Below are 108,428 nucleotides of genomic sequence, written 5' to 3' on the forward strand. Positions count from 1 at the left end.
TTTTGAGACACAAATCTTTTCGGATTGTAGATGACTGGAAGTGGCTTTTTGGCCTCTTTAATACACGATCATTCTACTTCTCTTCCTTTCCGCTTAGAGCCTATGCGCGTCTACCTGCCACTTTTGCCAAGCACTAGAGACAGGTCGGTCCAGATCATCTAGCAATCAGTGGTTAAGCTGGGGCCTTGCACTTGGCTTTAGCTCGATTCTCCTTGGTTGGTTAAGTGTTTTTGTGTTCATTGATTGCACGAGGCTCCTGGGTTTTGACGCTGCTGCCCACGTTCCCAAAGGCACTTGCTTCGTGCTTTTTGCCCTGCCAAGGGACACACCCGGACTCTTTGAATCTAATAAGATCGGATCCATCTGTCTCTCCATATGATAAAACAATTTTCTGCCAGATTCCGAGTCGAAACCCACCGACCCTCCCTCTGGCTGCCCGTGCATTCACTGTTTGGCCTTTGAAAAAAGCATGCAAAAGAAACCGACCCATCGTTTAGCCGAGCCTATCAAGTTCCTGTTCCTGCATCGAACCTCATTAATGTTGCTGTCAAAAAACCATGCTTCAGGGACCAGTTCATCACTGAAAAGCAAGCCAAAAGTTGGAAAAAAAAGGCATCTTCTTATAGCTAGGCTTTTATTCTGGTTCTCCTTGAGGGGGCAGGGGGCGTTGTTCAGACCAGTTCCTAGCGTTGTACCTTGTGGTATGGGGCCCCTTTGGGAGAGGAGAGATCACGCTGTTTGTGGCAGAGTTCAGATGGGTCACTGCCCTAGTAGGTGGTAGGGTCCCCCCCCCCCCCCCCCCCCCCCCTAGTTTCTTTAAGCAAGATGCATTTAAGTGGGCGGCTGGGTGTACCGACTGCTTCCTGACGGCCGGGATGATTCGAGACACCGAGTAGTTGTTTCCTATACTTTCACGATCGAGGTCGAGGCCGCTGCAAAAACTGAACCTAAATTTATCCTCCTTTATTCTACGATTATGATAATCTTTATCCAGGGAAGGATTCTCAGGCTATGCTGGACGCACATAAGTCCCACGTCACTTGAAACTTTTTTTTTTGTTTTTTTGTTTTATTTCCCAGATGATGCTGCGGTATCTAATTCTTAGTTATTGCTGCGACTTCTATATGTGTCACAGAGATCGTTGTTGAGAAACTATTTTCAACATCTAAATCAATGGAGTTGATCATGAACTGGAAACGGTAAAACATCTGGTAAAAGAAAATTAGAAAAGAGCGACAAATGCATGAAGAGACATGTGGGCTTTAGATCTTCCCTTCAAGCCAATATGTTGGTTAAATCGTTTTGAAAACGTAAACTAGGTTGGAGAGAGGGAGTTAATTTTACGATTGACCCACACAGAAGAGAAGAAGCACCTATGTCGGGGGCAGTGGTCCTTGGATACCCATTCTATTCGTAGGGGGCTTTTATTTACCTAGGTTTTCTCCCACTCATGTACAATAGTGCTAGTGGGAGTTTTTAATGTGGCAAATCCAATATACCAATTTAATAGCGTATGGCATTAGCGAGTTAGCATGGCTATAAATTGTGAAGATGACCAATCCTGTTGTAAAGTAGGAGGAAGCTTTATTATTTAATTGTGAATAATTTACGCACCTTCATCAATAGAGAATGTTAAAAGTCAACACGCTGAACGATCTCTATAATAATAGATACTGTGAGTCCTGCAGGATTCGGTACACAGCTTCTATCGAAGGTCCCTTTTGCCAGCTTTCATTTATTATCAATCTGAAGCGTATGCCACCTCTGCTTCCCTCAATAAATTACCGAAAAAAATAATAATAATACCAGTCCCTGTCTTATGTTTTGGATTTATGCACTTTTATTTTTGGTGGCATCAAAGCATCCATCGAGATTTCTTCTGTAGCAAGAATTCTTTACTTGCCTTAGGTGAAGAATAATATGAAAAAAAATTAAAGGAATCTGGATGCTATCGTTGAAGTTTTTCCACAGCCCATGACACATTGCCAGGCGGGAGCTGAGGGAGAGTAATTTCCGGTACCAGCACTGCCATATGGCAGATCAATGTTTCTCAAGTAAGGGGATGTTGCTTTCACCTTGACAATGCACTGTCCATCTGTATGATCCAGAAGGATGGCAAGGGGCCCTCGTTCGGTCCTCTTCAATGCTCAGAAATCGAACAACAGTTCAAAAGGGAGGGATTAAGCGCGACAGCTTTGTGCTTGACCGCCTCTAGTTATCCTTTAGCTTACCACACAGTTGTTCGTTCGGATTGGTTGCTTGCGGTAGACCCTACGTAAGGCTCATCATCTCCAGATCTTGCGCGTCCCTTTCTTCTAGCAGGACAGTAGTGGTTTCCTAGGTGCCAGCTCTATTTCGCTGGGCTTTGTTTATTGCTCGTAGATAATATTTTCGAGAACGGTCTTGATATTCCACCTCACAATCCATACACAGAGAAGGTTGGATTAAATTCATGGTGTATTTGTGCTAAACCTGGCTTTCAGACAACAGGAAATTCCGTGATACTTAGGAGCTGAAGCCATTAAAATCTGTATTTTCTTATCGTGTTTTCTTGCATAAACGGCTAGATTCTCATCCTCACTTGCTCGGGTCCTTCCATCTCATCCGCATCCCACCTTCCCACTGCGTACTGTATTTATGGCCGTCCGCTTCCAGTACTTTGTTGACATCATCTCTTTCCAAATGTCGGCAAGCTTCTTGTCAATCTCCGCAAAGGAGATGCATCTCGAGTATCGAACTGTTTGTTTCTTCAATTTGATGGTCTTACATCCAAGCCTTATCATAGGTGAATGGAGCATTTGTTCATCGTATTGATATGTTTTGCTTGGGTTACCATCCAATGCGTACGTACCTAGTCTTGAGCCTAGCCTAATTTTGATATCATGCTCTCCACTCTTGCACGCTGTCATGTCATTTCAGTCGGCGACTTCGCTTTCGGTGAAAAAGGGCACTCATGTCCTGGGGCAGTTGTCCGGTTCTGCAGCCAGACATCCTTTTTCTCGTTGTTAGCCACCTTCCAAACTTGGGGTTCGACTCTGCTTTCGCGATCCATCTCCCATTCTTGAAGACACTTGGAACTTTGATTTTCGAGTTCATTTCTCTTCTTATTCAAATAATTCACGGATTCTGCTATGTAATTAGAGGACAAACTGATACAGCTATTATGGTCGTACGCTATGTATTTGAAAACATGTAACTAAAAATTCACCAGAATTTGATAGTGCAAGTTGGATTCCGAGAGATGATAAAGTTAAAACTGGTAGGCTTGAAATCTTTATAAAAACGGAATGTGCATAAAGAATTTTCGTATGTTCTTCGTCACTTTATAGTTTTCACCATTCTGCGCTTGCTTCATATAAGGTCATGTTATATATATCTATGTGTGTGTGTGTGTGAAAGATTGGTCAACTCTGGAAGTCGGGACCCATGTGGACGACTTTCAAGTCATGGGCTACCAACCACTAGGGTGTGTGGTGTCGTTTTGCTCATCTTTAGGGATAGTAAACAAGGGGCAACTAGGTGCCATGTCAAAGCAGCCGCGTCCAAAGTTTGATTCCTTCTCACCAGAGGACAAAAATTGCAGCATGTGGACCAAGTCCAGGGTCAAGTTTTCTAATAGGACCATGTACGAGGCTTGAGTCATCTACCTCGTCCCTATCTCACCCAATTGTTTGCTCACTGATTGCAGTTGGGATTAATTGGCCTTAAAAAAATATGTGCACTACTACTAATTCAAATAGTAAAGTGATAATAATTGGAGGATGCGGGCCTGCGTGTTGAAGCACTAAAAAAATGGGATGATAAAGGAATTCTGCGAGACTCTGATCATCTGTAGTCGCAGAGAATGGCGGAGGTTTATGTTGGTGCGTCAAGCCCTGCATTATTCATATTCGGCTGCAAAAGATAACATAAACGGCTGGGAATTAGATTGTGGAAGGAGGGAGCAAAGGCAGCGTAATCAGATTTGGCTGCAAAATATAGCAGGAAGAAGTGCAATACTGAATGTGCATAGAGAGGGGAAACAAGAGAATTTTGGCGGTGTCCTCCACATGGTTTGGTTCTTCAGAATCACGACGTTAATGTCAGTGTTGCTAGAACAAAGTCGAGCAGTGGAATTTTGAGAGCTTGACTGGTTATTCATCTGTTCGGTCCTCGAAGTTCTTTTCACAAACAAATAATTTGATCTGGACATATCCTTTTTTTTTCTTGGGGCAAATTATTGATGCAGATGGCAACGTGGAGCACGCCACTAGCAAGGTAAAGATAGAGTTGGCTCTAAAGAAGAATCTAACATCCTGGTTTCGGAGGCCACTACTACTTTTTTATAACCATCTGATCAATAATGGCTATCAGAGGGAGGACTCATGAATGAAGGTGAATCCTTGTACATTTTGCTTTCAATCTCGACAGGCAGGCCCATGTTCTATCGTACCTACCAAACGTGGTGAAGAAAAGAAGGATTTGTTCTAACATGACATGAACGTGATTGGCTAGACTTAGATGTTGAGATCCTGATAATTTTGAGACCCACGATTTCAAGTTGATATCCTTTCAAAACTTTTGGATAATGTAAACTGGGAACGAAGGGTTCTAAGGATCTCAGCTATGCGGCTGCGTTGGTGTGAATTGGGTTGAAGCGGAACTTACTATTGGAGTTGACGGATCCAGTTCGATGTATGTCTTTTTTTTTTTTTTTCTTGTACATTCATTTTCTTCGTTCAATGATATTTTTTTGTTGAAAATTTTTAAATAAAAAAAAAAAAAAAACACTGGCTCTCATCCTTCCTCGATCTGATGATCTTAGTTTGAGAAACCGAGAACGTAGTTTTTTCCGCATCGGGGCTATAAATGTAAGTTCGTTTTGACTTTGAAAGTCCACTTTTAGAGTCAGCCAAGAGAGGAGAAGTTGGGGGCATGGCACGGGAACGGGAACGGGAACGGAAGCTGTGGTTATAGACGGCCGGGCTTCTTATTCGCAATTGCGCGCGCCGACCGATACAGATTACTAGCATTTACTAAACTATTTTTAGCGGGAAAAGAACATGAACCAACCATCCTGGTTAAAGATAGATAGATAGGTGACGTTTGATGATGCTGAGCTTCCTACTCAAAAGCGAAAACAGGTAACGACTCGATGCTTCCCTGTTAATTAACGAGAGGAAGTTTGTTCTCTCTCTTTTTTCTTTTTGGTAAAAGTGATTAAGAAAAGCTTTGAGGAGAGCCAATAAATGAAGTGAACAAAAGCCAACGACCAGAAAAACGCGGAATTGGGGTGCGTGTTGATGTTACACTTGGCACTGGGGACCGAGCGAGAAGCTTCTCTTGCTTTAGGGAGGGCTCGTCGGTTCCCAAGACGAGACACACACGACACGACTTGGACATCTTAATTTTGATTGATCCTTGTGTGAGTCGCTAAGCTAAGCACGCTTCTGGAATCCCTAGGGAGTAAGCCTTGAATTCTTTCTCGGCTCTTCTTAATACAATATGCTTCTCTCTTTTCATAACGAGGGCGAGTCTCAAAATTTACTGACGACCCATACGCTTTTTTCCCTAAATCTATATTCATGCAATTATTTCACTTATAGTTGTGTTCCCATCACAGAGACGTGAGGAGTGCCGTCATGAATATGAGAGGGAGGGCGAAGGGCTTTGTGTCTATGGACCCACAATCTCAACCACTCTGCACCTGCTGTCTGCCGATGGGCACATGCGACGAGGGAAACGACCAAACATCGCGAGTCCACAAAGTCAAATTCCACGCGAGATGGTCGCATCTCCCAACGCGCACCACCCCCCTCTTCCGTTTTGACTTCTCAGTCAATTCTCCATTTCTTTAAATATAATATAACGCAGACGAGTTTCAAAAATGAGGGAACCGAGGCAGTCGATAGATAGAACTCTAGAAACGAAGAAGAAGAAAGAGAGATGCGTATCTACAAAAGGGGAAAAGAAGTACAAGAGAGTGGCGACCCCATCCCATAAGGAATCCCCCGCTAAACTAAAAGGAAAAAGAAGAAAGACACCAAAAACAAAGAAAAAAACAAGGAAAATTAAGAAAAAAAAAACTTCCATTGCTGATCACATAACGCGCCAAGACTCCAACGTAGGGAAGGACGTGGGGAAGGTGGGGAAGTCGAGTGTCGGGTTCGCTTGTACTGTTTCGAACCCGAAGCGGTCCGTCTGAACCGAGACGGGGTGGTTCAGCAGGAAGGCCGACGTGTCCAGAGTGGGAAGCATCCCCCCGCCCGCCGCTCCGACGTGCAAACCGGACTGAGGCCTCTGAGGCTCGGGTTTCAGGATGAGGGAGCTTCCTCCCAGGGCCGTGGGGCACCGGATTCCCGTGATCTGCTGGACCATCTGGCGGAAGTTCGCGGGGTCGGCGTTGATGAACGTCGTCGGCGACTTCTTCGACGCGCGGGACTTCCTCTTGGAGATGCGCCCGGTGGGGGGAGGGGCGACGGTGGTCCGACGGCTGGAAGCGGGGAGGGACCCGTCTGTCTCTGAGCTCGTGGCGCTCGTGGTAGTAGTGGCGGTGGTGGTGATGGTGCCTGCGAGGGAGGCCGGCTTGGGGAGGGATGCGAGGGAGTCCGTGTTGCAGATCTCGAGCTGAAGTGCCCGCGTCAGGGCGTCCGTCTCGCGGCTCATGAGGGTCTCCGAAAACCAGGAATCGACGGTCAGAGGTGACCGGAAGGCCCATGTGTCGAGGCTAGAGCAGTCCTGAGACGCCATGGCTTCTCTTCTCTCCTCGGAAATTCTAACAAAAAGGCCTCAGCCAAGTGTTGGACCTTCGACTTAACTGACGACCGATTGAAGATCAATGCCTCTCTTTTCTCCCTTTCCAAAAGGAACTAGTTGGTACTTTCAAGGAATGGAGGCAGAGAATGGAACGGTCCCAGAGCCTCCAGAGAGAAGAGAGTCGGCTCTGCAGTAAGGGACAAAGCGGTGGCGGAATATTCGAAGCAACTCCGAAGGGGATATGGGTTACAGGGAAGAAGCTTCCTGGAGAAGAGTTACAGAGGTATGAAGAGAAGGAAATGACGAAAAGCTCCACGACAAAAACGAGCAAATGCTAGCAAAAAAGGGGATAGGCTAGGGCTATGAGAAAGAACATGAGTTGTACTGTATTCCTGAGCTTTCTACGAAAATCAAACCAAATGCACGAGACACTGCAGAGATCTTCGAAATGCCAGGCAGAAGAAAGGGCTAGTCCCTTATCCAGAGATTTTACTGAAACTTCTCGAAGAAAACCCACTAAACTCAGGCTAACGAACCACGAAAGACTGAACCTAATCCCAGATACCCCTAGATCCCAATTCAGGACACCGATCCCAATCGTCTCTCACATCTCAAGGGAAAGACCAGCAACAGAGAGGGAGGAAGGGGGCACTCCTGCAGTCACGACAGTTACGTATGTATACACTTGACAGTTGCGTGCGAGAGAAGCAACTGCGCGCCTCTACCAAAGAATCAGAACGTTTTCCTTTTTCGGACGCCGGAAGGCCCCCAGTAAATGAGTCTGGTTCGCCGGAGGACGATCACAATCCCCTCGGAAAACGAGAAGTTCAGTCGAGAGCCTCTCTCTCCGAGATGGACAAACCGGCAACACACTATCGCGTAATTCTCACTCTCTGTGTTCACTGATGAGCGAGTGGGAGAAGGAGGGAGGGATGCAATCCTGAGAGGAGGAGGGAGGGAGGCAGAAAGAAGGAGCGAGAAGGAGGACGGATGATGGAGATAAGGAGGAGGACGCCTAGAGCCTCGGTACGCTTAAATAGGTTGGACCCCCTCGACCGCAACCGCGTCATCGAGCTCCACGTGGCACGCCCATCGGTACGGTCTCCCGGGGTGGGACCCGCTCCTTAAACCCTTGGGTTGGGTTAAAGTTAAGAGGCGTCGCAGTGATGGCCGATGGGGAGAGAGCACCAGTCAGCGCGCCAAGTTGACCGTCAAAACGCGTTGCCCTCGACGGCCCCCCACGTGGTCCGAAATGACGGAATGGCCCCTTCCATGCCCTACCCCTACGTTCTGTAATTCCCACGGGATTTCAGCGCTCTGGGAGGGTAGTTTTGGACCGGGCATGGGCTTTGGCCTCTCACGGGGTGGTATCATCCTTTTGGTCGAAAATAACCCTCCTTCTCCCTCTCCAACCCGGCTTCCAGAACATGTCGAGTCAGAAGAGATATAATAAAATCATTCACGTCCCTTAGCCAGAAAAGGCTTCCGAGCTAACCGCCCATCGATTAAACCCCGCCCCCGTTCTGAGTTGGGCTCCGGCCGGCCAGGAGCCCCTTCTCGTCGGTCCCCGCCATCTCTCTCTGATCCTGGTCCGACTCGATTCTAATAAAAAAAATAAAAATATTTATATTTTGTATTCAGAATAAAAATGCAAAAAAAAAAAAAGAATACATACAATTATGTATTCTTGTTTGAGGTCAAGTACCCAAAAATATGTCGGACATCCAGCAAGATGCCCATTTTTAATAAAAAGGAATTGGCTAACTTTAATTTATCTTTGAGCTTAGCCTAGCTGGAGTCTACTCCAACAAGCAAGAAAAGATTAGCCAGTTAGATACTTGATTGTGATCGTGCTTAACCATTTTTTCTTTAACTAGTTTTGATGTTAAAACAAGACGTCTTAAATATCTATTTTGCAGGGCATCTAAATGCCCTTGTCTACTTTGAAACAAAATTCTTAGACTTTGAGATCCACAGATCTAAACTCAAAACCTCCCTTTTATCTTAGATCATACTTTTTTGGGGATGAAAGAAAATAAAATTGGGGTTGCAATTATGAATCGTAACTTTGACTATAAGATCTTTAATGGAATAAATCGTGGATTTTTTTACTGCATTTGCAAAAACATGCTGCATCAGTGTACATAAACGATGTGTTTTTAAAAAGAGCAACCCCTGAACGCGTCCACTTTTTTGCACATTACAGTGCAGAAAATGCAATGCAGCGTTCCTGTTATCCAGTGCCTTTTGATGTTTTGCCTGTCAATTTATTTATCACCATCTAATGTCGAACTCAGCCTCACTTTTTTAAATCTTACTACGTTCCAAAAACAAAGTATTCATGTTATTGGATACTCTTTAAAAGTAGTTTGACAACGAAAACATTTGTACCATGAATCACTCAAAAATTTAGATTGATTCATAAAGCACTGTCGTATGATGTTTTATGAATTTCACCCAACCGTTGGAACATAAACTTACCAAACAATAACAAAAGCAAAATATTATAGTTGCTAAAGGATTTCTTAAAGCTCATTCATTTGTGAATGTCTCGTGTGAATCTATATTCATAAAACACTTACAAACTATTCCCCTGTTATCTTTCCTATAAATTTATCAAGTATTGAACAAAATACTCTATGCCGCCACATTTATTGGAAGGGTTTGTTTTTATTCTTAACGTATACCATTTGCGAATCTTTCGTAGAAACAGGTGAGGTGACGGGGCCCGTTTCTAAAACTCCTCCAAAGCGTGACCCTCAAGCGAGGCAGGTCCCCGAAGGGCAGTCCCGTCATTCCGCAGTGCGACTGACTTTGGGATGTGTTGTGTTGTTGTCCTCATCCCAGCAAGCCAAAGCAACTTGCCGGATAAACAAAGGCCCAGTATAAGGCTAATCTGGTAATTTTGCCCCATTCACCTCGGTGATTACGGACGGGGGGGGGGGTGTTTTCTGCAAAATCAGTTAGATTGCGCGGCCGCCTGAATATTATTTTAATATTCACGAGAATATGCTTCACGACCGCCTGCATGACGCACCTTTCTCGTCACGCTGACGCCTCAGTAGATGGATCAGCCACGCCACGCCGCCTTCTCGACGGCCATAAATTGGGCGCCCAATTTCTAGCTATTTACTCAGAATTAATGGCGCCATCATAATTTCTCACCCGAGTTACTTTTCGTATTTATTTATTTTTATTGCCCCACCCCCCGGTTTATCCGCCGCTAAGCTGCAGGTGTCTCGTTGGCGCGATCGTGAAGCTTTATTGTGGTGTTGCTCTCCATTAATGGATCTGGATCCTGTTCAGAGACCATCGTTTACCCTCTCGCAATCGGACTTGTCTTTAACATGTGCTTTGAATTTTTTGCATCTTGTAAATTCATGTGAATATTAAGTACCAAGATATCGATTCATCTCCCAACAAGAACATCTCTTGATGGGATGTCGGAACGGGTGATGTTCAATGAAAGCTGATTATACACATCAAGGCATGATGTGAAGTTAACAAACGAAGCAGGAAAAAAAGGGTGAGGAGAAGTTGCAAGGAAACGATATGAATGGTTGCAAGGCGATTCAAGTGATGGATCTCATCTATCTGATTACCGCAATCTTGGGTGCCAACATCACTTTCTTCCCCGTCCCCGTCTTCTTCTAAGGGTAAGTAAGCATGACATCCTTGGAAGCTACTCCAAGTTAAAAGGAAGGGACATCAAAAGTTTGAATTTCCATGCCTTCTTGGATGGTGGCAAATTGCTTCTTAGCGCAAGGAATGCTTTAATTACTTCTTACCCATATGCTCATGGTGATCAGCATACTATTAGCCTAAAGATGGAAAAATAAATACCATCTCCATGTGGATCTGTCCCTTTTCCAGTCAATATATTTCAAAGTCCAATATATTTAAAATTTTAATAGTGATTCTAATCAATATATTTGAAAGTCCAAGCACGACCCCGTGGCAGGGGCGGGGCCAACGGGGGCTAGCATGGCCCTCGCTCCGGTTCAAAATTTTTATTTTTAAAAATTTACATATAAATTTTTTAAAGAATTTTACTTGCCTTGTATAAAAATTTTGAAAAGTGATACTTCGACCCGTGTTAAAATTTAGAAACTTTAATTCGGCCCCATCATGAAAAATTTCTGGTTGTGCCTCTGCCCCAAGGCTCTTTGTTCGAGCTCATGGGCAGAGTGAAATATTTTTAATTTTTTTTTGGGGGGCATACCTGCTGGCCAAGATTGTAGAACACTACTATTTCCATAACTCTTCTTATATGCTTCCGCTTCCGTAGAGAAAAATCCAAATCTCGACCGTTCGTCTAAATTTTGAATCTATATGATTTGCTTATGTTTTTGCATCATATATTGAAGTAGAGAAGAAGGCTTACGATCTCTTACGTTTCAAATAACAAAAGACGATATTTTCTACTAGAAAAAAATCACAGTTCATAGCAAATTAAATAGTTAAAATCAAGACCATGACGGAGGAATGCAGAGAAGCCCAGTTACTTGCCCAATTCGAGTGCGACCATCTTCGCCCAACGCGAGCTCAATGTGAACATGGGAATGAGCCCACTTCCCCCAGGGTAAGTCTGAAGAGGCCTCCAACCATCACGTGAAGGGCGCGCATGGGCTCCGTATTTGTTTTTCTTTTATCGGACCCATACGTTTCCAAATCTTTCCTTGCTATATTTTGTACTTTGTCGACCGCCTGTTCCCTACTTGATTATTCAAGTCAAAGCCGCCACCTGACTCGTCTAAGTCAGTCCTTTGACTCCACCAAGTCGTCGCGCCATGATCACGGAAAGCCAGGTCCGAGTCGAAGTGGGTCCTTCACGTCTTCGTTTTTATCTACTTGTTTTTTTTTTTTTTTTTTTTTTTAATTTTCGCTTCTTAATATCGTTGTGGACTTCAAGGGGTTGTCCGCGTCAACCATTGGATTGGGTCTTCTTGATACTGCTGGATCTGTTTGGGTCTACGTTGGACCTGACTCTCGCTAGCTGCAGGGCTCGGGGGGCGAAGATCTAACTTAGTAATTAGTTATCTTATTGCTGCGTCTTTTTTGGATCTGGGTTATTGAAGTTGTTGCCTTGGTATTTGATTCAGTCCCTTGCAGTTGGATAAAGCATTCATGATCCGGATAGATCTGATCTTAAACCTCTAACCAAGTGCCCCTCCAGTGCTAGTGTGAAAAGAATATGGCAATTTTCCCTTTCCCCCCCTTCTACATACCACATATAATATGCGAAGGGAAAATATATCTATATGGTGATACACATTAATGTTTTATGTAACTCCGATGCCTTAATCAAAATAATATATGTGTGGAGAATGACTGTCCGGATGAAAAACAACAACAGTTGGAAGATGCTAGCAACCTTTCGCATGGCTGCTCGAGCGCAGATCTAAAGATAAAAATTGAGAATTAGGTAAAAAAAAAAACAACTAAAATTGTATCGTTTAATTGAAAAAGCCAGTAATCGACATAAATGAAACAATGAAGTTCGTATTGGCCGAAGCCGAAAGGAGCATCGGTCTGAGGTTGCCTGCAGCGGCTGATATGGGCCGGCGATGAACAGGAGCGATGATCTTGCATTGTTCATAGTCTTGAACAATAAAGATGGCATCTCCGTGGTATGCGTATTTCAAATGCAGTTACTGTCATACTTTATTGTTGGAAAAGAATGGGATTTGACATGCCGGACGCTGCCATGAGACGGGCGGCTCCATAATTCATTCACCATTACAAGTCCAAATGTTCTACTTTTTTTTTCGCTACCAGAAGAAACGATCGGAAGCGAGAATTTTTCAGGGAAAGAGATGAGACTGTTGGGCCACAATTCTTTCCAAGTCAAAACTGAAATCAATCAGGATATTATAGAAAACTGGAGGGGGAGGGGGAGGGGCCGTCCTCCATCTCTTTCAAGGAAAAAGGACCAAGTAAAGGTGGGAGAGAGAGAGAGAAAGATTGCTTCATTAGCATAAAAAAGTGATGAAAGATTGCTTGATTAGCATAAAAAAGTGATGAAAGCATCCTCTTGGTGGCATCTTCTGCAACTGCAAGTCAAAAAGAAACTTCATACGCTAAAAGAAAAAGGGCAAAAATCGAATCGTAAACAAATTTCTGATAATTTTAGAGATCATGGGTGACGGCGGGTTCTTGACACAGACGACGCGAGATGGTCGTCATGTATGGGAGAGAGAATGGAAGGAAGTTGAATTGCGGAGAAAGCTTTTTTAGAGAACTTCTTGGAGTTGAAATTAACTGTTCGAGTTGACACCGGAAAGATAGAACGGTGAACGGAGCCGACCGCGACCCCCAGGTTATTTGGAGTTAGTTGTTATACAATTTTAAATTTTTAAGAAGTATTAATATGTAAATGAGAAAAAATATCTTGGAATATCAATATAAAAATCAATGTTTTTGACAGGTATGGTCAGAAACTATGAAGTCCATTGATGCTCACCCTCTACATCGGTTAAAGCAATTCCTTATTTTTGATGGTGAAAGATAGCTATGAAGGTGGGATTCAAATTGATGTCCGACCTAAATGCCGAAGATGCGAATACTCCATAAAAAATAATTCAGAATACTAAAAGGAAGATGTGATGAAATTAAATACGAATTTACTCTTGACCTTTCAAACAGTTGAAAATTTCAATTCAAAAACAAGTAGCTAGGTAAAGGGAGCTGCGCTTGTCATCTGATCCACCAGACCACTTATCCGTGACGTCATGTCTCACGTACCCGAATTGCAAGGACCGAAATATCGTAAGTTTCACGTAAGGTTTTAGTGATCGAAATCATGCTCCCGATCCGATCACGTGATCTAGCAAGATAACCTGACATCCACCGCCATTAACATGCATCGTGATGTCATTAGTATCTTCGTGATCGTCCCCACTAATCTATAAAGTTCATAAAGGGATGGAGAACCAGTCACCAACTGGTGATAAATTAAGCATTTCCTCGCCGTGTTTAATTAACCTGATCACCACCCATTTACGGCTTAATTTACAAACCAATTGAGGCCAGTAATTCATCAAACCAGTCATACCAAAGAAAGAAACAAAGATCATGAACATACAACAAAGCTGTCCTACGCAGCACCATTTAATTAGAGGCCCACTTCCTTTGGCATTGAATAAATCAAACTGTGGATCGGCAGTCTTGGTAAAAACTTGGAGCCATGCGTTCCACTGGATTGAATTGTAAGTTGTCTAGATGCAGCCATGAATGCTGGCCTCCACTCCCGGAATTTCTTGGTATTGGTTTGTTTGATCAGGTCTATCGTGAATATGATTCAGGATGTGGACCAAATTAAATCGACCTGGTTAGTCCAGTTGAATTCTAAATTTTTGAGATCTACTCGGACCAATTAAAAACAAAAAAAAAAAGACTTTCCCTCTCTCTCCTTTTCAAAGAAAAAAATGGATGAAATTATGAACAGTCTTGCTGTTGCTTCAATAAAATTTGAACAATATATGCTTCTAAGTAAGACTTCAAATCCCATTTGTCTTGTGGAACCATTGCATGCCATAAATATCATTAACTTTTGAGTTTTAGTCGGCGAAGCTCTTCTCAAAAAATTGATCGGCACGTTAATTTTCCCTGACAAAACCTTAAGAATTATATATATTTTTTAAATATTTAACTTTTTTTTTTGCCAATTTTCTCATAAAAACTTGTATCGCCATTCAAATTAGCTATTAAAATATTTTTAAAAGAAAAAATTATAAACATCTGAAAACTTTTTTTTCCGAGAAAGATAAATAGTCTTCCGCTTTTTTTTGGATCGAAGAAAGATGCTTGTTTCGATGGATTAACCGCGCATGCACACACTTCATGGTTCTCGAAATTGGTCTTAGGACCAAAGGATGGTGGATTTGAAATCTCACCTTTCTTGAAATTAAAAGTTGTACCTCTATAATGGAATATCACGTATTCAAACATGACCTTAGTAGGATCACTGGTGAATGGGAGATATGACTGCTTGTCGATATCTTAATAATGAATGCTATTGTCTTAATTATATTAAGAGTTAGAAAGAGAAAGCCTCACCATAGTTGGATCTGAGTCGTCGTGAATCGCCCGAATCATCTAGAATCGTCCATTTACTGAGTCACAAATCGGGTGGTTTGGGATCTTCAACTAATTACACGTTCTTTTTTTTTTTTTTGTTTCGTGTTGTTGAATAGTAAAGTATGTTATTTTTTGAATTTTGAAATATCAGAAACTTTGGTAAGTATAGACAAATACTCATATTACATGTCATTCAATTCTAGTTGACGAAAACAAATAAATAAATATGAAGTCCCCATAGATTTACCATATTCGTCTATTTATAGAAAAGAAAAAGAAAAAATGTAGTATGACATAACCCAGCCGAGTCGTCGAACAAACTCTCTCTAACCCGGCGACCCCGTCTTTAGCCGATCCGAGTTCGAGTTTCGTCAATTATGAGCCTCACCACAAGTTATTTTCAACATCTTGAGTTTAATTAAACTTCCTTGGGGTTGTCGTCATCTAATTCATGGTATTGGTACATGTCATAATGCAACATATATGTTGTCTGAGTGAGGCATAGCCATTTATTGTTTGAGACGGCAATGTAATAAAGGCTGCCACTGTTGCTCCTTTACTGTCTTCATTAAATCGTGGCTCTTCTGCTGCAGGTTTCTTCAATCGTTTTCCACCTACTGCGAAGAACTTCCTTACATCATTACCAAATTCACCTCTCGTAAATTGGAATTCTCCCTTTTCTTACTGTTTCCCCTCCGAAAATAATTGAGTTTGATCCTTCACCAGAATGAGCTATGATCTAGTAGTGATAATGGGTACATCTTCAGTCCATATATATCATTGAAGTGCTTTTTACTTTTTGCTGCCTTTTCTTTCTTTCTTTCTTTCTTTCTTGTTATTTCAAGGAACCATCTGAATATTATTACACCATTTAATGGGCCTTTTGCTACGCACGTGAGATGAATAAACAAAGCATGTGTAGTATGTATTAATTGGATGTGCAAAAAAATCTGATTCTGATTGCCCTTGGTTTGAATCCATTAATTTCCTTCAATAAGAATCCAAATCCAAATTCCAACCCCAATAGAAGTCTGAGAAGCCTAAGCAGGAGCAAACTCCCCGGATTTTCAAACAGTTCTACACTGTTTGAAATTTGAAATGAGTGAGAAGTCAGAAATAAATATTTCGATTCACTGCGAAAGAAAACAAGTGGTGCAATATAAGCTCCTGCTGGGTAGAAGAACCGTCTCGCATCACCATTCCCATGTCTTCTTCCTGAACTGTCGAAAAGCTTTCGAAAGTTAACTTTGGACGCATGCTTTCAGGTTGGAAATTTTGTTGGGGAGAGACTCCAATGAATTTCTTTTGGGTGAAACGGGAAAAAAGGATAATAATAAAAAAAAAAAAACAAGGACTTGAGGGATCTGAGTAGGAGAGCACAACAAAAGTGAATAACATATATTTTTTGTTCTAATAGATGTTGATACCTCCAGTGGTTGATTTTTTGGGACTTTCCTGCAATCTAAGGTCGTGCCTGAGTATGGAAAGAATCTTTGCCAAAGTTTTTCTTAGAGAGAGTTTGTTTGCTCAAAAGTGTCTCAAGTAACAAGAAACTAGGGGCATGCAATAATTCCACCTTTCTTCGAATGAGCCGTGAAAGTCTTATTAGAGTGCAGTGTTGCGTTGATGTTTGGTGTAAATTTCATGGCCACACTTTTACCCACCATTGTCATTAAACCTCAACTTAAACTACCGAGAAATGAACCCAAAACCTAGATTTGGCGAGAAAAGGTTTTGCTTCCTTCTTGCTCATCATTTCCCAAGAGTTTCTTAATCGTTTTAGGGGAAACTGACCTTCACGGCACCCACAACTTCTATTTGGATTCGGTGGGATTTGATTCATGCCATCAAACACATCCTAAAATAAGGGCATGGTTCAAATGTTATGAGCGAATTGAAAATCAGAATTAATCAAATTTCGATGTAAATAAAGCGAAGAAAGGGAGATGTGAAGCCACATTTTGCAATTTACATCCTCTGAATTCGTCAGTGTTCCAACTCCCGAGAATTTTTGGTGGGATGGTCCAATTGGATCCAAATCCGTGTCCGATCCGTGGAAGCTCACCGCGCGATTTGGTTATTCCGCCAACGAACGTTCAACACCTTCCCCTCTCTCTTTCTTTCTCGTCCCTCTTTCCGCTTGTCTACGCGGTTAACCCCAAACTCGTTGGCCATCAGCGCGGAATCCTCTTCTCATTCGGCGCCATTGTTCCTCGATTAGAGAGGGAAGAGAGAGGAATGGAAGGGTGTGGTACTTGTTAGTTGATCTCCTTGCTCGATCACGACTCAATAGGTAAAGAATGGTGAGAAGGAGAAGAGCCATCCGACATCCCCTTTTTGGACCCCAAATTTCAATTTCCGAGCCATCTTCTTGATGGGTTCAGGAGGAACCGCGATCTCGCTTCCTCCATGGATTCCGAGAAGAACTGTTCGAATTTGGATGAGAAGTTGTCCGAGGAGGCTGGTATCTTGGACCCCGAAGCCAAGATCATTGACTGGGAAGAGTTTCAGCAGGAGCTAGCCAGGTTATGGAGTCTCTCTTCGGCCCTCAGCAACGCTGAGGAAAAAAAAGAGTCGCTCGTTCAGATGCTGAACCCTCTTATGCAGGTTGGTATTTCTCCCTCCCTCTCGTTCCCACCGTTTCGGGCATGCTTTTGTGATCCTTTTGGGGTTCTTGTTTTTGTGCTTTGGTTACATGGTTCAATGTTGATCATGTCTGAAATGACAACTATCTATTTTTTGGTCTGTGTCCTTTTTTCTGTTTTGACGATTTTCTGGCAATGTTTTTCTTGTGCATTTTCAACGGTAAGTATTCAACTCTCTGAACCTTAGTTCCCTCTCAATTTTGGGCATCTTTTTTGTTCATCATCGGATTGTTTCTTTCAATTTAACTTTCATTCTGGAGATGAAAAAGATAGAAGAATATATTCTTTATGGCCTGATCTTGTGTGATCGGACTTGGGCTCTGGAGATTATTTTAATTCGGCCATCTTCTAGAAAAGCGAGTAAGCCTAGAAACCACATTGTGGAGTACGGCCCAACAGCCCCCTTATGCTTCATATCTTCTTCGTATGAAGTAATCAAGTGGTTTCTCGCATTAATCGTGTAATATACCATGCTCTTATGAGTTATTGACCTTGAGTTGGGTTCCTGATTCTTCTATTTTGTATCCTTTGTTATCAATCTTGAAGGTTTAACCGTCTTAAGCGTCTCTCCTGCAGCGTTTTGGTTTTGGGGAAACCTTTTGCTTTAGGATCCATAGAACTGTTCTGTTTACACTTTTTTCATTTTTTATTATGGTTTCTTGCACGACGAAACCACATCCAAACAGAACGCCTGGTTGCATTTCTTGCGGCATAGATTCCCGAGGCTAGTCACTCCGCCAGTAGGGCCTATGCTGCTACGCATGCTTTAGCTTATGCAGGGAGTGATTCATGAGCTTTGAATTCCACCTGCTTTCTTGGCCGCCAAAGTTTCATCTACTACTTTCTGTTCATTTGCATGGTAAACATTTATTTTACTTGGTACAAGGATTGGGGGCTTTTTCTTTTTGTCACAGAACATTATAGTGGCTGAACTTTGTGCATGCATGGAATAGGTGTTTCTGCACTTTAATTGATTACTCCATCTTTTAGTGGCACCACCTTGTGGTGAGCAGGTCCGGGCAGAGTCCTTAGATAGAACAAATGAGCTTGAGGATATGAAGCAGAAATTGGAAACGAGGAAGTGGACAATGGGAAACTTGTTGATGAAACTGAAGAATGCAAAGGAGGACTTGCAACTTAGGAAAGGAGAGCTATCTGTTGAAGCTAGGTCACTTCTAGTCGCTGCAAAGTCACACTCTGCAGCTGTAAGGCATTTACAAGTAAGGAATGGTTATGCAAGCCAATTTCATATTGCAGTTTGATTTTTGGTTTCCTGTTCCTTGACTTCTTCTTATCCAACCTACTGTTTCTTGATAAAATTTGTTCCCTCTGTTACAAATGTTTATTGCATGCCAATGTACATGCTAGTGGAAACCTTTCTTAGTTCCAATTGGTGTGTAATGTACCATGAAATCCTTTCTCTGCAGTTCTTCATCGAAAATGTCGTTTATATCTAATATAAGAACATGGCAGTGGATAAGTAAATAATATATGACTAACCACTTGGACATGGTGTGTCCAAAGTCATTCATCTGATTTCTTTGTGCTTCGCATGAAATTGGGTTAATTGATTTGGGACTTCGTACCTCCATCATGGTTATTCTTGCATCTGGATGTCAGTATGTATTGCAGGTTACCTTTTTTCTGTATAAGTGGGTAAAATTTTCTAGTCCTGAACATTCTTGCGTGCTTTTCTGCTGTATCTTTGTACTTGCTTCATTGGGTTGTGATGTCCAAAATTTGACATGGCTAAGCGGAATGCAAGATATTCTCCAGATTACATAATGTGGCTTCATTATTTAAATAATGACTCTAAGCAAGTAGCTGGGTATGAAAAAACATGGATTTAAGCATGTAATTGCTGTCCTTAAGAATTTTTTTCCCCCTGTGTGATATTGCTGTAAGATTAGGACTTGCCTGGATAAGTTGCATGAACTCCCTTTTACCATTCAGATGCCAGGTCAGACTTTTTTTTTTGTCTCGTTCATTTAATTTGGATTGCCTAAATATCACTAATTGGTCATCAGAAGACTGAGGAGATATGTGATAGGAAGCTACTGGACACCTAATCACTGCATTGGTTCGTCTGAGCTTTTTGTCTTTCTCATTGTTGTGCTTCTCCTATTGTTTATCGTTTGAGAACCAGGATAATGGTTGTGGCTGACTCTGTACCTGTTGCTTTCAATGTACTTAATTTTCAAAAGATAACTATCCTAGAACTCTGATAGGAAGAGAACATATTGCTAGCTGGAGAAATGGGACATAAGCATTTGAAAGAGGTGCAGAAGTTGTTGCGAAGAAGGCATCAGCACATGGTTATGCAGATTTCCACTATTTATCCTTTGAAGGTATTAAATGGAAGAGCACCTGACGTTGGGGTTAATCAACCATGCCCTAATGGAGGTTCCTCAGGTAATCTGTAGATCCTGCATTGTGGAGCTTCCATATATTATCTTTTAAGGTCATATGGGATAATTATGCTTCTCTTTCTGTGTGTATTGTGTGTTTGTGGATACAATACTGGATGAGCAATTTGGATGATGAAATAACATTCTCCTTTCAGGGGATGGTGCTGCTTGTCCACCTGGTGCTTTAACACTTAATATGTCTGGTAAGTGGTAGTGGATCGTTCACTATATTGGCAATGCAACTAGTGGTGCTGCCCTTAAGGTCCGGCTGACAGGTTCTCAATGGTACGATAAAATTGTCCTTTCAGGGGATGGTGCCAGTTGTCCACTTGATGCGTCAACACATAATAACCCTGGTAATGGGTCTCTCACTATATTGGGACTCCTACTAGTGGTTCCGCCCTTAAGAAAGTCAAGCTTTTTCAGTGATAAGCAAGAGATTCAGAGGACTGCTGCTGCCTTGGGTTATGTTGCACATGTGAGTTCTTCCATTCTCAGTACTGGAGAAAGCATCTGTTGCCTTTTTTTCTCCTCACGTTAATTTACTTCTTAAAGTCATAGGTCCATAGCTGTTGTGGACTTGTAAACTTAGTACCATGTGTATTTTTTTCATTTAGTTTGTTTTTGTATTGATTTACTGAGTATGAATTGTTTGCTTTACTCATTTTATGCTGACCTTTTTCTACCTCTTGGTTTATCAGTTTGTATCGCTTATTGCATCATACTTGGAGGTTCCTCTACGGTATCCTTTACGCTTGGGAGGTTCACGCTCATATGTTCTTGATCCTGCTCCTTCTGTTGAGCCTATGTCATCTGATCCAGCTTATTCTTCAACTGCATATTCCAGTCCAAAGCCTGCAGGGTTCCCCCTCTTTTTGGAAGGACAGGACACAACACGATTTGCTTATGCTATATTTTTGCTAAACAAGGTTCCTTCTATTTATTTGCTTTGTATTGAAGCATTTAGCTTTTGGATGTTCTGTTTTTCTAATATGAAAATTTTGAACAAATCTTAACCTCAAAGAAATCATGCAAGAGATATTATAGAAAACATAAACTGCGGTAGTTGCATGTTCATGTTAAAGCATTATGTCATTTATTTCACACTATTTGAAATCAGTTTATATATTGGAAGAAAAGTCTAAGAAAGTAAAGTATCTCAACGAGGGATGAAGTAGTCTTCAATATTATGGTCCAATGAGCTGTTAGCATTTCCTTTTAATGCATTCTTTCCATTTACCAACGCATAAATACCGATGTTATGTTGTCTGTGATGAACAGAAAGTAAAACAAAATGTTGAAAGTCAGACCTGGCACTTGATGCGATTGCTGCCATCAATTCACAAGTAAATCTAATCGAGTGTGTATTTTACAAGCCAATCATAAAATTCAACCTAGTTTGCTTTAAATTGTGAAGTATTACAGTTCTTACCTGGATTTTCCTGGAAGCTGCTTTATGAATTATTTGATTTCTTTGCCTTTTTGAAGCTGAAGATGTATGCAGTATTTTCTTCCTGAAATCTGTCCTGTTTTGGATCATTAGCATTCTGTCATGGGCATGTCATGCACCATATTTATTTTTTAAAAATTTATGCATTTATGTGCAAAAATAGTTGATCACTTGATATTGCTTCCATATACACTGCTTATAATCAATTATGGGTGCAAAGCAGACTGTAAATATAGGTATTTTCCGTTTTTTCCATCTTATGAAATGATAAGAACCTGACATGTTTGTTTCTCTGGCTTGAGAAGGACATCGAGCAATTGCTTAATTCTCTGGGCATTCAAAGTACAGGACCGCGAAGGGTGCTGGCCAATTTGAAGGAGCTGTTGAGATGCATCCAGTCTCATGATTATGTAGATAACCTCAATGTTTCTTTTCCAAGTTGACTTTTTCTGCTGGACTCTGTACCACTCTACTATAACATCCAGAGAAGGGTAATTAGGCGGCATTGGTGCGGCTTTTTTTTGTGGAGCACTTAACCATCATGCCCATGTCAAGAGGTTAAATTTTTTAAAGTCTTCGAGGGCTGTTGTTTTGTTGTATTGCGGTAGAAGCATTCTTGAAGATAATTGTGTATAAAATGCGACCAAACTGCTGCTCTTACATAATGAGCTTTCCAGTTTTCCAAGTTCAGTGTAGCATAGAGCTTGGGAATGGCATTAAAACCGGAGGCAGCATTTAGGGCTTCTTAATGGTATACAAGCTGGTTGTTTGTGTTGTAACCTTTTTTATTTTTCGAAGTGGAAGCCAACTTACTGTAGAATATGATATACTAACTGGTTAAATTAACAAAAATTCAACGATACAAGTGTAGCTTACTCTTTTTCATGATGACTAAGTTCTGGACTTGCACACCAGAGCAACAGCTAGCTGAGCGTAGTGAAAGCAACCAGGTGGATATGATGCTGGATTTATACCTCAACCATTTACGAGATTCTGTCCTTTCCATGTCAAGCCAACAGGGAAGATTCTCGTGTGTCATCCAAATCCTTATTGTGGTCCACTTTGCTTGAGTTAGCCTCAACGATTTGGATATGTGCACAGGCTCAAAGAAGCTCCATTATCGGAGGTTGACATCTGTCCTTGTTGGTTCTCGAGCTAATTCCTTTTGACATGGTCTCTGGTCGCACAGACACACACTCACTCTGAGTAGACAATCTGTTTAGGTACTCTTCTTCCTGCATGCGTTTGTTTCATTACGGGTTCATATAAGCGTTGCAGTCAAGTTCCTCAACTTAGGCACATGTACAATTGACACAACTATTAGAAGCGGCATCGGTGCTTCAACTTTTACCCATTCCTCCAAACAAGGCAAGTGAAGAACAACTCTCAACTTGGGAAATGGAACAACCTGAGGATTTCCACAATTTCCACAAAATTCCTTGCTTATGCATTTGATTCCAATGACTTATGCTTAGAAATTCAAGAAACGGCAACTTGACAAATGCAGGCAGCGCCTCCATAAATTCTATGTTCACTAGATGAGATGAAGACTGGCATGGCAGCCATGAAAGCCTCTTTAGTCTCGGGATGTTAGACACATTTACGCTCCCAAGAAACCGCATCACTCCATCCACTTCCAGCCACTCTTCCAAATTAAGAAACTCATGCACATTGAGAGTCTCCAACTTGGGGAATGCATTTTCCAGTTTAACACTGCCATAGAACTCCTTACCTATGCATTTCACCTTATCGATTCCTTCCATGTAGAGGAGCTTAAGAAAGGGCCCCAAGTAATGGTAGCAGTTCACAGTTCACACATTGAATGAGCCGCACCTCCACTAGGTTGGACAACCATGGATATGTCATCCAACTTGGAAATTTCTTGCCATCATAATGCTCTACTGCAAGCTTTGCAAGGGTTTTGCAAGGTTGGAGATTTTCAAAGGCAGCCTCTATCCTTTCTGTAAAATCAAAACTTTTATAAGCTTGATCAAAGGGATCAACATCTTTTCCTGATGGAAACCCACTAAGCAATGACATTAGTAGAGAACAAAGCTATCTACATTTAAGATCTGAAGGTATCCGGAACATCAGTTCTAAAGAACATATTTCTGTCCTTTTCAGGAGCTGTGGTTCTTTTTGCCTCAATATCATTCTTGACCATGTAAAGATTTTCTATGCATAGATCTCCATGGAGAAGGTTAAGCTTCCTTAAGTTCATGAATTCTACACTCAGCTGACACAATAAACCTGTGTAATGGGTGCCTCCGATACCTTCTGGCAAGGATCTTATTTTATGGGTGCCTCCAAGCTCAAGATATCTCAAGCTGCTCATCTGGTTGATTTTCTGTGGTAGCTCTTTGAGGCTAGAGCAGCCAATGAGATCTAAAATCTCTAAGCTGCACAATGAAGCAACAGATGTTAGTAGTTCTGTAATTGGATTGTGTGAGAGGATCAGGTGCCTTAGATGCTTCATGTTCTTCACTGCCTTTGGCAATGCACGAATGCCTACCTTTCCCAAATCGAAGAGCGTCAAACTGGCCAAACTTCTGACGAGATTAGAAAGTCCTCCGGAGAAAGGCATTTTATCTAGTAATCTCAGAGTGCGCAATTGGCCAATATGACTGTTTTCTTGAAAGGGGGATGCAGCACCAAAGAGTACACGATTCACTTTATAGTCCAGAAATAAATGACGTGTTTTCAGTGAAATGCCGTTTGGCATTTCTACTGTCAGATACTCTTCCCCAGCAAAAAAACGAAAAAGATCATGTGCCATTTTAGGAACATAATATGCATTGTTCTTATCAACCGCAGCTTGCAAGTACGTTCTCGACGACAATTCCCTGAAATAGCCGTCAGCTAATTGAAGCATCATGTTCATCCTATCATTCTTGAGAAAACAGTTTCGAACCCATGAAATTTTCAATTCATTCTTAGAAATCAGTCTCTGTCTAGGATATAGAGAAGAAAATGCAAAGCAACTATTAAGATGTGAAGGCAAGTAATAAAAACTTAACAAAAATGATGGTAAGACCCCGTCGAGTCTAGGAAGAGACCACAATTGGTCCTCTAAAACGGCCTACGATTGCTCCTTTGTTTCCAAGCCTCGAAGCACACCACCTACAACCTTCACAGCATGAGGCAATCCCTCGCACTTCTTCAGTATCTCTCTTCCAATTCTTTCCAACATAGTTTGCACACAATCTCCTCTGCCTTCGAGCTCCTCATAATGAAAAAGTCTCCAACTATCCTCGTTTGACAAAGGCTCAAGTTGGCAAGCGTGGTTGATGCCCGGCATCAATGAAACCTTCTCGCTGCAGCTTGCGACTATAATCCTGCTACCACGTGCACCACAGGAGAGAGGTTTCTCAAAGGCTCCCACTCTTCTGAGTTCTCAAACCACACATTGTCTAATACGAGCAAAAACCTCATATTTTCCAACAAAGAGTATCTTGCATATACCATAAGTCTGCAATAAAATGAGGCTCGTAACCTCGTGCAGCGGTTAAAATCTCATTTGTGATTCTCATCACATTCAAACCTACTGCTTTGAACCCATAATCGATTATAAGCAGTGTATATGGAAGCAATATCAAGTGATCAACTATTCTTGCATATAAATGCATCAATGTTTAAAAAATAAATATGGTGCATGACATGACCATGACAAAATGCTAATGATCCAAAACAGGACAGATTTCGGGAAGAAAATACTGCATACATCTTCAGCTTCAAAAAGGCAAAGAAATCAAATAATTCATAAAGCAGCTTCCAGGAAAATCCAGGTAAGAACTGTAATACTTAAAAATTTAAAGCAAACTAGGATGAATTTTATGATTGGCTTGTAAAATACACACTCGATTAGATTTACTTGTAAATTGATGGCAGCAATCGCATCAAGTGCCAGGTCTGACTTTCAACATTTTGTTTTACTTTCTGTTCATCACAGACAACATAACATCGGTATTTATGCGTTGGTAAATGGAGAGAGTGCATTAAAAGGAAATGCTAACAGCTCATTAGACCATAATATTGAAGACTACTTTATCCCTGGTTGAGATACTTTACTTTCTTAGACTTTTCTTCCAATATATAATCTGATTTCAAATAGTACGAAATAAATGACATAATGCTTTAACATGCAACGACCGCAGTTTATTTTTTCTATAATTTTTCTCTTGCATGATTTCCTTGAGGTTAAGATTTGTTCAAAATTTTCATATTAAAAAAACAGAACATCCAAAAGCTAAATGCTTCAATACAAAGCAAATAAATAGAAGGAACCTTGTTTAGCAAAAATATAGCATAAGGAAATCGAGTTGTGCCTTGTCCTTCCAAAAAGAGGGGGAACCCTGCAGGCTTTGGACTGGAATATGCGGTTGAAGCCTAAGCTGGATCAGATGACATAGGCTCAACAGAAGAAGCAGGATCAAGAACATATGAGCGTGAACCTCCCAAGCGTAAAGGATACCGTAGAGGAACATCCAAGTATGATGACATAAGCGATACAAACTGATAAACCAAGAGGTAAAAAAAGGTCAGCATAAAATGAGTAAAGCAAACAATTCATACTCAAAGTAAATCAATACAAAAACAAACTAAATGAAAAAAATACACATATGGTACTAAGTTTACAAGTCCACAACAGCTATGGACATATGACTTTAAGAAGTAAATTAACGTGAGGAGAAAAAAAGGCAACAGATGCTTTCTCCAGTCTGAGAATGGAAGAACTCACATGTGCAACATAACCAAGGCAGCAGCAGACCTCTGAATCACTTGCTTATCACTGAAAAAGCTTGACTTTCTTAAGGGCGGAACCACGAGTAGCAGTCCCAATATAGTGAGAGACCCATTACCAGGGTTATTATGTGTTGACGCATCAAGTGGACAACTGGCAGCATCCCCTGAAAGGACAATTTTATCGTACCATTGAGAGGCTGTCAGCCTGACCTTAAGGGCAGCACCACTAGTTGCATTGCCAATATAGTGAACGATCCACTACCACTTACCAGGGGATATTAAGTGTTAAAGCACCAGGTGGACAAACAGCACCATCCCCTGAAAGGGGAATGTTATTCCATCATCCAAATTGCTCATCCAGTATTGTATCCACAAACACACAACACACACAAAAAGAGAAGCATAATTATCCCATATTGGCGGAGGTTGCATCAGAGTTTTAGTCAGAGCTAAAGAGCGGTTCAGCTGATGAGTCATAAACGATTCCATCTCAATCGGCAATACGAATACGTGGGTAACAGGAAGAAGGCACTTAATGCAATTATTTCTTGTTCTATCAATGGTTTCTGAAGATGATGAGCTAATGAAGCCGTACATGTGGTAAGATCGTAGAGAAGCTTGCATAGACCTGATCTTTTGCATCACATTCAATTCTGATGAGTCAAAGATGACGAGAAAAAGATGGTAATTCGTACTCTAGAACAAGACACGGAGAAGAGAAATCAATACGCGCAGATCAATTTTACAAAAATACTTACAGATTTTTCCTTCAGAGTTCAAGTTACGAGAAACTCAGAAACATCAAGAGGACAAATGTTCATGAATTCCTGAATATAACATGACCAATGAGTTTTACATGTGCAGACAAGCAATGAACGAAACGAATTTAATTCAACTGCCTTGTTTGCTCGGCTATAAAGTCAGCAGCTCGGAACGCGTTATCTGTGGTCACAAACTGTGAAGGAAGACCATAGTGGTATCGCCATGCATGACGAGAGCAGGTAAACAGAAAAGGGATTCATATCTGACAGATATGAAATGAATGAAGAATGAATTGATTTCCTTGATCGTCTTAAAATTATATGTATCTAGAGAGTACAAAAAACGTCCCAAATTTTTTCAGGATCTAAGAACTCATGAATCTCTGTTGGAATGCCCAATACTATCAACTGAGCAACACTGGAGAGACATACTTCCTCCTAAAAATCGAGCCATTTATCGAAATATGCACAAGTCTTTGGCGAAATAATCCCATCAGGCGTGCACTCGTGAATTACTGGACAAACCCCACAAGGCACGCCAACGAACGGCGCGTGTTCCGGTGCCCCTTTCTTGCAGAACCTATAGCAGACCTTCCTTACCGGCACAGACGAGAAGATCCCCGTCCCCGTACTCACAACCTCCTCCAAATCCCTCTCCAGGACCAGAGCATCGACCACTTGTTTGATCTCCTTCGTCTGAAACTCGACGCTCATCAGCCCTGACTTTCTGATGAAGTCTGTAATAGACTCGATTGTGGCGACCTTCTGCTGGGCGACGAATTTCAAGCAGACCATCTTCAGATTGGATACGAGTTCGTTGTCAAAATCCTTGCCGCTGTACCACTTGCCGCCGCTGACCTCCTCCGATGGCTCCAACTCTATCAGCATGTACATCTTTTTGGTGGGGTTGGAGATGTTGTGGACGGCCTTTATCTTCTGGTGCTGGAGAAGGGTGTTGATAGATTTCTTCACTTGGTTGTCGGTGATGCTGGCTTTGTACTTGATATCTCTGGTCCAGATGCCCACGTTGCCGCTCTCCTTGATCACCTCGTAGACTTGGAGGTCCACCGCCGATAGCTGGCCGGTGGCCTTCGACCCCTTCGACGAACCCCCCGCCGCCGGTGGACGTCCCATCTGAGCGGCCGTTCTTTTCATCTAAGAATCACAGTAGACCACTCAAATGGGCGTTCTTTCAGGTCATGGCTCCTCAGAAGAGTTGTTGTAGCAGCAGCCGCAAAGTGGGAGAGAGCGAGAGGGAGGGACTGGGAGATGAAGAAAGAGGGGCACCACTGTGGCCGGGGCGACAAACGGTGATTCGCGTCGGATACGTAACGAGTTCGGGTCATCTATAGATATCAAATCTAGTTGTCTCGCAAGCCCCCTTGTTCATCATTGAGCTTATGGACTCAACTCTCGCCTAGAATCCCATCAATGTATCATTTTAGAAGTAAACAATGAAGTCAAATGGATGAAAACGGATTTTAACTATGATAGAGTCTGGGCTTCGGTTGAAACAAACTTTTACTGAATTGGCAGAATTTATGTAAATCAGATTCATTTGTTTTAAAATGAATAAAAATATATATATCCGGCACTTATATATCATCACGCGAAATTGAATACTGGACCCTTATTTCGAATTCAATTTGAAAATGCAAGTTCGAATCCAATTATTAATCATGTCAGGTTTTCTCTACCGGATCTAGGTAAATGGCTTACGCTGTATTCCTTGCGTTAGCAATAAAAGAAAAAGAAAATTCAGCGTAACTCAGTATGCGCTGGTGATTGCACCCAAACAGCAGAATTTGGGATCCAAATTCCAATTAATGATATCAATAATAGTTGTTTTTATTATTAGGACTATATTGTTACTAATTCGGTCCAGTTACCATTTTTTGCATGCTTGTGAATTTACAATAAAGGTTTTACTTTGCCTAGTTGCTCAAGTATTCTGAATTACGTTTGTTATCTCCATCGATCACGATGGATTGCTAAATGTTTTCTTCATCGGGTAAGAGGTGGTGAGATTTTCAGTTTTGTGGTACTCAAAAATAGGTATATAATCAAAATTTATCACAATCTTCTTTCTTTCTTTCTTTTTTTTTTATTGGCCTCAACTTCAAGGTAGCTGGTCGGGTGACAGCAAAAAATGCACTGCAGTTGATCAAGTCTATTGCAGGGTGCTACTCTCTTAGACTGCAAATGGTGAAGAGCGCAATGCTCTAGCTGATGCTGATGGACATATTGCTCAATGTTCTTTTCTTCATCAGCTCAGAGATTTTCTTCGATTAACATATTTTTGTTGGGATCAAAGAGGATTCATGTTCCAAACATTAATGATAGGCAGCAGTTGAAACTTAAAACCTGCGGGGTGAAGCAGCGAACAACAAAGCAGGATGAGGCTCGTGAAATTTCAGGCCGTTTATCATGAAGATTTGAAATCCATGTATCTAACATCGGACCATCTTTTCTCTTATCTTAAATCAAACCTTTTTCTGAATGCAAAAAGTAAAACTGAAAACGCACCCTTTCTTTTGGAAGAGATAAATCCTTGTCTGTCTGATTATGAAATGAACTTTTCAATTCCACCGGAAAATACAACATTTATAGTCCTCCACTATCTGAGGTTTCTTTTTCCAGCAAAATATGAATGCAGAGTAGGCCAATTTTGCCAGACTCTTGGCCATGCAAGTGAATTTAGGTTGTACATATCTCTCCCAAATCTTTCTCTCGTTTAGAAGCGTATCAGGGAGAGCTTCTGCCATGTCTCCATGGTGCTCTTTTATAGAACTGCCTACTTTGTGCACAATGCCTGGTCTTGAACCATCCAAAATCATGATATATGACAAGTTGATGATCGGTTCAAATATGTTCACCTTTCCAATCCATTCCTTGTCCTCAACAATGCAATTACATAACCCCAATTCTATATTGATATCATGTATTGGTTATGGAAAAATATTCACCTTCATAATGTCATCAATCTAAGCACTTATTAGTTTATGTCGGCTGATGCTCATCGTATTGATCGCTATTCATAAGGAAAGATTTTTTTTTTTTTTTTTTACTTAAAACTTACTTGAAACAAATATGTGAATGTGAACTGGCTGATATAGAGAATCAACTTTCTAATTTTTGACAAAATTGACAAGAGACTCTAAAAAGTTTGGCTGATATATAGAGAATCAACTTTCAATGATCATCTACTTTTATCCTTGTCCTTGGGACACAATGCTAACTTTGGAACATGGGCGAGGCACACTATGTCGTGTTGAGCATTCACCTTTTGCAGTCTAGCTATGTTACAACCCTCATATACGGTAAAAGTTTTAACGGTATGTCTGTCCAACCTACTGTGCTACATCCCTCGCTACGGATGTTAGATAAGTTCTCTTTTCCCGAGTCACATGAGAAAAAAAAAGAAGGGACAATTGAAAAAGTAAAATAAACATAGGAAAGTGAGCTATTTTCATAATATCTTAATTCATAAAAAAAAAATTAAGATGCGAAAGTGAAAGGGAGACGCGAAAGCATTCAACTTTTACAGGGTCCACAAAGTGATTTGGAATCCCACAATCAAAATATCTATAAAAAGCATAAAGCTCGATGGGTGAGCATGTTTTTAGTCTATTTCCTGAATTGGCCGTTCGCTCGTTGTGTTTCTTCTAACAAGAATCTCATTGACGTTTGAAGCCGAGCAAATACGTCCAAACAATTACGAACAGACTCTCACGACTCAGTGAATCCGTCCGTAGCATATTGTATAGAGACTTTTCCTGAACACCAAACCCTTTTCAGCTTCAAATATATGAACAAATTTTCCTTGTTTGAGAACGTAACAGGAACAGTACGTCATACGAAACATAGTATTCCATGAATATGTTCAATCATATTTGCAACATATTCTTGATACAATGTGTTTCAAATAACACGCTGTTCTTACTATCAAACCCCCTCCATGTCTATAATTTGTTATTATGAAACACATTAACAGGATCTAATGAATGAAAAAAATATAATAGAAGTTGTAGGCAGATGAAATTTTGCACAGTATCTTCAAAGCACGACATGGTCTTGAAAAATTGCATCGATTCCAAAGTATTTTATATAAAAATTTTTGTAATTTTTTTGTGTTCCTGCGATTTTCTTTTATTCATTGTACTTTTATAAATGTAGTAGTAGGCTTTTATATTTCTGATTAATAACAAAAATTCTAACACGTAGCGGGCTTGTTTGTTCCCGGTATTTTTTGCACCCGACGAGATTTATTAGCCACTGGTCGATAATCGGGTTGTGAGGATTTAGTTCTTCATCCTCCTCGATCCGGTGACACGGATCCAGAACATGAAACCTGTAGAAACACCTTCCCGGTTTCCGTTGACGCCAACGTTCCTCCTTCCCTGTCTTTCAATTTTTTCCCTCCTTTCTTCCTCGATCATCCGGAAACCCCAACCTTGTTGCTCTTAGTTCTTCTTATCTGGAGAAAATGGGAATTTCTTTTCGGACGTAATTTTCCTTTGTTGGCTTTTGAAAGAGGGGGGTGTCCGTTGGTTTTCTCCGTTGGTTTAGGGTTTCCAGATCACCACCTCCGGTTTTTTAATTCTCCGCGCCGATGGATTTTTGTGGATCGATTGGGGGTTGATATCATGAAATCGTCGAGGGAGAGGGAGGGTGACACAGGAAGGGAAGGAGATGGAGCTCAAGGGGAACTTTGTTCATCAACTGCAAATTTTGCCGCGCTCATTTCGTGTTCCGAAAATGTTTCCCGGCCGGACCCGCGTGTTCTGCACTATAAGAGTCTCGCCTTTTAGGTCCTCTTCTTTAGGGACCTGTTTTTATTGTATGAAATTGTTGATCATGGGCATGTGGTTGCAACTAATTGGAGTTTTAGTCTTTGTTGGTTCGATCATTTTTCTTGATGATTTCGTTATTCTGGATTATTAATTTTTTGAACCGTCGTGATCAACTTGTTCTTGGTTAATGATTCTGTTGATTGTTTGATCTTGTCTGATGGTAGGTGAAATTGTTTTTATGCCGGTTGAGTAGGTCGGCTTGAAATTTCTACGAGTTATTTCCGGACAATAAGGCACTTTAGAACTTTTAGTGTTTAGCTGTACTGCATTATCTCCACCTGAAAGAACGTTTTTTCCTTGTTGCAGCCATGGACAAGTGTTCCTGGTAGCTTTTGAATGTTTTTCCTCCCGGCTTGCTGGCTTTTGAGACACCAGTATTCATTTTTCATTGACCTCCTTAATTGTTGGAAAAGGAAACCTACCTATTGTGAGAAAGCCCTCTGATCTTAGGAATCATGTTGTACGTTCTAATGTCCTTCTGATCCATGTTTGTGCACAGAGAGGGTACTGGATGACACACTAAGGGTCGTACTGATCATTTGTGTCAATAAAACATTCAAGAATTCGGTAGGCCAGTATAAATAGTTAAATAACAGCTCTAAATGCTTTATTTTGGATACTTTCCTGAATGCATGTTCTGGTTACTTTTGCTGTCTCTCTTACGTTACTGCTGGTAGTGGCCTTTCTTATGCTGTTGCACTGGTAACATAAGAAAGTGATTAGTGCATGACTCCATGGAATATTTGAAGCAGTTGCTTGCCTTCCTGTACTAAAAGGATGCCCTCATTGTTGCTTATTATGGCTGACTATTTTGGACATATTATCTTTTTCAGGGATGTGCTTACTGTCTCCTCTAGCAGATGGAAAAGGGTTGAAGCACTGAATAATGATGGCTTTCAAAGTCTTCAGCAATCTTCAATCGGTTCAGGCGACATCTCAAAGTTGCCTGACCTTTCGTTTGATAGACTGCAAATCAGCGATCAAGAGTGCCACAAAGGACCTAAAAGGGTTTTTGGTAGATACGTCGCCCGTGGTGCTGTATTAGATGAAGAATATTGGGTATGCCTTTCTTTGTCCAAAAGTTTTCTTGCATTATGAAACTCGTGAAGGGTTTATTTCATTTTTTTACAATTTTCGTCTTGACTTATGTTTGAGTTCTTGTTTCTTTTTTGTAACAGACGGCAGCATGGTTACGGGCTGAGAGTCATTTGGAACATGTAGCATATACACGGTCTGTATTTCCTACTATCTTTGAGAATACTCTTGTAACCGACCTATTTTTCTGTTTGCTCCTAAGATCTCTTTTCTCTCAGCTGCCTATTGCCATCACATGTTGCTAAGATTCACCATCTGATTTCACAGATATGCTGATGTTTACAAAAGGAACTTTGCTGAGCAGGTGAGTTCTTATTGACAAGACTAAGATTAGTTTTATTTGAGATATCCTAACTTTATTATAGAGATAGAGAGCCACACAGATGATGGTAAACTTGTTTAGAAAAGATTTTGTGGGTGACATGGTCATCTAAATGATCTTAGATTGATGTGACATTGTTGTTGTTGTTGCCCTGGGTGGTTGTTGGTCTTTGGATGTATTGTATGATCTGCATAGTACATTTTCTAGTTTTGAGAATTTGGCTAGTGAGGTTATCATTCTTCTTTCCTATTGTGCTAAGTGCTAAGTTATATATATATATATATATATATATATTCAGAAATTTCCTTCTTTTATGTAGGAGTTCAATTCTTTGAAAGAACGATGTGCTGAACGGCCAGGGAACACATTCAAGTGCTATTGCATTGTTGCAGTATGAATTATATACTACATTCCACCTTCTTTTCCTTTGCCAAGCATGCATATACGACTGTTTGCATGGTTCCTTAATTTTTAATTTGCCTTGTTAGCACACAAAATTAGTTTGTGCTGTTAGGATATGGCCATAAGGTTATGGAGATGAGATGTACAATTAGTGGAAATGGCATGTGACAATAACTCTGTTACCTGGATATATAAAGAAAATCCAGGTATATTCTTCAAATATAAATTATAATACTCTAAATAACAAACAAAAATATGTTACTCCTAAAAATATGACTATTTAATTTTTATGAACCTGGGTCACCCTGGTCTGATTATGTTTACAGTAATTTGGTCTTCTTACCAGCCTCTCTGTTACATGATGTTGTTGGATTTGGGGATGCATGAGAAGAAATTGTCCTATGATTGGATTTGTTTTCTTAACCATGACATTTATCACGTGGTATTCCTGGATACAAAAAGTGAATGATCCAAAATAATCTTCTGGTTTGTGTACTCATGAGAGAATATCTACTTCTAGAAATTATTGTCGTTCTTTTGTGGGTTTTTTTAGACACAGATGTCTACTTGCTAAACATCCTTGTCTCCTTTTATATGTTAAGGTACTAGTGAGCTATCAAAATTGGTATTTCCTTTGCTCATGAATTTGGAACATCTTTTAGTATGTTAAGGTACTATATACTTGTCTATAGTTATTTTTATTCTTTGACGTTGCTGCGGTATTGTGCCAATCTAGCTAGACCCAGCTAAGATTGCAACCGTAACCAACCCTACCTGGGGAACATCGAAAATGCAAAATTGATTTTAATTCGGCTCAACCAAACTCCAACCTGATTCGATTCGGGTTCAATTTAACCCTTATAATGACCCTAGCCTGAGGTGTGGGAAGTTGGTTAGTCTGAGATCAAATCTATCCCAGACAAATTGGATGAGATATCTAAAACGGTTCTTGTGTATCTCACCTGGTTCAATTTGGATTCACATTCCTAGAGCATCTTAATGTGATATCCTGCACAGAAGCGAAGTGTCTATCTCAAGTCCCCAGATAGAAATACCATGTGATTGTCCACCCATGCAATGATATTCAGAAAAGTGTCCACAGAGTGGGCCTACCTTGTGCTTTTGATTGCTGAACAGTATTGGCTCCTAAATTATTCCTTACAATGTGTTTTTGGTAATCTTCAATGATCTTCTGCCATTATCCATCTTTCTTTTTTGTTTTCCCTTTTTTCTCTCTTTGCTAAGGTTATCCTTACATGTTGTTTCCTTGATGTCAGGCCAAGAAGGAGGAAAAAAATGTTAGACGAACTTTGTTGAATAGCATTGTTGGGACACTTGATGTATGCATTCGATCATTTTCTCATGGGGAGAGCTTCCCAGGGGTTTGTCGCATGAAGAACCTATACCTTTGATTTTTTACCTTTTCTTTTCATTTTCAGTTTTCAATTAGTACTTTTATCTTACTATGGCTTTACTCTTAGGATTTAAGAAGAGCTGCAACATTTACTGCTGTTGGTGCTAGTTGCATGAGAAGGTATGCTTATGTTGCAAATCTCTGTGTGGCAAAATATGCTCGACGACAAGGTATTGGAAAAAATATGATGTATCTGGCTATTGATTTTGCAATGTTGGCAGGTATTTTTCCCTTTAGAACTTTCTAGAGCTTGAACTTGTTTTCTTTTTTCCCCTTAGTTTGGGTTCTCAATTTCAGATCAGGATATGGAATTTCACTTTTTCACCACTTTTCATTTTTCTTTTCTTCCTTTAGGTATCAAGAAGATATTTATCCATGTGAATGGGACTAACAAGCCTGCTCAAGAACTTTATCAGAAGATTGGTTTTGAGGTTAAGAATTTGAACATACACGAAGTTTTGTTTATTCTGCGCTTGTCAATGTGCACACGTTTCTCCACTTCATGATTTGTTTTGACCATTTGAAGTTGTCAGACGATTTTTTGCATTACTCCAATCTAAACTCTTGGATTGTGGATCCCTTTCTTGCTGTCCCACTTGGCAAAATAATGTCTGATTTTGGGGTACTACAAGACAATGTGCCGACTCTGCGAGTAATGAGCTATAACATACATGCTTGTGTTTTAACTAGTTCTACATTTACACTTTATTTTATATATTCGTACATGATTGAATGCTTTAGTGCATCTGTGCCTCTACCTTAATGTGTTTCTGAAAGATAAGCATATCAATGAGCTTACTTGTGTTTTGTCCATGGTTGTGAATCCTGGTTCAAGCCATCACAAAGTTATGCTCATTGATGTGGATGAAGTTTGTAACGAAAGAAAAGAAGCTCCTCTTGCATGACAAAATCTCATCTTGAAAAGAAAATTCCCTTTTGTTATCCTTCTAAATTTTTCTTGATTATTATGATCTCGTCCATTTGATTTTTTTTTTTTTTTTACTATTGATCAACTAATTTTTGTGTGCACCACCGAAAAGCTTAAGTTTCTTCTGCTTTGAAATTTCTCTTTATAAAGCTAGAACAGCTCTGGAATGTGCTAGTCTGGATATTTACGTGCATGATTGTTGTTTGAAGAAGCTATATAGTGGACTAATGCTGAAAACTTATATTCTGAAGAGTCTGTGGCAGATTGACTACTTAATAATTAATCTGAAAGCTCTCTCTCTCTCTCTCTCTCTCTGTGTGTGTGTGTGTGTGTGTGTGTGTCTGTTTGTGTTTATGTGCAACATTAAGAACTATTGAATCCTCAATGCTGTCTATCTTCGTAATGACATTTCTATCTTTGTCTTGACCTGGGTGCATTGATAACTTTATTTTTGTTGCTGCAGATGGTGGAAGAAGCTTCATCTCCTATGGCAATGGATGAGAGGTTGCTTATGTGTTTGAATCTCTAGAGTCTAGATTGTAAGATCCAGACTTTCACTTAGCTGTATACCCTGTACAAGGTTTTCCACCAGACTCGTTTTAGTAAATCTGGTGGCCGTCCTATAAGGCAATATATCTTTTCCTTGCCTGCGGACGTTTCTCTCTCTATCATGTACAGCAACTAATCCTTGTATGTCTGTTTGATGCTTGCCTTCACAAAATGGAATGAATTGCTAAAGTTTGACCACGGATGCTTGCCTTCACAAAATGGAATGAATTGCTAAAGTTTGACCACGGATGGCTTTGTTCCATGTGCTGCCGCATTTTCGCGAATTTCTTACTTTCCAACTTTGCATGAGAGCTAGGGTCCGTCAACACACCTAGCGTGATTGAAACATGATGAGTTTCGTCCTCTGCTTGAACTATTTATTTATGTTTTCCGCTGTCGGGTCTAAACGGTTGTTCAAATCCAGGTTCTTCGATCTGATCTAGTCATCTTCTTCCTAGCTTTTTGACAATTGGAGCCATGGGTTTATGGTGAAGTAGCGATTTAGTGAAATTTATGAAACCATGCATCAAGTCACGTTGGCTTTAATATTTTTGAAAACAACATTGTTAAAAATTCCATCATGGGAAATTCCTCTTTGCATTTACGCTTGGCGATCACCTGTTTGAAAAATTTTTCATGTTCTCGGACGGCTTTAGATCCACTACTGTGCTGATCGCTGAGGAGCGATCTGCTACATAAGATGCTGAATCAAAACATGCCGTGTAACTGTCGAAGTGGAAGGGGCTCAACTTGTCAGCTTAGTCTCCAACGATCCATATATTTCAGTTACTCGATAAACTAGGGAAGGGGTAAAGGCTTCATGGTTCGTTTTTCATGTAATACTCTCTATGCATGAGAGAGCTGATGCACGTTCATGGCTTCTAAGGATTATTGGGAATTTTCATCTCAAAAGATCGCACACACCTTTTCTTTTTAAATTCAACGTAAGGTTCATATTTTTCGATGTTCTGATATGACACATTTTACAGGAGCATGTGCCCTCCACATTTTACTGGTAAGATCAAGTTAACGTTTGTCGCCTGAATATGCAATTTTGTATACTTTTTCCGTATAATTGGAAAATGGTCCTTCATCCCGTAGGAAAATAAATATAGTATAGTCTTATTCAGCTTAACCGAGTTTCTTAACTGTCTTATTGATCGTTGTCAGAGCACGGGGAAGTTTTTAGTTAAGGTAGTCTTTTTGTATCCTTGCCAAAGCGAAAAATCTAGGAAAGATTAATTTTCGTCCGAGGGGCACCGTTGGGCTTTATCTCCTAAAAACTCGCCTGTGGCCAAGAAACCATTTCTCCACTTCCGTCCCCGCTGCCGTTTTAGATCCTACGAAAATATCTCAGAGAGATGAGGCCAGGGATAGCTGGGCCTTGGAGTTTCCGGTTCTTCAAGACCTCCGAGTAGAAGAAGCATAACCCCTGATGGTTAAAGTTGGTGCCAACTAAAAGACTCTATGAGGAGAGGTTGACCCCCGCGCCCTCATGGCTGCAGTTTTGGGCTTGTCTCTTCATCTTCCCCACTCTCTGCGTCCTTCCCGTCGATTCTATGCAGGAAGGAGAAGCAACTCGTCTTTTTCTTTCGATTGCAGTTCTCTAAGTAAGTCCTATTGCATATGGATGAGTGCTTTTCTGGTTTCCTGCTACTCTTATCTCTGCCCTTTCTCGGTTATACCATCCCATCGAGTAGTTCGAATGCTGAATGAAGCTCGGCAGCACCTGTTATCGAGTGAGAAGTGTATGACGAGACGCACGAGCAAGAAATGGAATTTGGGTAGTGACGGTCAGTGATGCGGCTGTGTTGCGATGGCGATCTAGATGTAAAGCTAATGGAAAAATCACTTCTACGAGTGCACGCGCCTATATGAGATCGGAATTAGCGTCAGAGAAAAGGTTTGCAGTTTTGAGGAGAATATTCTTACGCTTGTAAGATATGAAGGGTAACTTGGTTACGTTTTAGGTTGTATGATATTGGGAGAAGGGGGTTATACAATCTGGTAGAGTGTCGGGGTAGGAGTGCAGTTGCATATCATTTGTGGGAATAGCAAAAGTAATTCGTGTAAGCGAGGATAAGCGCCAACGAAGTTATGGACGTTCTGGTTCTTGCTTGTATCCCTTTGAGCAAGAACCAAGTATAGCTCCAACTAGTACCGCTGACATAGGTGATAGGAAGGGAGACAATTACTCATCTACTATCATTTATCCCCATCTAATCTGAGTCTCAGATTCATCTAGGCAAGTTTCAATTGTTGAACCTGAACGGAGTGCATCTTCGAATTTATGTGGTAGGTTTCCGGCCGTTGCCACACAATCATAAATTTCATGAATTTATCAGGCGAGGAGACACAAACTTGTCTCTTTTGGTTATGTTACTGTTGTCTGGATTATTATGCAACTTACTTTAGCATTTAGAAATCCCAACTGGCAACATGCAATTAATGGTATTTATATTTTCTTTCATGGCCAAGAGAAATTATGTGTTCCACTGTCTTCATAATCGCTAGTCATTTCTGATGTATGAGGGATCTCTAGCAGCCACGAGGTGCAGTTTTTGGTTTGAATGTCAGAAGGGACTTAAACCAAATTTGAAATGAATCTTGAAGATTGTGAACAGTACAGTTACATATTATAATTTTGATAGAAGCATTCAGTCAGGCGATGATAAACAAATAGACCTCCGCTGTTTCAACTGGCTGGCGGTCTTCCTGCATTTAATATTGATGAACCAGTTTACTTGCTTAGCACGTGTTTCCTACATTCATATTAACTACATCTGATTGCAGGACGATATCAATCCATAAGTAAAACTTCAGTTCGAGCTTTTTCATGCAAGGCTTCTCCTGGTGAATCCTGGAAAATATTCGCCAAGGTATCTGAGACAACTGATGCAGAATCAACAGATAACGTAAATGGTGATGGTAAAGATCCCTCTGAACAAACAAAGGTAAATTTGCAACAATTTCATTTCTGTTAGATCTCTTTTTCCTTTACTTTCCTCATCTGTGTTTCTGGATACAGCTGTGCTTGTTCTCTTGGGGTTGAAAATTTCTTTAATGTGAAAATATGGTTAATAATACTTTTCTAGGATCACTTCGTAGTTTACATGGTCCATAGGTCGTTCAGTTACATCATGCCAAATGTTACGAGAGGAGCTGATTTCTATCTCTTTGTAGACTTGTTACAAGCCTTTACTTATTAAAAAATTTAGCAGGAACATCGTTTGCTATAGAGCACTGATGACAAGCTATCTGTTGATTGTCTAAGGGTAATGGAAGTTTTTAATCTGTGGGGATTTCTGCCATATGTTGCTAACATTCCTTCCATTTGACTTGGCTTCCTTAACCCCCAAAGTGTGCTTAAACAGTTCTTAAGACTCAATAAGTTTAAAACTTGCCTTAACCAGCATAGTCATGCTTATAATATATTAACAAAATTGGTGGTAAGTGATTGCCTTCATTTCATGCCTATTGAAGCCATAATATTAGGATTAGAAGGCCTGCTAGAAAGATATTATTGAGATCTCCCAATTATTCTATGTCATTATGTAAAAGTTATTGCCTGCAAAAAAAGCATCAGCAATTTAACTGAATTATATAATTCGTTCTTATATATGTCCATATATATTAAACAAAATTTTGAACCTAGATGTTCAAAACGTAGCTCCATGTATCCTTCTAACAATCGGTCTTTGTTGACTCAATGGTGGATAAGCATCATTTGCTTAGGTTTTCATTGAGTTCAACCGATCTGGCTCTTTGTTACTAGAATATCCATGAAAGGATGTATAAAATTTCAGTATAAAAGACAGATTCTGAACAGTAGATAAATATGTTATCTTTTTGAAATTTGTCTATCTACTCGTCTTTGTCCTCATCTAGGTCTTTCTTGTGTGTTTTGTTGTTTGTTCTTCTAACCTTGGTTGTACTCAGTACCAAATGGTCCAAATGTACTAGTAAATGATTAAATATCTATTTGCTTGCCAGAGTCAGTAACGGTTGTGTAAATATTGTCTTGTTTGATGAGCAGACGCCTTTTGGATACACTAGGAAAGATGTCTTGCTGATAGGTGTGGGCATCACAGTTGCTGGTGTTGCTTTGAAAAGTGGATTGGAGGTGATCACGAGCAAAACTTGTTCAAGCTATTTTTTGTGAACAGTGGCTGTCATTTGTGTGTTTTTATGCACACGAGTGCATGTGTATTTTTGTTGATAAACTCTCTCTCTCTCACGTAACTTCATTTATGATGTTACAGTTTGTTGGAGTAGACTCTTTACAAGCAGGCAATGTTGTTCAGTTGGTGGTTGTTCTGGGTTTGACTGTTGGGTGGATTTCGACATACATGTTCAGAGTATCTAACAAAGAAATGACATATGCTCAGCAGCTACGTGACTATGAAAATAAAGTCATGCAGGTTTGTTGCTGTTTATTTTGAGTAGTGAATAAGTTTTTCTCACTTGTTAGGGTCGCAACTTGTTTTATTTTCTGTATTTGTTTTCCCTATTTTCATGGAAGCTGAAAATGAGTAGACGAGCAACCTTAGGATAAACTTTGTTGGCTTGTGCATACAACAGCTTAACAATACCATTATTTTTGTCTTGAAGTATAATACTTATTGACAGGGGAGTATCTGCTGTAGCTTTAATGACAGGGAGCATAATACTTATTTCACGACACTGGTTTGCACCCAGATTCCATAAAAAAGAAATCCTTCCTCTACCATATTAAAAATTTAAAATTAATCCTTTTCAAAATTTTCACGACATGGGTTTGTCGCTTCCCTAATTGCTTAGGTATGTTATTTTGCTGAGTGCGTTCTGCGTCTTACTTGTTGCATTGATTGACATCAAAATATAATTTGTTTCACAGAAACGATTAGAAGGATTAACGGACGCTGAGCTAGAGGAGTTGCTAGCACAAGTGGAGGAGGAGCGGCTGTCTGGCACTGAGCAGAACAAATGATCTCTTTCTGTTGTTCGAAGTTGCAACTTCACTTGTCATTGCCATCTGTAGATCTGCATATATGCCATTAGACTATGAATGTCAACTGTGGCAATTTTGTGCCTTCAAATTTATTGGTGGTTGCCTATGGGGTGACTCGATAGCTTGTGTCAAAGAATCAAGAATACATACTTACAGCTTTGGTTTCCTGGAACAGTGAAGATTTACGTGGTTGAGTGTTGAGCGACGATTTTTTCTTAAGCCATTGCTGCTACATCTCCTATGAGCGACATCCTCAGCAGCTACAGCTTCCTTCTCCTGGCATTCTCTAAAGTTGGAAACCAAGCTCCGGTGCATTCCTATCTATTACCTTTGCTTGAACAGCCAGCAGCCAGCATGGAAACATGGATGTCAGTGGGGCACACATTCGAAGACTGGTGGTAAAAGAAAAGCACATAACATGGTCTGTGGTTGATGTCACACGCCTGCGTCTGCTTTCTTCCTATACCTTCCCCTCGGTTTTTCAAGCCATATGGTCTCTTTTCTGTATTCTGAGTCAAAAGCTACTGTTTTCTGGTATGCCCATGAAGGATTTAGTTTGGTATTTTGTGGACTGAATGTGTACCTGGCTGATATATCCAAGACTGTACACGCAGAAGTCGAAGTTGAACGGCAAAACTGGGCTAGTTTCTTTAGAATTCCGACCCAGCCCATGCCCAGTGATAAGCACGACCCTGGCCTGCCGTCGACCCTATTGGCTCCTAACTGTGCTACTACATCTGGGTCAATCCAGCAAGACCCAATCTATTGTGCCAGCATCAAAAGACGATATCCATGGAATTTAAGCAAAACATCGGCAAAATTATTTATCTGAGCATAGATGCAACAGCAAATAATTTCCTGTGCAAAATAACCCAACGTTGCTTCTCGGGGCCTTTCAAAACTGGATTTTATTTTTGTAGAAAGCATGTTTTATCATAGAACAGCAACATCCTACCCTTTCTCAAATTAAGTGGTTATCTGGATCTAATTATGGGTTGAACCGTGTGGAGAATGAAGCTAGTCTCTCTTTCTCTCATTGTGTTTGGCTTCAATAATCGTATGTTCAGGGACACATCAGCGAGTGTTGATTCAGTTAGATGCGGTGTGGAAGATGTTTACCTTGCTGTTCGTATTGGACGCAGGATGACTTCAGCACTAGCTCCTTATCTCTAAACAACAACACACCCCCACCCAAACGTCTTGTCACTATATTTTGCTATAAATTTCCATTTTGTCCTCTCTCTCTCTCTCTCTGCCCACCTGAGTGCATTTCATATTGCAACGTTTTCATTTTAATCTTATAGTTGAGGTCCGTTTGGTGGGTTCGCCACCGCCTTGAATTAAGGCACAAAGATATTTCAATAAATGCTAGTTGTGAAATTGTCAGGTCAGTTCAATGTAGTTACCAATTGTTCAAGCTCCTGCGAAACCTGCGTACTTGCTGCGATTTTCGCCATGGCAAAACGTGCTCCCTGTTGAACTCTAGAGACAACATCAACAATTAACCTTGAAAGGGACCCTTGTTTCCTTAAAGGAGGCACCCTATTGCTGTTTTCAATAATATGGTTGCCTTTCTGTTTCAACTTGATATTTTCCTACTGTACAAGGGACAAGAAGGAACAATCGCATTGTGTTTAGCTTCAAAAGCTTGAGCCAATTGAATCTTTATTTGTGAAGCAAAAATTGTCATTGGCTTTTCATGCCGTCCCAGTGAGAATGAGTCATCAATTTTTTCTTGGTCACATTCATCTGCTGGGTGAACTGCAAAAAGATTGAAACCTCATCCCTTACGCGATTCAAGTTGCTGCTGTAGTTGTTCCAAGACATTCACCATCAAGCTCATCTCGGGCCTTTGGTTTTTGTCAGGATTGATACACTGAATTGCCCACATGGTGAAAATTTTCGCTTCTCTTTTTCCATACTGATCCATCAGTTTTCCATCCATCAAATCGATGAAATCATCGACTGTGTGGTAATGAACCTTGGCCCAGTTCCCTATCTTTTCTTTCACGATGCCTCCCCTCTTCATTAGAGCAGGACGACCAGACAATAGTTCCAGCATCACGATTCCAAAGCTATAGACATCAGCCTTCCTCGTCAAGTGGCCTGCATTGACGGTTTAGTTGTTAAACATGCACAAATCTTAATCTTTCTCAACTCTGGCATGCAGAAAACTGGCCTCAGGTTGGGCCATGTCAAGAATTTGACAGTGAGTCCACTGAATCAATCTGTTTTTCACGGTATTGGCTGATCAGGTTGTGTTTTAGCATTTCACTTTGGACTTGGATCATTAAGAGGTGGAACAAGAGCTAAGAACCTGATTCCACATATTCAGGAGCAGCATAGCCGTGTGTCCCGATGATTTTGGTGCTCACATGAGTCCTATCACCGATTGGCCCATCTCTTGCTAAACCAAAATCTGAGAGCTTTGCATTGAAGTCCTAAATATATCAACCAACCGACAGTGAATGAATCAGAATACTTGGAGTACAGAGTCACAGTTGACGTTAAACCCACCTTATCAAGTAGAATGTTCGAAGCCTTCATGTCGCGGAAAATAATGGAGGCATCATGCAAGAATGCGAGCCCACGAGCAGCCCCTAGAGCAATGGTGATCCTTTTTGCCCAAGGAAGCCGAGATGCAGCATCACCTTGCATCAAGAAGAAACAGTGTGTGATCAACATCCCTGGACAAGTAACTAACTCTGATAATTGTCCCCAGTAGGATGCCTTTTGGCACTTCCTAGTACCTACTGTGTATGATAACCCGATCGACGTTGGGATGCAGGATCATTAACTTTGTTCGGTTTCACCATGTTGGTTTTTGGTTGAATTCTGAAGAGTTGGATGTTTTTTGTTTTTTCTGTTTTTGTTGGCCATGCAAGGAAGATAATACACTTCTACGCCTTTTTGTTCTTTGTCTTGATCTGTGGCACAGGTATTAAAGTTTGTTTCTGGATGTGCATCTAGGTAACTTTTAGGAGCATCATATACCGGAAGAAGCGTCAATGCAGAAAAATGCGAGGAACTTACAGAACAATAACCAAATTAAAATATGCCTTGCATCTTACTTGCAAACAGATGATTATCCAAGCTCCCGTTCTCCATGAATTCATAAACTAGGAGGCGCTGTTCATCCTTTATGCTATATCCTACAAGGGTCACAATATTCGGATGGTGAAGCCTGCTCAGATAGTTTATCTCCTTCTGACAGCGTCAAATAATGTGCAGAAATAAACAAAACAACCTTTTAGAGCCAATACGAGGGGGATAGTTGAAACAAACAGAAAAAAGAAAAAGTTGCAGAACCCAAATAATGTATGGAGGATAGGAGAAAGAAATTATGAGAGTTACCCTCCACTCATTGTGTCCCTGGTAACCGCCCAAAGCAAGCTTTTTGACAGCAACAGCCTTGTTAACTGGTTTTGCTTTCCCTTGCTGTGATTGACTTCCCGGTTTTTCTAGCGAAATAGAGCTGATCTTGATCCATCCCTTGTAAACAATCCCAAATCCACCTTCCCCAATAAATCTATCATCGGAGAAGTCTTCTGTAGCCGCTGAAAGAGCATCCAAGCTGAACTCATGCAAATTTTCATTAGTCGATGGGTTTTTTATCAGTAGTGGCTTGCGGACCTTCACGTCGGATGAGTTCTGCCCTGCATCGGATGATTTTCATCAGTTTTCGAAGCCAACAATTTAAAGGCGACTGGAAGTCCTTGAGTATAGAAAACAATACTGCCATGAGATCAATAATACAAAAAGGAGAAGTATGTAGCTCCAGTTCTTGAATCGATAAGTGCCGATGATGGTGGTACTAAAAGCAATGGAAAAGAATGCTGAAATATTTCTTTCTTTTGGTGATGACACCGATATTGCAATTTCTGAGTAACGTGATACCCACGTCTTCTAAACTATATGCTCATCATTTTCCAGCCTTTTCTCTCTTTATCATGAAAAGAAAAAGTGAAAAAACATTTTTTATGGGAAGGATTTGAGAAATTCATTACCTGTCGTTCCTCTTATAACTAGAAGGCACGTTTGTTTTGCCCTGTGATTCTTCAGGTTTCTCAGTTTCCTGTGATTGTTGATTAGAGTTGCACGAGTTATGACATAAAACTGTAGCTTCTTATTCTCAAAACTCAGGTGTGATCTTTAATCAACAATCACAGGCTGAGGAATCACAACTGCGACAAAAAGAGGAATGTGCCATCAAATGGAAGTGGAAAGAGAGATAAGAAAAGAGAGTCTATCAGCAGAGGGTGTACCATTTAGGCAGCAGAAGATGGCCATTGCAATCCCAGTGCTCCACCGACGTGTCTCCAATAATGATCTCAAATACCCATCAGTTTTCCGCACTGGAAAAGCTGAAAGAAATTGAAACATCTTCTATAATAAATCTTACATTTCTATCTCCTACTTCGTTGGGCTTTTCAAGATGAGATCGGTTCGTAATCTTAATCCGCAGAAGATTTTCATGAAATTTATTGAGGAAAGACCAATTGTTCTTGAAGGAGATACATCAATTTTGTATCGTTTTTCTCTCGGAATTTAACGGTTTTGCTTTTAAATGTAGCCTAAAGAATTGCAGACACGTATAAGAAAAAGCAATTGAAGGTTGAAAACCAGCGAGAGGTCTTGATCTTCTCACTTATCTTTTCTGTGGCTTATTCGGAAAAAGAAATTTTCTCAGTGATGAGCCTCATAGCTGTAATTCTGAAGGGCTTTATATTGTTGAACAGAGCTTCTTGGTTGCAATGACCAAGGAAGGGGTGTGCCTCTGGACGATGATTTTAAACTCAGATTGATAATTTAATGAGGGATTCAGGCCTGATGAAGACACAGTAGTATTAAAAAATTACTCAAAACAACAGGTTCATCTTGGAGTTCTTAACAAAAAGCAGATCGTCTAAAATATTTTTTTTCTTTCTTAAAAAAACCGAAGTAAAGATTTTCTGTTTGAGGTGATCGGAGAGAGAAATAGGGAGAAAGAGACCTGGTACCATCATTATCAGGACGAATCTAAGAGAGCTCGGATGTACCCAATGGTAGTTGAAACTAACGGATTCATGTGCGACTTGTGCATCTGATCTTAGTAACCGCCAAGAAAAAAATAATCTTGGTCGACTTTTTTTTTAGTTTAAATTCATGCGTTTGTGAAAATGCAATGAAAATCTTGGCCAACTTTCCCAAACTTGTGGGCACTTTCCGTGTTACGTTCCAATTAAGATTTTTAATTGAAAATTTTTGCGAAACAAGGCTTAATTTTTGTTCATCTATCAAAACAAATTTGCGATTGAAAATGGTGCAAAGCAAGCCTAAGTTTTGTTGGAATGAAAAATACGAAATGACGGGAATTCGGGCGTAATAAGGTATGTGTAGTACCAACAAAACTTAAGCCGCTTTACTAAAAAATTTCAATAAAAATTTTGGTTCCTTACGTCTGGACTTTAGACAAAATCAGAAAGAAACTCAAAATGTGAATCTACTTATGTAACAGTTTTGTTCCTTAATGGGGATTGGGGATGATATGGATCGAGACCGAAAGGAGGACTCACCATAGCCGAATATGTAGAATTAAAATCAGCCAAGATGACTTTTTTGCCGTTTAACTTGAATGCGGTATCCTATCACTTTAAACACACTCACAAAAATTGAATTAAAAATGACCAGTTACTCTATGACAAATCTATGACAAGAACACACCATTTATAATGGGTTTTTGCATCACAATATATAAAAAAACCATCCGATCACAATATATGGGCAACCTCCGCCTGGGCGTCGCCAGCAGACTTGAACCGCCGGTCACCAGCGCTAATGGTGATGCCTTGACCGGCCGGCCGTTCATGGTGGTGTTGGGTAAAAAATTACCGTTTTGACAATTTTTAAAAAATGACAATTTTTTTTTTTAAGGAGGGTGCAGTGATCACCTTCGCAAGTAAAAAAAAAAATTGGTTGGTCAAAAAATTATGATCCAATCAAGAAATTTCACTTGGGAACTAATTACTCCTTGTTCAATTTTCATATGGCACCTACATGGAAAAAAAATACATCCCCAATTTGTTATTTGATTTGAGGCATTATATTAATTAAATATCTGGCTCACACGTACTTGGCTTGTTAAACGTAGGTTTTAGGCAATATATCCCCAGTTCATTCGTATTAAAATCTTTCATAGTCCGATCCAAACATGGACAAACTGAACCTTCGAACTCGGATTCACATTCAATTCGATGCCGGTGATCAGGTCGGATACCGCGCAATCTGGCATGATTGGGAGCGAACCCGATCCATGTGAGCCCTACTAGGGCGGTGCCGCGGTTGGGTTGGATGGCCAAGATACAGGGAAGGAGAAAAGGGGCGCAGCTGCTGTACAGAGGGAGGGGGAGAGGAAGAGAGAGAGAGAGGGGAGAATGAGTTCCTCATCGATGGATAGTGCTAAGTTTCAGCAGATGCTAGAGGTCTCTCTCTCTCTCTCTCTCTCTCTCTCTTTCTTTGTTTACTTCTTTCTCACTTAGATCTTGTTTCATCTTCTTCTTTTCAGTCCATGTCATGTTCAAAATTTCTGACTTCGGTTTTATGAGTTGTTAACATGTTTCTTGGATTGTGTTATGACGAGAGGTTTGATACCTTACAGTTTGTAAAGCATTCAAAAAGGATGTGATGGTAGATGTATAGTCGTATCTTGAGGGCATCGTCCTTTTTGTTTCGACCAAGTTTCTTGCTATGCAGATTGCTGGATTTAGCACAACGGGGCAGGTCCTCTTTTGTCTTGAAATGACTTGTGGAACCTCTTAAACAAACTTAGGCAAAATAGTTCTCAAGGACGCGTGGCCACCAAGGTTCTGGGTGCATATTGGAGGTTGAGGATCATCACTATACTTAATTTGATGATTATTTAGGTTGTACATGCTAAGAAAATGAGGTTTCGTTATCTTCTTGAAATATGTCCTGCATCTATCTCTTTCTTGCATTCGGTTTACAGTGAGAGGGTTATTATGAGTTGAGGCGATCTTGTTTCATGTCTCTTGTACGTCATAGCAATAAGCCTGCGTTCTCAACTGTCACTGCTAGAAGCACAGTCTTATTCTGGTATCTTGTTTCATCAGATGCTTTTGGGAAGCGCTTTATATGCTCACTTCATAGCAATCATTTTTTTTTGCCTCTTTTGCTTTATGAATGGTTTATTTAAATGGTTGTTCAAGTACCAATTTAGCTGCAATGAAGGACAAAAAAGAAATTAAAGGAAAGCAATGCGGCCACTTGTTGTTAACTCGATGGGAGTTTCTTTCGTTGCCTTGGTTTTGCATCTACCCGCTTTTAGCCTTTGGCACGTGCCATGTTCTCGTCTGCATTTTCACGTTTTTTTGATTAGTTTTGTCATGCTTTATGCACGCAATTGTACTACGCTCTTTTTCTGATATTTGACATAATTTTGTCTTTAATTTATCTGTAGCAAGAGAAGCAAAGAGCAATGGTAAATGAAATGGTGGCTAAACTGACAGATATATGCTGGGACAAGTGCATTACTGGAAGTGTTGGGAGCAGCTTCAGTAACAGCGAGACCAACTGTTTGAAGAACTGTGCACAGAGATATGTGGAGCTAAGCATGTTGACAGTTCAGCGATTCAAAAACATGCAAAAGATGTAAAAAGCATCTAGTTGGTCAGTTATCGTGATGAAATTATCTCAAAAGGCATGCGTTATCTTTTGAGAATGATGAAGTCATTGCTATTGTTCAATGAATTTAACATATGAGTGCTAAGTGTTCTCTCGTCTCTGTCTCTCTCTTATAGCCCTTGTGTGCGTCATTTGAATTGTAACAAAAGGTTGATGCTTACAAGACGTTTGGTGTTCTCTGGTGAATATTTCTGATCTTTGATTGCACCCTATAATATCGAGCAATCTAGAAAGGGAATCGCATATATCCACCCATAATAGAAAAAAGTTCGTGCTAATCAAATGAATATCTTGACGGTGCGTTATTTAGATGGTCCTCAGATAGGATTAAGCCTGCGATGTCTGCGGGTGCCTGGTAATTCACTAGTTCCTGTTCAGTGAAAGCACTTCAAAAATTTTACAGTCTGAACTGCTTTTTTCCATTTGATAGACGCCGTCAGGAAACTGGAAACCAAGCTCTTAGGTCCCAACACTGAGGCCTGTATGTTTTATCTCATCAGCGGGGAATTCACTTTTTCTTCTATAGTTTCCACTGTCTACCCCACTTTCACGTGAGAAAGGAGAGGTATAATTGCACCACTCTGAAAGCAATGTAACTATTCACACACAAGTTTATTATTTCAGCAAGTATAGAATATAAGGATGGTTTCATTAGAGTCGCACAAATTTATTACTTAGCAATTAGAATGTATGGATGGTTTTATTAAAGGTACACCTTTTCCGACATATTTTCAGTTCACTTGAATCGAAATCATTCATCAGTTGCATTTCCCATGATTTCAGTCACTCGCAGGAAACTAATAAAGACGAATTGATCCGATACTCTGGCTTGCTTGAAAGAATGCACCATCGTAGTATCTGGGGTAGGTGCAGAGTTTAAATTCAAGGGTACGATAGGATCCCTCATATCATATGGGTATCGCTGTGGATACTCGGTTGAAGCTCTCCCTCTTCTCTTCTCTTCTATTTGGTCTTAAGCTAACCACCTAGCCAAATAGATAGAACAATTAAACACTGGAAACTTCATGATAAGGTAAGCCTACATATATACACAAATGCCCAATTATTAGCATTATTGTTCTTCTACACGGTTACAAGTGCTATGGAGATTATGTACCGAACCTATTGCTTGTAATTCTCACTTGTCTTGGCTGTAGGATGTACTCTGCAAGGTCCATTAATATGATTATCCGGATGCAGTCGCTCAAAAAATTTTTGTATGCTTTGTGGTTGTTGTATCTGTTCGAGGATATCCGCAACATTTGCCATATCAGGTCTGTTCTTCATCTGAAGGTCAAGGCACTTCTCTGCCACTTTTGCAACAATATATGCCCCTTTGTTTGAGTAGCAGCCTTCTAATCTTGTGTCCATTATTCTCAAGAATTTCTTCCTGCAACTCAAGAGTGGCCTGGCCCAATCGACCAGGTTTCTTTCTGCGACTGTCCTGTCCTTCTCCATGGCTCGTCTTCCTGAAAGTATTTCCAGCAGCACAACACCAAAGCTGTAAACATCGCTCTTCACAGTCAGGTGCCCTGTTTTAAAATAGCTGGATTTTAGTCCTACCTTCAAATATTTAAAGTTCTTAATATTTGAGCCCATGCACCTGCAGCACACAAACATACGCGGTCCCATATTTGACTGCAGATCAAGGTGAATTTTTTATATCGTGCACAGTTTAGTTCTCAGTAAAGTTTGATACCTGAACTAACATATTCTGGAGCTGCATAACCCTGAGTTCCTACAATTCTTGAGGAGACATGGCTACGGTCACCAGTCGGGCCATCTCTTGCTAGCCCAAAATCCGATAGCTTTGCGTTGAATTCCTGTATGTGGAATTATGTCAACAGAGCAGATGGTGATGGAAATGAATTACAGGAGTTGAACTTGGTAGTTGATGTTCTGTTATACCGAATCGAGGAGAATGTTTGAAGCCTTCAGATCACGATGAATGACTTGAATTGGTCGATTATGTAAGAATGCAAGTCCTCGAGCAACATCCGTGGCAATTTTGATTCTCAATTCCCAAGAAAGAGGTTCAGCACCACCTGCAAGTAAACTGTTTCATCTGATGTTCTGCTTCGCTAGGCAATAGATAAATAGAACACAACGTAGAAATATGGTGCGCACGAACAGTTGTCCAAGATTGTGTAAAATCTAAAGGTAAAATTCTGTCAGCAGAAAGGCAAGAGGTGGAAGTGTGGTCAAACCACGTGCAGAAAAATAAATTATGTTACTGAGGTTGAGGGCGTTAGTTGTAGAGAGAATGAGTTCTTACTCCTGAACAAATGGTTTTCAAGAGTTCCTTTCTGCATGTACTCATACACTAAAAGCCTGTGGTCGCCTTCCATGCAAAATCCTACCAGTTTCACAAGATTTGGGTGATGAAACTCATCCAAATATGTAACCTCTGACTGCATCGTCATGAACAGGAAGTGGTTGTCAGGGTTTCTTTGGCATCAAGGAATTCTGAAAGAAGCTGGAAAAGCAGATGAAAATGAACAGGTGAAACCAAAAAGGATGGTGAAGAAATAACAAAGATTACCACCCATTCCTTGTGGCCTTGGAAGCTATCCGTCTTGAGTTTTTTTACTGCAACAGTTATCCCAACTCCTGGTTTTGTTGGAGAAAAAGTGATCTCATCTATCCAGCCCTTATAGACGTAACCAAAACCACCCTGGCCGATGAGATTTTCCCTGCTGAACTTCCTTGTTGCAATGCTGAGATCGTTGAAGCTGAACTGATGCAGTTTGGTGGTGGATGGCATCTCCTTCTCTTCCGCTGAACTTGTTCTTGAAAGCTTTTCACAGGACGTCCTCTTGCCTGGATGGAAAAAAAAAAATCATGTCAGTTTGTAAACTTTACTAAAACAAAGTATTACAGCCAAACAGCTTGTGAACACAAAGTGCCAGCCAAGCATCACCAAATACAAAAATGTTTCTCGCATGAGTTTAGAACCATTTGGTGTATTGGGCAAATCTGTCTTTGCTGTTCATGAGATTCGAATATGGAGATAAAAAAGGAGAAGAAGACGCGGATGTATTTTCAAGTTGAAGAGAGTGTGTGTGTGTGTATATATATATATATATATATGGAACATTTGAGCCTCTGTACGAGGCAACCATGAACGAAAAATAGAGTGCGTTATATATATATGGAACATTTGAGCCTCTGTACGAGGCAACCATGAACGAAAAATAGAGTGCGTTTATTTAAAGAAAATTCACCGTTTGTCTAACAAAAGAGTGGATTTTGATGAAAGGGTAACTGAAACAAAGGACATCAACTCGGCATCGACAAGATAACCCAACTGGGCGAAGTTCATTTTTGCATCAACAAGTTCTTCAATAAAAGGAGAAACCCAAGAAATTGTGCTCATAAGATCAGATCATCCGTCAGGAACTTACCGCAAATAAACCTTGGTAACTTGGTGGTACAATTGCCCATTGTAGTTTCTCTTGTTTTACTTCAAAAATTCCTGATTGGCACCCACACCACCTCTCTCCAGATCCCGTCATCGAGATTTTCGCCAAGAACCAGCAGAGGCCTGCCAAATTTCAACAGCGTAGCACTTCAATATGTCGATATGCTTCAGGTTAATTTCCATCCTTCCGAACCTTTTCTGATACAAAGAACCAGTTATGGCCCTATCTTGTACGAGTTCAACTAGAACAATGACCTTCCCCTTCCGAGAGCAATGCCTTCACTTCAGGCTGCTGTATCTCTACATTCGGAAGATAACAAGAAAAGAAGAGACAAAACATTCGAATAGAAACGATATTAGAAACTCCTTTTGCTTTTGCGTGTTCCTTTTTTTCAAAAAACTGATCTTAAAGAGTCCTTGAAGAAGTTGCAGGTGGGCATATATTTATATGTATATGGAACGTTCTCCCCATTCTCTTCTTCATTCTTGAGAGATAGAGATGACAACTTTTCCAGCCGTTTGATCCTTATCTCAGTCAGAGACAGCCTAAGCAGTTTCTAAATATAGCCTTCTTCTCTGTTTTGCTTTCAAAGTAAATTTAAACCCGCGGAAGACCTCCAGCTCCACAATCTCCTGTCTTTTCCGCAATTACAAGAACATACCCACTTGTCTAATAAAAATTTGCCAGTTTCGATTCAGATCACCATGACAAGAATTTTGAGTCTTCAAGCCAAGCAAAACCACCCAAGCGTCAAGAAAATTCTGTGCTGTTGTGATGGAAGCGAACCATTAAAACCAAGTAGATATCTTAGTCATTTTCAAATCTATTACCTTTCACATCTAGTTTATTCGTTTTATTTATGTGATTTCCTAGTAGCATTTATGTATGGTTTTTTTTTTTTTTTGTAACCATCACTCTCATCAAGCTCAGATTTTTTTTTTTTTTTGAAAAAAAAGGCAAGGGGTTAGTCATTCAACCTGTTATTCTTTATTTATTTTTCCTCCATAATGATGGGTTGTATGTGCTGTAACTTTGCTGGTGTTCTATGCGAGAAAATAAAAACTTTTTCCCATGCATGTGATGATAAATTTCATCAAGTAAAAAATAGATGAACAGATTTACACAGAAAATTTACACTAATGCAACACCCAATTAGTGCAAATATTTATGTGCTGGCCAGTAGTTTAGCACCAAGATGATTAATTGACCAAATACGATACACCACAACAAAGGAAATTGTAGGTCGGGAATCAGCACGAACAGTAAGAGGAAGGGAATTAGATGACAAGCAAGAGCTTCAATTCAAAGCCACGCAACAAAAGCACATCTTGGTGGAGATTAAAAAGCTTGAAAAAGATAAATTTTAATACATTTCATGGGGAGTGAAAATTGTTGTGGAGCTCAAAGATATCCAAAATTGAACACAACTATAGAGGAATTTAAAACACAATTGGGCTACTTTGATGACAACAACCAAACATGAAAATGAAATTTTGCTGCTTTGATGACAACAACTAGCCGACCATTACAACGACCGGGTGTCTCTATCTGATGAAAACTCGGATAAAGACGTATCGCAGAGCAAGTTATTACGAAACTCAATGACTTCAATCTATAATTCATTGTTGCTTTATTTTCCTCCATCTTTTGCTTTGATGATTTCATAACAGCATTCGTTTGCATCTTTTCAAACACCAGGATGAACTAGTTGCCAAGAGTTGGAGGCTAATCATGAAGCAGGAAGTTTTTCTTTCTTTTAAGGATCGTGTCGTTTATTGCTTTCATATGCCATAGTGCCTGTGAAATGAAAAATGATATATTTTGTGATGTACGTGACAGCAAATGCTATCATGCATAATACCTAAAGAGATAAGTTCACTTCACTTGTTGAGAAAGTTAAAACTGGACGTACTTCTAGTATTGAGGAGGACTTTCAGTTTCTTCGTTGTTCTCATGAAAGCTTCAGGATCAAGTTTACTCGTTTTACTTAAAAAAACATTTTAAGAACATGCATATTTGGACAAAAAATTTACATGGAATTGAAATCTGCGTCTTGCAGGCTACACACTATAAGGGTTACAACGGGCCAAATCTGGTACAAGGGTTTTGTCATAGTTGACACCCTGGTCCTACAGAGAGATGATTCTTCCTCAACGTTCAAGCATCTAGCTACTTTAAAGCTGACCCATTTGCATATAAGTTTGTAAAAGGACTGGACATACCCGATTACTGAGTCCATTTCAAATCCATTTATTTGGATCTGGTAAAGAATTTACTTTGAATTTGATTGCTTATAAGACATCGATTCAGTGTGCAGTTTAATAACTGAATCAAAGTTTGATAACCGAATGGAGTTCAAGAAAGATCTGTCTTGATTAATTACATAGAAATATTGAATCTTATGCTACCTCGGAGCCGAATTTGATTTGAAAGCCAAGATTTAAGCCCGATTTGGAACCCCAATCCCGATCCCAATCAGAGTCTTTTACATTTTTATTTGCATCGGCAGGAATTCTGATTTAAATTCCCAAGGACGCCCATGTGAGGTAGCTTTGCCTGTTCATGGTGTGGTACTTGCATTACCTTTGAATAAGACATGCTTGTCTCTTAAGCAAGCACCACCTGCTCATGGACTTAGAGATCCGCTTTTTCTCTCCTCTATCCACAGTTTTTAAATCGTATTACAAAGCAACCAGAGCTTAAAATATGATTCTGCAACCGAAAAATGTAGATAGAAATGCACTCGATTTTTTTTTTTTAGAAAAAAGAAAACCATGATTGATTCTTCAAACTGGAAATTGGAGTAGGGTTGTTGCCGGTTCCAACTTGGATCAGATCTACCCTCTACTAAGTTTAACTAATTGGGTTCTATGAAATCAAAGTTGGATTCAAACTCATATTGGAAGCTTAATTTTTTGTACGGCGGTTGGACCCAACTAGTTAGAAGAAGATCCAATATTTTATATGACCAGATCAAATCTTTATTGAATCCTAGTCCGATGTCAAACTCGAATTGATATTCGATTATGAAACTGCATGCCAAAATCAGAACAATCAGACTCACTTTTTTTTTCAGATTTGGTTAAATGAATGGGAACCCAGATTGATATTTGGATAATTTGGATCCATTTACAACCCTAGATGCAAGATACTCCAAAAGGAGTTACTAACTATCCATAACATCTCAAATTCTATGATTTAATACGCCGCCACAAGTAGCTGTCTGGTCAGGAGCGGAGCCAAGGTAGGGCCTGCATGAATCTTGGCCCCAGCTCAAAATTTAGAAACTTTAATTCGGTCCTCTTCATGAAAAAATTTTGACTCCGCCTCTATGTCTGGTGGTAGTGATTCATTGAACAAGTTGGAGGAAGCGATGCTATAGAATAGGTCATGCTCTTTGTCACGCACAGTCACGAATTTGGAGCCCGATCCAGTTTTTACCAAATTCGACTTGAACAGATTTCGTAATCGAATTCAAGATCTAATCTTTTAAAAACTGAATTCGGATGCGTTTAACATAAGATCCGATATTTAAAATGTGAACAGGTTGGTCAGATTTCTTTCCATGCGTCATCTCGCTAAACTACACGAACAAGGCGTTCTTGCTTTCAACATTCTGAAAACGGGAATCAAACACGCTCTACATGCGACGAAGAACCATGGGAGGACCAGACCAGTTAAGTTTAAAGGAGCCCTCTGGAAAGAAGCTGACCGGCGACGGCCATGACCATGCCTTGCAAAGACAACGTGAGAAAAAATCGTAGATTCGAAAGGGAGAAGGGGGATTAAAGCACGTGATGGCACCAAGGGAACAGGGCAAAGCCAAAAGAAGGAAAAGGTCTGGATTCCGGTCTTCTTCGTCGCCGACGAATATCTGCACTTGCTTGTCACCCACGTCTCCTCTTCCCACCCCGATTTCAGGAAGCTGCACTTGAATTCTTTTTCTCAGTAGAAACAGGTTTGATTGTTTTTTCCCTCTTCGCCTTTGAATTGGAAAAGCTGGTTGCTTGTCCTAAACAAAAGAAACAATTGCTGCTCAATGTGAATATTCTTTTGATTAAATTCAATTTCCTCCAATCCCAATGGAAACTGCTTTCTTTGGTTTTTGTCAAATAGTTGGATGCATGAAGCCCAGACTTTTTTTTTTCTTCCTTTTGTTCTTTTTGCTTCCACTTTAGGTTAAATAAGTCTCTGTGAATAGCTTGTGAGGAACACATACCTTCATCTTGACTCATCTTCTCCTTCAACTCGAAGGTCTTGAAGTACAATGACTCATCACCGATAGAATTCTTGCGGCGAAGGTAAAATGAAAAAGTGGGGAGTCAAACCTTGGCCCTTAGAGGAGTTCACTTTGTTTTGTTGTTTTTTTTTTCTCTCCTTTCAATGCGGTGATCTCATACGCCACATTTGAATATGTGGTATTCCACTGTAGTGTGACTCAAAAATTCAGGAAAATTCTGTGGCGAAACAAACATGGAACATTAAATCATTAAGCCACTGCGTTTTTGCTCAATCTTGGTATTTTTGTTCCCGCATTCTAATAAAATATTTCTAACTTCACCCTGTGGGCAATCTAGCTAGGTGGTCTTTGAGCCTATTTGACAGTGTTGCAGACAACGGGATCTGGTTCATATTGGAATGCATAAAAACTGATGCAGGCCGTATTGGCCTCGGATCGGCCACAATAAATTAAGTAAAAACAAAAGTTACATTCTTTTATTATCTTGTTAAAACATTGCCTCCCCATTAGCCAATACAAGATTTGCGTTGGTAAACATTTGAATGGAGCCTACTTTCGCTCCTGCAGTGAGCATTGATAAGAATATTATTGTATTTTTGGGATACAGTTTTCATAATATAACGTAAAAGTTAACATAACATAATGTCAACAATCAGACGTTAGACACGATTACACACAGTGTTTTGAAACAATAACATAAAGTTTTTACATGTTACAAGAACAACCCAATGTTCCTCTTATCAAACACACTCCTATTCATTTTATTCTCTTAGCTATCTAATATATATATATATATATATATATATATATATATATCAAGTAAGTCATTCAATACGGGTACCGGGAAGAAAAGGAAGACGAGGCATGCTTCGTTGCAATAATATATCTGCCCAATGTCTTAATCCTCCCCAAAAAGAAAACGAGGAAAAAGATAAAGAAGTAAAGTAAAGAAAAAGAAAAGATCCTAGGACTGAAGCATCGATAAGTCAAATTTTCTAACTTAGCTAAAACAGCAAGGATCTATTCCATACAGCTCACACAAATTCGTTCTGGCCTTTTCCCCACATGATCACGGCTACAAATAAGGCCTCCGGAGGAGGAAGACCACCATCAATCCTGACGTCGCCCATGGCAGAAACCAGGCTGCTCCTCTTCTTCCTGCTCTCTGCTTCTATCCTTCTCCATGGCCATGGGGCTTCAAGTGAAGCGCCAAAGGTACGTATACTTGATACGTGGTACTCCATGATTTAGTAGTTAATTTCCTGACCTCTTCTTAGTTGTTACTGTCTGTTAATAACGAGAAGTATATTGATAACTTATGTAACCTTCCTCTTGTGATAAAAAACCACCGAATTAGATTTCATATAATTGTTGGGCGTAACTAAGCATTTCCAAAAAAACCGAATGAATTTTGAGTTCAGTTTTTTGTATGATTGAGAATTAGATTGCTTTTTTCGTATGTACTATTTTTCTTTTCCAAATTTTTCTTTTCCAAAGAAAAGAAAGAAATGGTAGACATTTTGGTATCCGACCTTTAGCTTATTGGGTGTATCTCCTAGCTAGGCACATATTGTATACATGGGAAGTTCGTTGAGTAGCAGCAACGAAATTGAAGGAGAAAATTATGAGGAAGCGAATCACCTGAAGTTACTGTCATCAGTTATTCCAAGGTAAGAAAGTCGCTTGCACTTGATTTCATTAACTTGAGAAAGGAACGTTCACTTAATCTATGCTTTTATTGTACAGTGAGGACAGTGCCCGGGTGTCATTGATTCATGCGTATAAGTACTCCTTAAGAGGATTTGCTGCCATGCTTACAACGAAAGAGGCGGACACATTGTCCAGTAAATTATTTTCCCTGGTCCTGAGGGGATTTTTTCTGGTATCTGTAAATAAAGTTAACCTGATGCACTATTTCATGTTTGGCAGAATATCCGGGAATCGTATCGGTTTTCCCTGATCCAGTTCTTAAACTTCACACGACGCGTTCATGGGACTTCTTGCAAGCCACGTCCGGCGAGGTGGGGGCAAAGCCTGCGACAGCGCCTGTCAATGGAGACGTAATAATCGGAATGATCGATACAGGTGAATCCTGATCCGGAGAATATTATTTGTTCATCAAGACGGAATTTAACGAGCACGATTTTGAACGTGTCGCTGCTTGTTCCCCATACTCTGTTTGAATTCTCCAGACCCTTTAGAAAATTATCCATTTAGAGAAGGCTCAATCTGTTTGAATGATGGAGAAGAGGGCGTGACTCGGACCTTTTGTCTCAGACATACTCTCGCCATTCAAACACTGTGGAAGGGGTTTGGGCAACCTCCATTCGAAAGTCAATAAACATATGAAATTAAAGTACAAAACCTTTTGTCACACTTGTGGTGGTGCGCCACATAGCTTTTACCAGCAAGGAGTGCCGTTTAATCGGGTAGCAATGTGGTTTAATATGAGGTTTGAGTCTCATGGTCACTATCATGTTTCGGGGTGTTACTCATTTAGGCCACAAATGGTGATAAGCGCAACAGGATGAGAAAATCCCCCCACTACATTCAACTGACATTTTCCAAAATCAAAGGAATCCACCTTGCCCTTAGGGGTCGTTTGGAGACATTTTATGAGCATCCCAAGAAAAAAAAAAAAAGGCCACCACAGCCCTTTTCCAACACCTTATGCCTTGCTTACAAACTTGTCCAAAAAGAGATTCCGTTCTACAAACCACCGTTGCTTTTAGACGGGAGTTGGGAATCTGGTGCTTTGAGATTTGGATACCAAACCTTTTAAATTTTATGAAGCAGAGATCTGATCGAGCTTCAGACTTACTAATGCTACTCCATGCGGCGCCTGAATTCTTCTATGCCTATCTGTTTATTGCCACGCCCATGAGATCCCATGGACGTGCCAATTTATCGATTCCAATCACATATGAAGCATATGTCAATCGATAATCTGTCAACCATCAAATTCCAATATCATTAGGCATTTGGTAAGAAAAACTTTGTGCTCTTGAAACACATTTTCTTAAAACACATGTTATGTTCTTATTTTGAGAAGCATGATGCAGTTACGGATATCGTTCCTAAATCAAGCAATCGAACGGTAGAAGTAAGTAATCAGATCATATTTTCTGAAACAAAAGCATAGCACTCTTGAAACATATATTCTAAAAATGTTGTGTGTTTCAAGAGCATAATGTTCTCTTTTAGCAGTTTGCTTAGACATAATATCAGGTCTTAACCAGTTCACCTTTTCTCGTGGCGAATGTTAGGAATTTGGCCGGAGTCACCGAGTTTCAATGACGCGGGGCTTGGGCCGATACCATCAAGATGGAAAGGAACGTGCATGGAAGGGCCTGACTACAAAGCATCTAACTGCAACAGGTTTGAAATTTCTGCTCTAAATTGAAATTAGATATCTACAGCAAAAATAGAGCTAAAGCTAATGGGTGAACTTGGACTCAGGAAGGTGATCGGTGCCCGGTATTATAACTCATTCGGGGTCGCAAAAGTCCCGGAGTCAAACGGGTCCAGTACGCTGATGAGCTCGCCCAGGGACACAGTGGGGCACGGAAGCCACACCGCATCGACCGCGGCTGGCAGCATCGTGCACAACGCGAGCTACTACGGGCTCGGGCTGGGAGTGGCCAGGGGCGGGTCGCTGACAAGCCGGCTGGCAATCTATAAGGCGTGTTCGGAGGAGGGGTGTTCCGGGGCGAACCTGCTGAAGGGGATAGACGATGCGGTCAGGGACGGGGTGGACATCATCTCCATCTCCATCGGCATCAGCTCCGTCTTCCAAATGGACTTCGTCAGCGACCCCATCGCCATCGGCGCCTTCCACGCGACGCAGAGGGGAGTGCTCGTGGTCTGCTCCGGTGGAAACGACGGGCCCTTCCCCTTCAGTGTGGTGAACTCCGCGCCCTGGATCTTCACCGTGGGCGCTTCCACCATCGATCGGGATTTCCAGTCCACCGTCGTCCTCAGAAACGGACAAACCTTTCAGGTACACTTCGCCGTCAACGTCGCACCGAATGTGTCGGATTGTAACTAAGACACCGATACCGGATCCGGATGTACTGAGAGGAGGAGGAGAATGTAGTGCAAATTTCGTAGAGCCATATCCATATCCATGAAATACTAAGCTTGATATTGCCCTTCCTGCTTTATATTTGTATTAGACGTCAAACTCAGTTTCCGTTTTGAGTCCAAGTCCACGATCCACATCAAGAGAGAGTAAAGATCCAGTCAATTTTGAATTTTTTAGGACACGATTTCAAAGGTCATGAGCTCGGTAACTCATCTCTGTTTTACTTTTCCCTCTGCAAAGGGTTCTGCGATAAGTTTCTCGAAGCTCAACCGTTCAAGACTGTGGCCTCTGGTGTTCGCCGGCGACATCCCCGTCAGCCCCTCTTCACGTGAAGAAGCAAGGTCTGCCTCTCTCTCTCTCATATATATATACTTGGCTAAAGTTTTCATGTTGGTAGTAGAAATATATACATATATACATGGATAAAGAGAGAAGGAAGATCGTGGACTTAGTAGCAACAAGTTCATGAACTACAAAATGTACATTTTTAGGTGCAGTAGTGCCGGTACGTGCATGGAAGGGACTTTCGTAATCGTGTACATGTTTGGTTGGTGTTTGTTTATAACGTAGGAATTGTTATCCTGGATCACTGAACGCAGCCAAGGCAGCTAGAAAAATAGTGGTGTGCCTGGAGGACGATCCAATTGTGACCAGAAAGGTGAAAAAGCTGGTTGTCGAATCCCTTGGAGCCAAGGGAATTATATTCGTCGACCAGCAATCGAAGTCGTCGGCATTGGATGCCGGAGATTTTCCATTTATCGAAGTCAACAGCTCGGTTGGAAACCAGATTCTTGCCTACATAAATAGCACCAGGTATGCTCCTATTTTTCCTCTCCAACGAGGTCCATAACTGTCTCGTACCAATTAGACAAAATGATAAAATGTTTTATTTTCTCTTACCAATCTCTGCGGGACATCCAAACATAGACTTATTAGACAGCTATTTGCCATCATGATCAAAATCTAAGTCATATGAACACGTTTAATTTGTTACTGTGCCCGTATCGACACTCTCATGCTCCCATATTCGTATTCGAATAGGTTATGACACAATTTAAATTAGGTCTGGTTCGAGACATACATGAAAATTTTCTTTTTTAAATACATGATTTTTTTGTGAGATTTTATATTATATACATGTACATTTTATTCAAAATGCATTTAAACCCCTTTTAACAAAAATGTTACAAGGGGAGCCTTATTAACCTGGTGATGCATGAAAATACTCAAAAAATCAAGGAAACGATGACATGTCCAGTGATTGGTTTTCTCGTAAAGAGGAAATTAGAAAAAGAGAAAATAAAATCTTTGGGAGAAAATTTCAATTATTAGAAAAAGAGAAAATAAAATCTTTGGGAGAAAATTTCAATTAACTTTCGTCGTGGGGTACAGCGAGACGCAGAATTCGCGTATAAATTTATCACCGCCCTAAAAGTTGTGACAGTGATCTTTTCTTGTGTCCGTTGCTTGCATTGTTTGAAATGACAGGAAGCCGAGAGCGTCGATCCTGACGAGCGTCGGCGTGCCAGGCGTGCGGCCAGCGCCGGTGGTCGCCTACTTCTCTTCTCGTGGTCCCGGTGGCCTCTCTCAGTCCATCCTCAAGGTCTACTCTCATTATATAACCCCTTCATGCACTTGTTCTCTTTGCACCATTTGTCTTACTCCTTGTACGATAAAAGAAGATTCAAATTATACCTTTCAAATTCAATTATTTTTGTATTGTCTTGTTTTTGCATTTTGAAATTTATAAGATAAGAAGAAATAATACAAAAAAGTTTCAAAAACTTGAGGTAGAATTACTGTCCAATTGACCAATGCCAAATCAAACAGACAAACAAGGTAATTTCTTTAATCTCTTTTCTCCATTTTTTCTAATAATTATGCATAAATTTAACAAAGATCAACTGGACATCATTTGGTTTATATGCTTCCAAATTTTATTACTATTTAATGGCACCAACCATATGAACTCTTGAATAGAAAGAAACGTGTAGCTTGGAAGAAGAAAAATACTTTAACAAGAAAGATCTCCTTCATTATTGCTGCTCACGGCCAATAATCTGGTTATTTCTATGTGGAAAGTTAGTTGATTGACATATAAATACTTAATAACAATTTTGGGACTTTATTTGAGAATTTTGTATATGATTTGAAATGCAATTTGTTAATTTGAAGTCTCAAATCATTTATATCTCTACATAAATTCTGGCTTTTCTCTTGAAAATTTTACAGCCGGATGTTGTAGCACCAGGAGTAAACATATTGGCATCTGTTATTCCAACAAACATGACGGGACAAGTTCCCGCGGGGAAGAAAGCCTCCATGTTTGCAATCAAGTCTGGGACGTCCATGGCTTGCCCCCACGTGACCGGTGCAGCTGCCTCCATCAAGGCTGCTCATCCTCACTGGACCTCCTCCATGATCAAGTCTGCACTCATGACAACAGGTGGAGACACTTTTTACTTTATTGCTTGGTTTTATGCCATGGTTTGCTCTTAATAATCACTCGTTGTAATTCACAATATTTCTTAATTATGACTGCTTTATATGGTCAGACAACCAGTAGAGCCTGCCATTCTTTTGTAGCTGTTACAAGTTACAACTTATCAGAATTTTACTTAATCACTTTGATTTTACCGAACAATCTCTTCACTATCACTCAGATCACCATTTCAATTATCAGAACAGAAATTCTAAACTAAGGTGCAAAAGTGAATTCTGAATATTCTATTAAGACAGATTCATGGGGTTCTGCTCTTGGTCAAAATCAAATCTATACATGTCCACTTTTTGAATCAAGTGAGGTTTCCTCGGCTGCTTCTCATAGAATCCAGAATATATGACACAATTTTCAGGCCTGGATTCAGCCAACCTCATTAAGCATCGATCTATTGCTTGTATTAATTTATGGATTTTGATTCAGAATTATTGCGATCAGGCCCAGATCTGATCTGTTTGCCTCTTTCTCAGTTCCTAACTTTTCAAATGTGTTTGATTGATTGCAGCCTCAACAATCAACAACCTTGGAAAGCAAGTGACAAACACTTCAGGAATATCTGCCACTCCACTTGACACTGGCTCTGGAGAAATACATCCAACCAGAGCACTTGATCCTGGCCTGGTCTATGAAACACATCCTCATGACCACTTCGACTTCCTCTGCTACTATGGCTACTCACATGCTCAGATCTCATCCATCTCAGGCACCAACTACAGTTGCCCAAGCAACTCTTCTGAAATCCTAATATCCAATCTCAACTATCCCTCCATTTCCATCAGCAAGCTCGAGAGGCAAAATTTCACCACTAGGAGAGTCTCTAGGACACTGACCAATGTTGGTCCCAGCGTTGATGCCATTTATACAGTCACTGTGGAAGCTCCCAATTCATTGAGTGTTGAAGTAACACCGCAGAAGCTCATCTTCTCTGCAAATGCCACAAGATTGTCGTATGATGCAGAGTTCACTGTCAAGGGTGCAGAGACGGGATATCAATTTGGTTTCATAACATGGTCAGATGGTGCACATGTAGTTAGGACTACATTTGCAGTTAATGTGGTATAAATGTATCCCAGAATTAGATGAAAGTTAAAGGAGGCAATGTGTGGTTGACAATCATCTGTGCAGATGGAGAAGAATTTTCACCACGACTAATTGTACTGATGTTCTGTTATTGGATTATTTGGAGGAGGAAAACAAATATAGAATAAAGGAAGAGCCGCAGATCGAAGATATGGACAAGTTGTAGACTGTGAAGAAATTTTTGCATTTATTTTTTGGTCTGACAGATTTGAAGAAAGAATTTGTGTTAGTTATGTAGTTTTGCTGTTTGTGTCCGTGCTTCTGGAAGACCCTGTTCAGTGATTTTTTCTTTTCTTTTTTTTTGGGCTTGTTTTCTTAATGTTACGTTGTGTAACATGACATAAATTCTGGGATTAATTTATTAATTCCAATTACTAATCTGATTTTGAATCCATTTATTTGGCCGATTTACTGCAAACTTTTGAACCCGAATACAAACCACTCTCGAATTTGGCGTGCAGAATAATAACCAGATCCAAATTTTGAGTCTCATATCCCAACTAGGACAATAAATCAAGAAAAAATTCAAGATTGGTCAGTAGACAAAATTAAAAAGAAAAAGAACTTCAGCATTGAATGCTTGCCGTTTTTTTTCGAATCCCTGTTATTCAACTTTTGGAAAGGTCACGATTGACATATGTTCAATTGTTCATGCTGTAAGGTTTAAAAACTTAATTTTAGAAACAATTATAAAACAATTAATTTCACTTGAACCATGAATTTATGCACAAATCGTTTTATTGTAAAAATCCAGTGAGCGAATATAGATTGTTTTCTTTAAATATCTTTAATGTTGTTATTACTAATTGTTTTGTTTCCAACCGTCCCCGTTGGAGTTATTCTTCCCGCTCCTTTTTTCAAGACTCTCGCTCGGAGAGGGTTTGGTTCTAGAAACCCTCGCTTCTCTAGGGTTTTCCTTCCTCGAGCAAGCAACCATCGCTCAGAAGGATCCTCATGAGAGAATCGAGCAACCCCTCTCTCTCTTTATAATTTTAATCTCTCGATCTCGATCATCTTTGCGCAACTCCCTGTCTCGCTCGATCTTTTAATGTTTCCCAATCGCTTCCACCATTCTTCAGTCTCATGTTCGCTGATCATTGGATGCTGTAGCTGGAGACATGGGGAGATCGATCGGCATCATCAATATTAGGGATTAGATTTCCCCTCAGACTGTGAGAAAAATTGTGATTCATTCAGGTAAATTGCCCGTCTTTTACTGTAATTCCCTTTGCTCGTGTTTATTTACAGTGCATGTTTGAATAAGTGAAGATCTGATCTCATCTGTATTTGGAAGGTTGAGAGGCATTTTGCTATGTGCATGAGTCCTTGACCTGCTCACTTTCCTCTCTCTTTCGTTTATTTGGCATCTGACGTGACTCAGGAAGAACGAGGAGTTGTTCACCCCCACAGACGGAGGAGGTCAACAAGCAACTCGATCAGAGGTGTGCATCCCCTTCTTGTTTCTCTTTTCTTGGCCTTGTTATTTTAGATCTCCATTCATTGCTGTTATTTCAGATCAGGGTTGGCGTATTCATGCTTTTTCGCAGCCACTTTACGACTACAGTACATGTGCTAGTGATGAAAAGGACACGCCTATTCCTTTTCATGCTGTAAAATTGAAAAACTTAATTTTAGAAACAATTATAAAACAATTAATTGCACGTGAACCATGGATTGATGCACAAATCGTTTTATTGTTAAAATCCATGAAGCGAATATAAGATTGTTTTCTCTAAATATCTTCAAATATTATTACTATTTATTTTGTATTCCGCGCGGTTGTCGTTATTACTAATTGTTTTGTTTCCAACCGTCGCCATTGGCGTTATTTTCCCGCCTCTTTTTCCAAGCGAGAGACTCTCGCTCAGCGAGGGTTTGGCTCTAGAAACCCCCGCTTCTCTGTTCGAGCAAGGGTTTTCCTTCCTCAAGCAAGCATCCATCGGTCAGAAGGACCCTCGTGAGAGATCGAGCAATCCCTCTCTCCAGCGAGGTTGGGTTTTAGAAACGCTCGCTCAGAGCGATGGAAAACCATCACGCGAATGAGGGTTTCACATAGCCCGCGGAACAGTCGATCGAGGGTTTGGACAACTATATCTCTCTCTTTATGTATTTTCTGTTTCTTTTGCAATCTCTCGATCTCGATCATCTTTGCGCAACTCCCTGTCTCGCTTGATCTTTTGATGTTTCCCAATATCTTCCACCATTCTTGAGTCTCATGTTCGCTGATCATTGGATGCTGTAGCCGAAGACCTGGGGAGATCGATCGGTATCATCACTATTAGGGATTAGATTTCCCCTCAGACTGTGAGAAAAATTCTGACTCATCCAGGTAAATAACCCCTCCTTTTCTGTAATTCCCTTTGCTTGTGTTTATTTACAGTGCATGTTTGAATAAGTGAAGATCTGATCCCATCTGTAGTGGAAGGTTGAGAGGCATTTTGCAATGTGCACGACCTGCTCATTTTTCTCTCTTTTTCGTTTATTTGGCATATGATTTTGTGACTCAGGAAGAACGAGGAGTTGTTCACCCTCACAGACGGAGGGATCATGCGGCAGCTCCTCATTCATCTCAAGAGACGAAGGAGGTCAACAAGCAACTTGGTCAGTGGTATGCATCCCCTTCTTGTTTCTCTTTTCTTGGCCTTGTTATTTTAGGTCTCTATTAGTTGCTGTTATTTTAGATCAAGGTCGGGTTTATTGATGCTTTTTCACAGCCACTTTACGACTACAGTACATTTGCTAGTGATGAAAAGGACACGCCTATTCTTTTTCATAAGTCATTGTACAGCCACTAAAGTTTAAAATGTGATTTATAGACTTCCAGTTCCTCAATGAAATTTGTCATATATATAATTTTTATTTGTGGGATTGTCGAAGCTATAATGACATTAATGAAAAAACAGATGTCCTTTTGTTTTCTGCTTTCTGCAATTTGATTTGAGTGGTTTCAGTTGGAATGTGCTTTCTTACACAAGTATGTCGCTTTCAACTCAACATGTTTGTCCACATAAATCCTCTTGACAAAAATTGTACCATACTAAAGATCAGATCCTTGTGAAACTATGTGAAATACTGAAATCATTCTCATTCGGCAGTTCAAGCTTATATACGTTAACAAGTACTTCATCCTGAAATCTCCTTTGGAGCTGCTGGAGAAAAGTGTTCGAGCTTAATTTTCCTCCTGAAATCTCTTATAGAGCTCTCATTATAATGTCTATCCATCATCTTATATTTGATTAAGATTATACTTTGAGGGATAAGTGCAACTTCTTCAAGGTTAAGATGCAGGTACTTGGCACTTCAGTTCAGCAGCTAACACAACCCTGATAAGTGTCTTGGACACTTTAGTATGTGGCTGATTCCGATGTTTGTATGTCCTGTTTTCATCTAGACGTACACAGATTTATACTTCAGCCAATATATATTATATATATATATATATATATATATATATATATATATATATATATATATATATATATAGAGAGAGAGAGAGAGAGAGAGAGAGAGAGAGAGAGAGAGAGTTGTGTTAACTTTCCACTTGTTATGTATTCTCTTTTGTTTGAACCATCTGCTGCAGTAACCACAACTACTTAAGTGTTAGTTTTTTTTTTTTTTTTCATATTCATAATTTTGTATGTTTGTTAGATATATATCCCAATTAAAGGCTATAATATATTATTATGTAGCAAGCACCAACATTGCTGTTTTCAAAGTTAGCACTTTCTCTCTTGTATAGAACAATTGGTACTATTACTTTTCCCCAGATTTATTTGTGTCTCTTTCCTTGAGGAAAATGTGGAGTATGTCCTGATATTGTTATATTTAGTTGCTTTTGATGTTAATGATATTAAATTACCATCAATTTTTTTGCTTTGATCAATAAACAGAATTTGTTTTCATCTGAATTTTGGCATCCAACCTTTGCTCTGGTCTATAACCTTTGGAGTCTATACAGAGATCAATTTTTTTTCAATCTATTATCATCAGTAATAACGGCATGTTTTGCTCCATCTGCAGTAGGATCTCGCACAGCAGGCTCAAGCCTTATCTCAATGGTGTAAATGCAAAGGGTATCAAGGACTGTTTGGATGCTGTTCTCAAAAGGAGACTTGTATTCAGAGTTGACACTGAACTTGTTGGAGAAGAATTGCTTCCTCAATATGAAGCTGATAAAATTGTTGGTATGCTTCTAGATTTAAGGGTACACACTGTCCATCGTTGTTTTTCTACATATGTTAGTATTTTTTGAATGCAGCATGTTCTCCTTAATATATTGTGAATTTTATGTGTGAATTGGGCTTTATGATAATTGTCTGAAAAAAAGTCACAGCTTGCAATCAGTTGCTTTTCTTGCTTGTACTATCTTGCTAGAAAGTTTTTTCTGATTTTAGATATCTTGCATGAGCACCCTGAGTTTCATAAGAGGTCATTTGAACATGTTCTTGATTCCATTCACATGATAGTGGCTGGTCATCTTGGGCAGGTGGGGGATGTTAGCAATATAATCGTACACACACACACAGAGACATGGGAATTGTTTCTATTTTATTGTTTTTTACTTATACAATATCTGTTAGATTTTGCTGTACTGATACCATTGATGCCTTTTTGAATTTTTCAATAATTGCGTTCAGTGTTTTATCTATGGAATATGATTATTATAGCCATTAACAACCACACAACCATTTTCACAAAAGGGAAATGTACTGGGTATAAGGCTGGCCCAAGTAGTGTACCATGGTGTTGCAGAAGGTTTGGCTACGTTAGGCGGGCTAAGCAAAAGAGAGTTCTTGGAAGAGTAAGTTGAGCATGACAACCTTAGTAGTAGGACTAACTTAGATGGGGTGTTATTTCCACCAAAAAATTTTCAACAATTAGGCCCTCCTCTTCCTTTTCTTAAAGATTTGTCTTTCTTGTGAGGAAGGTATCAAGAAGGTGGTTTATTATCAATTTAGCATCATTGTCCAATAGTTGAGAGTTTGGACAATTATTCCATCATTTAGGTTTCCTCAACACCCACAGTCTCTGAGAAGCCTAGATGTTGCTTGTCCCATATTTCTATCATTCTATGTCGATTGCCATAAAGGAAAATGTGTGGCAGTTTCCACATTGACAGAATGAGATCTAGATTCACATGCCAATAGGAGCCATTCATGAGTTTGACCTCAAAGCTCTTTAGTTTCTGTTAAAAAATGTCAAATCCTTCTGTTATGCATGTGTGTGTGTGTGTGTGTGTGTGTATATATATATATACATATATATATAATTTATTTATTTATTTATTTATTATACATACTTGTATATGTGAATATGTGCTCTTTTTGTAAATATGCTGTTTTTACAGCTTCTTTGGATTTCAATAACATTAGTCTGATTCTCCATTTCCTTTGTGATTTGGATTTAGTGCCCATCAGTGTGAGATTGTTGTGGGTTCTGTATATGACTGTTATCAGACATATTTTCATGGTACCAGTGTCTGAAATTGTTGTGGTTCCAAGCTAGAAAAAAACTGTATGTTTACCAACTGAAGCTTCCTTGAAGATTTCAATGATTCTCTTGATGCTATTTTGGATAGTTTTGGAGTTGATCTTCTGCTAGTGGATATTCTGATCAATGTTATTGACTACTACTGCAATCAAGTGGTTTTTTAAGGCTCATGATCTACGGTTTAGTGAAATTCTTGAGATAAAAAGGGTATAACACTAAGTATAGGAGTTGACCAAGGTTAAAAACATCCTTCTTCATTGGAAGCCTCCAAGAGGAACATTGATGGTGAAAACTGTCTGACACCGCTCAAATTGTGTGAAGCCAATTACATGTTGTAGTCAAAGTGTCTTGAGATGCACATCAAATGAAGTCATCTTTGGGGCTACATTAATGGTACTTCTCTTCAGCCGTATCTTAAATTGACTAGAATTGGAAATGGAGAAGGACTTTGGAAGGGGATGAAAGACAATGATTTTAAATGATTATTATAAGAGTCTCAATGATTATTAAGAAATGAATATATGGAAATATTGAGCCTAGAATAGCTCAAAATCTCATTCACAATGAGAAGGCTAGTGAAGCTTGGGAATTCCTCAAGTGTGTGTTCATCCAAAAAGATATGGTTTGAAAGTGTCAATTTACTTTAAAGTTTGAAAATATTAAGCAAGAAGATGCAAGTGTTAGAGAATATTTTATGGAAATATCAAGTGTTTGGATGAAATTGGTCAACCTAGTCCCAGGCTTGTGAGTGGTTACAATTGCCATGAAACTAGGGGATCTAACAACTAAGATTATTTAATGCCTCAAGGTTTAACGCACAAATTTGGTACCAGAGCCTGAAATTGTTGAGGTTCCGAGCTACTTGCTGCTGAAAGAAAAAAAAAATGCATGTTTACCAATTGAAGCTTCCTTGAAAATTTCAGTCATTCTCTTGATGCTATTTTTGGGAGTTGATCAAGGCTAAAAACATCCTTCTTCAATGGATGACTCCAAGAGGAACATTTGATGGTGAAAACTATCTGACACCGTTCAAATTGGATGAAGCCTATTACATGTTGTAGTCAAAGTGTCTCGAGTTGCACATCAAAGGAAGAGATATTTGGGGTTACATTAAAGGTACTTCTCTTCAACCGTATCATAAATTGGTTAGAATTGGAAATGGAGAAGGACTTTGGAAGGAGATGAAAGACAACAATTTTAAATGATGATTATAAGAGTCTCAATGATTGGGAAGATAAGAATGCAAGAATTAAGACATGAATACATGGAACTAATGGGCCTAAAATAGCTCAAAATCTCATTCACAATGAAAAGGCTAGTGAAGCTTGGGAATTCCTTAAGTTTGTGTTTCATCCAGAAAGATATGGTTTGAAAGTATCAATTTACTTTAAAGTTTGAAAACATCAAGCAAGATCTATTACATGTTGGAGAATATTTGATGGAAATATCAAGTGTTTGGATGAAATTGGTCAACCTGGTCCCAGTCTTGTGATTGGTTACTGTTGCCATGAAATTAGAGGATCTAACAACTAATATTCTTTCAATGCCTCAAGGTTTAAGGCACAAATTTGGTACTTGAGCCTGAAATTGTTGTGTTTCCAAGCTACTTGCTGCTGAATCAAGTGGTCTTTTAAGACTCTCATGATCAACTGTTTGGTGAAAATTTTGAGATAAAAAGAGTGTAACACTAAGTATAGGAGTTGATCAAGGCTAAAAACAAACATCCTTCTTCAATGGAAGACTCCAAGAGGAACATTGATGGTGAAAACTATTTGACACCGTTCAAATTGGATGAAGCCAATTACATGTTGTAGTCAAAGTGTCTCTAGATGCACATCAAAGGATGACACCTTTGGGGCTACATTAAAGGTACCTCTCTTCAACCGCATCCTAAATTGACTAATATTGGAAATGGAGGACTTTGGAAGGGGATGAAAGACAACAATTTCAAAAAGAGTTCTCAATGATTGGAAAGCTAAAAATGCAAGAACTAAGAAACGAGTATAATATGGAAATATTGAGCCTTGGATAGCTCAAAGTCTCATTTACAATGAAAAGGCTAGTGGAGCTTGGGATTTGACCTCTGAACTATACCAAAGATAATAAAGTCAAATCAGATTAGACCTCTGATCTGTGCTAGAGATAAAAAAGTAAATTCCAACATCAAAACTGGATAATGTTAGACCTCTGATCCATATATCAGGTTCCAAGTTCAATTCCAACATCTAAACCGGATCAGATCAGACCTCTAATCTAGACTTTATATTGAAAAGCAGAATCCAACATTTAAAACCGATCAGATTAGACATATGATCCAAACCATATATTGTAAGTCCAATCCAACATTTAAATCGATAAAAGTAAACCATTGATTGGAACCCTATATCTTAAGTTTCCACTCTAACATTTAAAGCAGATCAGATTAGACCTCTACCTATGCGAAAGATAAAAAAAGTCGAATCCAACATCAAAACCGGATTAGATTAGACCTCTAATCCATTGTTTAGGTTCAAAGTTCAAATCCAACATCCAAACCAGTTTAGATGAGACGCTTTGATCGATGCCCTAGATCCTAAGTCTAATCAAACATTTTAATCGAATTAGATTTGACCTTCGGTCCATACCAAAGATATGAAAGTCTAATCCAACATTAAAACCGGATCAGATTAGACCCCTGGTCTAGATGTTAGGTTCAACGTATAAATCCAACATCTAAACCAGATCATATCAGACCTTTGATCCAAACTGTTGATCACAAATTGAAAGCCTACACTGAAAGCTGATCAGATTAGACCTCTGATCCTGTACCAAAATCGAAAATTGAAATTCAACACTTAAAACTGACCATATTAGACCTTTGATCTATACCAGAAATAAAAAAAGTCAAATCCAACATCAAAACCAGATCAGACTAGACCTCTGATCCATATATCAGGTTCAAAGTTCAAATCCAACATATAAGCCGGGTCAGGTGAGACCTCTGATCCAGATCCTAGTTTGAAAATCAAAATCCCACACCTAAGACCGATCAGATTAAACCTCTGATTGAAAACCTAGATCCTACGCCCAATCCAACATTTAAAATCGGATCAGATTTGACCTCTGATCTATGCCAGAGATACAAAAGTCCAATCCAACATCTAAACCGGATCAGATCAGACCTCTGATCTAGATGTTAAGTTCAAAGTCTAAACCTGACATCTAAACCATATCAAATCAAACCTTTGATCCAAACTGTTAATCAAAAATTGAAAGTCGACAGTAAATGCATATCAGGTTAGACCTCTGATATCAGCCCTAAATCAAAAATCAAAGTTCAACACGTAAAACTGATAAGATAAAAGTAAACCATTGATTCAAACCCTATATCTTAAGTCCTCACTCCAACATTTAAAGCAGATCAGATTAGACCTCTGACCTATGCGAAAGATAAAAAAGTCGAATCCAACATCAAAATCGGATTAGATTAGACCTCTAATCCATTGTTCAGGTTCAAAGTTCAAATCCAACATCCAAACCAGTTTAGATGAGACGCTTTGATCGATGCCCTAGATCCTAAGTCTAATCCAACATTTTAATCGAATTAGATTTGACCTCCGGTCCATAGCAGAGATACGAAAGTGTAATCCAACATTAAAACCGGATCAGATTAGACCCCTGGTCTAGATGTTAGGTTCAACGTATAAATCTAACATCTAAACCAGATCATGTCAGACCTTTGATCCAAACTATTGATCACAAATTGAAAGCCTACATGGAAAGCTGATCAGATTAGACCACTGATCCTATACCGAAATTGAAAATTGAAATTCAACACTTAAAACCGATCATATTAGACCTTTAATTTATACCAGAAATAAAAAAGTCAAATCCAACATCAAAACCGGATCGGACTAGACCTCTGATCCATATATCAGGTTCAAAGTTCAAATCCAACATCTAAACCGGGTCAGGTGAGACCTCTGATCTAGATCCTAGTTTGAAAATCAAAATCCTACACCTAAGACCGATCAGATTAGACCTCTGATTGAAAACCTAGATCATATGCCCAATCCAACATTTAAAATCGGATCAGATTTGACCTCTGATCTATGCCAGAGATACAAAAGTCTAATCCAACATCTAAACCGGATCAGATCAGACCTCTGATCTAGATGTTAAGTTCAAAGTCTAAACCTGACATCTAAACCATGTCAAATCAAACTTTCGATCCAAACTGTTAATCAAAAATTGAAAGTCGACAGTAAATGCATATCGGGTTAGACCTTTGATATCAGCTCGAAATAAAAAATCAAAATTCAACACATAAAACTGATAAGATAAATGTAAACCATTGATTGGAACCCTATATCTTAAGTTTCCACTCCAACATTTAAAGCAGATCAGATTAGACCTTTGACCTATGCGAAAGATAAAAAAGTCGAATCCAACATCAAAACCGGATTAGATTAGACCTCTAATCCATTGTTTAGGTTCAAAGTTCAAATCCAACATCCAAACCAGTTTAGATGAGACGCTTTGATCGATGCCCTAGATCCTAAGTCTAATCAAACATTTTAATCGAATTAGATTTGACCTTCGGTCCATACCAGAGATATGAAAGTCTAATCCAACATTAAAACCGGATCAGATTAGACCCCTGGTCTAGATGTTAGGTTCAACGTATAAATCCAACATCTAAACCAGATCATATCAGACCTTTGATCCAAACCGTTGATCACAAATTGAAAGCCTACACTGAAAGCTGATCAGATTAGACCTCTGATCCTGTACCAAAATCGAAAATTGAAATTCAACACTTAAAACTGACCATATTAGACCTTTGATCTATACCAGAAATAAAAAAAGTCAAATCCAACATCAAAACCAGATCAGACTAGACCTCTGATCCATATATCAGGTTCAAAGTTCAAATCCAACATCTAAGCCGGGTCAGGTGAGACCTCTGATCCAGATCCTAGTTTGAAAATCAAAATCCCACACCTAAGACCGATCAGATTAGACCTCTGATTGAAAACCTAGATCCTACGCCCAATCCAACATTTAAAATCGGATCAGATTTGACCTCTGATCTATGCCAGAGATACAAAAGTCCAATCCAACATCTAAACCGGATCAGATCAGACCTCTGATCTAGATGTTAAGTTCAAAGTCTAAACCTGACATCTAAACCATATCAAATCAAACCTTTGATCCAAACTGTTAATCAAAAATTGAAAGTCGACAGTAAATGCATATCAGGTTAGACCTCTGATATCAGCCCTAAATCAAAAATCAAAGTTCAACACGTAAAACTGATAAGATAAAAGTAAACCATTGATTCAAACCCTATATCTTAAGTCCTCACTCCAACATTTAAAGCAGATCAGATTAGACCTCTGACCTATGCGAAAGATAAAAAAGTCGAATCCAACATCAAAATCGGATTAGATTAGACCTCTAATCCATTGTTCAGGTTCAAAGTTCAAATCCAACATCCAAACCAGTTTAGATGAGACGCTTTGATCGATGCCCTAGATCCTAAGTCTAATCCAACATTTTAATCGAATTAGATTTGACCTCCGGTCCATAGCAGAGATACGAAAGTGTAATCCAACATTAAAACCGGATCAGATTAGACCCCTGGTCTAGATGTTAGGTTCAACGTATAAATCTAACATCTAAACCAGATCATGTCAGGCCTTTGATCCAAACTATTGATCCCAAATTGAAAGCCTACATGGAAAGCTGATCAGATTAGACCACTGATCCTATACCGAAATTGAAAATTGAAATTCAACACTTAAAACCGATCATATTAGACCTTTAATTTATACCAGAAATAAAAAAGTCAAATCCAACATCAAAACCGGATCGGACTAGACCTCTGATGCATATATCAGGTTCAAAGTTCAAATCCAACATCTAAACCGGGTCAGGTGAGACCTCTGATCCAGATCCTAGTTTGAAAATCAAAATCCTACACCTAAGACCGATCAGATTAGACCTCTGATTGAAAACCTAGATCCTATACCCAATCCAACATTTAAAATCGGATCAGATTTGACCTCTGATCTATGCCAGAGATACAAAAGTCTAATCCAACATCTAAACCGGATCAGATCAGACCTCTGATCTAGATGTTAAGTTCAAAGTCTAAACCTGACATCTAAACCATGTCAAATCAAACTTTCGATCCAAACTGTTAATCAAAAATTGAAAGTCGACAGTAAATGCATATCGGGTTAGACCTTTGATATCAGCTCGAAATAAAAAATCAAAATTCAACACATAAAACTGATAAGATAAATGTAAACCATTGATTGGAACCCTATATCTTAAGTTTCCACTCCAACATTTAAAGCAGATCAGATTAGACCTCTGACCTATGCGAAAGATAAAAAAGTCGAATCCAACATCAAAACCGGATTAGATTAGACCTCTAATCCATTGTTTAGGTTCAAAGTTCAAATCCAACATCCAAACCAGTTTAGATGAGACGCTTTGATCGATGCCCTAGATCCTAAGTCTAATCAAACATTTTAATCGAATTAGATTTGACCTTCGGTCCATACCAGAGATATGAAAGTCTAATCCAACATTAAAACCGGATCAGATTAGACCCCTGGTCTAGATGTTAGGTTCAACGTATAAATCCAACATCTAAACCAGATCATATCAGACCTTTGATCCAAACTGTTGATCACAAATTGAAAGCCTACACTGAAAGCTGATCAGATTAGACCTCTGATCCTGTACCAAAATCGAAAATTGAAATTCAACACTTAAAACTGACCATATTAGACCTTTGATCTATACCAGAAATAAAAAAAGTCAAATCCAACATCAAAACCAGATCAGACTAGACCTCTGATCCATATATCAGGTTCAAAGTTCAAATCCAACATCTAAGCCGGGTCAGGTGAGACCTCTGATCCAGATCCTAGTTTGAAAATCAAAATCCCACACCTAAGACCGATCAGATTAGACCTCTGATTGAAAACCTAGATCCTACGCCCAATCCAACATTTAAAATCGGATCAGATTTGACCTCTGATCTATGCCAGAGATACAAAAGTCCAATCCAACATCTAAACCGGATCAGATCAGACCTCTGATCTAGATGTTAAGTTCAAAGTCTAAACCTGACATCTAAACCATATCAAATCAAACCTTTGATCCAAACTGTTAATCAAAAATTGAAAGTCGACAGTAAATGCATATCAGGTTAGACCTCTGATATCAGCCCTAAATCAAAAATCAAAGTTCAACACGTAAAACTGATAAGATAAAAGTAAACCATTGATTCAAACCCTATATCTTAAGTCCTCACTCCAACATTTAAAGCAGATCAGATTAGACCTCTGACCTATGCGAAAGATAAAAAAGTCGAATCCAACATCAAAATCGGATTAGATTAGACCTCTAATCCATTGTTTAGGTTCAAAGTTCAAATCCAACATCCAAACCAGTTTAGATGAGACGCTTTGATCGATGCCCTAGATCCTAAGTCTAATCCAACATTTTAATCGAATTAGATTTGACCTCCGGTCCATAGCAGAGATACGAAAGTGTAATCCAACATTAAAACCGGATCAGATTAGACCCCTGGTCTAGATGTTAGGTTCAACGTATAAATCTAACATCTAAACCAGATCATGTCAGACCTTTGATCCAAACTATTGATCCCAAATTGAAAGCCTACATGGAAAGCTGATCAAATTAGACCACTGATCCTATACCGAAATTGAAAATTGAAATTCAACACTTAAAACCGATCATATTAGACCTTTAATTTATACCAGAAATAAAAAAGTCAAATCCAACATCAAAACCGGATCGGACTAGACCTCTGATGCATATATCAGGTTCAAAGTTCAAATCCAACATCTAAACCGGGTCAGGTGAGACCTCTGATCCAGATCCTAGTTTGAAAATCAAAATCCTACACCTAAGACCGATCAGATTAGACCTCTGATTGAAAACCTAGATCATATACCCAATCCAACATTTAAAATCGGATCAGATTTGACCTCTGATCTATGCCAGAGATACAAAAGTCTAATCCAACATCTAAACCGGATCAGATCAGACCTTTGATCTAGATGTTAAGTTCAAAGTCTAAACCTGACATCTAAACCATGTCAAATCAAACTTTCGATCCAAACTGTTAATCAAAAATTGAAAGTCGACAGTAAATGCATATCGGGTTAGACCTTTGATATCAGCCCGAAATAAAAAATCAAAATTCAACACATAAAACTGATAAGATAAATGTAAACCATTGATTGGAACCCTATATCTTAAGTTTCCACTCCAACATTTAAAGTAGATCAGATTAGACCTCTGACCTATGCGAAAGATAAAAAAGTCGAATCCAACATCAAAACCGGATTAGATTAGACCTCTAATCCATTGTTTTGGTTCAAAGTTCAAATCCAACATCCAAACCAGTTTAGATGAGACGCTTTGATCGATTAATCGAATTAGATTTGACCAAAGTCTAATCCAACATTAAAACCGGATCAGATTAGACCCCTGATCTAGATGTTAGGTTCAACGTATAAATCCAACATCTAAACCAGATCATATCATACCTTTGATCCAAACTTTTGATCACAAATTGAAAGCCTACACTAAAAGCTGATCAGATTAGACCTCTATCCTGTACCAAAATCGAAAATTGAAATTCAACACTTAAAACCGACCATATTAGACCTTTGATCTATACCAAAAATAAAAAATGTCAAATCCAACATCAATACCAGATCAGACTAGACCTCTGATCCATACATCAGGTTCAAAGTTCAAATCCAACATCTAAGCCGTATCAGGTGAGACATCTGATCCGGATCCTAGTTTGAAAATCAAAATCCTACACCTAAGACCGATCAGATTAGACCTCTGATTTAAAACCTAGATCCTATGCCCAATCCAACATTTAAAATCGGATCAGATTTGACCTCTGATCTATGCCAGAGATACAAAAGTCCAATCCAACATCCAAACCGGATCAGATCAGACCTCTGATCTAGATGTTAAGTTCAAAGTCTAAACCTGACATCTAAACCATATCAAATCAAACCTTTGATCCAAACTTTTAATCAAAAATTGAAAGTCGACAGTAAATGCATATCAGGTTAGACCTCTGATATCAGCCCTAAATAAAAAATCAAAAATCAACACCTAAAACTGATAAGATAAAAGTAAACCATTGATTCAAACCCTATATCTTAAGTCCCCACTCCAACATTTAAAGCAGATCAGATTAGACCTCTGACCTATGCGAAAGATAAAAAAGTCGAATCCAACATCAAAATCGGATTAGATTAGACCTCTAATCCATTGTTTAGGTTCAAAGTTCAAATCCAACATCCAAACCAGTTTAGATGAGACGCTTTGATCGATGCCCTAGATCCTAAGTCTGATCCAACATTTAAATCGAATTAGATTTGCCCTCCGGTCTATACCGGAGATACGAGAGTCTAATTCAACATTAAAACCGGATCAGGTTAGACCCCTGATCTAGATGTTAGGTTCAACGTATAAATCCAACATCTAAACCAGATCATATCAGACCTTTGATCCGAACTCTTGATCACAAATTGAAAGCCTACACTGAAAGCTTAACAGATTAGACCTCTGATCCTGTACCAAAATCAAAAATTGAAATTCAACACTTAAAACCGATCATATTAGACCTTTAATTTATACCAGAAATAAAAAAGTCAAATCCAACATCAAAACCGGATCGGACTAGACCTCTGATCCATATATCAGGTTCAAAGTTCAAATCCAACATCTAAACCGGGTCAGGTGAGACCTCTGATCTAGATCCTAGTTTGAAAATCAAAATCCTACACCTAAGACCGATCAGATTAGACCTCTGATTGAAAACCTAGATCCTATACCCAATCCAACATTTAAAATCGGATCAGATTTGACCTCTGATCTATGCCAGAGATACAAAAGTCCAATCCAACATCTAAACCGAATCAGATCAGACCTCTGATCTAGATGTTAAGTTCAAAGTCTAAACCTGACATCTAAACCATATGAAATCAAACCTTTGATCCAAACTGTTAATCAAAAATTGAAAGTCGACAGTAAATGCATATCAGGTTAGACCTCTGATATCAGCCCTAAATAAAAAATCAAAAATCAACACCTAAAACTGATAAGATAAAAGTAAACCATTGATTCAAACCCTATATCTTAAGTCCCCACTCCAACATTTAAAGCAGATCAGATTAGACCTCTGACCTATGCGAAAGATAAAAAAGTCGAATCCAACATCAAAACCGGATTAGATTAGACCTCTAATCCATTGTTTAGGTTCAAAGTTCAAATCCAACATCCAAACCAGTTTAGATGAGACACTTTGATCGATGTCCTAGATCCTAAGTCTAATCCAACATTTAAATCGAATTAGATTTGACCTCCGGTCTATACCAGAGATACGAGAGTCTAATTCAACATTAAAACCGGATCAGGTTAGACCCCTGATCTAGATGTTAGGTTCAACGTATAAATCCAACATCTAAACCAGATCATATCAGACCTTTGATCCAAACTGTTGATCACAAATTGAAAGCCTACACTAAAAGCTGATCGGATTAGACCTCTGATCCTGTACCAAAATCGAAAATTGAAATTCAACACTTAAAACTGACCATATTAGACCTTTGATTTAAGAAATAGAAAAAGTCAAATCCAACATCAAAACCGGATCAGACTAGACCTCTGATCCATATGTTAGGTTCAAAATTCAAATCCAACATCGAAACCGGGTCAGGTGAGACATCTGATCCGGATCCTAGTTTGAAAATCAAAATCCTACACCTAAGACCGATCAGATTAGAGCTCTGATTGAAAACCTAGATCCTATGCCCAGTCCAACATTTAAAATTGGATCAGATTTGACCTCTGATCTATGCCAGACATACAAATGTTGAATCCAACATCTAAAACGGATCATATCAGACCTCTGATCTAGATGGTAAGTTCAAAGTCTAAACCTGACCTCTAAACCATAACAAATCAAACCATTGATCCAAACTGTTAATCAAAAATTGAAAGTCGACAGTAAATGCATATCAGATTAGACCTCTGATATCAGCCCTAAATCAAAAATCAATCAAATATCAAAATTCAACACCTAAAACTGATAAGATAAAAGTAAACCATTGGTTGAAACCCTATGTCTTAAGTCCCCACTCCAACATTTAAAGCAGATCAGCTTAGACCTTTGACCTATGCCAAAGATAAAAAAGTCGAATCCAACATCAAAACCGGATTAGATTAGACCTCTAATCCATTGTTCTGGTTCAAAGTTCAAATCGAACATCCAAATCGGTTTAGATGAGACGCTTTGATCGATGCCCTAGATCCTAAGTCCAATCGAACTTTTAAATCGAATTAGATTTGACCTCTATCTATACCAGAGATACGAAAGTATAATTCAACATTAACCCATGATCTAGATGTTAGGTTTAACGTATAAATCCAGCATCTAAACCAGATCATATCAGACCTTTGATCCAAACTGTTGATCACAAATTGAAAGCCTATACTGAAAGCTGATCAGATTAGACCTTTCATCCTGTACCAAAATCGAAAAGTGAAATTCAACACTTAAAACCGATCATATTAGACCTTTGATTTATACCAGAAATAAAAAAGTCAAATCCAACATCAAAACCGGATCAGACTAGACCTCTGATCCATATATCAGGTACAAAGTTCAAATCCAACATCTAAACCGGGTCAAGTGAGACCTCTGATCCAGATCCTAATTTGAAAATCAAAATCCTACACCTAAGACCGATCAGATTAGACCTCTGATTGAAAACCTAGATCCTATGCCCAATCCAACATTTAAAATCGGATCAGATTTGACCTGTGATCTATGCCAGAGATACAAAAGTGCAATCCAACATCTAAACTGGATCAGATCAGACCTCTGATCTAGATGTTAAGTTTAAAGTCTAAACCTGACATCTAAACCATATCAAATCAAACCTTTGATCCAAACTGTTAATCAAAAATTGAAAGTCGACAGTAAAGGCATATCAGGTTAGACCTCTGATATCAGCCCTAAATAAAAAAACAAAATTCAACACATAAAACTGATAAGATAAAAGTAAACCATTGATTGAAACCCTATATCTTAAGTTTCCACTCCAACATTTAAAGCAGATCAGATTAGGCCTCTGATATATATCAAAGGTTAAAAAAAAGTCAAATCCAACATCAAAGACCGAATCAGATTAGACCTTTAATTAATATATCAGGTTCAAAGTTCATTCCAGCATCTAAACCGGGTCTGGTTAGACGTGTGATCCAGACCTTAGATTGAAGTGCGAAATCCAACACCTATGACCTATCGGATTAGACCTTTGATCGAAACCTTAGATCTGAGTCCAACGCAACATTTAAATCAGATCAGATCAGATTTGACCTCTGATCTATACAAGAGATACAAAACTCCAATCCTTCATTTGAATTGGATCAGATCAGACCTCTGATCGAGATGATATGTTCAAAGTGTAAACCCAACATCTAAACCAAATTAGATCAAACCTCTGATCCATACTGTTGATCAAAAATTGAAAGCCGACACTTAAAATTGATCAGATTAGACCTCTGATCCTGTCCCTAAATTGAAAATCGAAATCCAACACTTAAAACAGATCAGATTAGACCTCTTATTCAAACCTTATAACTTAAGTCCCCACTCCAACATTTAAACCAGATCAGATTAGACCTCTCATTTATACCATAGAAAACAAAATCAAATCCAACATAACAATTGGATTAGACCTCTTATCCACATATCATGTTCAATGTTCAAATCCAAAATCTAATCCGGATTAGATCAGACCTCTGATCCGAACCCTAAATTGAAAAGCGAAATCCACCTAAAACCGATCATATTAGACCTCTGATCCAAACCATATATTCTAAGGCCAGTCCAACATTTAAATCAGATTAGTTTTGACCTTTGATCTATATCAGAGAAATAAAAGTCAAATTCAACATCAAAACTAGGTCAGATTAGATGTCTGATCTAGAGTTAGTGTCACAGTATAAATCCAACATCTAAACCAAATCAAATCAGACTTTTGATCTCAAACTGTTAATCGAAAATTGAAATCCGACTCTAGAAACCGATTAGATTAGACCTTTGATCCAGGTCCTAAATCAAAAATCAAAATCCAATACCTAAAACTAATCATATTAGACCTCTGATCTATACGAGAGAAAAAAAATGTCAAATCCAACATCCAAGCTAGACGTCTAATCCATATATCAGGTTCAAGTTCAAATTCATCATCTAAACCGGATCAGGTTAGACCTCTGATCCAAACCCTAGATTGAAAAGCTAAATCTAACACCTAAAACTGATTGGATTATACCTGTGATCGAAACCATAGATCCTTAGTCAAATCCAACATTTAAATCGGATCAGATTTGACCTCTGATCTATACTAGATATCCATAAATCCAATCCAACATCTAAACCAGATCAGATTAGACCTCTTATCCAGACTCTAGATTGAAAAGCGAAATCCAACACCTAAAACCTATCATATTAGAGACCTCTGATCGAAACCTATATCCTAAGTCCAATCCAACATTTAAATCAGATCAGACTAGACCTCTGATCTACACTGGGATACAAAAGTCAAATCCAACATTGAAAGCAGATCAGATTAGACCTCTAGATGTGAGGTTTCATAGTTCAAATCTAACTTGTAAACCATATTAGATTATGCCTCTGGTCTAGATCCTATGTTTGAAATGTAAATCTAACATTTACAACGGATCAGATTAGACCCATGATCCAAATCTCAAATTCAAAACCCAAATTCTGCAAATAAACTAGATCAGATTGTACATTTGATCCAAACTACAGACCTTAAATCTGAATTGAACACCAAATCTACGTCACATCAGACGTATGATCTAACCCACTTGATTGATGATCAAATCTAAATATTGTTGTTCATCAAAATACTCATTGGATTATCTTTGATATTCGCGAAATCTTGTATAATGGTTTATGATATTGTTTTCTGATAACAAATATTGAGTGTGGGATTGCTTGTCCGAGAGGTCCTTTGGGAACGATTTTAGAAAAGGATATGTATATTGTATGAGCAATAGATGATATCAAATAGAAATTCACTTGGACATGTGAAGTTGATTGATAGTTTGGTGAAAGTGTTTGCCTTAGTGATGGTACTTGACTCTTCTTTCTAAATAGGGGCACTATCTTGATGAAAAATTTTGCTGGCTGATCTCTCTTCTTGTCTTTGACATTGTTCATCACCTTCGGAAGAGTGTTTTATGGATGGTTTGGCGAAAAGAACTATGATCTTTCGTTGGTTTTGACTCTTTAGAGATTACCTGCTTTGCTGAAAGAGCTTATGCTGAAGTTGCAGTTGGACTTGCTCGAGCTGATACCAAGTTGTTTCTCTCCATATATTGGCATTCTTATGTGGCATGTCTATTAGTAGACATACTCTTTTGTCTTTGTCATTATTAAGGAGGCTCTACCCAGGAAAACTCCTTTTTGGCATTTTTTGCTTTACATAGTAGGCAGCGATTGAAATTGCTGTTGATCCTGCCCTAAAAGAGTGGAGGAAGACGGCTAGTAAAGTACGGCTTGAAAGTGGCCTTTGGTAGTTGGTGAAAGAAAAAAGTAAAAGATGAGTTTGACACGTCATTTCCAGCACTATGAAATGGTGGACAACTATTCAAACTTTCAAAGTATTATATTTTGTGATTCAAACGCATACTGGACATGATCACGACTTGTTCTCTTTGACGAGAACCTAATGCTCCATGGAACACGTCTTCTAAGAACATATGCTCCAACGACTGAATCTTACGAAACCCAATTTGTTCTTAACCTAATACCGTACCGATAGATGTCATAGTTCTTTTGGTAAAAGTCAGTTTTCAAATGCAATGAAATGTGCCTGGGTTTGTTTACTTGGACCTGCTTACAACTCCATCTATGGCACTCCACTTGTTTCGACATGTTTTGCTTGTCCTATTCTATACTTTTGCTTTCTATTTGTTCATTGGTTGGTGTCCTTGGGAATCTTTTTTTTTTTGTGACTTGAGGTCATTTAACATTTGCTGCCTTCATTTTGTTAATGGAGGCAAGATTTAATAAGACCCACATTTTGAATTAGTTTCACCGAGGGGAACATGCACAACCAGGTCTGAAATGGATTTTTAGATCCATGCAGATTAATATTGAGTATTTTGTGAAACAGTTTCCTTCTTAGTAGGCCTATTCCTCTAAGGCCCCTTTCATGGCCCATCTTGATGGTTCTCTAATCTCTAGTTTTTGGGTGGAATGCTCACTGGCTCCCTTTAGCATGCGGCTTCGCATGTGATCGAGCGCCTTATCTTCATTCGGTTTTTGCCTCTCAACCTCATGGTCATGGCATATGCTTTAACTCTATAATGTGTTTCTGCTTCTTGTATGCCTCAACGGCCTCACCATGGCCTGTCAATGCTCTAGGGCATGGCCCCTTTTATTTTTTCTTAAATCTCTCTGTCACTCTCTCTACCAAAGGTTGTCTACAATCTGGGCACAACCCCTCGTTTATTTTTCAAAGTCTCTCTCTCCCTCCCCCTCTCTATTGGAGCCCGTGGTTGTGGCTGCACCTGTGATGGCATGGTTTGCAAATACATAGGGGCATGTCCCCTCATTAAGGAGCTATTAATCCCCATTTGAAACTTGCATTTTTTTTTTCGGTTTACCATGTGACCAGATGGCTGGAAATTGTGGGGATTGGCCATTGGGTTTTTGAAGGAGAATAGATGATCGTGGTACGCTGTAATGTGGGTAGGAGATGAAAATTATGCAGTGGTGATTCCGTGCACTTATTTTGAGTGTTTTAGTTGATTTGTTAGTCATGTACAACATCTGTGGTGCGTCTAATGTTCAGATGGTGAGCTTAGGTCTCTGCTGCAATTTCTCTTTGCACGGTAGAGTTGCAACTCTTTGTCCTTCCTTACTTGGGATTATATACTGAAGGGCTTATACTGCAAGTGATTCGAGCAAGTTGTAGACTATGATGCATTTCGTTTGAGCAGGTGTGCATGATTAAGTTTTACTTATTGTTTTCTATTACTGTTTTAGCTCAAACTTTTTGCCCGCTCCAAATAGAGCACAATGGTAGCATGAGTAGCAGCAGCTTACTGCAACTTTCTTTTGCAGTATGACTGAACCAATGGAGCATATGTTTATATAGGCAAGGAAGACATGAATGCTGCAGAAAATGAAGGCAATTCGTGATGGTAAATTTTTTGAGCAAATGTTTCCTAGCTCTATGCCTTAAAAGGATTATGTACATGTTTAGGGAATACACTGTTTAATTAAGCAATTTTTTTTTTCCTAAAGTGGGCAACTTGAGGATGACACGTCTATTAACTTATTTGATATGCCATATATGTGTCTTTGTAATGCCTGTTGCATTCCTGTATATGTTTTCTGTAGTGCTTGTCAATGTTGTTATATGTACACTTCCTGTTGTGGGACTTCTATTCTCTTGCTATTGCTTTCTTGTGGAAAGCCGCCAAGTAATTCGCCTTCCACCTCATTATTACAACTGTTGAAGCTGACCTTATGGTTCCATTTCAATTGATAGGTCTTATCATGCTCTTTGAGGCTCTTCACTTCTGTCAGCACAGGGCATTGCATATGATTTTTCTGCTATGTATCTTAGTTGGCAAATTTATGTTACTTTGAGGAAATTTATTTTAATTTGTCACAGCAGCATAGTAAAGTTGTTAACTAATTTTAGACTTGATAAATTACATGAAAGCTATCAAATTTGGTAGTCAGTCTGCAAAGAAGAGATATTAGAGTAGTTTGCAATTTTAGCAATTTGCATGATAACATCATGTGCATGTGCAGCATTATGCATGTATATTGCCATTAGGATATCTGTCTGTCAATAACCTGCTTTCATCTGCCTGTTTATCTTTGTTGGAGCATGCCTTTCACCAGTCTAGGATATCGTATATGAGAAGTTATGCAAACATGTTCAGAATTTAAACATCTTGTGATTTTTCTTAATGCACAAAAAAATTTTATCCATAGGCTGCATACTGTTCAAGTAATTTGAAGCAGTCGGTGCAAAAGGGATTGGCATTTGTTATAAAAAAATGTAACTTGTGCTGCCCTATCTTCTCTTCTTCAGTTGTTTTTCATGTTTTCCTGGAAATAAATAATTATAGTTGATGCAATTGTCATTGATATGTATTAAGTGCAAGAAAGTAGTGGCCTTCAGAGCATATTACAGTATTTGAAAATTAGTAAGCACGAGACAAGTCTGTCTGTATAGCTTGTCTTCTTTCAAACCCTCATTTAAGGTGGAATTTAGATACCGGATTTGTGCCAAGCCACTATTGCATTTAATGTCCTCTTGTGTACCTCAACAAGGTGGGTCTATCAACGTTGTAATGTTTCTGCTTTATAAGAGAAGGGGCTTTTCCACTCAATACGTGTTTCTCTTGATGGCTGAGATTTTTGTATTGTACATCTTCTTGCTTCATCAATTGGATTGGTTGAATTGCTTATTGCGAGACTTTTGTCCACTAATATTTGTCAGCTTTAATATCAGTCCCTTTTAGGCCATTGGTTCAGTGTCAAGTATACTTGATGGTCTCATGAAACTATGTTCAGAATTCTGCTGGATTCTTGGGCTTCATGAAAGTTGTTCATGCACGTCTGAATTGGAACACATTAGAGAGGTAATTGTAAGATTCATGGGTGGCTGAATCATTTTGCCTTTTTATCTGGACCTTGATTGACCAACCATTTTCATATGTCAAAATAAATAGGAAGGCATCAGTTGCATGAACTAGTGTTTTTCACGATAAAAGCATCAAAATATTTGCAATAGAACTGCTTGGGTCGTCGGGGGAGATAGAAAAAGAGAGAGAGAGAGAGAGAGAGAGAATGAGACTATTTGACAGTTTGAAAGGATGATCATGGTTTTCTTGTAACATGAGACCATCTGTTCAATGGTTTCTTCCCAAGAGGTTGATCTTGGTTTTACAGTTGGGCTTTTAGTTCTTTCAAGCCTTGCCTTGTCATAATTGGGACCTGAAGCCACTTGGATTTGGCTAGAGTCTGTCATTTAGTGATATTTTAATTGCCAAGATGATTTTGCATCCTTTAAAAAATTTACGAATCGACGTAAAAAATTTATTCTTTTACATGGAAAATGAGTTTCAGTTGATTAAAAATAGTGGCATAAAAATTGCTTTGCTTCGATATTTTTAAAATATTTTAAAATTGTCTTGTTTTAATTAAAATGGACTATGTTAATATATTTTTAACATATTTTGGCAGTTTAACTTGAACGTTCGGATTTGTCAAAACGGCATCTTCACCAAGCTAATTTACATACCGACCTTTATCGCGCTCATTTAAGAAAAAATTGACGGCCAAAAAGTATGTGGAAGCCCACCGTAGGAAAAGGTAGGAATGGAAAGAAAATCGAGTAAACAGGGTGAGGTGATTACACCAGCGTTTTGAGACAACCGGTAAGTTACTATTATGCAAAATAAAAAATAATTAATAATAGTATCAAAAGATATTTGAAGAAAACAATCTATATTCACTTGATTGATTTTAAGAGTTAAATGATAAGCGTATAAATTCATATTGTCAGCTTATATTGGTGAAATTCATTGTTTGTAATTGCTTCTAAAAGTAAGTTGTTTAACCTTAATGCATGAATAAGTATATATCGATTATGATTTTTCAAAAGTCTATCACTGAGGATTTTTGCTGAGGCATTAAATGTCGACGTTTCTTTTCATTTTTAATTTGTTTACGTATCGATCTTGGTCGCCTGATTTGAAAGGGCGATGGAAAGAATGGTTTGCGTTCCATGTCCCGCTGGTTGGCTGTAGCCCGGTCTGGACACCATGCACCGCCTCAAATTAGCAGAAATGGCCACCGTCCTCTTTCTCCACCCACAGACCAGCGAAGGAATCTTCTGACATCCCACGGATAAATGATGGGGACTGCCGGACTGGTTCTTCACAAGATATTAAAGTACCTCCAAACGCTATTATTCGTAAGATGCACGACGTCAATGGAGGGTGGATTAGAAGTCCTCCAAGAAGGAGAAAAGATGGCAAGGGAGGATTCTATTGTTGACTCTCCTCCATCTTTTCCAGTGGCATCCTTTTCCGCGTCGCTTTTGGAACATCACTCAAGGAAAAAGTAAATCTCAAGCGAAATTTTGAGCAGGCATTTTACAGTGGTTGGAGGTGACTTCCAAAAGTGCTGAAGTTTTGAAAATCTATACGTAGTTGCTGACTTTGAACAATATAAATGGCTTTGATATATTCGATTATTAATATGATTTAGATTTTAGCTGACTGAATTTTATACTAGACAAAGTTGTTTTTAGAAAATTGGAGTCATTAAACATGGAATCCGACTAAGCTGAATTTGATAAAGGCTGGACTGAGCGGAACTAGAACAGATTATTAGTCTAATGTGATTGGGGATTGGTCTTCCTGCTTACCTGGAGTATGTTCTTGCTAAAAGATTAAAAGTGCTTTTGTGAAATATTCTTTTTTACGCCCTTGATATTTCTTCAAAAGTTGAGTGGTTTGCTTTTTATTTTTTCTTCCTGTGCAGGTGATCAGAATAGCAAGGGGCAATGGAAGTGAACTGTAGAAACTTTGACCAGAAAATTTACAAAGATTTAGGAAAAGGTTTGTAGATGATGTGTGTGGAGGACAAGTCGGTCAACCATAACTTGAGGAAATGCTCATGATGGATAGCACAGGAAACTTAGCTCAAGGAAGTGTTCCTGTTGTTCTATACTTGAAACTTGCATGGCATAGGTGGTCAGCTTGAGTGGTGTACTGTGTACATTCTTGTGGATGTTTTTTTGGACCGCAAATTATCATACATGAAATTATGAAACTCAAGTTGAAAGGTGTATCATAAGACAACTCAAGTCTCGAAGCATCTCTAAACCATGGTGGTAGAGAAAGACGGTGGTCTACCCCTCCAGTCTGCTCACTCTTTTTTTGCAATTTTGTTAGTAAGAAGATGCCTGAAAATTGTGGAGATTGGCCGTTCTGTTAAGTTGTAGTTTTGGTAGGTCTGGAACTGGTGAGCCCGTGCACTTATTTCCAGTGTTTAATTTGATCTGTTAGTCATAAACAACGTATACAGGTGCATGTTGGACCGACCCACGCCTCACCTGCACAGGTACCTTTCCTCCTCCATGGCCTTATGTCTGTCCCTTATTCGGCAAAAAAGGTCGTTGACTTGATGACCTTAGGTCTCTGCTGCAATTTCTCTTTTCATGTTAAAGTTGCAGTTGTGTGTGGTTTCTTACTTGCGGATTTACTAAACTCTTATACTAGAAGTGATTCGAGCAAGTTGCTGCCTTTCCTTTGAGCAGGTGTGCACGATTGAGGTTTATTTATTAACTTCAGCTTTAGCTTTTTAAATGCTCCAAGCAGAGCACGATGGCAGCAGAGTACTGGTGGCTTTATTGCAGCTTCTTTTCGCAGGTTATGACTAACAATACAGCTCTTTAGACAGGCAACTATAGTTGGCAAACCTATATGATTCGAAGATCACCATGTCAAAGAGTTGACATAGTAACTCGTCCGGGATAAGTAGTAAAATCTTATTTCTTCGAATAAGGTTCTGGAATTGCATTTCAGAATTTGTATCCGGGGATTTCATTTCATGGTCTTCAGACTGACCCTTAGGTAAAATCGAATTGAATGCAGTTTGGAGCGGGCGAAATGTTTAAGATTCTCTTGATAGGTTTTACAGGGTTCCATTCTGGATTTCTGCGGGAATAAAATTAGGTTCTTTTTCTAATTTTTAGCATGCTCGAAAATAGGTCTGTCAATACAATTTTAGGGAACTGGTTATATACTGATCTTTTATTTTTCGGTTCCGCAAATTCAGGAAATGGAGGAATTGAGAAAACGAAATGGATATTCAAATAATCAATTGGTTACCCCGATTATCCTAGTTTTATATCTCATGTTTCGTTACACAGTCACTTATTCGTAAAAAACAAACGACGCAGGATAACGATAGTCTTACTTTGTTATCGCTTCATAAATACTTATCTCTTTTCTTACGGACCTCAATTCTTTTTTTCTTTCACCGCAGATAAACTGGAATGTGGAATCGCTGATAACCAACCACTAAGGTTGTGTTTGTTGGACTGATGCCTGTGGTGACCTCAAATTCATGGAATTATGGTGGACTGCTTCCCTCTTCCTACTCAATCCAAGCTTTAATCCTTGGTTTTCAACATAAAGCAATGCTATTGAGATCCTTAATTTGTTTAAACTGCGGATCTCCTAAAACACACATTTTTATGCAGTTTAGGTTCAAGACAATCAAATGATTATCAAGGCCGAATAATAGGTGACTAAACCTAGGTTTTGCTCATGTTTGCTTCTTTAATTAAAATAACAAAATGATAGAAATTTTGACAAAATCATCGAAGCATACGTTTTCGATTTTATAGTTGATAGAAAAAGTGGTAATAATTTTTTTGTTTCATATATGTGTATAGAAGAGTATAAATTTTTTTTGTGCGCATTAGAAAGGAGTGAATAGACTCTAACCGTGGATGGCGCAGCTGTGTGGGAGTCTGCGTCTTTTAATATCTTATGGACTGAAAGATGGTGGAGCAGCCAAATGAAGAACTGTTGGCGTGGATGCTGATGCAGAAGTCATCATCAGTGGTGGACAGCATCTGTTGTGTGGGAAGAAGTGTTGCGCATCTAAACGTTAGTAGAATTATTTTTGGTAATCGTGGTGTGGTTGTTGTCTGAACGGAAATCTGCTGTGTGGGAAGAAGCGTTGTCCATCTACACGTGAGTGAATTTATTTTGTAGTCGTGGAGTGGCTGTCAGCTGTGGACAGCAACCTGTTGTGTATTTTGTAGTCGTGGAGTCGCTGTCAGCCGTGGACAACAACCTACTGTGTGGTTATTTATATTTTATTTGGAAGAAGTGCTGCTCATCTACACAAATTTTTTTTTTTTTTTTCTGTGGTGCTAGTCCTTGTTTTTTTCCTGATCAGCCTTATTCTGCTCTATATATTCTCTTTCGGTTGAACTATTGTGGACAGATTTATAATGGCTGAAAATCCCAAACCTGATTTCTCTCATGAGTTTAAAATTAGAGGCAATCCATTCTCATACGGTTCTACAGTTAAATTGGATGGTCTTAATTATGAAATCTAGTCGATATCATTCATGATGTCAGTCATTGGACATCGAAAAAAATATTTACTTGAGGAAGATGAACCAGTTATCAAGACTGGAAAGTATGCTTCATGGGAAGAGGATAACAGCATGGTTACTTGGATCATGAATAGTGTGGACTCTTCTATTTCTCCTACCATTGCCTATTATACTACTGCTAAAGAGATGTAAGATTTTTTACGTGAAACTTATTCACATGACAAGAATATGGGCAAAGTATTCTAGGTAGAGGAAGAACTATACAAACTACAACAGGGTGATATGAGTTTCCCCCAATATTTTGCAGCAGTCGATGTCACTTTTGAGCGACTAAAATTCCTTCGGCCTCCATATACGTCGTGCTATAAGACTCATTATGAGTATGGTTTCCAAGTTTTTGGCAGGTCTTTCTCCATAATATTCAGTGGCAAAGGCACAGATGCTCACTGGGAGTGATATCCCTGGTTTGGCAGAGGCATATAATAGGATAAGTCGTCTGGCAGTTACTCTACCTCAGTCTGTCAGTGACACACCCACATCAGCATTGGCTGCATCTAATGGGCATGGGTCAAGTTCTTCTTCTGTCTCTAGAGGAAGAGGCACATGTAGGGGGTTCGGAGGACGTGGCAAATTTCACTATACCCATTGTGGACAGGTGCTGGGATATCTAGGAGGCTCACAGGGAAGAGGGTCTAAGACTCCCACAGGTAGAGGTACTTCATCTTGAGTTCCTACGGGACTGGCTCAAGTAGTAGCTATTGGAGAGAATCAATCTACATTTGAGTCTTTCTCTCTTAGCCTGAATAAGGCAGAGTATGAGCATATATTATCTCAAAGAGCTGCTTCATCTTCCACATTAGTCTCTGCCTCGTCTAGAATAGTTGGTTCTGCTCTTTCTTTTGTTTCACACGACCCAGGTACAATTTGGATGATTGATTCAGGTGCCTTGAGGCATTTTTGTAGTCGGCCGCATTTGTTCTCTTCACTGACCAAGTTTGATCGGCTACGGTTTGTTAAATTAGCCGATGGCAGGTTTTCTCCCATTATGGGAAGTGGTCATGTTAAAATCTCTCCATTATTAAGTTTATCAAATGTTTTATATATTCCAGAGTTTCCTACAAACCTATTGTCAGTACAGCAGCTAACATCTAGTTTGTCATGTAAAGTCATGTTTGACTCTAATTCTTGTACATTTCAGGACTTACAAACTGAGAAGATAATTGGTGGAGGTCATGAGCAAGGGGGAGTCTACCTTTTGTCGACATCTGTGGATTCTGCAGCTATTTCTATGTCTCAAAAACCCACTCCATATCAATGGCACCTGCGGTTGGGTCATCCTTCTCCACCGACGTTGCGTCATGTTCTTCCCAATATGTCTATGTTTGACACCTTTGAGTGTGAAGCTTGTCAACTTGGCAAACACACTCGAAGTAGTTTTCCTTCAAGTGTGAGTCCATCCAGTCAGAGTCTTTTTGATCTTCTTCATGTTGATGTGTGGAAGCCTAGTCGGGTTGCTAGTAGGTCTAAGTTTCGTTATTACTTAGTCATTGTTGATGATTATTGTAGAGTCAGTTGGGTATTTTTGTTGAAAGAGAGGTCTGATGTCATATGTATTCTCAAAAATTTCATTCTAGAAATAAAGACTCAATTTTCTTCTACTGTCAAATGCATTCGCACTGATAATGCCTTAGAGTTTAAAGCGTCCAACTTAATGCAATTTTACCACAATCATGGTATTCGACAACAGTTTACATGTCCTCACACGTCCCAACAAAATGGGGTTGCTGGGAGAAAACATTGCCAACTTCTAGGCATGGCTTGTACTCTTATGTTGCACTCTCATCTCTCTATGGGTTTTTGGGGAGATGTCATACTTACTGCTTGTTACCTGATCAATCGTTTACCATCCTCAGCTATTCAAAATGAAATTTCCATCCAAAGAACGTTTTCCAATCGACCATTATTTCACCTTCCTCCAAAGGTGTTTAGTTGTACTTGTTTTGTTCATGTTCTAGGCACACACAGGGATAAACTTGCAGCTCAGCCCATCAAGTGTGTTTTCATTGGCTATCCTTCTCATAAAAAAGGCTACAAATGTTTTGATCCCTTAACTCATAAGGAATTTATGAGTGCGGATGTTACCTTTTTTGAGTCTCAACCTTATTACATTTCCTCTTGTCCTCCACAACAGGTGTCACCTTTCGTTCCTCTTCCCATTCCTCCCATCCCATTGGAGTCGGTTCCTTCTCACCTTGAGTCTGTGTCTCCCCCTAATAGTCGCTTTACATATCCTCCGCAGACTTATATCCGTCGACATAAGGCTCCCACTGTCTCTCCACCAATGTCTCCTCAGGAGGTAAGCTCTCATGAAAACCTATATTATGCCACCCATGGCTCTGATGGGGCTGATGACCTTCCCATAGCTCTTCGCAAATGCAAACGATAGTGTACTCTTGATCCTATATCTCAGTTTATTTCTACTGATCATATTGGTGGTAGCCTGCAACAGTTCGTGTCAGTCTTGTCAGTGCACTCTGTTCCCTCTAGTCACCAACAGGTAGTACTTGACCCGAAGTGGCGGCAAGCTATGCAAGATGAGATGGAGACTCTACTACAACGAGGGACATGGGACTTGGTTGATCTTCCATCTGGTTGTGATGTCGTTGGCTCCAAATGGGTTTTCACCATCAAGTATTTATCCAATGGCTTAGTGGAATGCTACAAAGCTCGTCTTGTAACCAAAAGGTATACACAAACATATAGTGTTGATTTCTTTTAGACTTTCTCGCCTGTAGCTAGGATGGGGGCTATACGTCTTCTTGTGTCAGTCGCAGTGCATTATGATTGGCCCTTATATCAATTGGATGTCGAAAATGATTTCTTATTTGGGGATCTTGATGAGACTGTTTACATCCAGCAACCCCTTGGCTTTGAACGTCAATGGGAGTGTGGTAAGGTGTGCAGGTTGAAGAAAGCTATCTATGGATTGAAACAAAGTCCTCCTGCTTGGTTTCACAAATTCTCTGAAGTAGTGTTAGAATGTGGCTTTACGAGGTCTTTGGACCATTCGTTGTTCATCAAGAAATGGTTTAGAGGTACAGTTGTGCTAGTGGTGTATGTTGTTGATATTGTTTTGACAGGTGAATGTGAGCAGGAGGTAGCTCTAACAAAGCAGTTCTTGCAAAAACACTTTGTTACCAAAGATCTTGGTCAGCTACGGTATTTTCTTGGCATCGAAGTTGCTCGTAGCAAGGAAGGAGTTGTGTTGTCGCAAAGGAAGTATGTTCTTGATCTTTTACAAGACACAGGGATGCTAGGAGCTAAACTAGGAACTCTTCCTATGAATCCACGAGCTTTCTTCAATGTGGGTAAGGATGTCAATGGCTCACATTCAATTGATAACCTTAGCAGTATTCATCTTTTTTTTTTATTTACATGTTTAGATTATAATATGAACAAAGAAAAATCATCTAAATCCAAAATTTGATTCTTATGTTCATATGGGAATTTGAATTTTGAATTGAATTTAAGTTATTTTAAAAATATAGAAGAATTGGATAATGGATATATGATATTTATTTATAGTTAGATCCAAATTTGGATTTGATTGGATGTCCATTAAATAAGAGTCCAATCTGATTTTTAAATCCAATATTAATCTTTGTTATGTCCAATTCTTTTGAAACGGTTTGATTTGTTATTTAATTCAAGTTAGATATATAGACATTCTTAAAATGAGATTTGATTAGCTGAATGGCATTTCAAAGAATAGATACATCAAGGCATTCTCCCCATTGGGCACATGGCAACTTGATGAGAGGTTGAGATGACTGCCCTTACCCTTGTTTCTGAGTTCATGGCTGCTTTAGGATATGTCAAAAAGCAAAACACTAGTCAGTTGGAGTTGGAGTTGGAGTGAAGTGCATTGACCATTTGCAATGTACAAAAGTAACTTTTATGAGAATTGAACTGGTGACTGATCATTTATTAGACTACCAATTCATATCATCATAGGAAATTGAATGTGCAACTTATTATTTTAATGGTTTTCAGAAGGAATTACCAATGAATCTGCATGCTTTAAAATATACCAATCATAGCAAAATTTTTATTCTTTCTCATGACTTTCATTTGAACATAGAATTATATATGATTTTATTTGACATTCTAATTCATTCCATTTTCTTTTGAATGTAAAAGTTACGTTCACAAAAATGAAAGAGCCTACTTGTTAGGAGTTTTTTAATATTTAAAATTGTATTATTCTAATTAATTTATAATGTGTTCTTGTTTTTCAAAAAATTAAATTTTATTTTTTTGGCAATTTAACATGCCGGCTTCGCGAAGCTAATTGTCAAAAATTGAGAAAGAAAAAGTGGAGAAAGTACGTTAAGAGAAAGTGATGATGGCAACGGCTGAAAACAATTGCTCCGTAACTATTTACGCAAAATGAAAAATAATTAGTAATAATATTTAAAGATATTTAAAGAAAACATTATGCACCAAAATGTAGATGAAAGTTCATGGAGGCAATGTCTGGTTGACAATCATGTGCGCAGATGGAGTAGGATTTTCACCGTGACAAGTTATGCTGATGTTCTGTTATTGGATTATTTGAATGAGGAAAAGGAAGGTAATGAAGGAAGTTGGTTTGACAGATTTGAAGAAGAATGTGGGTTAGTTATAAAGTTTTGTTGTTTGTCTGTGCTTTAAGACAAGAATCCAAGCTGATTACAGGTAAATGTCAAATCCTACACTAATCAAATCCGAATTAAGTTCTAAGTTATTCCAATCCGAACTCGATTAAATTGAATTCGGTAATTAAAAGGTGGATCTCAGACATTGGATGATTTCTCGGTTACTCCCAACCTCCGTTTACCATAAAATTTCAGTTTTTCTTTTCGATGAATGTGCAGAAATAATAATGGAGGAAAAATCATTCCTCCAAATTTCCCGAAGCATCAAATACAGTCATTTATTTTAGATCCATATAACTTATTGATGTTTAAGATAGAAAAGGGGCGCCAGTGATAGTCATCTTTAGAGTTCGAGTTGCCGTTGGTTAAGTTTCACGAAACTTGAAGCGCTGTCGTCTGAAGGGGCGCGCTCCGACTCCCCGTCGTTTCGCCGTCGTTGCCATCGTTTCATTGTTCGATTCATTTTGCATAAGAAGATGGGCGCTTTCTGGTTCCTTCTTCATCCGCTCCCTGTTCCTTTATCGTCTTGTGGCTGTTGCTTCGGTCGGTACGTCCATCCGTTGTTTCTGTTCCGTTTCTGACATAATCTTAGAAGCATTTAATGCCCTTCACGAGAAGAGAAGATGCTTGAGGTTTTGCATGGTTTCGTTTCGTTGCTTCTCTTTTCACCTTTCATCTATGAATCTCCACCATCGACCTCGTTCCATTACTGACGAACATTTTTTACTGGTGTTTGGTATTCTATCTTCCTAGCTTGCAAATCAAAGGTATCCTCAAGCTTCATTTATTTCTCTTCTCGTAGTTGTCGCTGCTTTTGCTTGCTTGCTTTCTCAATCAGGTCCAGGTCTTGCTGAACATTTACAGCACCGTATCTCCTTTTGTGGTAAGGACAGGGGGGAGTGCAATTTTCTACTTGAGCTACAATGGAGCCGAAAGGATCGAACTGGCTGCCCACTTCATCCTTACCACCTGGATCAACCGCCCTTCCGACTTCATCCTCACCACCTGCGTCGACCACCGTCCCTGCTTCATCCTCACCACCTGGATCAACCGCCGTCCCCAGTTCATCCTCACCACCTGCGTCGGCCGCCGTCCCCGTTTCATCCTCACAACCTGCGTCGACCGCCGTCCCCGCTTCATCATCACCACCTGTTCGCCCCCTACGCCCGCAGCCTCCATCGGACGGGTTTAGCGGCGTGACGATGCGCAGGCCTTCCTATTATAGTTTCATGGCTGACCGTCCCTCTAGCCGTCTACTGCTTGGTTGGCGAACTCAGGATCCCGCAGTCATACGCTACGATCCCCGTGCCACTTCTCCGACACCAACTTTTCCTAGTCCCATGGTTCGCAGCCCTCCGCCTCGGAGGTGTCGTCTTCCGGCGCCACAAGGTTCCTACATGCCTGTAACTGAGCATGGGACTCCGGGTTTCATAACTCCTTCTCCAGACGTATTAAAAACTCCACGCCATCACGGTTGTGGCTTGTCGAGCTTTAGTTTATCTCATGGCCACCCTTCTGCATCAGATATGTCTACTCCCCAACAAGTGCCAACAATAATTTCCCCTTCCGGCACTTCAGCTTCATCATCTTCATCTTACTTCAGAACAGAGGCGCCTTATGAGCACGTGAGCTACGGCCGGGGTCCAACTCAGGCGACCGAAACAAGGCGCGTCGGCGACATCACTGACTCCATTATTAGCAAATTCGATTTCAGGATCGGTGACACACAGGAAGCTGGTAGCCGCAGCGCCGGCAGAAGTGGCAGACTCATCTTCCAGGAGGCCCCTATCGATCGAGAGTCTGTGGAGAGGACGTTAATGGTGTACCATGCTCTAAGACGGAGATACCTCCAACTGGAAGAGGCTGAGATCAAAAAGGACGGCGACCGCCGCCATAATAGCTTCCACGCCCATCTTCAGGCCGCCGTAAAGATGAAGGATAAGAAGCTTCGACTGACCGAAGAGAAGCGACTGACCGAAGAGAAGCGCATAGGAACGATTCCAGGAGTGGAAGTTGGCGACATGTACTATTACCGTGCGGAGATGACCATGATTGGACTTCATTCGCCCGGAGAAGCAGGCATAGATTACACGACGATCAAATTGAACGGAGTGGAAGACACCGTCGCCATAAGCATAGTCACGTTCAGCGGCCATGAAGGCGACGTCGACGACGGGGAGGTCCTCATTTACAGAGGCCATGGCGGTCACAAGAAAGGGAAGAAGACCCCCGACGATCAGAAGCTAGAGAGAGGAAACCTGGCGCTAGATCGAAGCATGAACAGGGGAGTAAAAATCCGCGTCACCCGCGGATTCAAAGACCCGACGCACATGACCAGGAAGGTGTACGTCTACGACGGACTGTACAAGATCATGGAATCATGGATGGAGAAAAACAGCGAGGGCTTCAACGTGTATAAGTGCAAGCTAGTGAGGCTACCAGGGCAGCCTACTCTGGGCAGCCTGATATGGAAACTGACGCAGAGATGGAAGGAGAATCCATCTTGCAGAGATGAAGCATTAGCTACTGACATATCTATGGGCCGGGAGACGAATCCGATCTGCCTCGTCAATGGCGTGGATGATGAGCGCGAGCTGCCACCTTTCGTCTACATCAGCAAACTGCGGAATGCCGTCGCCATCCGCTTATCCAGGCCGGCCCGTGCTTGCAAATGTGTGGAAAGATGCAAGCCCATGACGGATGCATTGTGCAGTTGCTTTCGAGCCAACGGCAACGAGTTTCCATATGCCAACAACGGAACTCTGGTTCGCCGGATGCCGGTGGTTTTCGAGTGCGGAAGCAGCTGTACGTGCGTCTGCGGCTGCCCCAACAGAGTTTCTCAGCAGGGTCTGTATTTCCATTTCGAGGTGTTCAGAACGCGGGACAGAGGATGGGGGCTGCGTAGTTGGGATCTCATACCCGCCGGCGCATTCGTCTGCGAACTTGCAGGTGAAGTAACGACAAGGGAGAAGGTCCTGACAGATGGGGACGACGAGTATGTGTTCGATACTGAACGTGCGACTGCAAGGCCGTTAGAGTGGGAGGGCATGTATGAAGTTATCGGTGAAGCGAGGCCGCAGAGTTCCGGCATAGATGTGGGGGCTATTTCCATCGTGGCCGACGCTCGGAGAACGGGCAACCTCTCTCGCTTCATCAACCATAGTTGTTCGCCGAACGTCTTCTGGCAGCTGGTGGTGTACGACAGGCATGGCTTGATCTTTCCCCGCGTCGTCTTCTTCGCGATGAAGAACATTCCGCCGCTGACGGAGTTAACTTACGACTATGGAGTCAGTGGGAAACCGGAGGCCGGCAAAAAATGCTTGTGCGGCTCAGCAAATTGCAGAGGCAGGTTCGGGTAGCTGGAGAAAGAGGACCAATAATCTATCAATTGTAACGGTCGGCTGTCGAAGTTATCGGAGTCCCTCTTTCCCTCTCTCCCCAATTGCTTCGGTTTTTCGAAAGAAATGTACCCAGTCAGGTTCCAGCATTGGCAAAAATTAGGGTTTCTTCAACCTCTTCTTTCTTGCTCCTTTTCTTTTCCTCCCCGTCTCCGGGAGCCTCAACATTTTTTCATCACGTTCTTGCTCGAGCGGACCGCTCAGATTGCCTTGGAATTGTCTGTGCGGATCTGCTTTCTTGGGGATCTCGCTCCCTCTCTCTGTAAGCTCTCTCTCTCTGTTGTGCATGGTTGATCCCCGGGGGAATGGAGACAGCAATCCATCCACGTGATTCCTTTCTATACGGCGACCTTTGCTTTCTATGATCGATCAGTTTGTGGATTTCAACGAGTAAGCAGTTCGACCTCTCTTCTGTTCATCATCTTCCTTTATTCGTGTCAATGAACGTGGTTTTTTTTTTTTTTTTTCCTTGTCAGTTGGTTTGCTCTTTCTCACTTTTGCAGGGTTTGTCAGTAAATCGACGATCGCCGCTTGTTTTTCCTTTTTCGTCCGGTGCGTTTGAAGAAGATCTTTGCTTCCACTGTGGCTTGCCATGGAGTAGTAAACCATCTCCTGTGGCTTGCATTTGACACGTCATAAGTAATATTTCATTGGCACCTGGGAAGCCCGCGCACTTCTAGAGCTCTTTGCTACAGATGCAATTGTGCTGCAGATCAGACTCCATTCAACTGTCTTATTGCCCTGATTTCCCTGCTCCTGTTATTATTTCCTACCTGTTACCTTCCTGCTCCTCCCCATTTGTCCGCATGTAATCTATTTATGCACATATTTACACAAGAATCAATTGAAATTTTCCTTCGTACGGATTTCACGCACGCCGACACGCCCGTGCTCACAAGAGAGAGAGAGTGAGTTGATCAATATTACTAGTTTTTTTACCCCCTCTTTTGGTCTTCTTTTGAATGTTTCTAAAACGGTGGAATCATGGGAAGTAAATCAGTACTTTATGGACAGGGTGCTAATCTTGTTGAACAGACGTTACAGGGCTGGCTGTTGAGGAAATGTGGATGATCCGTTGGAACTGCAAAATCGGCTGGAGGGGAGAGGTAAGTGGAACCAGCGATAAGGCTGTTTCAGGCATAGTTTCTGACAAGCCCTTGTTATGGAAGTATGATCTCTGCAGAGGCAGAACCTCCAGAAGGTTGTTGTTTGACATGTCCGACTCAACTTTGCTATTTCCCGCCCCTTCTGTAATCCCCACCAAACCTGAACCACTACTCTCCCTGGTCTTGTTGCTGGTGCGCCGGGAACTGGAGCAACAACCAACCAACATAACAAAAATCAAACGCGCGCTCCCAGGAAGCAGGATATATTGCTCATTATAGGAATCTCATACCCTCGGGACCAAGACATCTGTAAGGTACTCGAAGGCTCGAAGGCCAGGCGCTGAATATACTGTAATGTTTTTAACCTCAACTGATCTTTGTATACGTGATTCCTAATTTTGGTCATATAGAAATTGTTACTAAATTTTAATGAACAAATTGATCCGTTTCAAACATGCCTCTTGGAATGGTTCCAGCTAGTCTGGCATATGAAAATATGGGGGTCGGGGTTCCCGCTAGTCTGGCATATGAAAATATGGGGGCCGGGGTGCTGACCGCTCTCCTGCTTGCAAACGGGAAACATTCCTTAGGATTCATGTTCGTCGAACCAGTACAAAAAGAATGGGAAAACAATGCTCGAATTAAGCATTTCACATTCTCGAACATTGCCAAAAAAAAATAAACATGTCAATCTAACTCAGCCCCAATGGCCCATGGTATTGGTGAGTTACATTTTAGGGGTCCTGAGGACTGGTCGTAGTACGATTTCCTACCCTGCACTCGCACGTGCACACGTTCCTTGATCCTTCAACCATTCGCTGGGAGCGACGAATGTGCAATTTGATGTTCAGGAGCTTCCCTGCTATCTGTTGGTCAGAAATACAGATTCAGTTGAATTGCGTAACTAAATCCACAGCCTGGCCTATTCAATTCAGTTTCTGGTTTTCACCATGAAATTAAACAAACAAAAAAAGGAAAGAAAACGACCAATACCATTCGCCAGGTCAAATCCTCCGGACCCAATGGTTGAGCTGGACTTGAATAAAGAAAATGCCTGACAGACTAAACGTGAAGAAAATAGATCAAACTCGCATGTCTTCATGATACCTAATAGCATTATCAAACAAGCAGACTTGAATTGTAATGATGACGGCCGATTTCCAGACACGCACCTGAGCAAGATTGACACGCATATCTCTGATTTGACTAGGATCAATAGCCTTTAAGTGTGCAAGAAGCCAGCCTGGTTGTAAAGCATCACGTGATGAAACAAATACCGCCATCTATGTGCATATATCAAAATCCTTGTCAGGACAGACAAATATAGGGATGCAATGTAAACTAGCATAAACCCAAAAGTAGCAATAAATCAGTTGAGTTGTTTTTTCCTTTGACAGAGAATAATGGCTTAAGCCCTTAAGCAAGCTCCCAAAGCTACGTAAAATCAGATCTACAAGAACCCCAGAATGCACATCGTGATTCTTGAAATCATGTTAGGTTCTTTTTTATTCAGTTGAACGCAAATGTTGTCATCATCTACATAGGCTTCTGTATGCAGTCCGTGGCAATGTAACAAGTTCACGAAGGGGTTATTTGGTATTAGGAACACCGTGTGAATTTTCCACGAATCTGTCCCTATTTTGAGGCAGTGAAACCCTTACATGGTGTTCCTAATGCCAATGGCCCCGACAATCTATTAAAAGCACAGTAATGATAAATGAAGATCCATCTGCTTACTGCAAGATCAAGAGGGAGAGAGACTCAATACGAAACATTACGACATACTACCAATGGCATTTGTAGAACTAAAATGCACAAATTCATCGCTAGTCTTGCCACAAGACAAGGTAACTCTCCAAGCTGCAACACAATTAAAGATGTGTACCTTATTGTAATTAAGTAATCCTTCAAAGGGGAGTTCTAGTTCATCACTAACAATAACAGGGATGCATCCACTAACAATAGCATCAAACAACCTAGCTGATGATGGAGTGTCGCCAGCAGGACTTAAGCAGAAAACGGAGCTGGAGTAAAAGAGAAAAGATCCTTGTCAAATACATATCCACTTATGGCAATGTTATAATCAGAAGGAAGGAAGCATAAAACATAAGAAATAAAAAACTTACCTGCGCATGCCATCCTGAGAAGCTTTTTTCCCTGCTTGACCAATAGTTCCCTCCTCAATAATAACACTCTCCTTGTTTCTGAGTTCATCCACAAGTTTGGCCCGAATTTTTCCTCCCTGAGGTTGATAATTGCAGCAATAAGCAATTATGCAAGCTAGCAAGGACATCACTTCAGGAAAAAATGAAAAAGGTTAGCATATGGCTGTGCTTAACAAAAGAGATGCAACTTACAGCATTCCTTTTCAGCCTTCCACGAAAGAAGATCAGAGTCTTCCTTTGAGATTCTGTTACTGATAAGCATTTGGCATCACAAACATCAACGTTAGCAACATATGGAAGAATCACATCCTTTTCCAGATATACTTGACCAGGCTTGTACCTGCATAGGTATACACATACTCAAACAATGTTAACTTCATTAAGGAACTGGGACCTACTAGCTATGTAACATCAAAATACACTACAACGATGGAGAAATTATAACCAGTTGCCTGTTGAGTCCATATCAGGTAGAAGCCAAATGGCTTTCTTCATAAATCTCCTGACAGATTTGAAAGACCACGGATGGTGAACAGGTAGTATATGATCCCTCCCTTCAGATCTTTTCCAAGACGGCTGGTCTGTGACCCATTTCAATGCCTCCTGCATTCCCAAGTAAGAATATGAGTTTCTTAGCTAAAAGTGTTTCAGACTGAAATTAGTAATGTGACCAAAAAATTTAAGATGCTTTTCACACGGCATGATGGCAATCACCCATTTTCACATGGCATGATGCCAATCACCCATTAAAAAACAACCAAAGTTTTAAAAGATAACCCAGCTCTAAACAAATTTATGGATAATAAGAAGAAAAATAATCCAATAAAAAAACCACAATATGGTGATGACTGATGAGTGACATGAAGATAAGTTATGAGCTATGAAAACAGAAAGCATTGCAACAATATATATATATATATATATATATATATATATATATATATATATATATACATACATACGTACATATATATATATATAATATATATATATATAATATATATATATATATATATATATATATATATATATGTATGTATGTATATATATATATATATATATATGTATGTATGTATGTATATATTGGTATATGCTAGACAGTTAGACGGATAAAAAAAAATCTCAGCCTTTGATATTTTTCAGGTCGGAAGTTGAGAAGAAAACAAGGAGAAAAAGGTATGAATTAGTGTTAGATGATAAATACCCCATAACCTTTTTCTCCTTATTTTTTTTTTTCAACCACCAGCCTGTAAAAGATTAAGAGCTGAGATTGTTCCTTATCTGTCTAACATCTAGGTGTCTAAAGCCTACCATTGTCTCTCTCTCTCTCTCTTGCTGTGATACAAATCACTCAAGACTCAGAAGTTACCCTACGTACCGAAGTCAGAAGTACAACACTCTTGAATGAAGAATAAAAAAGGACAACAACCAGCATGGCAACCAACATATTTCTGAAGTGAATTTCTGTGCACGGGACTATACTAACGTCAATTAAGGTTATGGCATCCTACATGCAGACTGAGAAACTAAATTGACAGAGCAAGTAGGAAACAGTGGATTTTATTGAGCACAGTGGCATCACTAACCAAACCCTATGTCCGTAACAACAATTCAGTAACCCATAAACATTGAACTCTATCTACCTCCTAACCCTGAAATTTATGACGCTCATCCAAGAGACTAGCTCGATTTTTATGTTGTAGAGTATACTTTCTTGGTGTGTCCGTTTAAGACAACAGCATCCAATAGAAAATATAGCACAAACATAAACCTTGGACAGGCGCCCACACCCTGTATAGTCTCTTGCATTGCTGCTTCTCCATTAAAAAGAAGCTGATAGTTGTGAAGAATGGAATGTAGAACAGGTCTGCCTCCTCTTGACTTTGAACCCGAATCACATTCTTCAACAGCCTTGAAGGTTCAGGAGCAATCAAGTCTGCCCACAGCCAATAATCAATTGAATGCTGCAAGAGAAAACGAATTGCATCAAAGATCATGACAACTAAAGTGCATTTAAAACTACTCGTGTAATTTAAAAAATTACATCTAAAAAAAGAAGTGCATCTTCCAGTATGGCACTAATGTTGGTAAACTACCAAAAAAGGTCCTAGATGAACTTACACGTTTATGTGGATATAGCGCACCTAAAACTAAGTGATCGGAGTAATGCGTAGCAAGTAACGGAACAACATTATGAAAACCAAGAAACATGAACAAAGGTAGAAACAACATCGTTCGAATAATAGTAACCGTCATTTTCCTCGAACATTTTTTTAACTAAATAAATCGATCAAATTATTTACTAAATAACTAATTCCAAGTGATCAGCGCGACTCGGAATCAGCTAAACTTGAGCTCAGTCTCAACACGATCCGTGGACATGAACAATAGTACCAAGAGATCTCCTCAGCGTCCATCTAGAAAGAACCGATACAGCTCGAATCGAAGACCTTACCTGTTCAATCAGTCTGTGGACAGGACTACCGTTCGAAGTCAGATTCTCGGTCTCTTTGTACGTATTTCTAAATAGCCACAACAGATCGTACGTGAACTTCGACGGCATTTCATAAACATAAACCTTAAGCACCGATGGATCAAGCGCCCGCTCGTCGAAAACCGGATCGGCCCCGAACTTCGAGGATCCAGCCGCTGCACTTCCGTCCGATTCCCGCTCAGATCCCAGCAATGGCGCCCTAGTGTTGAGGAATTCCTCAAGGGAAGCAACGAAGGAGTATTGGGGGACTGTGTATCGAGCGTAAGAGTTGGTGATGGCAAATCTAGGGTTCTGCTGGCGAGTGTAGGAGTAGAAGAGGAAGGAGGTGAGGATCAGGACGGCGACCGTGAGGCCGAATATGAGAGTGGAAGGCTTAGCCCAGGGGGAGGAGGAGGAAGGATAATTCCTAGGGTTTGGGAAAGAGACGCGCTTCCCCGCCATGGATCGACCGACGCTCTCCTCTTCTCTCAGAGCGAGGGGAGAAGACGGGAGGGGTGCGGGCTTTTATCTGCGGGCACTGCCGCGAAGGTGATCCGAACATGTGGTTCGCTCGTGTGATCGCCCCGCCAGGTTCGTGCGACTTGGTCTTCGTGCGGATCGGACTGTACCTAATATCTAAATGTGCCCAAATCCGAATTCAAACGATACCATTAGATTTGAATCCGGATCCAGATCTATATAAACTCATTTGTGTCCTTTTCTCGAAAGAAAGATACTCATCCCGGCCGGTACAATTAAAAAGAGATCGTCTAAAGTGAATATAAGTGAACCATCGGTTCCAATGTTGATGACCCACGATCCATACCCGCTTCCTCCGTTCCTCCACAGTATATGTATTCCTGACAAAGTGCCAGGCATCCACAACCTTCATGAGTTCTTATCATTGAACTTGTAAAATTATAGTTTAATCAATATAAAAATTTTGAAAAAATTATATTTTACAATTTTGAAACTATCTTCAACAAAAAAATTCTAACTTCGTGCTGCCCCTAAGGGCCATGGCCACCCCTTAAAAATACTTTTCTTAAAATTTTACATGTAATTTAAAAAAAAAAAGTCCTTTAATTTATATAAAGATTTTGAAAAATTATGTTTGAACTTCCTTAAAACAAAAATTCCTAGTTCCACTCTTCACGATATCAAACTTAATTTCACCACACTGAGAAAACAGCAATGGCTTGCCGTGCGACAAAGGATGCGGGACAGAGCATCGTGCGATGCGACATCTACGTCTTGAATGTTTCATGGTCTACTGACCTCTTCCTTTCAATGAAGCGTTACGAAAGTATGATTCCGAAGGGCATGATAATCGAAGATTATCTATTACTGTTTGCTTATTAATTCTTTTGGGTTTCGGAATTTGTAGGGACTCATAGTTTTCGTTCTTGATCATAAATTCCAACATATTTTGAGTGTTTCTTCTAAACTTTCCTGAATCTTGACATCGAGACCATTTTTCCTATTTTATGTAGAAACCAGCCTTGTTGGCTTCATTTAATTATCCTTGACATGAAATCCTTCAAGGGTTGTTTAGTAAATGAAATATTTTGTAGATGTTCTAGGGCAGATTTATAGACACCTAGTTATGCGTGAATATTCTCAGATGTTTATGATAGATTTATGGAACACTCAAGTAATGTTCCAACAAAAAAAGTATCTTTAAGTACTCTCTTGAACTTATATTAAACAATACTCTGGATGCATTTAGAAAACAAGCAATTGAACAAAGAAGACATATCATTATTTGTCAAAAGCAAATTACAGATAACGAGTTTAACCTTCTTGCGTTGCCCTCATAAGGATCTATTTTCTTTTGTAGGCTGTAATTTTGAAACATGACTACGTAAATGTCTTTCAAAAGCAAATTATAAATATAGATAAACTAGAGTTAATCCTGTTGTTAGCAAGCCAGCTGCTACCTCAATAATTGATTAAAACAATCAACCATCGTCATGGTAATAACCGCGCGGATATGTGCGCTCTAAAACCTTGTACTTCTTGGGTTGGGTTGGGGGCAGAACACTTGGTGCCGTCCACATTATCTAATGAAAAACTACGACAAATGTTCCACTAATTAGACCCGGCGAAGTCAATCCCATTTTACCGCAATTCCGGTCACGGCATTTCGCACAAGAATCTATCAAAATGAAGCCTTCATCTGAAATTTATCGTGTTTGATTTCGAGACATATTTACATTTTAAGGCAAGGTAGGCCTCCATCAGGAATTTAAGAAAAAAAAAAAAAGTAATCAAGAGTAAGTGGTCAACTGGAACGGGGGCATACGCACATGGCGTCTAAACGTGAGACAAAAAAAACAGCACACAGTTGACGACTTTGAACAGCATTCTCTCATTTGGAAGTGGTTGAGCAAACGCAATCGCTTTCCAAGTTGCGCCCACGTTAGCCACGAACCGCTCTTCAATTTTTATACG

The 108,428-nt window shown here is 39.6% G+C and overlaps 11 protein-coding genes and 1 long non-coding RNA gene across 31 annotated transcripts; 6 read left to right on the forward strand and 6 right to left on the reverse strand.

Annotated features, from left to right (window-relative positions):
• Positions 1-5,908: 5,908 nt before the first annotated feature.
• LOC116246326 (calmodulin-binding protein 25-like) lies at positions 5,909-7,741 on the reverse strand. The gene has a single exon (XM_031618155.2). The coding sequence runs from the start codon at positions 6,727-6,729 to the stop codon at positions 6,079-6,081; it is 651 nt and encodes a 216-aa protein (XP_031474015.1). The 5' UTR covers positions 6,730-7,741; the 3' UTR covers positions 5,909-6,078.
• Positions 7,742-16,921: 9,180 nt separating this feature from the next.
• LOC116245426 (uncharacterized) lies at positions 16,922-22,187 on the forward strand. 2 transcript variants are annotated; one of them, XM_031616979.2, is made up of 7 exons: positions 16,922-17,421; positions 18,473-18,679; positions 19,688-19,871; positions 20,023-20,070; positions 20,176-20,345; positions 20,569-20,796; positions 21,623-22,187. In XM_031616979.2, exons 1-7 carry the CDS (start codon positions 17,224-17,226, stop codon positions 21,758-21,760), a joined length of 1,173 nt encoding a protein of 390 aa, XP_031472839.1. In that variant the 5' UTR covers positions 16,922-17,223; the 3' UTR covers positions 21,761-22,187. The 2 variants fall into 2 exon arrangements, with proteins under 2 accessions (XP_031472839.1, XP_031472842.1); XM_031616982.2 differs by having other exon boundaries at positions 17,281-17,421; positions 18,450-18,679.
• Positions 22,188-22,657: 470 nt separating this feature from the next.
• Positions 22,658-24,615, reverse strand: LOC116246486 (putative disease resistance RPP13-like protein 1). The gene is made up of 4 exons (XM_031618395.1): positions 24,401-24,615; positions 23,568-24,298; positions 23,151-23,329; positions 22,658-23,089 (listed from the first exon to the last, which is right to left on the reverse strand). The coding sequence occupies exons 1-4, from the start codon at positions 24,613-24,615 to the stop codon at positions 22,658-22,660; spliced, it is 1,557 nt and encodes a 518-aa protein (XP_031474255.1).
• Positions 24,616-27,094: 2,479 nt separating this feature from the next.
• LOC116264465 (uncharacterized) lies at positions 27,095-28,147 on the reverse strand. Its single transcript, XM_031644717.2, has one exon. It carries the CDS (start codon positions 27,974-27,976, stop codon positions 27,260-27,262), a length of 717 nt encoding a protein of 238 aa, XP_031500577.1. The 5' UTR covers positions 27,977-28,147; the 3' UTR covers positions 27,095-27,259.
• A 2,953-nt stretch (positions 28,148-31,100) lies between these two features.
• LOC116246056 (uncharacterized) lies at positions 31,101-36,582 on the forward strand. 2 transcript variants are annotated; one of them, XM_031617743.2, is made up of 9 exons: positions 31,102-31,632; positions 32,508-32,733; positions 32,853-32,905; positions 33,037-33,073; positions 33,411-33,482; positions 34,771-34,875; positions 34,975-35,128; positions 35,262-35,338; positions 36,299-36,582. In XM_031617743.2, exons 1-9 carry the CDS (start codon positions 31,514-31,516, stop codon positions 36,362-36,364), a joined length of 909 nt encoding a protein of 302 aa, XP_031473603.1. In that variant the 5' UTR covers positions 31,102-31,513; the 3' UTR covers positions 36,365-36,582. The 2 variants fall into 2 exon arrangements, with proteins under 2 accessions (XP_031473604.1, XP_031473603.1); XM_031617744.2 differs by lacking the exon at positions 33,411-33,482 and having other exon boundaries at positions 31,101-31,632.
• Positions 36,583-37,645: 1,063 nt separating this feature from the next.
• LOC116246371 (uncharacterized) lies at positions 37,646-41,529 on the forward strand. The gene is made up of 5 exons (XM_031618228.2): positions 37,646-37,994; positions 39,178-39,338; positions 40,421-40,507; positions 40,647-40,805; positions 41,261-41,529. Exons 1-5 carry the CDS (start codon positions 37,880-37,882, stop codon positions 41,351-41,353), a joined length of 615 nt encoding a protein of 204 aa, XP_031474088.1. The 5' UTR covers positions 37,646-37,879; the 3' UTR covers positions 41,354-41,529.
• Positions 41,530-42,916: 1,387 nt separating this feature from the next.
• On the reverse strand, positions 42,917-45,960 carry LOC116259954 (probable serine/threonine-protein kinase PBL11). The gene is made up of 6 exons (XM_031637993.1): positions 45,640-45,960; positions 44,729-45,030; positions 44,446-44,581; positions 43,892-44,025; positions 43,692-43,815; positions 42,917-43,480 (listed from the first exon to the last, which is right to left on the reverse strand). The coding sequence occupies exons 1-6, from the start codon at positions 45,755-45,757 to the stop codon at positions 43,155-43,157; spliced, it is 1,140 nt and encodes a 379-aa protein (XP_031493853.1). The 5' UTR covers positions 45,758-45,960; the 3' UTR covers positions 42,917-43,154.
• A 4,158-nt stretch (positions 45,961-50,118) lies between these two features.
• LOC116259963 (serine/threonine-protein kinase BIK1-like) lies at positions 50,119-53,254 on the reverse strand. The gene is made up of 6 exons (XM_031638004.2): positions 52,459-53,254; positions 51,597-51,874; positions 51,330-51,465; positions 50,963-51,099; positions 50,754-50,877; positions 50,119-50,586 (listed from the first exon to the last, which is right to left on the reverse strand). The coding sequence occupies exons 1-6, from the start codon at positions 52,496-52,498 to the stop codon at positions 50,177-50,179; spliced, it is 1,125 nt and encodes a 374-aa protein (XP_031493864.1). The 5' UTR covers positions 52,499-53,254; the 3' UTR covers positions 50,119-50,176.
• A 4,547-nt stretch (positions 53,255-57,801) lies between these two features.
• On the forward strand, positions 57,802-64,791 carry LOC116245675 (CO(2)-response secreted protease-like). Its single transcript, XM_031617177.2, has 11 exons — positions 57,802-57,931; positions 58,280-58,386; positions 58,463-58,560; positions 58,646-58,801; positions 59,983-60,094; positions 60,176-60,716; positions 61,041-61,141; positions 61,371-61,613; positions 62,289-62,403; positions 63,033-63,246; positions 63,806-64,791. Exons 1-11 carry the CDS (start codon positions 57,845-57,847, stop codon positions 64,360-64,362), a joined length of 2,331 nt encoding a protein of 776 aa, XP_031473037.1. The 5' UTR covers positions 57,802-57,844; the 3' UTR covers positions 64,363-64,791.
• Positions 64,792-65,215: 424 nt separating this feature from the next.
• LOC116245676 (uncharacterized) lies at positions 65,216-91,843 on the forward strand. Of its 13 annotated transcripts, none has more exons than XR_004170579.2 (9): positions 65,216-65,577; positions 65,762-65,822; positions 66,623-66,709; positions 66,888-66,988; positions 68,401-68,564; positions 85,821-85,968; positions 86,093-86,172; positions 89,540-90,121; positions 90,318-91,843. It is a non-coding gene; the product is annotated as an uncharacterized LOC116245676 (long non-coding RNA). The 13 variants fall into 13 exon arrangements; XR_007574295.1 differs by lacking the exon at positions 90,318-91,843 and adding an exon at positions 85,644-85,713 and having other exon boundaries at positions 68,401-68,584; positions 89,540-90,019; XR_007574292.1 differs by lacking the exon at positions 90,318-91,843 and adding an exon at positions 85,644-85,717 and having other exon boundaries at positions 89,540-90,019.
• A 5,321-nt stretch (positions 91,844-97,164) lies between these two features.
• LOC116252925 (histone-lysine N-methyltransferase, H3 lysine-9 specific SUVH1-like) lies at positions 97,165-101,555 on the forward strand. Of its 6 annotated transcripts, none has more exons than XR_007572906.1 (2): positions 97,165-100,620; positions 100,707-101,555. XR_007572906.1 is itself a non-coding variant. In XM_050077017.1 (2 exons), exon 2 carries the CDS (start codon positions 97,756-97,758, stop codon positions 100,189-100,191), a length of 2,436 nt encoding a protein of 811 aa, XP_049932974.1. In that variant the 5' UTR covers positions 97,165-97,599; positions 97,697-97,755; the 3' UTR covers positions 100,192-101,555. The 6 variants fall into 6 exon arrangements, 4 of the variants coding, with proteins under 4 accessions (XP_049932974.1, XP_049932975.1, XP_049932979.1 ...); XR_007572907.1 differs by having other exon boundaries at positions 100,734-101,555; XM_050077017.1 differs by having other exon boundaries at positions 97,165-97,599; positions 97,697-101,555.
• Positions 101,556-101,899: 344 nt separating this feature from the next.
• On the reverse strand, positions 101,900-106,483 carry LOC116246436 (probable arabinosyltransferase ARAD1). The gene is made up of 9 exons (XM_031618309.2): positions 105,957-106,483; positions 105,292-105,465; positions 103,947-104,104; positions 103,694-103,841; positions 103,463-103,578; positions 103,222-103,360; positions 102,509-102,619; positions 102,330-102,398; positions 101,900-102,202 (listed from the first exon to the last, which is right to left on the reverse strand). The coding sequence occupies exons 1-9, from the start codon at positions 106,434-106,436 to the stop codon at positions 102,071-102,073; spliced, it is 1,527 nt and encodes a 508-aa protein (XP_031474169.1). The 5' UTR covers positions 106,437-106,483; the 3' UTR covers positions 101,900-102,070.
• Between the last annotated feature and the right edge of the window lie 1,945 nt (positions 106,484-108,428).

This window comes from Nymphaea colorata, chromosome 1, assembly GCF_008831285.2.
Source record: "Nymphaea colorata isolate Beijing-Zhang1983 chromosome 1, ASM883128v2, whole genome shotgun sequence".
NCBI classification, from domain to species: Eukaryota; Viridiplantae; Streptophyta; class Magnoliopsida; order Nymphaeales; family Nymphaeaceae; genus Nymphaea; species Nymphaea colorata.

Bases quoted from the DNA above. Each gene is read 5' to 3' on its own strand.
- LOC116259954 (XM_031637993.1), bottom strand. From the start codon at position 45,757: ATGTTTCAATTTCTTTCAGCTTTTCCAGTGCGGAAAACTGATGGGTAT. The intron at 44,026-44,445 runs GTAAGATGCAAG...TCTTGATGCAAG, and splicing joins GGATAATCATCTGTTTGCAA to GTGATGCTGCATCTCGGCTT. The intron at 43,816-43,891 runs GTGGGTTTAACG...TGATATATTTAG, and splicing joins CGAACATTCTACTTGATAAG to GACTTCAATGCAAAGCTCTC.
- LOC116245426 (XM_031616979.2), top strand. From the start codon at position 17,224: ATGGATTCCGAGAAGAACTGTTCGAATTTGGATGAGAAGTTGTCCGAG. The intron at 18,680-19,687 runs GTAAGGAATGGT...GAACTCTGATAG, and splicing joins CAGCTGTAAGGCATTTACAA to GAAGAGAACATATTGCTAGC. The intron at 20,346-20,568 runs GTGAGTTCTTCC...TTGGTTTATCAG, and splicing joins CCTTGGGTTATGTTGCACAT to TTTGTATCGCTTATTGCATC.
- LOC116245675 (XM_031617177.2), top strand. From the start codon at position 57,845: ATGGCAGAAACCAGGCTGCTCCTCTTCTTCCTGCTCTCTGCTTCTATC. The intron at 57,932-58,279 runs GTACGTATACTT...TCTCCTAGCTAG, and splicing joins CTTCAAGTGAAGCGCCAAAG to GCACATATTGTATACATGGG. The intron at 62,404-63,032 runs GTCTACTCTCAT...AAAATTTTACAG, and splicing joins TCTCTCAGTCCATCCTCAAG to CCGGATGTTGTAGCACCAGG.
- LOC116246486 (XM_031618395.1), bottom strand. From the start codon at position 24,615: ATGCCGGGCATCAACCACGCTTGCCAACTTGAGCCTTTGTCAAACGAG. The intron at 23,330-23,567 runs GTTTATTGTGTC...GGTTTCCATCAG, and splicing joins CGGAGGCACCCATTACACAG to GAAAAGATGTTGATCCCTTT. The intron at 23,090-23,150 runs GTGCGGCTCATT...CCCTTTCTTAAG, and splicing joins GGTTGTCCAACCTAGTGGAG to CTCCTCTACATGGAAGGAAT.
- LOC116264465 (XM_031644717.2), bottom strand. From the start codon at position 27,976: ATGAAAAGAACGGCCGCTCAGATGGGACGTCCACCGGCGGCGGGGGGT.
- LOC116246326 (XM_031618155.2), bottom strand. From the start codon at position 6,729: ATGGCGTCTCAGGACTGCTCTAGCCTCGACACATGGGCCTTCCGGTCA.
- LOC116252925 (XM_050077017.1), top strand. From the start codon at position 97,756: ATGGAGCCGAAAGGATCGAACTGGCTGCCCACTTCATCCTTACCACCT.
- LOC116246371 (XM_031618228.2), top strand. From the start codon at position 37,880: ATGGCTGCAGTTTTGGGCTTGTCTCTTCATCTTCCCCACTCTCTGCGT. The intron at 39,339-40,420 runs GTAAATTTGCAA...TTTGATGAGCAG, and splicing joins ATCCCTCTGAACAAACAAAG to ACGCCTTTTGGATACACTAG. The intron at 40,806-41,260 runs GTTTGTTGCTGT...TTTGTTTCACAG, and splicing joins ATGAAAATAAAGTCATGCAG to AAACGATTAGAAGGATTAAC.
- LOC116259963 (XM_031638004.2), bottom strand. From the start codon at position 52,498: ATGGGCAATTGTACCACCAAGTTACCAAGGTTTATTTGCG. The intron at 51,875-52,458 runs GTAAGTTCCTGA...TTTTCCATCCAG, and splicing joins GTTACCAAGGTTTATTTGCG to GCAAGAGGACGTCCTGTGAA. The intron at 50,878-50,962 runs GTATAACAGAAC...TTCCACATACAG, and splicing joins CAAACATTCTCCTCGATTCG to GAATTCAACGCAAAGCTATC.
- LOC116246056 (XM_031617743.2), top strand. From the start codon at position 31,514: ATGGAGCTCAAGGGGAACTTTGTTCATCAACTGCAAATTTTGCCGCGC. The intron at 31,633-32,507 runs GTCCTCTTCTTT...TATCTTTTTCAG, and splicing joins ATAAGAGTCTCGCCTTTTAG to GGATGTGCTTACTGTCTCCT. The intron at 33,074-33,410 runs GTGAGTTCTTAT...TCTTTTATGTAG, and splicing joins AAAGGAACTTTGCTGAGCAG to GAGTTCAATTCTTTGAAAGA.
- LOC116246436 (XM_031618309.2), bottom strand. From the start codon at position 106,436: ATGGCGGGGAAGCGCGTCTCTTTCCCAAACCCTAGGAATTATCCTTCC. The intron at 105,466-105,956 runs GTAAGGTCTTCG...TTTCTCTTGCAG, and splicing joins TCCACAGACTGATTGAACAG to CATTCAATTGATTATTGGCT. The intron at 102,203-102,329 runs GTATTGGTCGTT...TCTGACCAACAG, and splicing joins AGGATTTGACCTGGCGAATG to ATAGCAGGGAAGCTCCTGAA.